This window comes from Melopsittacus undulatus, chromosome Z (assembly GCF_012275295.1).
Source record: "Melopsittacus undulatus isolate bMelUnd1 chromosome Z, bMelUnd1.mat.Z, whole genome shotgun sequence".
NCBI lineage: Eukaryota > Metazoa > Chordata > Aves > Psittaciformes > Psittaculidae > Melopsittacus > Melopsittacus undulatus.
The window spans coordinates 74,360,104-74,504,282 of NC_047557.1; the positions used below are offsets into that span (position 1 = coordinate 74,360,104).

Genomic DNA, 144,179 nt, shown 5'->3' on the forward strand with positions numbered 1-144,179 from the left:
AGTTTGTTAAACAACTACACAAATACAAAAAGGTATGTGTTTTTGTTCAGTGTCATAAAAATACAAATAACTTTATTAAACTGAACATCTCAAGGCACTCCGCAAAAACACCTGTACAGACCTTGCCCTGCAAACTGAGGTCTCAATCCTCATGCAACAGCAGTCCCACTGAACGCAGAGGGAAGTGACTGAGCACAAAAAGAAACATGTAAGACTTGGCAAAATCGAGGGCCCTGAGTTCACCAAAGCACAGAGCTAACAAAGATGGATGAATAAGAAGTGCAATGACAGTGTGCAGGTATGAATGTATATCCGTCTGCATCACAGACAATACAAATGCATCACAGTGCAAACACATCTGTGCACACATTAAAACAAGAAACAATGTACAAGAAACAATCCCCTTGTACCCTTTTCCCATTTGCACCCCAAATGCTTCTGTTGAGCCACTCAGGGCTGTGTAAAAGAGCCCACTGTTCACCAGCAACCAAGGAGCTGGGGGCAGCTCCTGGGCTTGGAAAATGCCACATTTCACTTATCTTTCCCCCTCTCCTTGTGCCCACATGTTTTGCAAAACAAACAGACTACATATCTACATATCATAGCCAGAACTATGTATCAGACTACATTCACTGAAAGCCTCACTGTCTGGGGCTGTAAGATTCAGCAAAACCTTGGCTGGGCTGTCCATGGGGCTGCTGCTTGATTTATGTTTTCAGATGGAAGCTATATGAAGCTCTTAGTTACCCTGGTTTTCTGCCAAAATCAGTTTGACCTAAACTAGGCCTTATAGAAATTTAAAGCACAAGGTGAAATGTCACGTAATCCACAGCAAAACCTGGCTCTTTATTTTTTTATTAATTTTAAAGAAGGGTGTACATTTTCTTGTGCTGAACTCTGAAGTTTTCACTCATTGTAAACTTTCTCTGTGGGGTGTTGTGAAAGGAGTAGCTGGAAGGCCCAAACTGGCTTTCTGCTCTTGTCTTTTTCTCATGGCGTATTGGTTGAGTCTGATACCAAGGCAACAAAGATGGAATGAATGTTGAACTGGGATTTAGAGTTGTCTGTTTTCAATTACAGACTATCTCTAGAGGGAAAGATCCGATCCAGCTTTACACACGTGTAGGAGGCTGACAAGTTTTAGCAAAACAATACAGCAGCAAAGAAATCGTTGTGAGCTCTGAGCATCTGAAGGGAAAATAAAAGCAGAGATAAGAAGCTGAAGGGGAGAAAGCTCACCAATCTTTCATTTAAAAAAGCACAACAAACCAACCCCAAAACCTCATCCCCACACCCCGTACATCCGTTTCCATCCCCTTGAGCCTATTAAAAAGAGTGGGCAACCTTCATTAGCAGCATCAGAGGTTAATTACTGTAATTTGTAAGAAGGGAAGTGCCACCTAGTGGCGCGGGTCCTTCGGTTGCTGCTGCGAGAGGCATCGAACTCCTGTGCATTGCCAGAGGTCCCCACAAAATTTGCAAAGTACTCTAGCCTCATACCTGCTATTAATTCTTCATCAAGTGCCAATGGGAATCATGGCACCAGGCAAACACAGGGGGCCTCCTAGTCTAATTTACAGGGGACCATAGGGCCCAGGGACCCAAGATGGATATTCCCAGAGCAGATGCATTCCTTTTAATTCTGTTTGGTTTACCAAATAGGAATTCCTCTAGGAAGCCTCAACAAAGAAGTGGATTAATGAGAACCCTAGCAGAGAGTGTTTGCTGTATAAGCACTTCCAAGCCTAAGTAAAGCAATGGGGCAAAGTCTGATCAGCATTCAGCACCAAACTCAAATAAATTCTGATAGAAGTGGTTGAAAAATGCACCAGCTGCAGATCAGCAAGAAATACTAACAAATCCCAAACACTGGCCTGCTTATTTTCATTAATAGGCAAACAGAGAGCAAAACAAACACTTATTTTCCCCCTGCCTTTTGTTGTCCTGTGGAGTTTGCTTTGACACTCATCTTCCTCCAGTTATACTGTCCCCTGGTTTCTTCTGTTTTCATGGCATCTCACTGCTCCTAAGTGCAAGAGAGGGAGGCTGCTGTACTTCAAAGTGCTTTGTTGTAACAGTTTGGTTATAGTTGGCATACAGCAGCTATGTCTGAAGAACCAACCAGCTATTCCTTCACTATGAGTTGTTGCTTCAATGCTGAGGGATTTCCTCTGACTTACACACTCTGTATTACTTGGCTTTCCCAATAAGCCCTACACAATTTGGGGTTGTGAAATAGTTGGTGGGAACTGGCCAGAAGTCAAACTTCCCCCAGAACTGTGATCTCTTCTACCACCCCACAACCAGCATGAACCCTGGGATGACTGACACCATCTTCAAATGGTTTGCTGCTTGATCCACTGCACACAAATAAGTGTAATATCCTGCAATACTGGTAGTAAAACCTGGACACAGAAGCTGTGAAACTGGGTATGTGTTACTAATTTGTAGCCCCATCTTCCCTTATCCCTCATATGTATGAGCCAGGGGAAAAATATGAGAAAGAACGTGATCGAACACCTGAAAACTGGCTTTTCTTGGAATATTCTGGGTAATGGAGCTGAAGCCAAAGACAAGAAAAACAAATATACTCCCAATCTGAGTAGACACAGATCACCTCCCATCCTTCAAAATGAAATACCAGGCATCTGAGTTTATCTATGTGCTACAGTCCCCCTTGTTTCACGGCTCACAGGAACTTTACTGGTAGCAGGACCAGCAAGAAGGACCAGCAATGATTACAGAATGTCTCTATGGCAGCAGATTTGGTAGAGTCTTGAGAGAACTTGTGTCCTCAGTGTGAGAGCTCCTTATCAGCTCAGGAGCATGCCACTGACCCTGTTTGCTAGCTCACCACCCAGAAGAGATAGCACAAGCTGCTATCTAAGCACTTTGGGCATGGAAATGTCAACTGCTGGGGCTATTATACTGAAGACGTGCTCAGCCAGGTGTCATGTTCAAAATAAAAGAAGAGCCCTCCACTGTGCTGCTGCACCAGACTAGCAGCAGTGGTAGGTCCACTTGGATTAGAATGGAAAAGTCTCACAGAATTTATGGTACTTTGTTCTGGTTTTGTACTTAAAAAACATTTTTTACCTCTTCTATCCAGTCTTATGAACATTAAAGTTGTTTCTATTCTCTTTCATTCTGGGATATCCCACTCACCACAACAGAGCAAGCCTTCTGCTCAATAACAGAAACATTTCTTTTCACCCTTCTTTCAGCATCGCAGCCCAGAAAGCCAACCGTATCCTGGGCTGTGTCAAAACGAGCGTGACCAGCAGGTCAAAGGAAGTGATCCTGCCCCTCTACTCTGCTCTCGTGAGACCTCACCTGGAGTATTTTGTGCAGTTCTGGTGTCCTCAACATAAAAAGGACATGGAGCTGTTGGAACAAGTCCAGAGGAGGGCCACGAGGATGATCAGGGGACTGGAGCACCTCCCATATGAAGACAGGGTGAGAAAGTTGGGGCTGTTCATCCTGGAGAAGAGAAGACTGCGTGGAGACCTCATAGCAGCCTTCCAGTATCTGAAAGGAGCCTACAACGGTGCTGGGGATGGACTCTTCATTAGGGACTGTAGTGACAGGACAAGGTGTAATGGATTCAGACTTAAACAGGGGAAGTTCATGTTAGCTATAAGGAGGAAGTTCTTTACTGTGAGGGTGGAGAGGAGCTGGAAAGGGTTGCCCAGGGAAGTTGTGAATGCTCCACCCCTGGTGGTCCTCAAGGTCAGGCTGGATGGAGCCTTGGGTGGTATGGTTTATTGTGAGGTGTCCCTGCCCATGTCAGGGGGGGTGGAACTAGGTGATCTTAAGGTCCTTTCCAACCCTAACTATTCTATGATTCTATGATCTAAAGGATAATAAACCTGGAGAGGGGCTTTGGACAAGGGCCTGTAGGGACAGGACAAGGGGGAACAGCTTCAACCTGAGAGAGAGGAGACTGAGATGGGGTGTTATGCAGAAGTTCGTGTGAGGATGCTGAGGCCCTGGCACAGGTTGCCCAGAGAAGCTGTGGTTGCCCCATCCCTGGCACTGCTCAAGGCCAGGTTGGATGGGGCTTTGAGCAACTTGATCCATTGGAAGGTGTCCCTACCCACAGCAGGGAGGTTGGAACTGCATGAGCTTTGAGGTCCCTTCCAACCCAGACCAGTCTGTGATACTGTGATTCTGCAATTCTGTGTCCCCAGTAATGGCCGTTGCTCACAGAGTGGCCAAAATTGGTGAGGTTGGTTATAACTGAGCCCTGCAGAAAACTGCTCATAACAGAACTCTGGGAACAGTAAGAGGGCAGATATGGAGCTTGAGGCTCCCTGAGCAGAGTGCCCTGATTTGGTAGGCAGAGGCATTTTAACAGCTTTGCCTGATGCTGGCCTTCGGGGCTCACCAGGAGAGGTGTTTGTGTTCCCTGTACCTGTGTGCTGCTGGTGCTAGAGAAGACATGAGCTGCAGTGTGGTTCTGGTGCTTGTAGAGTATGTGCGGTGAATGGATTCTCACTTACTGACAGTTCCAGGCTTCCCAAAGCACTGAGCCCATTTTCCTCTCAAAAAGTGAGATGGCTTTACAGATCACAGGGTTTTTTTGTGTCTTTGATTATTTTCATCTGTGCACCGGGCAAACTCCAGGGAGAAGTTGTTTCCTTTTTCCAAAGTTTTCTCTGGTACCACCATGATTTATGTTCTGTGTCAAATGCAAATAAGCCTCTCAACTACTACATTTCCTGCTCTGAAAAAAAGCCCAGCACTAAAGATCACAGAACATTCAACAAAGTGTGGTAGTTTCCATCTAAGAAGGACTCCTTCAGCAGCTCCAGCAAGGTTTGGGAGCTCTGCTTAGAGGTCAGCAGAGAGAAGTAGAGAAGCCATAACAGCTACTGGCAGGAAACAAGACCATGTACAGCCATGCCTTCTCCTCATAATCAGAGATACAGTTCTCCAATGGAAGGACTGGATATTTCTCTCTGCTTTTACACCCACTGAGCACAAAAGCGATCACTTTCTACCATAGGAAGTGATAAGCTTTCTGTGGGGGAAATGTTTGCAACTACCCCAGGAGTCTTATAAACTGTGCAAGACATATTTGCAGATGGCCTTGACCTTTTTTATTTATTTTAAGTGAAGGTGTCACAGATATTATCCTGGCCATGTCTGGGAGACAGACAGAAGATGTGGAAAGCCAGGAATAGGCCTGGCTCAGCTCTTCCAACCTGCTTATACTCTCTTTTTCTCAAGGTGGGTTATGAACTCTTCCTGTAGTCATGCATCTTTTCATCATCCTTGCCTGCTATCAGCTACCAAAATTTCCAGCTTCTAGTTCTGATCTGGAAAAAGGAATTTCAAGGCAAGAAAAGTAGAGGTTTTCTTGCATGACACAGGACAGGAGAAAAGCCTGCAGTCTTCCTTTCGTCATCTTTTTGAGTCTTCCTGCTCTATTTCATTTTCTTGCTCCCTTTCACACACGACAAAGGAGAAGGAACTATAGACTGACACTTGTGGAGTCAGTGGGCTCTTTCTAGGGACTTCAGTGGGCTTTGGATTAATCACACTGCGAATGTTTGTGGTTTCTTTAGCAAAGGATGAGAAGGCCCAGGAAAAAGAGATTAGTTAAGAAAATCTCACTTAATCTGTTTCAAGAGCTTGCCCTATCAGTGTGGAACCAGACTTAGTGAGTTTACTCTTTGCACAATGGTGGTACCGTAATATTATGCAAAGAGAAAAGAAAAAAACCCCGAGTTTATGAAAGGCTCATTTCATTTGGTAACAATAAGTGAACAAAACCACTCTTGATTGTTCAGGATTACTTCTGCACTAAAGCTTATGATGCAGCCACAGAGTTATCAAAACAAAAATAATGTGTGTCGAGTTTATCAGAGGAAGCCCAGGATAGTACGGATTAGCACAACACTTGACTATGGTTCTGGAAGCTGTGCTGTTAAGTTTTTTAGTTTTTTTCTCCCTTGTTTGCCTTGTGTTTGGTCCTTATAGGGATCAGTGCAGAAAAGGATCTCCACAGTGACCTGTCCACCCTAACAGCTACACCCCAAAATTACAAAGCAGCTATTCTTTAAAGTGTCAGATCTGGCTGCATAAAGCAGACTGCTTTTTGAAGCCTGATGTGAAGACAGAGCCCGATATTTTGGCTTAAAGCAGGCAGAACCAAATGCCACCAGCTTTCTGATGCAGAAAGCTGGTAGGATGGGTATAAGTAAAAACATCTCAACCTGGCCTCTTGTCCTTTGAGTCAAGGCAGAAACACTGAGGCAGAACAGAAATACAGCATTGAAACGCAAGAGAAAAGCATACTGTTGTCTTTGCTATCGTCAAGTGCTGTTGAAAGCCTCTGTGTCCTGGACCTCCTCCTGATAAACTCTGTCCTGGAAGCTGACTATCTTAGTGTAGATAATGCCATGTCTGCATCATTACATTTAATGTAGAAATAATACCTAACCATCAACTGTGGTTTGTTCTGTTACCAGATGAAACACTCTATTCATGGTTTTTCATTGCTGAGTGAGTGCTCTTTCTCCTCCGCTACAGAAATATGGAGTAAAAATAGGTGGAGAAGGGTTGTGCCACAAAAGAAACATTGACATAAGCCATCAAGTGCTTCATTTGATAAAGTGATTGCATACACTATGGTTACCTCTGCTGCTAAGGTGGATACCTTTAAATAGTTTTAATTTGGCTCTAACAACGTATTCAACTTGAAGCATAGGAAAGAAGAACTGAGAGAAGCTTTTCTTAAACATGAATCTGAGAATTTGCAGAAGTCTATTGTTTCAAAAGGTTTTGTGGTTTCTGAAAACACACTGGGTTTTAGATAACTGAATCACAGCAGAACCAGGAAGCAGCCTGCGTTTCTGCACCTTTAAGAGGAAAATTGGGCTGATGGACTCATTTTCAGCAGAGCTGGCATTGCACAACCCTCTGCAAGTAGATGGGAATAGGAAGTTAGACCTTCAGAGCCAATGGGCAAGTGTGGAATAACTGCAAGGAGCTTTGATTTGCCTGAACTGACCTTAGTACTGCTGACATCCAAATTACAGAAATTATTTCTTTGACTTTTATGTGATGGTTTTCACACACAGAAACTCAGGAGAGAAAAAAAGAAAAAGGAGAGAGAGAGAAAAAAAAAAACATAGAAAAAGACAAAATAAAGGTAACTGTAAAGTCACAAAAGATGGCTTGAGAGAACCTATGCCAGACAAGTTAGGGTTTCCTTGATAGACTATATTTCAGATTCACAATATTCTCTCAAGTGATGGGAAGATGTATTTTATTTTTTCCACAGATGTTTAATTTGATATTTGCACATTGGCTGTAGCCAAGGTCTAATTAATTTCAGATATTTCAAAACAATGGTTTCTCATAAAGAACCCTTTAGGGTCTGCGTTTCACATTTAAAATGGTAATCATTGTTGAGTCAGTAACATAAAACCTGTACTTAAGAAGTGTGTAATGAAAATAGTATTTTTATTCATCTCAGGGATACGATGTAGCTGGAAGGATTATTTTCCTTTTTCTCTCCAATGATACTTCTTTAGGATGGAGACAAAGCCTAAACATTTTCCCTTTGTTGGGTTTTCTCACACAAATCTGAACATCTGAAAAGAATGATTTGTCATGGGAGGCGTTTGGCAGCCTAAGCAAAGGTTTACTGTTTCTACTTTGCTTAAAATATTTACAAAGAAGAAATATCTGACATTCACAGTAAATCAGACAATGTTTCAGGCCTCTGATATAACTCATGGGGGAAGTCTGTGTGGTGTCTCCGAGAGAGGAGGAGAGGAGGTCCTGTTTCTGGAAGCTTTTTGGTTTTAGTGTTCTCAAGGGAGAAGAAGAGAGTTAAATAAAGTAGGTTGACAATACCTAGAGGTTGCAGGAGGCTGTTTTTCTAGCTTGACCAGCTCCTCACTTTCCCCAGTTCTCCCTCCAGGGTCTCAAAAATCCTGGCTGGGAGGGTCTCCAGTGCAAACCACCCTCCTTCCTCCAGGGTTTCTTTCTCTCCCTGGCTGGGGATGCTCAGGATGAGTTCCCTCTTCCGTCCCACCCCACATTTTGGCAGCAGCACACCCCGAACAGGCAAAGGGGGTGGGGGATCCCTACCACCTCCTTTACCCTGTGCCTTTGTCTCCCCATCCCACCTCCCAGTCCACAAATCTCCATCCCTCCGCGGATGCGAACGGCCCCCTAAAAAGGAAGGGGAAGAGGGGAAGCGGCGGGGGGAGAACACTCGGGTTCTCGTCTGCGTCCTCCCTTTGTCGTCTCGCTCGGTTTCACCCGTCGGGAAGGTGAGCGAGGGGAAGGGAAGGAAGGGAAAGGGGCGGCCCCGCTCCCACCGCCGCGGGGCGCCTCCAGCCCCGGGGCCGTGAGGCTCCGCGGGGGCGCCGGGAGCTCCGCGCAGCGGAGAAGGAGATATGAAGAAGAAGGGGGGGGGGGGGGGGGGGGGGAAGGAGGAGAAGGGGAAAGGGGTGGTTTCTGCATCCTCGGCTTTCTTCCTAGCTCCATGAATGACTGGCTCTGCCGTCCGGTTCCCATCAGGGCTCCAGCATTCGGGCTGTGCGAGAAGAAAGGGAAGGGAAGAAAGGGAAGAGAGGGGAAGGCATTTTCTTTAAAAAGTAATCCTTTTTTTTTTTTTTCCCTTCGTGAGAAATGAAAAGGATGCAACCAAGCAGACCTGATGCTGTGCTAGCCGTGGGATTTAACTCCTCGTTGCTTCTCGGTAGTGCCTGTAGGCAGAAAGCACCATTTCCACCACCTCCCACACACAGATTTCTGGCCATACCCAGTGCCTCCCAGAGCCTTCAGCAGTACCCCAGCACGAGTGATCCAGTGCACACAGGCAGCCACAAATTCCCCTCATGGGGCTGTCCCACTCACTTCCAGGGCAGCCACAGATATGAGGGTGCTCATAGACCAGCCCTGCAGAACAGGTATCTTCACACAGCAGGGACAGCACCGTCTCCTTTCCCCTTCTTTTGCCTGGAGCAGCTGTTCAATCTTCAGTTGCCAAGAATCAAGGCGTGATGGATTAAAAAGACCAGGGCTGCAGAGGTGATTTCTGCTTTGTTAAAGATTACCCCTCCTGCCTGAAGCCAAGGCAGGGAGCAGAGAAAGAAGAGGTGAAGCTGGAAAGATCAGGCAGATGGTGGAAGCTAGAGGGGACATTTGAGCTGCCTTCATTTGGACCACAGTGCCTGATCATTTATAAGTTTCCCATTTGTCCTGGAGAAGTGGAGACACCCAAAGCCATGGAGTGTGTCCTGTCCTCCTTTCTTGAGGCCTGGGATGACAGAGGAGAGTCCCGCCACTTCATCCAGAAAAGAGAGTGGGCTACTGGGACTAGTGCAGAGAGGGAGATTTGTCCAGACAGATTCTCACCTTATGCATGTGTCCTCAAATGCAGCCTGAGAGGGGGCTGAGGTAGTAAGGAAAGAGGAAACAGTGCCCTAAGCATGCATCTCATATACCCCTTTATGTCTGGGAGGGCTGAAGAGGCTTGTCTGAAGCAGCACTGGAGAAATTTGATGGTAGATTTCTCCTTTCATCACAACGTTATGCAGAGGAGGTGTGCACAGCCTCAACAGCTGGACCACCATCTGCACATGGTGAGGCAGGCAATGCCAGGCTAGAAAAGAGCAGAGTTAACTCTGAGAACCCACTTCACATGACTTAATATGAATTGCAATGCCTTTCTTAACTTGAACTGCAATGCCTTTGTGTGAATTTGCATCAAAAAGCCTCAAAAATAGGCATGCAGCTTTTTGAAAGCACAGGGTTACATTTCTGTCAGCTGTGACACTGCAAAAGGTTCAAGGATGGAGACACCCAATCTTAGGTGGAGCAGGTTCAGACTATTGCTGTGGCTGTCCCACCCCTGGCAGTGTTCAAGGCCAGGTTGGACAGGGCTTGAAGCAACCTGGTCTAGTGGAAGGTGTCCCTGCCTGTGGCAGGGGATTGGAACTGGATGAGCTTTAAGGTCCCTTCCAAACCAAAGCAGCCTGTAATTCCATCGAGTCTGGGCACTGCCCAGGAGGCACACATGCCATGCAGGGACAGACCTGTACAAAAGGGACTGGAGGGACTGGTGCCAGAGGGGTGGCCATGCCAGGGAGGCTGCTACACACTGTGTTCACATGGAAAAGCAGGGTCATCCTTTCCACATTGTGCTTGCTAGGAAGCAAGCCACTGTGGATTTACCTTTTTTAAGGAGAAAAGTCCACAAAGATCTGTGGAGATAAGGATTCCACCCTTCTGTCCAGCTCCACATGCAGGCCACAGCCCAGGCAAATTTGATCTGGTTTAAGCTACTAAGTCTCTGTTTCCCCTTGCTTCACTCTGCCATAGCTTTCACCTTCTGCTCCTCCAGCTTGGCACTGAGGGCAGTCTTTGGAAATGTGGGCTTTGGGCTTGTCTCAAACCCACTGTCAGCATAACACTGTGGATAGAGTAAGATGGAATGGTACCAGTGAGAGGCAATGGAGGAAAACGCCTTCTGCCTCTTCCTCACTGTTGTACCTGGGGCTGCCAAAAATCAGAGTGCCCAGAGAGCTGCAGACACACCTATTTCTCCAGGCTTTTCTTTTCTGGCTCTAGATTTAAACCTTCCTAAAGAAGGGGGGATTGTGGCACACGCTTCTCTGAGAGAGAGCACACCAGAAACACTGCTCTTGCCAGCATTTTGTGCCTGAAGGGTGCCTAAAATGCCTGCCACATACCAGGATAGGTACATCTTTTGGGAAAGAAGCTACATGAAGAGCACAGCAGACCCTTTACTAACTGGTAAATGTCCCTTGTAAAAGGGTGGTTTAAAATTCTGCTTATGACTTCATCTGCGAGAGGCTTGGACAGCAAAGGCAGAGTGTAATCTTAAAAAAATAAGGGAAAGAAAAAGGGGAAAAAAAAAGAAAAAAGAAAAGTGGCTGGATATGCATGAACTAGGGTGGAGATGCTTGGCTCGGGAGGCTGCCGATGCGAGGCTGGCCTGTGAATTGGCACCGGGAAGGGAAGTTTGGAACAAGCACCAAGATACTCTTTCGTTGCAGCCTCCGCTGAGACTGGGGGGGGGGCGGGGGGAAAGAAAGGGGAGGTAAAAAAAAAAAAAATGGATTTCGGTCCCAGTTACTTTCCCCCATTTCAGCCTGCTTCGGGAGCCAGGGTGGAGGGAGGTCTCTCCATTCTCTTCTTGGTTAACTGTTTAATTGGGGAACAATGCGCTTTTCTCACCCTTGCTCCTCTCCGGAGAGCCGGTGTCGAGCGAGCGGAGGGACCCGTCCCCACGATACTGGCTGCGGGGCTGGGGTATGCTGGGTCCCTAGGGCTCTCCGAGGGCTCCAGGAGGGGCAGCGAAGGGAAATTGGGGGATACTCCGAGAGTGCCGGGGGGCGGGGGGTATCGAGTCCGCGGAAGCAGCTTTGGGGGCTCTCCTGCGCCCAGCAGCTGCGGGAGCTTTGGAAATTGCAAGGAGGCTCTTGCAGAGCTTGTGAACCCTCCTCTCCCCAAGCCAGCGCCCCTCCTTCTGCAGTGCTGACGGTACAACGATATAATAATGATGGGTGGCTGAGGCTCGCATTTGAACTTGCTGGCGAGCTCCCTGTGCTCACAGCTCGGTCCAGGCTCCGTAGACCGGAGGCAGGTGCTAGCCGGCAGGGAGGGAGGGGAGGCGAGGCAAGGCCGAGAGCCGAGAGAAGGGGAAACACGGGAACCACCGTCCTCTTGAAGCATTAACGAGAGGATTTACTCTTTCATGCGGCTACTGGGATCTCTGGACTAGCCCTAGCCACCACGCTGTAATTTTTTGCAGTCTCTGCAGTCCGCTACCTTTTAAGGTAACTATAAGTCTTTCAGTGCGCGTTGGGGGGGTTTGTGTGTTTTTCTTTTTCCTCTCTTTTTTTTCCCCTTTCCTCTCCTCCCCTTTTTTTTTTTTTTTTTTTTTTTTCGTACGATTACCAGCAAACACCTAGCGTAAGATTTAAACCGGTTATTTTACTGCTGGTACCTGTAAAGACAAAGAGTTGTACTGCAAACCTTAAGTGGGAGAGAATAGCGATGATTGGCGAATTTAAACAACCTGGGGTAAGTTCAGCGACATGCGGGGCGGAGGAAGGAGGGAGAGGCGAAGGGATGTTCGGGGACCCACTAAAATCCCCCTGTGCAAAGAGGAGAACAAAGAAAACTAGGAAATAAAGGACTTTCGGGTGGGAGCCCTGACAGAAGTCTTTGGCACTGGTTCGTGTGAGCGGTCGGGAAGATAGAGCTGCGCCTTGGTGTGCGGTGGGGCTCTGGAGGGAGGGAAGAAGGAAGGCTGCGGGTGTTTAATACACAAAGCGTCCGTGCAGTAGGAGAAGCGAGACTTTTCCTCTGGCCATTGGGTTTTCCTAAGCTGGAATAAGCGTGTGCTCAGCTTCCTCCGCTCCTGCGTGTGCCTTCCACTCTCCTTCGGTTTCATCTTTATTAATTTTCCCCCCTTCCCCGGGTGTTCCTGGAAAGCGGCTCACAGGGCAGAGCGGGGCTGAGGTCCTCGGGCAGCATCTCTCCGAGACGCGAAAGCAAAAGAGGTCCTCTGAGCCGCATTTTCGGTACTGGAAGGGGGGCAGTGGGTGAGGAGAAGAATCACCTGGTGAGTGGAGCGAAGCGCACCCGGTTTTGTGTGCACCCACAGTCCCCTTCTCGGGGTGCGGGCACTGCCTCGGGACCTCGCCTTTGTTGTACGAAGTGAGAGCATCGTGGAGGGAAACTGGGGAAGTCCTGACGGCGGGAAAAGCGGGTGTGTCTGTGATGGGGGCGGGGGGGGGGGGTCCCCGCAGGCACCTGCCCCACACAAAGGGGCGGCTGGGGTGGCCAGAGCCAGCCCTCATTGTCCCCTCGGCGCGTCCTCCCCTGCCGCCCCTCTTCCCCCCGGGCACTCGGGATTAAGCTCCGGTGGCTTTTCTTTTCATTTTATTTCCAGGCATGAGTGTCGAAACGCGTGGAAGAGTGTCGATGTTGGGTGGGTTTGGTTGCGTGGGGTTTTGAGTTTGCCTTTTCTTTCTTCATTTTTCATTGAAAGGGATCCGTTTCTTCCTCAAAGGAGTGAGCAAAACTTGGCCAGGAGAAAGGGGCGGGGGGCCCTGGCTGTAGGGGCGGGGCGGGCAAGGGGAGCAGCTCGGCTCTGGGGGTCTCCGACGGCCGCTGTTTAAGCTCGTCCAGGGTCCGCCCGGGGAGGGTTCCCCAGGCGGGCGGAGGGATGGTGAAAAAGGCTGGCAGGAGGCGGTGGGACTGGGGTCCCGCCTCGGGCGCGGTCCCGGCCGCTCTCGAGGAACGGCACGGGCCGGGCACGGCGGCAGCGGCACTGCGGCGCCCCCTGGCGGATAGCTGTAGGGTCTTCCTTTCTGTACGTGCTCGTTTCCCACTAGAGGGCTACGGTTTCCCTCGCCTTCAAGAGCAGGGAAAATAAAATAGTTGTTAATAAATTAATGCATTAATTATATATTTAAATTAATGGTCGTCACCGCTGCGTTTCGGGCTGTTCGTCATGCTGCCCGGATCGCACCCGCAGTCGACAGTCGCTGTGGTGGTGTTTGACAGGGGAGCTGATTTCCCGCTGCTGGATGGGCTCCCTTAGCGCTCCGGGCGTGAGGCGGGACATCGGCTGGGAAGGCGGCTCTGCTACCGAGGGGGGTATCAGGACACCCTCTGCTTCCCAAGCGCCAAGTGTCGACGCCGGACAAGGAAACAAACACTTGTCCAACTGACAGACTGGTCCTGGTGCTGAGCCACACAACGGTAATGCAGAGTTGCAGAAACCATGAGCTGCATCTCTGTATCTGTCTCCACCCTGTACTGGCCACTAGTGAGACCACACGTCAAATCCTGTGTTCAGTTCTGGGTCCCTCACTATAAGAGAGACATGGAGGTGCTGGGAAGGTTTAGACTGGATATTAGGAACAATTTCTTCCCCAAAAGGGTGGTCAGGCATTGGAGCAGGCTGCCCAGGGTAGTGGTGGAATCATCATCCCCGGAAGTGTTCAAACCCTGTGTAGATGAAGCCCTTAGTGACATGGTTTAGTGGTGGGCTTGGCAGTCCTCTGATAATGGTAGAACTTGATCTTAAGGGTCTTTAACGCTGTGGTTGATTGTGTGATTTTATGATTTTATACTGGTAGAGCAAGAAATGGGAAGGATTTCTTACACCTTTGTCAGTCTCAAACCCTTGCTAAACTGGCACCAACTTCACTGGTGCACTTTGAAGTCTTTGGCAGGAATGTGCTGTCAGTGTATGGAATGTGTTACGGATGTATGGAATGTGGGGGATCCTATTCTTCATTATTATTATAGACACAAGCTGCACTTGGAAGACATTGAATGCTGACTGGGTTAAATTCAATTAAATATAGTGGGAAGGACCTTAGGCTTCAAGACGCTGAGGGTCTTACACACCGCTCGCATGCCAATGTGAAGTAATACAACATATAACTGAAATATGATGCTAAATATTCTCAAATTTTAAACCAATAAGCTCTTAGATTTATTAGAACAGAAAAAAAACTTCTCCTAGAGGACTACTTTTCTTATGCCATCCAAGCGGTAAAGAATTATACTCCTAGCTTTGAAAATGTGTGCTTGCAATCAATGAAAACTTTCATTAAGGAAGTTTCAGTTACTTCTATCTAAAACCTTTACCCATGGAAACAGAAGCAATTTGGGAGCTTGGTGGAAGGTCAAGCTCATTAGCTTAAGTTCTGGAAAATGCGCTCTAGTGCTGATAAGGAAGAGCATTCCGCTGAAGCTGAATGGATTAAGCTGCTTATTTGTGTTAGAATACATCAGTTTTCATTAAGAAAATGTATTGTACAAACAATCGCCATACTTCCATGCGAGCAAATGTGAGGCAGGTGCACCAGTTAATGAGGGATCTAAGTCATGTTTTTACTGACAGCTTGTGGCACACAGGCAGGTCTAGGGCAGGTGCTCAAATTAATGAAGAAAATAAATGGGGAAACATCTTTTTTTTTTGTGCTACAGAAAGCGCTACATACGTTTCATAAAGAAGAAGCTTGGGACTTCATTCACTTGAGTGGAACAACAGGAATCCTAGGTGCCTCAGGATAGTGAAGGGCCTGGAGCACAAGTTTGATGAGGAACAGCTGAGGGACCTGGGGGGGTTTAGTCTGGAGAAGAGAAGGCTGAGGGGGGACCTTCAGGCTCTCTACAACTGCCTGACAGGAGGATGGAGCCAGGAGGTGGCTGATCTCTGCTCCCAAGGAACAAGTGACAGGGCAAGAACAAATGGCCTCAATCTACACTAGGGGAGTTTTAGACTGGATATTAGGGACAATTTCTTCCCCCACCCTGTACTGGCCACTAGTGAGACCACACCTCAAATCCTGTGTTCAGTTCTGGGTCCCTCACTATAAGAGAGACATGGAGGTGCTGGGAAGGTTTAGACTGGATATTAGGAACAATTTCTTCCCCAAAAGGGTGGTCAGGCATTGAAACAGGCTGCCCAGGGCAGTGGTGGAATCACCGTCCCTGGAAGTGTTCACACACTGTATAGATGAGCCCCTCAGTGACATGGTTTAGTGTTGCAATTTCAGTGCTGGGGATATGGTTGGACTTGATGGTCTTAAATGTCTTTTCCAACCCAGTTAATTCTGTGATTCTATGATTTCTTTTTCTCCTTGCTGCTCCTCACACATGCCTCTGGCTCCCTTCAAAACGTCAGCGCAGGGCAGAGGTGGGACAGCCAGAGGTCCATGGGTGTCCATGAAGGCAGAGCCTGGGTGCTGCTGGAAGTTGCTCTGGATCCTCACTCCACATGCTGCCTCTGACAACCAGTGTTTCCACTGTTTCTCTGTGAGGCCATCGGGAGGGCCCAGAGTCACCTCTGGCACAAATTAGCACAGGCCTGGGAAGGATGTCTTCAGGCTGCAGCTTCTCAGCAGCTGCCAAGAGTGAGGAGCGCCAGAAGGTGCTGTGCTCTGATCACTTCTCCCGTTGGCTCTCCTGCCTGTGCTCAGGCTGGGGTTCAAGCACTGGAATTATTCCCTCTGTGGCTGCCAGTGCTTGAGGAAGGGAGTATGAAGGTGCCCCTAGAGCCTTCTTGGAAGCTTTAGGAGGACCTCTGTGAGTGATAATAGGCTAATCAGATGCCACTGATGAGCTGGACGCAGGCTCATTCCACCAAATGGCAGTGCCATTAATAATCACATGGCAGAGGCATGGTGAGATTGGCAAAGCTAATTAGGCAACACTTGCTGTGAGTTTGATACATGCCAACAATTAACAGATGTATTGAAGGACAAAAGGCAAAGGAAAGTGCAGACTGTATGTTTGAGAAAGGTTTCAGGCAGAGCCCAGAAGGTAGCAAGGTGTGCTGAGACTGGGATTGGTCACTTTAGCTCAGTGTTTCACAAAGGAGCTGTGTAATTTACTGCTTTACCCATTAGTAGGAGCAGCAACCTTAGTTAACTTCTCTAGTGCCACGTTCTGTTAGGATTTCCCCCCACCCTCCCCTTTTTATTTTTTTTTATTTTAAATACTTCCATGTGAGTCTGACTTTCACTATATTGAGGCAGCAAGGATCAATCCTTCCTATGTGTTTAGGGAACATGGGCCAGCTTTCACAGTACAGCTGCAGCACATGTATTGAATCGGTTTCAGTGTGACTTGAGAAGCTGCAGCTTTCAAAGGCAATGTCACTTCTGTGGAAGTAGCTAATTTCTCATTGTCCCGGCTTCTCAGAAGCTGGGAATAGTTTTGTAATGGTAGTTCTTAATCCATTTCACAACAGGACAATTCATTCTGTCTTAACCTGGATTTTAAAAAAGAGACACACGATGTACTCCCATCTGGTTGAATTAAAATAGCATTGGTGTGAGATCAAGCTTATACTGTAAACTGAACACGAGCTAAAGTTTCATCAGAACTTATTGCTCCTGTGAGTTTTTGCTGTGGTAAGGGAAGGCACCAGTGTTTGCGAAAACAGAAGCCCTGCTCCCTTCCCACAGAGGCAACCTATGCTGCTAGTTGTTAAAGATGTGAAGCTTGTCAAGAACTTGACATCTTTTTGATTAAATTACTTTGTGGTCAGGGTTACATCCAGTTTAAAAATGCAGTGCAATTCCTGTAGACTGGTCTGCCTATAGTGGCTCCTAGTAAAATGGATCAGTCTAGTTGGAAACCAGCCAGCAGAAAACGCAAGTTCGGTCTCATTAAGCGAGATACTTTTTTTTTTTTAACAGAAGGTGGAAATTAAACACTTACTCAAGTCTTGCAGTCTTGAGTTGGCAGGATTTTCTTACTGTGTTCATAATATTATGGTTTTCTCTTACTCTAGGTGTAGTGACACCAAAGGGTGTATATGGGGGAAATGGTATGGTTAGAAGGATTTTGGCTAATTACGATAGACTTAGGGGCAGTATGGCAGGCAGCCAGCAGAGGCTTTTGCCAACTGTCGAGGGTGGGAATGTGAAATAGAACCCCATTTTAGATTAGTTTGTTGTTTTTTTTTTTTTCTCAGGAGGCTACAAAGAAGAAGTTAGCTGCAGCCCCTGCCAGCGAAAGGAGAGGAAACAGGAGCAGTCACATCTGCCAGTGGTGGCCTGCAGATGTGGGCAGCACTCAGTGGGCACTGGGGTGCTAGGTGGGAGCAACAGCCTCTGCCTTGCTATCAGCTCTTGAGGGGGATTGCTGGTACCAGAGCTCTGCTTTCACACAGTCATAGAATCCCAGACTGGTTTGGGTTGGAAGGGACCTTAAAACTCATCCAGTTCTAACCCCTGCCATGGGCAGGGACACCTTCCACTAGACCAAGTTGCTCCAAGCCCTGTCCAGCCTGGCCTTGAGCACTGCCAAGTGTGGGACAGCCACAGCTTCTCTGGGCAACCTGTGCCAGGGCATCGCTATTGTCACGGGGAAGAACTTCTGCCTAAGAGCTCATCTCAATCTCCTTTGTTGTCTGTCCATACAGCCCCTTGTATAAAAGCCCCTCTCCAGTATCTTTTTTAGATACTGGAAGACTGTTAAAAGGTCTCCCCTAAGTCTTCTCCAGGCTGAACAAGTCTCCCCTCTGGAGCTAGACTGACCCGGGGTACTGAGCAAGGTAGCACCATTGTGATCTGCACACTGTTGTTTGGAGGTGGTGGCAAGGGTAATTTCACATTTATTTCTGGCAGCTATAGTGGAATAACACTCAGCAACTGTTTATGGGATTTCACCAAAGACCTGGGGTGTAAAAACTCTCACACCTGGAGAACTGCGTGGGAACTGCTGCTCATGTTTCCTAAGGGCAGAAAATCAGACCTTTCTCCCAACATTTCTCATTGCTTGAGTAAGCACCTTGGGTTAGAGGAGATTTAGAAAAATGAAAGGTTGAGAGATGATGTTCTGAGAGTCAGGTGGGGATTTTTGATAGATGTCTCATACTAAGCTCCACACTCAAAGTGTGCCATTTTTCCTTTTTGAGCTATCCAGGCTCTTAGTGCAGCAAGCATAATTCCTGCACTATTCAGTAGAAGGCTAAGTAGCCATTACAACCATGAACGATCTCTCCTGTGGTTGAATTCAGCAGTCACAGGATATCTTGGAAATTGCACTTCTGCAGTTGTATTTATATTTTCATATTTCATTGTGGCTGTATGTGTTAGTGACTCGAAGCTGAAGATGTGAGGGTCCCTCAAATCGCATTTGTAATGCAGTTGCCAACATGATGTTGGAGGATCAGAGCTCTGTGCCTGTGGACAAAGAGGAATTGGAATATGAGATGTTCCCTGTACTCTGGACATATAGTGTGAAGCAGAAGCCCACTTCTAGTCCACTCAAGTCCTCTTCTTTGGACTTGATAACTTTAAACCTCTTTTCCAACCTAGTTGATTCTATGATTCTAGAGCTCTCAGCTGGTTCTGCGTGTAGCAGTAGAGTTTGTCTTCTTGCCAAATTTGGAAGCAGTTACACCACCTCTTGTCATGACTGTATTGCAAGGAGCTTCTGAGGGCTATAGGCCTCCAATTGGCATGTCCCAAGTATGCAGGTACTCCTGGTCAGGGCCAGTGCAGCAGTCTCAACACCCAGCCAGCCCTGTATATGTGCAGCATGCCAATCTTTCAGGGAAAAGGAAATTCTGTTTTATTTTTTCTATGACCCCCTTGTTTCTAGTCCCAAAAGCCAAGTCTGGCTTCTGGAGGAGGAGAGAGATCAATCGTATGGGTAAACATGAAAATCTAAACTTATAAACAGTTTGTTCTAGATCTTTGTTTAGCTGTTGATTTACCCAGCGTGTAACGCATGGAGAGCACATGTGGGCAGAGTATCTCAAAGGAGGGTCTGGAGCCACCCTGCTTTCAGACGGGCCAGAGCAGAGCACTGTCTGGCAGGCAGGTCCAGCATTTACCACCTCTGAAGGGAGTAGGCTGTTGGTCTTCCTTTTGTGCTCTCTTCAGGGTGCTTGTGTTACTGAAGGACCTAGTTGGCTGTGGATTTGGTCCTTGAGGCTTAAACCAGTTTCAGGATACACGGGCTGCTTGAGGCCCTTCTAGCCTGCACACATGTGTAGTCTCAGCACAACCTCTCTTTTTCTTTTTTTTAATGTTGTGTAATAATGAGGATCATTTATTTATCTAAGCAATCACATGACTGCATTCCAGAGCTGGTCCTTTGCATTAAAAAGACTTCAATGTCTGCAGCTCCTATGCTACCTCCTCACTTGTAACAACCTTCTGCAAAGCATATATAATATACCAAGGCACAGTATAGATTTTCACAGTTAAAAAATGGATATGTTAGTTTTCTCCACATGCAGCTTGGCCTGTGTAAGTGGAGAGAAAAAGAAAAACTCTGGCTGGTGTAAGGGCATGTGTTATAGTCTTCAGAAAAAGTTTTGTGGCAGATGTGGCTCAAACTGAATGAAGTCAAAGAAGTCCCCGTTCTTGTTTGGGACTCTGTCATAATAAGTGCAAATTCCACTAAGTTAGTATTGCAAAATAAGTGATATCACATTATACACTCAGCTCTATTGAATGCTGAAGGAGAACTGGAGTGTCTTTGGCAACATGCAGTCTGCTCTACAGAAAGCAGCTGTATTCTTCCCTCCACACCCTGGGAATAGGTTGCAGCATATGTTTCCCAGTGCAACTGGCCTGCTCTGGTGATTCATGTATAGCAAATGAAAAGCTCTTGGGTTTTATCCCCTTTTGGGTGGGAATTTTTATCATGATGCTGTTACGTTAGAGATGCTTCACTGGAAAGGCTTGGTTTGAGATGTTTTGCATCTTTTCTGAGCTGTTCAGCCATTACAGGATAAATGCCAATTCACACAGACTCATGTGAAGTTTGGACTGCAGCTGTAAGCTGGGGATAAATTTTTCCTGAGGTTGAACATGTCACCAGTAGTTTTCTAAAAATGTTCCTCTGTGTGTCTTGCTATCAGGTTCAGTACAGCTTGCTGAGGTTTTTGAGAGTATTGGTAATGTTTTAACCCTAAAGAATTATATGTAAGTACTAAAGAGCTATAATGCTAAAAAATATATATGTGCACTACAAGTTTCATAGTTATAACAGACATCTATTTACTAAACATCTGTTTTGCTGTTCCTTAAAGCAGTTCAACTGCAAACTTTTGGACAGGGAAAAAAATATTGGTTCAGTTTAGTGGCCCAGGTAAAGAAATTAAGTAGGTTCTTTTAATAGCAATATCAAGGAACTCCAGATTTTGTGATGAGGTTTCAATGGTAGTGTTTGACAGACTATTGCTGAAAGTTATTTTTTTATGCTGACTGGATAATACACACGTGTAACTGTGTGGAAGAGGGACTATTTATAAACCCCATACAGTAGCTGACACTTATAGGACTTGCAATGCTTTTGTTAGCATACTGAAATTTTCAGGATATTTACAGATTCAACATATGTAACTAATAAGTGGAATAAAAATGAAGATACACTGTTATGAACATGCAAGACATTGTTATGTACATATGGTATACATGGAGAACTCTTAAGCTGCTAGAAGGTGGAGCCTGTAAAGGAAGTGAGAAGCAAAGGCAAAGGGAACTGACATGTTTGAGTGTCACTCTGGATTCAATAACCTGAAACACATTATGAATTTGTATTTGAGAGGCACACATTGTCATTCTAACAAGTTTCTACCGTAAAATATTGTAAGGAGAAATTTTGATAGCAGGAAGTTATCTGGCAACTTGCAGTGGGAAGGGTCACACTGTGGATGTCAACTCAACATCGAAATTTATGAAAAGTTTGTCATGGGGAATCCCTTCTGACATGAACCAGGTTGTTAGCTCTTGACAAATGACAGGGTAATTTGTGTGACAGACATATAGCTGCCCAGAGGTTGGATCTGAACTGGTAACACCACATCAGGAAAAAGTAATCAGATTGTACTCATACATTGCCACCACCATATGGGAATAAATTATAAACAGTGAATAAAATGGCAGAAGATCAATATATTAAGAATTATTCTCTGTCCCAATGAACTTCTGTTTTAAGAAGATGAATGATTTTAATATCAGTGACAAATACTGAGGTACTGAGTTACAATGCTTGGTAAGGACACAATGCAATATTAACTATGTCTTTGTCCTTTATTTGTAGGTCAAGATGTTGTTAAGTATAAAAACTATCTTATGGATGTTCTCTACATTAGTTATAACGTGTATGCTACCTAAAGGTAAGTCTGTTATACATAGAACCATTTATTCAAATCTCTTTTAGTGGTCTAATCAGTAGGGTATTTTCCAGGATGCGGCAAATAGACAAAACTCAGGAGATTCAGTTTCTGGTCTTTCCTCTGCCACTCTTTTTTGCTGCACTGTGTAACTGACTTTGTTTCTGTGTTCTCATCTTTTCCATACTGATATATTTAGAAATCTCTTGATGTGTGGGCATGTCTTTGACAAGGTTTTACATAACTGTCTGGTGTTTCCTGAAGGTTTTTAAGTGTTGTTACTACAATTCAAGTAAAAATAAAGTGCCATAGGATTACATTGTGTAAAGCAAAATAGATTGCTTTCTCCAAATATTCAAGAATACCTTTTAATCCTTTTACTTGTGTTTCTGAAATGTGGGACCTGTTGGCCAAGTTGACTTGTGCCTTCCTTTTCCATCATCCACCGAGGATCTCCTTGGACTAGATGAGGTGAGGGGTGGTGGGAGGGCAAAATTCAGTGGGGGCCAACACCTTCTGTGGGAACTTCAGCCTGGTGCCACAGAGGGGACAGTGCCAGCAGCACAGGAGCAGAGCAGGTTCCTGGAAGAGACCTAACAAGTGGTGAATGAAACGGGGGAGCTTCTGGGCTACAGGAATATGGGTTTGGCATACCTCGCAGGCATATCCCAGTGTGTATACTTATGTATGTCATGCCACAGCAGCCTTTTGGGTCTATAGATCACCACTTGCATCCTCTCTGTGTTCAGGGTGAAACCAGTAGCCCCAGTTTCTGCTTTGCTCTGTGATCTGTCAAGGAGCAACTGGGGACATATCTCTGGAATAGGCAGTCTGGCTGCCAGCCCCCTGTTGGGGTCTGCCATGAGCTAAGCTGGTGGCAGGTCCTTTGGGTGCTGAGGTCTGTAGCAAGGACATGTTAGGGCAGCTGCTGGCATTTGGTTTGGGTGGAAAGGAAGAGTCCTTACTACTTCTTTCAGCAGTTACATACTAACACTAAAGTATGTATTCATGTGTGGTTGACACGGCTATTTGAAAGTTTGAGTCAAACCTTTAATAAGGAAGAGATCCCCACAACAGCTGAGACTGAAAAAAAAATAGGATAACAGCTTTCCAAAGACTCAAAGCAAGGTTTTTTCTTGATTTCCCACCCCTCCCCTTCTTCTGTTTTTTTGTTTTTTTTTTTTTTTTTTTTTTTTTTTTTTTTTGTTTTGTTTTGTTTTGTTTTTTTCCCCCAGAAACTCCTCAAACTTGACTTTAGCTTTTGGGAAAATCAAATAATTTCCCCCCCGCCTCTTCAACACAGTTACCAATAAACTCTAAGTCATCCTGTAAGCTGAATTAAACCACTGCTGTGCTTAGTTGAGCCAACTAAAAAGAAGTGTGTTGTTTTTTTCTTTGTTTTTTCCCACATCAGGTTGGGCGCACCATCCATTACTGTTTCCTACTGTCACCCCTTCCTTAGAATAAGTAAGGCAAAGGATTCTGACAAGAAATTTAAACCTAACATTTCTCTTAGGACTTTGAAAGTCTCTTCATGTTTACTTAGGGCATAGTTCCATGGTCTGTCTAATAGCACATGCTTTTCAGCACTAGATGGGATAGTCCTACCCCTTTTCCATCCCCTGGCGCTAGTTTTCATGCTTTTTTTTTGTTCTGACACTAGTAATTACATGGATATGTGGCCAGCTGAAACAAGTAAGCGACTTGTCTGAAAGAGCATATGGGATTTCTTGAAGGTTATTTTTCCACTGAATCAGACCTTTGACTCTATGCCTTGCACAAATGCTAGTGCTGGCAGAATTCAGGGACTGGATCACTGGAAGTGGAGTGGTATGGAATCTTAGAATGCTAGAAAATGGGATGGCAACTTTAGATGTCCCGTGACTTAGTCCACCTTTTATCACCTCTTAAATGGCTTATGTAGTCTCCAGTGTAGAATCTTTAGTCCTTAAGTAAGTTCCATATGAACATGCCAGTAAAAGCTTCTCAGGAATATAGATGAGGTTCTAACTGGTCCTTATTTGCCTGAATCTTTTGGAATACATTCAAAAGACCCTTATGTTCCTAGAGTACATGGTGAGCTTTGAAGCTAAGGGACATAATTTTGCTATACAGTCTTAAATATATTCAAAGTATGGCCATGATGAAGAAGATGAAGATGAAAAGCTTTTTCATGGATTGATCCCATAGAGTCTGTGGGATCAACTCATACTTTTCAGTTTTGTACAAATGTCAGTCGGTTTGTTTATTAACATTCTTTCATGTTTAGTGTTACGAGATTACAGACACTCCTACAAGTACAACTTTTGTGTAAAAAATAAATAAAATGTATATCTGCACTTCTAAGAGTTACACATTTTAAGTTTCTTTTTTTCTTTTTCTTTTTAAATCCTCAATTTCAGTATAAGATTAAAACCTTGAAATCTTTTAAGAAACACAAATTCCCATGCTTGCATTCTGACTTAATTAAATTTAGTCACGCAGTCACTTCATTGTGATGTATTGCAATATTTCGTTTAAAAAACTTTCAGGTGAAATTGCTCTGCAAGTTTAAAATTTTTCTTTCTAAGGTTGTATGGGAAATTTGTCAAAATCAGCAGTTATTTTTAAACTGTAAATCCTGGAGTCAGTGAGTCTTAATGTTAAGTCATAACAAAACTGAAGCTTAATTTAGAGCCACTAACCATTATTCCTGACTTTTTTTTCCTCCCTTTTCCACTCTCATCTTTGTGAATGGTCCCATTCATAAATATCTAGCACGTTCTCATGGCATGCTCATTAGATTGCAGAAACAAAAGTATTTTTTCCTTTGAGAGTAAATTGAGAATGGATTTGTGTGGTTTCTTTGAGACTTTTAATTCTCAGAAGATGTGTGTCAGGAAGGCAGCAGGAAATATGGTGTAAGCTCCTGGGGTCATGAGTGTGCCCCTCTGGAAGAACTTTGCTGTTTGCTCTGGTTTGTGTGAAGGATCAGTGACAGAAGTTCATAAGCAAGGTTTACAACTACTGTTAGTGTGGCATTTACTCATTTTGAGCTAGCTGTGTTAAGATATTTTATGGCATTTACTCATTTTGAGCTAGCTGTGTTAACATATTTTAGCTTGCTACCTGGACATTGTGATTATGATTAATGTTGGCATTTATCTTACCTGTTTTAAGTGACTATATGTTATGCCATGATTGAGTATGCTTTCTTGAAAGCCCTCTAATCCCAAAGACGGTAAAAATGCTCTAGAATGCAGAGTGTGATAATGTCTTTTCAAATGTATATGGATAATATACCAGTTTAAACATCAATTTTTCTGATCATATTTATGTTCTGTATGTGCTATAAAATGGATGTATGTATGCCTATGATATCTGCATGTTATGGTATTCTCTCACGGCTTTTTTATTAGTTAGTTTGGGATATTTTTCCTCTTTAGGCTTCTATTTTGTGATTTTTGTAACGCTTACAAAAGAAAAATGTAAACATTCTAGGGGAAAAAAGACTTTGTTCTCAAGCAAGAAGTTCTTCACATGCTAAGCTGGTGCCAACCAGCAAAGTAATTTCAAAACCATCCTTTTGTTTAAGGGTACATGATATTACAAGTATTGTAGGTCCTGTATAATGAAATGAAGATATGGTATAAAACAATGCTGGCAAATGCCTGATTTTCTCAGATTGTGTTCCAGTTTGCAAAGAGTTACAAAATGTTTTATTCCTGTTTTTCCCTACCATGTCCCTTTTAAGGAATAGTCTATCACATACCATTGATAGTAGCTAAAAGGGAGACATAACATGGGTTGTAAGCATTGAGAAAGTGCTAAAAGAACAAAAGGGCAATATAGATTCACAGAAGATATTGATGCTTTCTGTGTTGGCCAGCAAATTCTGCTTGACTAACTCAGACTGTTGCAAGAAATCAATCTTTTTGGAGTTGTTCAGGATCATCACATAATTTTATGTTTCAGTGGCAAATATTATTATTTTTTTTCAATGGAGAAAATGTTCTCCTCTTTTTCTTTTCCTCTCTTTTTGTCAAAATAAAAAGTGCTTTTATATAGTATTTTATAATGTTTTCTATACATAGACGGGCATGTGTGCAACTACATGGTCTCCTATTCTGGGATGTAGCCCAGTTTAGGCTAGATCTAGTTTGCATATCATGATCATATGTGATGTGTGCCAAGGATTTCAGTCTGCTGATGTGAAGACAGATTTTAAAGAGAGGAAATTTCCTCAGGGTTAGTGCTGATATTCCAGATCACTCATAACCAGAAACAGTGTTCTCAAAAGTTTATTAAAATTCTGTCAGTCAGGATAATTATAACTAGGTCATTTTTCATTTAAGAAGTTCCTGTAATGTATATAGGATGACAAGTGGTCATAATAAATACTAAATACTAAATACTAAATATTTTGAGACTGATTTTAATCTCCCACCTGTGCAATTTGTCATTAATTCCATCGCAACTGATAGGAATGAGTGTTCATTCTATTTCTTTATCTCTACCCCACTGTAACTTGGTGAAGTTTCAAGAAACTGAAAGTGATGTAAAAAGTAGTAGTGCTTCCACACTGCACATCTTCAGGATAAAAACAGTTCTTTCTAGTTTTTAGCAATCAATTGATTCTCAGTGAGCTTGTCTTCAAACATTGTGAATTCTATAGTCTTTGGTTTTATGTTGGACCTCCTTTCATGTTTCTCTGTTTTATATATAGATTCAACCTAATGAGCAATCTTCCTTTTTTCCCTCCTCTTCTTTTTTTTCTTCTCTCTTCTCAAACCTTTTTGTCTTTATGGAAAGATTAAATTTGTGATGATAGATAAATAGCTAGATAATTTTAATACATTGGTGTCCCATATTTAATGAATCACTGTTGGTGGCTAGCAGTTGAAATTATTGTATTTCTAAACTTTACTAAGCCTAAATAATGTCAAATTAAGGCTCAGCAAGTTCCACCTTTCAAAAAATGTTAAAGGGCAGGACAATAAAAGAGGTAAGTTAGATACTGTTGTGCATCAGCTTTTAATCTTCATTAAACCATTATATGTGATGAAATAATGTAACATAAAAAAAATAAATCTTAACAGAAATCCTCTCTTCAGAGAGCTGCTGTGAGCAGGTTGAATGAAGAGTAGTCAACTTCTCCCTCAGGATATTGTCAGATGGAAACATTTCACTGTAAAATGTTTGCAGCTGGCGATGTCATGAAAAATGATAAAGGTCCTATCATGTCAAGTCTGAGCCAAGTAGGGACTTTCTGTGTGCTTTGTTTCCTTTTTTGCTTAACATCCCAAAATACTTTATTTCTGCAATGTGTTAAAGTCCCTGAGGCCACAAGGAAATAATTTTAAAAGAATGACTCTGTGGGAGGATCTCTCTGGAAAGGCTTTTGTTTCAGCATGTATGCAATAAAAAGAATTAACCCTTGAAAGTATAACGGAGTAAGGGTTATCATGTATGCAAAGTCATGGGCTAGCTTTTACTTTTAGGACAGGAGCAAATGAACAAGCTACTGTGAGGTAAGGCAAAGTGTAAACATCAGTAGCTCCCTGCTTTTGGCCAACAATAGATGTGAGGTAACTCACCATCATTCAACTCAGAGTGGTCTTCCTCCTAAGTAAAATTCCATGACTCTTACAATTCATCTGTCATCTGAAATATCAAAACACTTTCTAAGAAGGTCAATAACTTGGTGGCTATAACAAATGGAGTGAATAAGTCAGAGAACAGTGAATTAAATTTGCCCAAACACAAAGGGCAACATCAGCAACCTAGGATATTGATGCAAACTTTGTTTAGCTTATATTAATCAGTCCTGTTACAAATCAGATAAGGTTCATGAATTTCAGTTATTGCATGTCTTGTATTGTCAAATAACTGTACCTGCTTCCAATTTTGCTGTTCCACTAATGTGATTTTTCCTTTCTCTCTTTCCCCCCCTCTCTCCGGTTTTTCTAGTTAAAGCAGAAAAAACCACCATGATTATGGGATCTCTCTCTGGAACTTCAGTCCTGCCATGCCTCTTTTCAACCACACCCACCATATCTTCCAGCTACGCAGCTGAGTATCTTCGAATCAAATGGTCAAAGGTTGAACTGGATAAAAGTGGAAAAGATGCAAAAGAAACCACAGTCCTGGTGGCCCAGAATGGCAACATCAAAATAGGTCAAAGCTACAAAGATAGAGTGTCTGTTCCAACCCATTCAGAGGAGACCGGTGATGCTTCACTGACTTTCTCTAAGCTGCGTGCAAGTGACGCTGGAGTGTATCGCTGTGATGTTATGTATGGAGTTGAAGACACTCAAAACATTGTATCACTGGCTGTTGAGGGTAAGAATTTGTCTATTTCATTCATAGTCAAAAATGATTCCAGTTAGAAAAGGAAAAAGTAATTAAACATGTAACTAGGAACTTCAAGCACAAAGGAAGAGTTTCTTTTGTCCAAGTAATAAAGCTTTGATAAATAAGAGGAAACCCATATAGCAGAAACTGCAGGAAAACAAGTAGGGAGGTGGCCGCTTATGTTCTTCCATGTGCTAAGAGTTTGCTTGCCATAGCTGTAAGGAAATAGCCTCCAAAACTCCAAGGGGGTGAAGTGTGCATGTAAAGAGACAGAAGAGGCAGGACTTTCAAAAGCATGTAAGTGGCAAAAGGAGCATCTGAGCTGTAGGTGTTTCTCTCCTGCTTCTATAGCACATTAAGTACAGTGTGGAGACGGCTCCAGAGCCTGGTGCTCTATAGCCCTGTCAGTTTGGCGTTGAGCCTGAGCTAACAAACTGTGCTGAAAGGCAGAACATATTAGCCCAGGCTCTGTGTCGTGTAAATGCCAAATCTGGACCCAAATTACTCTCTGTGCTTAGAACAACATTGTGCTGTGTGGATGTACCAGCTCCCCTGAGCATTAGTTTGGACTCTGTCTTGCACTCCTTTGTACTTAGGTGTTTTTTGAATGTTCAGTATTTACTCAAGTGACTGAATCCCAAAACAAACATTAATTGCTGCTGGAAATTATGGCTTTGGCTAAGATTTTTTTTTTGTTGAGTTTGATACTGCATTGTTCTTCCAATGTGCTTAAGCTAACTTGAACAGTCTTGACATTGACTCGACAAAAGCTCCTGAAGGTGTGGTCTTAATTTGGAAATACAATAAATTAATGTAACCATTAATGTCTCTATAACTTCAGAAACTCTTTAGTCCTAATGGCAAAAGCAAAAGAAATCCTGTTTTAAACATTACTTTTCAGTAACTAGAACACCTGGCATTCTTTACTCCTTTTCAAGTGCTCCCTTGACTACACACATATATATATGTATCTGCAGGAGCAGCAGATGTTTACTGCAATAAAATATGTGATGATTTATGACAATACTTTGACTTCTGTAGTTAGTGTTTCTGCAAAACACTGACATAAGATAATCAGATTTTATTATTTTTTTTAATTGAAAAAAATTCACACACTCTATTTTCTTTTTGCAATTGATCTTTTCAGGAGGGGAAAAAGGCCAGATCTTGACCAAAATGAAAAGTAACATTGTTAGACTGTAATTTGTGCTCTCCATTCTCCATTTTCTGCATTAAGTAAACAAGTGCCATTTGTCACACTCATAAGAATTTCATGTGAATGTTGCTGCTCAAATCTTCTGCCCTCATTTCAGTTAGGCTTTATAGTTTTTTTGTGATTACAGCTTCTATTTTAAAACAAAATCACCACCACCACCTTCTTTTCCCCTCAAAATGTTAGTCCCAAATATAGTTTATTTCCATTATGTTGTCTTTATGAATCTGCACCCCAGAGCCATAATAGTTGGAGGGACCTATACTTTTTTGTAACCTCAGAGCTGAGCGCCAGCATGGTTCAGCACTGCACTTTGGTCAGCTCGCCAGGGTAGAGCAGGTTCTTGCAGGACGACCCATGAAGTAATGCTAGAATTGTCACCAGTTTTGCTAGTCTGCAAGTTTATTGTTTATCACAAATGAAACATAAAATGCGTTTGTATAGCACTCTCTTGAGGACTGAGCAGGTGTGTTGCTTTAGCTTTTCAGTCAATTGAAAGTCTGCAGAAAAAGTGGCAACTCTGGCTCAGATTATACTTGTTTGATCACACAGCTTAACTCTGGAGTGAAGCAGAATTGTCTTATTAAAGATAGGAAGCTTCTGCAAAATTCCCCTGTGTGGGGCAATTTAGGTACGAGAAGAAATTTTGCTAGTGCTTTAGAAAGCAACATTGTTCTGTTTAAGTGCCAACACTGTTCTGTGTGTTAAGCCTAATTTAATAAACTTCTTGAAAACAGCCAGATTAAGTAGGCCAAATTTTGTCTGCAATATTCTCATGAAGTAGGTGAAATTGTTCTTTTGTTATCATAATAACTTTACAGGCTTTCTATGCTGGTGGTGGTTTTTTTTTTGGATATTTTGAAAACAGTTCAGGACCTGAGTTCTAGATATTGTCAGTATTTCCGTTTCTTTCCATGGTCATTCCCTCACTTGAAACTTTCAAACAAAAAGCATATTCCAGCATTAATGAAGCCTAGTAGATAAGCTTAGACAGCTGTGCTGTTTGTTTTTCAAATCAACCTTTGCAAATAAGAGAATAAACAAGCTAGCCTGAATGAGAAAAAAAAGTTGCTATTTCTATCCTTTCATTTAGGTATACTAGGAATATAAAACCTCTGCTGAACCCATTGTGCATTAAATGACTGTATTTTACCAGTGATGGAATGTACTGTGAATGAAAAATAGGATTTATAAGAATCTTTTTCTCTGTAGCATAGTTTTTCCCAGGTTACGTTGTACAAGCTGAACAGCTAGTATCAGTCATTGAAAGTAATCAGTAATGCTTTTAATGCCTTTTTTTTGGTCTGAGCCTCAAGACCAAGACTGTTCACAGAAGATGTGTATTATTGTGCATCTATTTATCTCTGTGTAACTATCATAACAGATTAATTTCTTAATTTGCATGTAAATTTGCTATTTTTACATGCCAGATGAACTTCTGAATTTCAGAAAAGTCAGACTTATATTATTAACAATAGTGTAAATACTAGCTTTACCAAGAAGATGGAATGTAAATGCAAAACTTCTCCCTTTGACCACGACAAGCCCATATTTCAGTTCTTTGACTCAGTGATTAAGCGCTGAACCCTACCTTGCCGTAAGTATAATCAACTGTTGCCTAATTTATGCTCTTCAGAGATTAGGCCAAAACCAAACGTGTGTCTTTATCATTTCAGACAAAATGTTTGTCTGTTCCAGTGTCTTGTTCCAATGAAAGCAGCCATAGCTGATACCAAAGGGCAAACATAGCCATTTTTCCTGTGTATTCCATTGTTTTCAGAGACTTGTAGCCAGTCAACTTCCCGACGCAGAGGCTTTATGTTAGACCACAGCTGGATAAGTTAGTTATTATTCACAAGGAAGATTTTATATAATCACCCACATTGCCTTTGTCTCTACATTGCAAATTTCTACTACATCCTTTTTTTTTGGCAGGTAAAATCATTCTAAAGAATGGCAGGATCTTGGTAACTGCCATAAGTCTATGCTTTTTCTTGGATTATATGCACACCCTGTGCCAACCACTTTGGTATCAACAGCCGCTTATATTCTATTCATGAGGAGATAAGAAGCATCACCAGAATACTGTGGTTTAACATGGTTTCTTGTATCTGCTGAGCAGTGCTAACCTGTGTGAGCACCAGTAGCTTGTGATAGAGGTGAAATAATTTGCTTTTAACACTGTTTAAAATGCTGGACCTAAAGCTATGTCTGAACTGTCTTGTTTTTACTAAGTGTTTGTGATTCTGTTGCGTGTTCAGTCCTGGGGATCTAATCTGGGAAAAGTCAGAGCAATGTAGGACTAGAAGGACATGCTGGGTCACTTATTCTAGTTCTTTTGGTTTTTCCAAGTGAGCATGCTACATACTGTGCTATATGCCTTTATTAATCCTGAAATCAAGTGAGAGCACACATTCACATGGGTTATCTGGCTCTTTTCATGTGTCACCTCTAAGGTCGGTGGGGTTAGATTGAACTGTACCCTATATAGTACTATTTTCATTTTACTGCTGATGAAAGTGTAAAAAGTAGAGAAACACTTAATTTTAGCCCACACAGGATGTTTCAGGGCAGCCAGATGCCTGCCCCACTCATTAATCGCAACTGCAGCGCTGGCCCTTGAGGCAGGGGACAACACTAGTGCTGACAGGTCTACAGGCTCATGCAGAGGCAGTTTCAGCACAACAGATACCTTCTTTCCTGATACTAACAGTGGGAAATGATTTACTTACACAGTGGTTGCTGCTGTAATTATATTGACCTCTCAGGGATATTTTACATTCAAAATGGATCTAACAGTATTGCAGTGTTATATGCTTCAACTTCTTACAAGAAGAGAAATATGGTGAACTTTTATTTCATTTTTATTTCATTAATTTATCCCTATTTATTTCATTAATACTCATTTTTCCTTCTGTGTGTTGTCTTCCATTCACGTCCCTCTGAAGTTTTCCCTTTTCCTCAGAAGCAACTTTTCCTTTGTCAGTTCTTGTCATTTCACCATTCTTACAGTGTTTTGAGTGTTTTATTCTGACCTTTCTTGATGTTACTAAACCCACAAGTCATACTATTTTATGTTAGGAGTCCTTGGCCTCACAGTGTTTGAATGTTGAATGTCATAACCACTCTGTGATTCAGTGGTCTAATCAGCGGTGTCCTTGCCCATTGCACAGGGACTGGAACTGGATGATCTTAAGGTCCTTTCCAACCCAAGCCGTTCTATGATTCCATGACTTTGTCTTTATTCTTAGTAATTTCCTTAACACTGTGTCTTGAAAATGTCAGGTCTCAGGAGACTCCAAGTACTTAAGAGATGGTTTCCCCGTCTCAGTAGTTAACACTGATCTGCCACTTCCTTCCCACCTTAAGCTGCTTTTGGGCACTGTTGGATTTTCACTCTTGGGTTTTCATTGTATCTCAGTAGAAACACCTGGGAACAAATTGGAGGTTGATGACCTTTTGAAGATCATCCCCAAGTGTACGCTTGCCTGCTAATAATTTACCAAGTGCTGTTTCACAGTCTTCCCTTGGATGCCAGGTCTGAAATCAGGGAACCTGAAGTGAGGGTGGGATTTATTTTGCCTTTGATAATTTAAGGTCACCTGCTCAGTCTAAGTGAACTCACAGGCTGGTGCTACCTTCACTTCCTTTGATGAGAATCTTGGGTGAAATATACAGTCTGCCAATCTGCATCCTTGGTCACCAGTTAGAGAGGTTTAGATGACAAGTTTAGACTAGACTTCTAACCTTCAGGCAAATCAAATTTTGGTAAGTTGAACACCAGAAAGGATTTTATAAAAGTATTGCTATTGTCCATGCTTATTTCCTCTTTCTGCTTATAATAAATCCCACTTATATAAAATAGTTTTGGATGCATTATGAAAAGCTGACCTACAAATGCAATGTAACAGTGCTCTTCATTCTGGAACATAATTGGATATTTAACGAAATTCTCATTTTGTGTGGTGCCATGATATTGGGCAATAAAAAATAGCGTGTATAACCAAGTGTAAGAAAAAAAATCCACTCGTTTAAGCTGACTTTTTGCTATTCTTCTTGGAGATGACTTGGTTCAAGGAGCTCAAAGTAGGAAATGGGATGCCTCCTGTTTTGCTGCTTTTTTTTCATATCTTGCTAATGAATATGTTTTAAAGAGCACTTTATCCTGTTCTTACTGTTGTTTTGGAAGATTACTGTTTTCATGGGTCTCATTTTGGTACTTTGTGTTTGGCTTAGCTGCAAACCTGAGAGACTATTTTAGTCTTTATCCTTTTTTTAAAAAGACAATAAAGAAAATCCTAGACTTAAAATAGTGACCTTGTTAATGGAAACAAGCCACAATTAGGGAAGCAGAGTAGATGGTAATTAACATTTTCATTTTTGTGCAAGCTCTTCTTTCTTACAAGCATTATAATGATAATAAATGGGAGTTGTTTGCAGTGTGGGAAGCTGCTACTCATTGGTGCTGTTAGCCCTGAGAGATTGTGTGTTGACAACCTAATTGATATGTCCTCTCTGCAGCCATAACTCCCCTTCATTATCTCTGACCACATTAGAAGAGATGCTTTTATTCAGTCTTTTAGATTTATCTGTCCTGAAACCTTACTGCTTCTTAATGCTGAACTTCCATACTTCTTTGCTAACAACATTAATGTGGGCTGCTTCATTTTAAGCCTGTGTTTTACTCTACTGCATCATAGATTCCCAAGGAATCTCTGACTTTTGTAGCTGGGAAGGAGAGAGAACAATGGGTAGCAGCCATCAAAGGGTGGGTGAGGGAAATTACTTCTGGGTGAGAAAATCCCAGTGTCTATGTACGATGCACAGAAACAGGGAAGAAAATGTTCAGATCAAGCTGCTGTGTACCTCACAGAATTACAGAGTAATGTGGTTGAAAGGGACCTTCAAATGTCATCTAGTCCAACCCCACTGCAATGAGCAGGGACAGCTTTAACTAGATCAGGTTGCCGAGAACCACATCCAGCCTGGCCTTGAATGTCTAATGTAAGCTAATGGGCAGGCTGGTGGGATTTCTGCATAAAGCTAGATGGAGGATCTTAGGGTCCATGCAGCATGTGGCATGGCTTCACATGCAGGATGTTAGAGCAGGGACCAGTGCTAATGGATAAACTGGTTTTATGTTGTTGCCCACCCACAAGTATGGGAACAGTTCTAAGAGACTGTATTTTTATGTTTGTTTTTTTTTTAAGTGATTTTAATTTAAGTAGCCTTGGCCTTGGTGAACACTTGTGTGACCTAGTATGTTGCAGTGCAGAAGCAATGGGCTGGGGCAGGTGATCCTGCTGTGTATTCAGAGATTAATATAGATGTAGTGAGGAAGTCATCCTTCTGAGAAAAATACATATAAATCTCAGCATTAATCACTTTTCTTATCTGGATCAACTTTGTCAGAGGAGCTTGCGTACGCCTGCACTCAGGTGCATCACTCTGTGAGGGCGGACACAAAGATTTTGCATGGAGGGCCATGGTGTGAGTTGATCTCTGTGCCTGGATTGCAGGAGGGCTGGGACTGGCAGATGAGAGGGGTTGGTATGCACTTTCTCTCCCCAAGTGGAGGAGTTCCCTGAGGTGTTTGGCAAGGGAGCTCCCACAGATGCAAAGCAAGCCTGTTCTTCTCAGGTTGCCAAAGTCGAAGACAGGGGTCAGAAGGTGGGTGCAAAAACTCAAATGAGGGACACAAATGAATTATTCATGCAGGAAGCTGAAAATTGTGCCCTCTTGCTTCCTTTCATACAGTGCTCAGTCCTGTAGCGTTTATGTTAGCATGTATTTGTAATGTAAATTTTCTTCTGCATTCAAGGTGAAGAGGATCACCAAACTGTGTAGTAGCTTTGGCAGTGGGTTGGGAATTATTTCATGGGTCTGCACCACAGTAGCCAAGGCTTGAACATAAAAATTATTAGAATAACAACCACAACCATCACAGTATTTTCTCCTTAGTTTTTCTCAGGTGTGTGAGACAACTTCTGAAATTCGGTCTCTATGTGACACCAAGAATTCATGTTGCAGCAGTGTGAGCTCAGTAGTGAAATAAGCAGTGTTATTTCTGTATAAATGTAATTTATTATCTATACCAAGAGCCCTTCACCTGCAGTTCCATGACATTTTGCTGCACAATATCGTGGCAAGTAATAAAGCAAACCCAAAAGTTGCAAAACCACAGAACCACGAAACCTTAGTTTGTAGAAAGTGAAATACTTAGCTTTCATTTTCTGGTCTAAAGGATAAATGATTAAAAGACATTCTCTTTTGCTCTGACAGGAGTGAATTTTGAATGCTACAAATTACTTTTCTGTGAGTGCTATTTCTTGCAGAGGCTGTTACTACTTCCTGTAATTACATTGACTTTGTTTGCCAGATGCTCAGAAACAACATTATACTGCTGTAGTCTGTTTTCCAGTTGCTTTATTTGTTCCTAGGACACCTCCTTTCTTGCCTTTTCATTCAGAGAGGAAATAGACAAAGGGGGGGGGAAGCTTTTACAAATGTTTTAAAGTGCAAAAACTTGGACAATGGATTTTGCCCCTCTCTCTCTGTCTAACTGAAACAATGAAAGTCCTGCACTTTAATCTTTTTAGCCCCAGGGGGTCTTCTAATTATTGCAGCTGTTGCACAGGCTTATACATACTGATGTCCTCCTTCTCATTCATCTTGGAGACTCTTTTATGTCCCTTAGCTCCTCGCTGGAAATGGAAAAGCCTTCAACTCTTAAGAATAGGTGAAGTTTACCTTCTGGATCAGAGTGAGGAGAACAAAGCATTCTCCAGGCTCCTTTCCAGGATTTACAAATGACCAAAGGCTATTCTCAGAACTGCAAAAGCTACTTTAAATTGCCAGTGACATTAACTCTTTAGTCTTGCCTTACTGGGGTATCACAGGGATACCAAACATACACCAGCTAAGAAGGGCAGTGGTTGTTTCCAATGTGGAAGAAGTGAGAGGTGAGACAGTTGTTTGTGGAGAATGTGCTCATATACTTAAGTGGTAGGAAGCTTTACAAAAAATACAAGGTCAGAGAAGTATGTTGCCATCTCCTACTAAGTTAATTAAACTTTTTGTGGTTGTACTGAGAAACTCTGCTCTTGTGCCCAATTGGAGCTATATAACTTCAGGTAAGCAATCTCACAACAACAAAAAATAATCAACAAAAAAGAGGCAAATAATGTAAAATGCATTTTAATTAAGATTAAAAGCACAAATGAAATCAAATTTCTTCACATACTTGAGAATTTGACTCTGAGTTCGCTCTAAATATTGTATACTACAGAAACACCAATGTTATCAAAAAATGTTTAAGATGTTTGTATATTTTCAACAATAACATGTAGTAAAGCCAGATGCCCACCTTGTGATTATTATTATAGGTTCATACTTATAATTCAGGGTAGATGTTTTATCTGCTTCTGTTGTAAGCCCTGTAAAGTTTACCCATTTCTTATTTCTGGACCCAGAACACCAAGCAGGTCACCTGAATTCATGCACTACTGTACCACTGAAAATAATAATGCTCATTTATACCAGCAGGTAACTTGCTAATGGTGTCAGCCAATGTTACTAAATTTTGTATATGCCCAACATGTGCTACATGTCCACCATATATGTCCAACAGGCATGTTGGACATGTGGTCAAGTACTGTGTTGTTTAGGGCACACAAAGCCAAAATAAGTGTGTAAGCACACACAACCCATATAAATATATAGATATACATGTATAAAGTTTTGCACATCTTAATCCAGTGTAAATGGTATGTGAATTTGCCCTAACCAGGCAATGCAGGATGCTTTATGACAGAAAAAGTGCAGGGATATAGGAGCTAGGTAAAGCTGTCTCTCTGATACTTCCTTTCAATCCAGCCTGGTACAGGTAGTTCACATTAACAAGAAAACATGCTTGAGGCTGCGCTTTGACACTGAGGCTGTCTGAAGCAGTGTGGCCCCTCTATGTTGTTATGCTCGTTTGCCTTCCAGCACACCTGAAGATGCCTACTGGAAGCAGTGCATGTTAAGATGCCCACTGGAAGCTGATCCTGGTCTTTGCTTGCTCCTGAAGTCTGCCTGCAAATTGTTTGGAACAGTGTCATGGGGCCTTGGGCAAATAACAAAGTGAACTAAACTAACAATCTAACGGTCCTGATGACTGAATTTCAGGCACCTGGTATATCTAATTTAGCTATATTTAACATAACCATAATTTTTCAGGGTGTATTCTTCACTTGTCACTTTTGCTAAATAATGGTTGGGTCTTTTGAAGCTAAAATTACACTGTTCTTGGAAGAAGTACTGCTTGCAATGGGTTCTGTCAGTGATCTCAAAAGGCATTTTATGGGGACATTAGTGGTCTGTAAGCTTCTAGTTAGAGGCTGCAGCTGCTGTATGACTCCATATTAAATAAGGAAATATGGGGAATCCCAGTGTTTCCTCTTCCACTTCCTTTTTTTGATAGATTTGATAAAACAGATGACGATTGAGGTCTGCCTGTGATTAGTTTTCAGATAATGCATTCTATTCTAATTTCAGAAACTTTCTTAGTGAATCATGACAAGAACAAAAATATACATTTTCAATTTATTGGCCATATCCAGACCTTTGACAGTTGGCAAAACTCGACTGAATTTGCCTGCATGAGAAAAAGTATTTATAATTATGTTGGAAGCACTTGAATCAACATTTTATTACTACCTGTATTTCTGTTTACTTGTAAATTAACAGACTTCTTCCATCTTTCAACAACATTCTAATAACAAGGACTTGTTGCCACCATTTTCCCAAGCTGTATTGCAGTATGTTATTTCTTCGTCACTAAGTACTCCAATAAAATCAGCAAAGAAAATGAACATTTTATGGTTTATTTTTCTTGCTTTGGAGCCATTCTGTGTAGTGGCATTACGTTCTGTAATATTTTATGGTGCTGCAATGCTTCTGAAGCATTTAAAGTGCAATAAATGAGGCTGATTTTTTTTTTTTTTTAGAGATCAAGGGACATCCTTTTGATGCTAAACTTTAAAAGACACAATAGAAGAGTGACTTTGCCAGGTGGAATATCTGTTTTCTGCAACTAGGAGTCTGTGCCCTTTATGGTTTTAGGTGTGCATGTGCAGCTGTTGCTGAATTCAGTGGGAATTATATGTAGATAGAAAACAGAATGTAGCTTCTAGGCAGATCCTGTCTTAACTAAAACCATCTTAACTAGGCGTCGAGCTCCAAATGTTTGATGTGCTCAAGTAACTCCTGAAATTGTGAAGTTTCTTTCCAGGACCAGAAAGGTCCCAAATAAAAACAAACTTTGTTTTGTCTGTGTCATTTGTAGTGCTTGCAGGAAAAAAACTGTTGTGAAAAATGGACCAAGAACAGCCATGAATTTATAAATGTTGTATTTGTAGTATCCTTTGCTGCATAGGAGCAGGCATCTGGGACATCACCTATTAACAAATTGGCATCAAAAAGTTCAATTATTTCGGTGTTCAGGTTGGTTGCATATCTCAGTGCAGCTAGCAGACCTCAAGCACTCAGGGATCCCCCATTCTCTGTTGGCATTCCTGCGTGCAGTTACAGCAACTGACTACTTTGGAAAGCCTATTTTTAAGCCCACTTTTTCTGAAGTTTAGATGTGCTTAGTCTTGTTGGGTCATGCAGTTTGATTCACAGTTGGATGTGTCATATAAACCAATAAGCTAACATGTCAGGTAGCACTGTTGGCATAAACAGCCTGCAGTGCAATTAGCTGACCAGCACTTGGAACTGGGGGTGTCTGCGTAACTGTGTGATGACATTGACAGCTTTGAGCATTCATTCTCTCTTTTAATCACCATTTTATGTAATACAGGAGTGAAAATACATACATGTATAGTTTAATAACCTTTTCTGTATGTCTACAGTGAATATATTTCATTCACTATTAATAGCATAAGGTATTATAGAGTTACTGGTAGTAGCCGCTAGAGGGAGGGACATCACTTATATGATAACATATCTCTTAGCCTTTTGCTATTTTTATTCAACCCATCTGTTTTCAACATTGTAAGAATACCTTGGTAAAGTTACAGTATGATGATCGTTGCAGAAACAATGTAAAATGTATCCCTAATGTAAGGGTTTTGCCTCTTCAGGTGTTGTATTCCACTATCGTGCAGCAACCAGCAGGTATACTCTGAATTTTACACAAGCTCAGCAGACTTGTCTGGATAATGGTGCTGTCATAGCAAGCCCAGAACAACTGAAAGCAGCCTATGAAGATGGATTTGAGCAATGTGATGCTGGCTGGTTGTCTGACCAGACTGTTAGGTGAGACATTTAAAAGGCCACTTGACACAGTTTCTCAAAATTAATATGCTTAGCTTACATAGACTTAAGATGCTGAGTTATCATAACAAATATGAGCATGTTGCATTTCAGGTACCCGATTAGACATCCAAGAATCGGCTGCTTTGGAGATAAAATGGGAAAGAAAGGAGTCAGAACATATGGGCGCCGTTTTCCTAATGAAACTTATGATGTGTACTGCTACGTTGAACGCATGGAAGGTAAGATAAGCCCATATTTACTACACACTGCAAAATTTAAAAATGACTAGAGATTCTGATGTGGAAAGGCAAAGAAATATGAAATTCAGTGTAAAATAAAGTTTTGGCTGTTTTGAATCTGAAGAGAATTGTTGAATGAAGTGAACATATAATTTGTGGTCTTGCAGTCTTTGATTAAAGGCAAATGTGGAGTCTACAAAAAGGTTTAAAGCTGCTCTAGTTAGTGCAGTAGATCTCACAAAAGTTTCTGTTGAAGCATCTTGTTTTTTGAATGTTATGAAAGCTTTTTCAAAGAAGCACATTTAAAGTTTGAGAAACTAGATATACTATATGTATCAAGAAATGAGTCTTGCTCAGAATGTAGGAGAAGAAAAGCTATCTTCAAACCTGGGCTGATGGAGCTCATCTAGCCTTGTATGGTTTTCCATCTAAGAGAAGGACACTCTTACAAAACCTACAACCTGTGGACTTTGCTGTCATCATCCTAGCTCGCTAGGCCCTGGCAGTTAAACCTCAGGTGTAAAGAGTGGGGCCAGTTCTGTGCACACTGCTCCTCACCTAAACAATCCCCTGCACAGGCTGGAAGGGCTTGCTCTCACTTGTCGGTATGAACAGGTGAGGGTCGAATCAGTAGGTGACAAGGTGCATGGAAAGTTGCAGATCCAACCTTGAATGCGGGTGGACCAGTGCATGGGTAGCTTGAGATTGCTCAGGAGATATCAGTCATGGTCAGACGCTCCCTGATTGCCTAAAGCACCCTTTTCAAGACAGTTTTACATATCCCACTCGCCCTTGGTCATCGTGCTTGAAGTAAACGTGGTCAAAGCCCTTCTCAGAATCTTCACTTGTGAAGCCAAACCATCAATCAATCAAGGTATATATAGTATATATATATATACATATATCAAGATATACATATCAAGATAGCTATAGTACTTGTGCTAACTGTATCATAGCTCATAAAGTATGCAATTAAAATTTTTATGTGTCCATGGCATAAAATTAGACAGGTATTTAATTGCAATCCAAATTCAATAATATTTAATTAAAAAGGGGACATCTCAACATGAAAAAGAAACAATTGAGCAAGAACTTTCCAGTGAAGAATCTGGGTCTTCTTTAGTTAGTCTTTGTAAAAACTGCTAATTAAATGGCTCTAATGCAGCAGAGTGATAATGATTCTGTCACATGATGACCTTGAAGCATGGATCATATTGTGAATCACACAGTACCTTGTGATCCATGGTTAGGCTCTGTGATCAGTTTGATGGTAAGAAGAAATATATAGTACTATTTTCTGTGATTGGGAAATTCTAGCATGCACAAATCTCTGTATCGCAGGTGTGATGTTGTAATTGTTTCTTATGATCTCTCTTCAGCAAGTGAATTTAAATGTACCTTTGAGTGAACTTATAGAGATGTTCCAGACACCAGAAACCCTTATGCTTAGACATTACTGTAACTAGTTAAATATGTATACTTAAAATATAAATGTATAAATGGCCTTTCCTGTGCCTTTTTTTTTTCTCCATTTACCCATTTGATGCTGTGATTTGAGTGTGTGACACTGCTTCTGTCTTGAAATTATTATTTCATATCAATTTTACTGTTCTAAAACAATGTTCCTAATAATAATAACGTTTCTAAAATAATTTTCCTGTTCTTTTGGGCTGATCGTTGACTGATATCATTTAGTTTAGTGCTCTTGAAGTTAGCAGAACAATAAACCAATCATGGCTCTGAGCAAGCCTGCCTTTGTATGTATACATATTTGTAAGGAACAATTGCAAAATTAAGGTGCTTATTTTGTATTCTATCTTAGAGCAGAAATAACTCAGGTCATGCAAAGTTTTCTCCTGCTAATGACTTAGAGAGACTTTAGTCACTGAAATCAGTAAACTTTTTTCACTTTATTGCTGAGAATCTGCCCCAGATTATGCTTACCTTAGAGGGTTATAAAATACAAGCCATAAAAGTCTTGCAAAGACTCAAAAAACATATAAGCTTGGGAATTCTGAAAATTAAATGACAGAATTTTGTTAGTGCTCAAAGTTTTCTTAAATTTATTTATGTTCCAGTTACATCTGTCATTGAGCAGCACATCTGCTCTGAACCTTGAGTTCATAATATCAATCCCTGATGGAATTTAAGTTTGAATCATCTCTGAATCAAGGCTCTTGAATTCAGTTTGGGTCTTTTCCTAGTACACTAAAAGAAGTTTTGACTAATCTGTATCATTTCCGGATGCAGAACAATGGCTTGCTCCTTTCACTCTTAAGAACAGAGAAGTGTAACTAATATGGACAAGATATAAAGAAGCTTATCCTGGATGCATGTGAGTCAGCAGTTTCTCAGGTTTTCACTGAGCTTTTAAAAATAAAATTTAATAAAAGCCAAAACTGAAGCCTGTCACACTGATGCTCATGTTCTGTGCTCAGAACAGCCTGGAGCCACACCATGAGGTTCAAAGAGGTTGCAGCTACTGTGCAGTCATCTTTGGTGAAGATGCACATGCATCATGTTTGTTTCTCATGAACATTGACTGACTTTTCTTTCTTACAAAATTTCATTACCAAGATTTATGAGCTGTCTTTCTTTCTCTGGATAGATATGCATTTCTGTCTTATTATTATGGGTGACATCCCTGTCCATAGCAGGGGGTTAGAACTAGATGAGCTTAACCCTCTTTCCAACCCTAGCCATTCTATGCTTCTATTATTTTATGATACGTTTAAACATATGCATGTCTTTGTGGCCTGTCAGCTGGCCTGTGGTAATGTAAACTGCTTGGGTATGAAACCTTCAGCATTTAAAAAATACAAGATAGTATAGAATATTGGGGAGATTTGGTCTGTCAGACCTGGTAGTTATAGGCATGCTTATTTTACTTTCTTCCTTGCACAGTTGTTTCCTGTGGAGAACTAATTAAAGCAAATGCCCAGTTTTAGCCTGTACCTTAGAGGCTCCTTAAAAGAGGCTGTAGGTCTGGCAAGAAGACTATGACTGACTACTTCACCTTTGGCTCCACTGAAACTCTCCAGGCTACCTTTGTACGGTAACAGGATGCTCATAGAGATAGGTACAGTTTCAGAATGGAAACTGCAGGAGTCAAAGATGCTTGTGAGCTTCACTGCTGTCCTTCCCAAGGCAAAAGGATAAAAAGCCTTTTTCCAAATAATTCTCAGAGTATGCATTTATAAAAATGCTTTAGAATCTTCCATCTTGGGGAAATAGCACTCCATCTTAGGCTTGGTACATACTGCAGTCTTTTTTTCCTTTGAAGAGTCACAGCCTTTGCATTGTCTTATACTGGGTATTTCTCTAGCCTTGAATTGTGTTGACCTAATGCAGGGTTGTGGAACCTGTAGTTCTCAAGAAGGATAGAGAAAACAAAAAATGAAATAATACCATGGTGGTTATCAAGCTTGACATTGTTTTTGGGATCACAGCATAATAAAGCTCATGAAGATCTGAAAATCCTGACATTTAAAGGAGTTTTGTTAAGAGTAAAGCATAAGAATCATATAGAATGTGAAATTCATTTCATCCTCTGTAAAAGTAAAAACCAGTGACACTCTGCGACTACGGAAGAGCTCTCCAAGGGTGCAGCAGTTGCCGTGCTATTCTTCATGCTTGAGAGCAAGCCTGTGGGAAAAGACTTGTCAAAAGCAGCAAATTCCTGTTCAGCCTATGATTTTGCATAGAATAGATCTAAGACATTCAGGAGAGTTTAACTATAGCATTACTGACGTGAATCAAAACAAATCAACTAACTTGTTCTAATGTGTAATAAAAAAACTTCTTCAGCTTATCTAGCCTTCTGCTTTAAAGTTGAACCTAGCTGCTTAGGTCTTTGTGGTTTTCCAGCCCTGGAGAGTGTTTTGTTAAGGATACCTTTTTATTAGTGTGGTGTGTCAGAGAACCAGCCCTTAACAGCAGCAGGATGGAGGAAGAGAGCTGCAGCTGGGACAAGACATTTTGTTTGTGAAGTTTGGAAAGGGTGAAGGCTGGAGCATGAGTTGTATTAATAAGCAGGATAATTATATGAAGGCATCTGACTATACTGAAGACAGATGACAGTTTTCAGGTTTGTCTTGGACAAAATGTATCTATATGTTTTTTTCTAGAGTAATCAAGACAAGAGTAGTGGTCTCCATCTCAGTGGAGGGATAGATCCTGTCCACACATGCTTGTGGAGCAGTATCTCTTCCCTCGTTAGTATACAAGCAGTCTAGTAGTCCTGTTGGTGGCTGCTGCTACCTCTTTGTATGGGCCTTTTGACCAAAGAGAGAAAGAGAGGAGGAGAAAATGGAAAATCCTAGGACATGTGGTCCTCAGCATGCAAAAGTAAACATTTTAGTTTCCAAAGCATTGATACTATTCTTGCTTCCTTGAACACAACCTAGAAATTAAAGTTTGGACACATTCTATGTTTCTGAAGGAAGTAATAATGGCAGGGTGTCATGACTGTTTAAACTGCCAACCATCTGGCCATGTCCGGATATTTATGAGGAGCAGTAACACCAGGCTACAGCTGCAGGTGAGGAAATGTCATTAGAATGTTCCATATAACATCAGAAAATATATTTTCTCATTTCTAGCCATCTTTCATACCTGACTTGCAATTATAGTTATGGAACCCTGGAGCTCTAGCATCTCCATAAGTGCATTATTGCTTGATGAGCTTGGTGGGTTCCACTACCTCTCAGACCAATTAGTGAACAGGTCTGGAGTTCACCACAGACCCATTGTGCTCAAAAAAAGAGACCTGCCAAATTCTTTGTAAGGAATGATGTTTCTTCTCCTCAAACAAGAACACCACCAAGAACAGAAGATTGAAAATTACTGGAGCCTTTTTGTCTTGTTTTTCTTTAAAATTGTTGAATTCAAGCATTTCAATCTATGGGAACAATTATCTTTTTGTGTATTTAATATCCCTGTGGATATTTTTACATCTTTCTCTAGCTGGCACTGAAGGTAGTGTAGAATCTGTGCACCCAAGCTCAAGTTAAAGCTTGTGAGCACCAAAGTCTGGATGGGACAGTGGTAATGAAGGCTCCTTTGACTCTGGAAATGCAAAATGGGTGAAAAGACTAAAAATATTACAACTAAATAAATGTATCTCCTTAGTATATGTCACTCCCTCACAGGGACTGGTAAGGACATTTCATGGGGGGTTGACTAGCCACCATCTACAGCAGCTGGTATGTTAAGAGATGTGCTAAAAGCATTCAGTAGGAGACCCACAGTTCAAAACTTTAGCTAATTTTATTGTGCTTGGCATGATGTGTGATGCGGTGTGAAGTTGAGGAGATGATGCTCTTCTCTGGGAGGAGGGTCCTGCATAGTCAGGCTCAAAGATCTCCTCTAGGAAGCAACAGATCAGCAACCCTTTAATTGTGGTTTCATTTATTGAAAAAGAAATTACTGATGAGTTCTGTGCTGGAGGACTTACATGTAGATTCACTACTTCTATCCTAGTCCATACATGTTGTGTAGTGAACCCCGGCTATGGGTATATCCTGCCTTTATTTCTGTGCTTGCTTTTAAGAAGTGTGATTCATGAAATTCACATCTACAAACATGCCCAGCTCAGTGAGATGTCTCCTGATGAGAGACAATAAGTGAATTAACCTTCAAAGGGATGAAGCTTGCTATAAAACCAGTTGATAAACCCAGTAGATCTTAAGAGTTTTCCTTGGGGGTTGTAGTGAATGAGCTTTTGTCTTCCAGAAAAAAAAACTGGCTTCTTCATCTGGCATGATGGTATATTTGAAAGAGAGGGAAAAATCATTACTTTCATCAGGTGTCTGTTTTAACCAAGCAAAACAAGCACATTTAACAGGAATTTCCTGGAGATTTTTCAAGTGCTCTGACCACTGAGGCTGGATGATCAGTGTGAAGCCTGATTTTAAAACGGAACCAGCAATAATCAGGGTTGAATTGGATGATCTTTTGAGGTCTCTTCCAACCCTTGTGATTCTGTGATTCTTCTTCTAATCATAGAATAGTTAGGGTTGGAAAGGACCTTAAGATCATCTAGTTCCAACCCCTCTGCCATTGGCAGGGACACCTCACACTAAACCATATCACCCAAGGCTTTCTCCAACCTGGTCTTGAACACTGACAGGGATGGAGCATTCACTACCTCCCTGGGCAACCCATTCCAGTACCTCACCACCCTAACAGGAAAGAATTTCTTCCTTATATCCAATCTGAACGTCTGCTGTTTAAGTTTCAACCTGTTACCCCTTGTCCTATCACTACAGTCCCTAATGAATAGTCCCTCATCAGCAACCCTCTAGGCCCCCTTCAAGTACTGGAAGGCTGCTCTGAGGTCTCCACACAGCCTTCTCTTCTCCAGGCTGAACAGCCCCAACTTTCTCACCCTGTCTTCATATGGGAGGTGCTCCAGTCCCCTGATCATCCTCATGTCCCTCCTCTGGACTTGTTCTAACAGTTCCATTTCCTTTTTATGATGAGGACACCAGAACTGCACACAATACTCCAAGTGAGGTCTCACAAGAGCAGAGTAGAGGGGCAGGATCACCTCCTTCAACTTGCTGGTCACACTTCTTTTGATGCAGCCCGGAATACGGTTGGCTTTCTGGGCTACATTACATTGTTGTCTGTAGTCTAAATGTTGTTATGGTCTTCATTTCATCCTCTGGTACTGTAGGACTAGTTTGTCTTAACCTGCTGGTCTAGGCCCTGACGTTTGTCTGCATAATGTTGCTAAGTTATTTGGAGTGTACTCCATCTATAAAAACATTGCACATGGCTTTTAACACACACAAAACTGAATCTGCCCTGCTTTGGTGTTGGTGGCTGTGTCATTTGTTTCTCATCCAGAGAGACTTTCTCTCTTAATTTCCTTGTTTCCAATGTTTTGGCTGGGAAATTGAAGTCAGATATCATCATAAAGACACTGTAAGAGTGTGATAGGATGAGTTCTTCTGCTAAGTATGGAACTCACTTCACTTCCAAAATTAGCAGTTAACTTTTAGAGACTGCATGGATTCTCTTAACTTCACCCTTAATTTGGGTTTTTTTTGAGGAAGTTTCTGTGCAGGGTCTCTCAAGTACTTCAGAAGTACTTCAGGATGTTTCAGCTACATCAATCAACATGTTGGAAGTCAGGATTGGGGTAAAAATTCTTTTTTCATGGCCTCTTGAAAGCCTCTGTGTCTGTTTTGAGCTTGAGTCTCAGCAGAACCTGAGCTGCATTGCATGATTTTTCCCAAAGTGCTTAGTTTTGTTTTTCATATTTCATTCCAACAATTATTATGCATATTAAGTGCACACTCAATGATACAGAATTTTAATGTACTTACAGACTGGAGAGGCGAACTGTGGAGTCCTATCTCCTAGAATAAATCCCTGCTATTTGGAGCCTGATTTTTGTACTTTACTGGGTATTTTTAAAATAAGAATTCTGGAATTATAGAAAAACATTCTTTAATAAAGCAACTGCAAGCTGCCATGTTTTAATATCTTATTACCCTTTATTTTATCACCATCATTCCTGAAATAAATTAGTATTTACTTGGTATAAGATGGAATGACAGTAAGGGCACTTTTTGGACTTCTTTGTGAATATATCATCATGAAGCCTTTAATATACCAAATAGGTGGTGAAGAATGTGAATTTGGACATCACTTAGTGGATTGTTCTGGTTAGCATGCACTTTTCCTTAAACACATGTGGTTTGGATCATTTAGTTTTTCTGGTAAAAAAAAACAACGCAAAACATCTTTGGTAAAGATGGTATGAATATCACAGCAGCTGATTTTAAGAATGAACCAAATAGATACTGGGTCAGTAAAACAGACTCAATACAAAGAAAGATGTGTCATCCATATTTTAAGTGTTCAGTGTTATATTGCACATAGGGCACATTCCAAGGGAAACTTAAGGGAGATTTTCATATAGAAATGTTACTTTGCAATTTGAATAAGTAGTTCTCTGCAAAGTGACCTCTCTTATACAAAGTAGTGATTGAACACTGGGTTTTGAAGTCTTACAGTAAGACATAACTGTTCACTGAGCCGCTTTAACAGAGTGCAGTGACAGCTCTGAGGAATTAATGCACTTAACTTTAATGAAGTTATGCACAAGCTCCTTTTGGAGGCAGTGATTCAGATCAGTTGATGGAAAAATTGCTCTGAATGTCCCATATCAATAAGCAGTGCTTTCCTGCAACAGTGACTGTTGTATTCTGACCTACTGTAGCTGGGTAAGACAATTACTCTTTTGCAACATATTTTGAATTTACATTGTTTTCTACAGCTGAACTTGTTGATTTTAGATTTCATTAGTTTTATCTGAGCAAAAGCTAGTAGGAAATCAGTTTATATTTTCATTCCCAGGACTTGAACATTAAAGCCTTGATTTTGTTATAGTGTTTGGGTGTATGAGGCAACCAAGCTGACTGTATAATGGTGATTTAGCTTGGAAGTAAAATATTAGATGTATTATTTGTTTTGTTTCACTTTCCCACAAGAAGGCTATTATTGCAAAGCGTTCGACACTGTCCCACATGACATCCTTGTCTCTAAATTGGAGAGTGATAGGTGGATCACTCAGTGGATAAAGAACTGGCTGGATGGCCACACACAAAGAGTTGTGGTCAATGGCTCAATGTCTGGGTGGAGACCAGTAACGAGTAGTGTCCCTCAGGGATCAGTGTTGGGATCAGTCTTGTTCAACATCTTTGTTGGTGACATGGACAGTGGGATTGAGTGTGCCCTCAGCAAGTTTGCAGATGACACCAACCTGTGTGGTTTGGTTGATATGCTGGAGGGAAGGGAAGCCATCCAGAGGGAACTTGACACGCTTGTGAGGTGGGCTGATTCCAGCCTAATGGATTTTGACCATGACAAATGCAAGGTCCTACACCTGGGTCAGAGCAATCCCAGGCACAGCTACAGGTTGGGCAGAGAAGAGATTCAGAGCAGCTCTGCAGAGAAGGACTTGGGGGTGTTGGTTGATGAGAAAATGAACATGAGGTGGCTTCAGGCGAGGTGTGCTCGCAGCCCAGAAAGCCAACTGTATCCTGGGCTCCATCAAAAGGAGCGTGACCAGCAGGTCGAAGGAGGTGGTCCTGCCCCTCTACTCTGCTCTTGTGAGACCTCACTTGGAGTATTGTGTACAGTTCTGGTGTCCTCAGCACAAAAAAGACACGGAACTGTTGGAACAAATCTAGAAGAGGCCACGAGGATGATCAGGGGACTGGAGCACCTCCCATATGAAGACAGGGTGAGAAAGTTGGGGCTGTTCAGCCTGGAGAAGAGAAGGCTGCGTGGAGACCTCATAGCAGCCTTCCAGTATCTGAAGGGGACTTACAGGGATGCTGGGAAGGGGCTCTTCCCTAGGGGCTGTAGTGATATTTCAGCTTTGTCACAGAAATTGTCTTTTCCACACAAAAAACGGATATGACATGTCTGTAGCACTCCCTCACCTTTGTTTCCCCACGGGGCAAGATAAGAACTGATGGAAACGTGACATTTGATGCTACTGTCAAGCAGCCGATAAGGAAAACTTGCTTTTACTGTGTGTCTCAAGTGACATTCTTGTGATGACTAAAGGGGTCAGGTAAGAGGCTTGCAGATGTAAAAGATTTATTTTACTCTGAGAGTAAATTCTGTTGGACTTGATTCAAGTGCAGTTGAGTTGTAGTGTGCTCCAACACAGGCCAAATAGGAGCTTAAAGGCTGCAGTTTTCTCTGCCTGGAGACTGAAAGAGGGACTCAATCTGCAACCATGTGCACTTCATGATATTAATTTTGCATATAAATGTTCATGCTTTGTGGTAGATTTATTTTTATACTCAAATCTGTGAAATTTTTTTATTTTTTATTTTTTAGAAAAAAATTATTCAAGCAAACTTTGGAAAAAAACATGCATGATGTTGACTCTAAGAACTTAATGGTGAAATGTGACACTCAGTCTTTGTTATCTGTTTTGTTCCTCTAGATGAAGTGGTTCATGTCTCAGCCCCTGAGAAGCTCACCTTTGAGGAAGCAAAAGAGCTGTGTCGGAAAAGAGATGGTGTTCTTGCTTCTGTTGGGAACCTGTATGTGGCCTGGAGGAATGGCTTTGACCAGTGTGACTATGGCTGGCTGGCAGATGGCAGCGTTCGTTACCCAGCCTCAGTGGCAAGGCCCCAGTGTGGTGGAGGTTTACTTGGGGTGAGAACCCTGTATCGCTATGAGAACCAAACAGGCTTTCCTTACCCAGATAGCAAGTTTGATGCCTACTGCTATGAACGTAAGCTTTTTTTTCTTAGTTATAATTTTCAGTATGCTCATCATTCTAACCCTCAAAAGTGTTTCCTTTAGTATGTATTTTGTTCAGTTCCTGCAGAGAGCATAAGTTTTCAAAAAAAAAAAAAAAGAATAAATTATTGTTATGGCTTTACAAAAAAAGTCCAACTAAAAAAATATCTTAAAATAATATTGGCAGTTAAAGATAGGCAAAGTTTTAAGGTAAGAGTTCAGCCTGGGTAATGTTTCACACAGTTTCACACTGTACCCACAGTCACCCTGAGTCTGTGGATGCTACATATTTTGGTGCCCCTGGTATATTTTCATCACGTCAATGAACATAAGAACAGAAGAAATGTCCTACTTGACTAGGTGAATAACTGTTGTCTAACTTGATATTCTGTCTCCAGTGATTGCAGTAAGAGAGGCTGTCTGCAGACTTCACAAGAGCATGGTCATTTTTAGGTCTCTGGGATACTAGTAATTTGAAGGCTACCTCTGGATTCCAGGCATTTTGTCCATCATAATTTTTAGCATTCTAAAGCAGCTGTAAGTTCTAAAGCAGTTGTAAATTCTCTTCTCACCCACCAAGTGTTGTGTGTGCCAGTCAGCTGGTGCTGTGAATGGTCATATGGCTAAATTGCCATATCGCCTCCACACTTGTAGCTTCCCTTTGGCTTTCAGGTTGCATATTCCTCTGTAACCCCTTCCATCTTCAGTGCCAGCAGCCTGGCTCTGCTGTTGCTATGGTGCAGCCTATCCTGGCATAAGTTCCTTTTGTCCCAAAAGGTTCACCAGCTTCTAGTGTACCTGAGTTTCTCTTCCAGATGTGTGTTCCAGATCCCTGCATGTTTCTGAAACCTTCCTCAAACTGGTCGCTTCATAGACCATCACCATGGAGGTCCTGGTCTCATTTGCCTGGCCTTCTCCAGAACACCCCTCCTACATTTCTCTCTATCATTCATGATGAGTACTTACTCTTTCCTTACACCTCCAGAAACCCATCCATATATCTTATAATGAGCAAATGCAATTTCTGTGTAACTCACAAATAATTGTGCCTCTTAAGAGAGGATCCATCACCTTACTTCTATTCTTTAAGTTCCTCTCCATCACAGGACTGTTCTATGTGCAAGAGGACACTGATACTGTTGAAAGGCACATCACGTCTAAGACATCAGAGTGCTTCTAACCAGCTGAAAATCTTGCTTCCTTGAGACTTGCAGTCTCCCCAGCAGCACAGCAGTTTTCCTGCAGGAATCTCTGTTCAAGGAGATTCCTGTGGTTGCAAATAGTACTATTGACATTAACATGTAAAGGCTATTTGTGTTGAGTTAAAAGTTCAGAACTTGGTTTTTAACTATGAAAATCTAGCTTTTTGGACTCAGTCGTGTAACTGTAAGTCAGAACTTCTTGAAATGGGCAGCTTGTACTATCCCCATTTTTGTGGATGGTGAACCAACTGCAGCTGCAGATCTTTCCAGCTTGGGCACTGAAGGCTCACTTATGAGCAAACCTTACTCTTTTGAGAACAAATCCCAACATCTGTTGTAAGGTTACAGTCTGGCTGTTCTCAGACGCTCTGCAATGTCTTAAAATAAGAATGTTTTTTCCTTTCTCGCTTGTGGGTAAGATGTTCCAAAAGCTTGCATGTGGAAGTAGTACTAATTGACTTTAACGGAACAGGAATAAGAATTAGGTAAGTTCAGGAGTGTGTGCTCTAATTTGCAGAACAGAGTTTTGTCACATCACTCCTTGTGCCTCTCACAAATAGTTTATGAACAGTTTTCATTGTCGCAGGTAAAACTGATTTTAATAGGGACAAAATTAATCAGTCCTTCTAAAAAGACTGAAATAGTGACTGTACATTTTGTCTGTAATCTACTCTTTTGTTAGGACAAATTCCAACTTTCTGTTTGTGTGAATTTCACCATTTTCAAAGTGTTCTTTCTGGGAGTTTTATTTGACTAATTCTAGTGACATACTATTTGTTCTAAAAACATTCTTGATAAGTATTGGGTTGTTGCCTTTTGTATCTTGCCTTGATACACAGAGTACACAGAAAACAAACATTTCATCAGTTTGAAACCCAGGAAATAGACAGTCTATGACTATCAGCCCTTTTACAAGAAAATAAAAAAAAAGGCTGAACAGAACCAACACAGTTTGGTAGGGAGTGGGCTACTCTCTAGCAATTTTAATTGCAATTGACATTACATCAGAATTAATTAAACTCTACAAGCTAGGTCAGTCAAGTTTTGTCAGAGATATCAGGTTTTGTGTAGGGAAATGTAGGAGTGTAATGCTGAACCAGGTACCCTACATATTTCAGCAGTTACTGAAAGCTTTCTCTCTCAGAAGGTGCTTGGGATCTCACTGGAACCAGCTACAATTCTTCATTGCTTTTGCTAGATGATTTATGCAAGTGGTGAATAATGAGACCCACTGCCTAACATCTTGCTCTTTCACATCTTGAGCAGCTGATTGAAGCAGCGGCTGTACAGTGAGTCACTCTCTCCTACTGCAGGCTTGGAGACAGCCCCTTTCTGGGGGGCAGAAAAAGGGAAAGAAAGGAAAGAATGGTTCTACAGTATAGCAGGAAGCTTGAGTTTAGGTCCTTGTTTCAAGGGAACTTTTGTCTGGAAGTTTCTTTCAAACTTCCCTTTATCTCTATTTGAAAGTTTCAATGCAGTAGTCCACCACATAAAGTTCACCATCCCCACACTCTGACTGCTTTCAGCTTGACACAAGATTTCAGGCTTTTACAGAGAGATTTCCATCATGTCACACAATAAAACTATCCTCTCTAATACCTTGACTCTTTCCACTTAACTCCAATCCAGCGCTTACAGCTCTGACTGTGCTTATTATGTGCTTCAGATTAATTATATTTCTGTGTTTCCCTCCTCATGTGAATACCCAGTCACACTGGCAAAAAAGCTTCTGTTGCTGGAAAGGAGTTAAAACAGGATGTTGCTACATGCATTTATAAATCTTGGGTCAGGTAAAGGAAAAACATAAGCTTGATAAAAGAAAAAAAAGAGAACAACTGTTGCTGGAGAATTATATTTATTTGTAAGAGAATAAAACATTACATCAGGAAAAAAATACTTCATTTTTAATGGGTACCTGTTTAATAGTTCTTGCATAAAGCTATAGGGTATTTAATTCCATCCTTCATCCCCCTAGCCTCACCAGATTTAATCCACTGCAGTTTGTGGGAAATTTGCCACAGATTTTGGCTGACTTTGGATGGGGCATTTTATCCTACAGCATCTACAAAATAAATTCCACTCCAGAAGTGCACTAATGAAAATGCACACAGATTTTGTCTTGCATTCCTGCAGTGAAACTAATCTTGATGAACTTCATACATAGAGGTGGTTGAGTGTTTGAAACATAAATCTGCTTTTCTTTTTTCCTGAGAAATGCTAATATATTTAAACTGATTTTGTTTTCATGGTACTGTATTGATTTGATTGGCTTGGCTCAAACCACATGTTGACCATTTTGCTCTGGATCTGACCATTTTATTTCTGATTTTCTTTTTTGTTTTGACTTTGTTTCATTCACCTTTGTGGTTTCTCTCTGGTTATGCCACATTGGTTTGGCATTATGATTCATTTTAGCTGAAGATTGGAAAATTTCAGTTCTGAGGCAGCTTTGCCATGTGTGTTCATCAGGAATGGAGTCTACATAGTTTTAATTGTTTCAGTATAGACTCATCAGGAGTGTATCCAAGTCAACTACTGCTTGTGACTAAGGGCTTCTTTGAAGCTGCATCCATTTAAAACTTAAAATCAGAGCGCACTTTACAGAAGAAATACAGAAGTAGCAACCTTCATAGCATGTAGCAAGACAGGATTTTGAAAGGTGAAAGTGGAGAATGGCTGTCTCTCTGCAAACCTCTCCTCTGCCCACACCAAGGATTCTCCGACCAAAACCTCTGCTTATTGTTCCAAGGCCACTTGTACACAGTGTTCCTTCATGGAGCACATTAGAGCAGAGAAAGAGGGAAAAAAAGCCACTTCTCTGGGAGGTCCTGCAGCATGAACAACTGTGACTGTAGGCTCAGAAAACATCAACTGAGCTCCACTTGTCCAGCAGCAGCAGAAAGCATAAGATCTTTAGACATAGCCCAGAAGCTGGCAGAAGAAGTGTTGTCTTCCCTTTTGCTGCATGTGACTTAATTTGGAAAACTCTGAATAACTAGGCAGTTCTGTCCTTCTCCACAGCAACCACTGGTAGCTGCGTAGCCCAGTTATTTCCTGGATGAGGGAATTATTTCCATCCTGATGCCAGAGACTGCATTATGGGAGATCAGTAGATTTTTTGACAGTTTGTGAATGACCTCAAATACTGAAAACATGGGGCATGGCGACACACAGGGACAAAAATTGTCAATTTGAAGAAAAAGAGCAACAAAAAAAGTTAACTTAGATGAAACAAAATATTGTGCTGAATGTAAGAAGGCCAGTGCCCTCCATCATTTTACAGTCCAGTATCAGAATGAATAAAATGCCTTTGAGCAGCCAAACATCTCAAGGTCATGGCACTGACCACAGTGTATACACTGTTGGTATCTGTTCATGCAGTTGGCTCTGTTCATGCTTGCGTCCCGCTCTGTGATGGTGAAGCTATCCAAAGGGCTTAAGCTGCTTACTGAGGCTGCTACCACCAGATAACAATTCTCCAGCTTTTTTTTTTTTTTCCTAAGAAAGTAGATCTCTCGGCTTCTCTGAGATAATGCAGTTTACCAGGACCTGCTTAGCTGCAGATATCCCAGTAATATCCTGGATCAGGTGTAGGAGAAATAAATCCCTGAAGCACTCTGCTGGCTTTATCAGGCAAAAATCACAGAGGCTGTGCATGCTAACAGCTTGCTGAATGTTTCTTATCCCACCCTGCTTCAGTGTTGTCGTGGTTTAAATCAAGTCCCCCAACTCCCGGAGAGTTAGGAAGGAGAAATCCAAAGAATGTAGCCCCCACGGATTGAGATAAGAACGGTTTAATTGCTAAGGCATAACACAAAACCCCTACTGCCATTTACTACTACAAATAATAATGATACAGCAAACAGCAAGTGAAGAGAATACAACACCCCACCAGCCACCGACCCATAACTCACTCCACCCTGCCTGGCTGAGCACCATGTGCTCCCTCCTCCATTTTTCTCCAGAGCTCCCCCCTCCAGCCTTCTCTTTCCCAGTATCCATCCTGGGCATCCCGTGCTATGGTATGGAATACCTCATTGACTAGCCTGGGTCAGGTGTCCTGTCTCTCCCTCCTCCCGGACTCCCCTCCTCCACCTGGCTGGAAAAAACCCCGAACAAAAAACACCCTCAAAACATGCTCAAACCATGACAAGTGTCAAGGTGAAGGAATTTTGAGAAAGTCAGCCAGACCATGCTGAAAATGGCAGGAAGATCTCCGTCCACTTCAGTCAGTCCTATGCCATAGACATCACTAGTGTATCACACTGAGAAGGAGGAAGAGGTGACGGTTGGGTTCAGCTTGGCCTTGCAATGCTGTGTAAATGATGAACAGAGAGAAACTGCTTTATCAATCTAACTGATGTATGTGGAACAACTGTCTGGAACCTCAGGAAGTGAGGCTTCAGGAGGAGATGCTTTTTTTTTTTTGCTAGAGAAAATGAGCTTGTTTTTGTCTGAGCTATTCAAAACCACATACCTTAAGAATAGTCCCTAAGTAAAAACATTGTGCATGGCCAGAGGGAAAAAGGAAAGAAAAGAAGACACAACTGAAGGCATTTTCCTTTCTTTCTATCAGATCACTGAAAGGATCAGGCAACAAGGAGAGGATTAGGAGCAATAAGGTAAAGAAGTGAAAGATCCGTCCCATTAGGTGTTCAAGTACAGGAAAGATAAATAGGTTTTGCTCTTTGTTGCCTTTGGTCACTGTGGGAACTTTGCTGTGGGAACTGGGTACCACCCATGGGGCGTAATATGGGTAATATGTCTCCTTTCACACTGAGAAGAGCAAAGAAGGAAGAATTGTGTTGTCAGTTTCTGATCCAAGTTACAATCTTGTCTTTCTTTGTTCTTCAGTTGCTTTTTGCAGTCAGGAAGCAAAGATTATTCCTTTTATTTGGTCCTGTGATAATAATTTCATTAAGAAGAGCTGACTAATGAGGCTCATTGATTTGCTGTCCTCTGGCAGATCTGTTATAAACAATGTGGGAAGAGAAATGGTTTTGCTATTGTTCTTTTGTGGATAGATTGACAGGTTACAATTTGTTCACAGAACTACAGTTGCATGGTGGGAAACCAGGAGAGAGCATACTTGCCCCTTTAAACATCTGACCTCAGAAGTTATGAAACAGCAGGTGGTTTTACTGAAGAGTGTTCACAGAGCTAATATAGCTGCTATCTCTGCTGTTTCGTTAGCTGGGAAAAAAGGACCTTGGACAAGGGTGTGAGAAGGATACATGATACATATTTTAAAGGATACACTGGCATGTTTAAAGTTTTTCCTTACATATAAGATTGACTAACAGCTTTTAAATTTCCTTTTTTTTTTCAAGAATCCCCTTCATTTTTTCTAATATTGCATATGTTTTGTTAGTAGAATTAGATTTTAAAATTATTTTTATCATTACGTATTTCTTTCATTTTGATGTCCAAATGCATTGTAGGTAAGCAGGAGTGTACACCTGGAGTTACAGAAAAACTCTTGCAGCTGCAGTATCAGAGTCTGAATCCTCCTTATGCTGCCCCATGTCCCATAAGTAATGAATGACACTTCCCATCCCCTGCCCATCTTTCTGCTACCTGAAAGAGTGAGAGTGGGTACTGAATCAGTGTCACAATGAGAGGTGTCTGGCTTAGGCTGTAGGCCAGAGTACCAAGTTGGGGTTTGTTTGCTCTGTTGTGGGTTTGTTTTTTTTTTTTTTGTTTTTTTTTTTTTTTGTTTGTTTTTTTTTTACTGTTACACTTGTCCAGTTTGGAAGGTTCTGACAACTATATAAACTTCAGCTGGTGTAACTCTTGGAGCTGAGAGAACATTCTAGACTCTACTCTGCCAGGGTTGCTAGCAGGGAAGGGACAGACACATGGAACAAACTCCACAAAGCAGCAAAGGAATTAACATATGAAAATATGTACAAATTAAGCAAAGCAACCTCGTGCTCTAAGTGTGCTGGAAGATGTCAAAGCATTTATTTTAACTGTCTCCACATCACTGATATTTTGGAATAGTTTAATTTGGTTGTTATTCACTGAAAGAATATATTATTTCCAGGTTTTGTCCCGAGTTAAATAATTTTTTATTGTTTTGGATGCTGGTAATGACTTAAACTGAATTTATTTTTCTACCTGTAGAGTCTATGTTCTTCCAGGCTCTTAAATACATACCTAAATGTAAACATGCGATCAATATTTCTGGGTGCAGTGGTTCAAGTTAGACACATGGTTAAAAATATTGTGGAACTGGTTATGCTGAAAATGCATAGATATAAATTGTAATATATATATAACCCATATTTCTAAATCACAAAGTTAAACCAAGTCTAAATTTGTGATTTCCTTGAAAGGTTATTAATTTTAGTATTGTACCTTTATTTTGAATCCTTATTTAAATAATGGTAGGAGAGAAGAGAAAGAAAATGGTGTATATTGAAAACATAAAATAAATCAACAGAGAGTGAAAAAAATACAGTGAGAAGTCATATACTCCATGCAAAATAAACTTCATGCAGGTTGTTCAATACAAAAGGAATTGATTAAAAGATGGCAATATAGTCTTTGATATGAGCAGCTGTTGGTAAGATAATTTGCTTACTTGCTGCTAATATGTTCGTGAATTTTATTAGGAAAATCTGCCTCATGTCTTGCATTCAAAGGACAAAGGAGATGGCATATTGCATGGGTGATGCAAGGAGTACAGTAATACAAAACATCTGGGTGGAGTGGATGACAGCTAAAACTGATGTTCAGTCTATTAAAAAGCAATATTCTTTTTGTTTGGTTTTGTGCTCTTCCTTTTCCACAGTAAAAAAAAAAAAAAAATAACATTGATAGATTTCTCCTTGAAGAAGCAGCTTCCTTTTGATCCACTCAAATAAGTTTGCAAACCTGAATGATCTGTATGAAAAATCTTATACACCATATTCATGACAAAGCAGGTTTAGAGGCAGTGTATTTTGATTTTAACCAGAACTGTTTTTTTGCAAGCTAGTAACCCTATGTCATTTTCCACAGGAGAAAATGTGTCTGTTTATTGATAAATTCTGAAAAAATACGTGATTTTCTTACACTAGCATATGAATTCAATATTTATTGATTCACTTATTAATATGAATGAATTAAATACTCTTGGTGTTTTTTTCAGGTTTACTTCATAAAATAGTACCTATTTTATTAAGTAATTAGCAGACAAACAATAAATAGCCACATCTCAGGCATAAATATGTGAACTTTTGGACTTTCAAACATTTCTTGGAAACCGGAAAGCTACATAAATGGTAATGAGTAAGTGTATAGTTTCCCAGCAGTGATGAAACAAAGTTAACACCCCTACCCTCCACCTCTGATTTTAAAATCCAGTCTCATGCCTTGATTTTTGTCTAGCTTTGTTAGAGGATATTACTTGTTTGTATTCTTTGTGATCTCTATAGCTACTTAAAATACAGTAACTGGGGTCTGAACAAGTACCTGATGTTGGCTGCGAAACAAATTCAGTCTCCGTTAAGGAAACTCATCCTACAGTTAGAAGGGAGAGCATCACATTATGCTGTCTCCTTTCTATTTTGCCATAAAAAAGGAGTTATTAAGGCAAATTGGTGGATTCTTTGGTACAAATTTAACAACTACCAACTATCACTCAGGAAGGACAGTGCTAACTCACTTGTGTGCACTCTTCACTCCCTAGTTGTGAAGTAAAGATCTGTGTTTTTTTATAAACCATCCTCCTCTAAGTAGAGAGGGAGAATAATTGTAAAGATTTGTTGATTCTTGATTGCGTAAACAGCATCTCACACCTGAATCACATAGACATTGAAAAGAGCAACAAAATACAGGTTGTAGGACACCAGAATACAAAAATAACTTTTGTTAAATCTGTGTTTTGCTTAGTAGTATTTCAAGAACTGTACTCCTTGCTCAACTGAATGTTTTGGCTTGCCAAAAGAGAGTATATATGTAGCCAAGTCTTTTTTTTTTTTTTTTTTTTGTAAAACCACAGAAAGATTTAACTAACAGTAGGGAGAATAATCCATTCCTTTTTCTGCTGGCAAAGAACACCACCACTTCTAAACATAGTGATGTCATATTTTCTTACCCTCAGAATTTCCATTTCACTTTCACTTCTCATTCAAGAAAGCTGAAATATCAGCTCTTTTCCTGTTTTCCCTACTCTGTCAATCTACCTTTTCTTCTAGAAATCCTAAGCAGCCATCTAGCAAAACTACCTACTTCAGGGTAGATCAAACAGGTCTCTTGCAAAGATGGCATTTTCAAAGCTTGGTGTGTGAAACTAAATAAATATTTGTGTAACCCTAACACATGCAAAATTCATATCTACAAATATCAAAAGGGTACCTAATTAGATATGGGTATGTGAAAAAGACCGATTTATGCATGAATGTTGTGCACAAATTAATGACTAATTTGAGTCTGAATTTTTCACTTATTTTCTTCCTCTTGTTTGCTCATACTGTTAGTTCCTGTGAGTCAGGATTCAGATGCTGCACCATCATCTAGAAGATCTTCTTCCCCATGTGCCAGGCAAAACTCAATCTCTCAAATGACTTTTGTCCTGACAACTGGTATTCATATCTTATGTTCAGTAAAGGTTCCTGATCCCTTTTAGTAACTCATAACTATAATGATGAGGCTTTGGTTTCAATATTTTCTTGCAAAATAATATGACTGGTTTGATTTCTGCATGTTAGAGGAATATACTTCTTTGCCTTATTAGAAACTGAGCAATATTTTCTTTTGGAAGAAGCTATACATGTAGTTTTGTCTGTCTGGTAGGCAGTTAGTCGTCATATGCACAGTCTGTTTAACACATTCTTCATATTCTTTGTGTGATTCAAATGGCCATGTTTTGCTCTTGTATGCATATATGGCTTCTGATTCTCAATCACTTAGCAATAACAGCACTGATTTAAGATATTTGCATCATCCACCTGTTTGCTTCCATTGCCTTTCTGAAGATAACCAACCTGGTAGAACTGGCAGAAGGGAGGATGTTTCCACCCTGGGCTTATCCTGAGCAAATCTTGTTTTCTGAGCACAAACTCACCTTTCCATCTTAAAATCTAGTATTAGACTCTGTAGTGTCATGGTTATCAGGACACATTTCCTTCTCAGACAGGATGAAAATCTGGGGCAGAAGGAGTAGAGAAAGCATAAGGAAGACAGATTATTTAAAACATTGCAATTTGGTTCACTTGAAAGGCCTTTCTTTGTGTCTTTTGTGAATCTAGGATAGCTACCCCCTTACCCTTCCCATCATGCATTACTCTGCCTTTTCATGTTCAACGCTCCCATAGAAGCACTTCTGTGTGTGGAGGAGATTCAAATGTATACCTTTGAAGTGTTTCCCAAAGATCAACATCATTATAGAATTAAGTTTGCAATCTTATGGTTTGTTGTTCTCACCTTTCTCCATAATAAATTTCTCTCAGTATAATCTAAATGCAGAGCAGCAGCTCTCGTGGCATTGTAAAACAGTGCTTTCTGATGGCATGTTTGTTCCTGTTGCCTCAGAATGCTCTCACTCCAGCGAGAGCTCCTTTTTACAATTTGCAATTACGTGCTGAAAATAAACTACAGTGGTATTTCACTACCTTAGATATTTGAGTGGTATGCTACAGGAAGCTTTGAAGAAAACCCACAGGTTTGCAGTACCAGTCACTCATGACATTATGAAATAAACTTTTATATTCACTGATCAGTACTTAGCTGTCTGAGGGTACTTATGTCATGTGAGAACTTGTAGGGGCAATTATATATACAATGAAGAATATTGCTACTTTGCTCACATCATCTGACTTTGTTAGATGTTCTGCAGCTTTATAACATGTTATTTTATGTAATATTATGTCGCTCTGTTGTGCGTTAAACAATTACGTAAAGCCTTTGACCTTTATACTAATTTCTTCGTGTTGCATCTAGATTTTGTTGGGAACATTCAAACTGAAGTAACATTAGTTTGTTTTCTGACTGATTGACTCCTGATTTTTTTTTTCTCTTTTTTTAAGGTAAAAAAGTCATAACAGAACCTACAACTGTCAAGCTGATGACACCTCTGAAAACTGACAGTGTGAAGTTACCACCTGCCAAAGTTACTCTTAAACCTCCTGTTACTGAGACTTCAATTATTGAAGTGACTGTCACCAAAACAGAGGTTCCTGCTTTTGAGGAAACAACTTTAGAGCCTGAAGAAGATACAGAAATGACTACTGACATGGCTGAGGAAAAAAGGGAAATGGAGGTGCTCATGGAGAACATTCAGTTAACCACCCTTCTACCTCAGACTGTCACAGATGGTGAAATAAGCACTTACGATACACTGGGAAGGACTGAATATGATGTTTCACCTGCAGAGAGCACATCTGCAGCTTTGGAACTGGAGCACACTTACTCTGAAGCAGAATTGCCCGAGGAACAAGGTAGGTCTGAAAGCATTGAGGACGCTTTCTTGACCTCTATAATTTTTCAGGATAGCACAGCTGTAGCTAAGAGTTCCACTGGTTTGTGGGAAGATACTGAAACAGGAGATAAACAAAACCATGATGCTGATAATCAGACTGAACAAATAGAAGTGGGTCCCATGATGACAGCTACAGATAGCTTGTTACCAGCCTCTTGGAGAGAGTTTCCCAGGACAGGGACTTCAGTTTCTCTGACAAAAGAGAGCATGTATCTCAGCGCTCACTCAACAAAAGAACCCACAAAAAAGTCAATGGAGGCGAAATCTGACAAGAAATTTACAACTGTTGTAATCCCTAACGCTTTGTTCACTGATCAGTATGATCTCACTACAGAGAGGGAGGGCAGAGAGAGCATGTACACCATTATCCCTGATAGAGGTTCTGGCGTGGTTACTGGTAGCGTCCCAGAATCAGATGTGCCTGCTGCATCAGAGACACTTGTAGATGAGAATGCAGTAACCACTGGACAATTTTCTACAGCAGATGAGTCAACTCCATTCATTAAACTTAGTTCTGCAACATTGTTCGATAATGAGGTATCAGCTCAAGGAAGCAGAGAGGACCTGAGTGATGTGCAGCCTACAGTGTCATCTCGAGTACCTGTATCCTTTTCTGTGTCAGCTGTTAGTCAGACAGGATCTGAGGCCATCACTCTCTTAGGAAGTACTGTTTCCCCACAAAACCTTGGAGAAGGCACAACACCTGTTATCCACCCATCTCAGCGAACGGAAGGATCAGCTGCTTTAGAGGAGCAGGGTAAAACAAAGGAGGCAGAAATAAGTACAATAGATGTTAAGATAACTCATGCCACAGCCATCATTCCTACTTCTGTTACAGCAGAATCTGAGGTACATGCAGCAAATGAAAAGTTCACACAGGCTCCTCCAGCTTCTGGCATGTGGCTGTTGACAGATAAACATCAGGGGTATATGACAGAAGAGTCTTCTCAGACTCAGAGTACACATGACCTACATACAGAAGATGGTGTCTCTGGAATGGAGAGTACATCATCTCCAGGGCAAATTACAGAGCATCCAGGAGCTCTGATTTCAGCAGTAATAGATGAAACTGAGACAAGCATGGAGACAGTGGAAGCAAAAAGTGATGGAGAAGCTGTATCAGCCAATTTTGATCAGAGTAAATATACTACAGGTGTCTCCTACACAAGCAGTTCTTCAGGTTTGGAAATGATCACAGTATCCAAACTATCAGTGGGTGAAAGCAGTGCAACATTGAAGTCTTTTAGCTCCTCAAGTATTACTGTATTACCAACTGCTGTGCCCACAATCATGGAGGTAACTGAACATGAAGGAGATGAAATATCAGGGTATGTTTTGGAAATGTCTATTCCTACCCCAGAAGCTGAACAAAGAGAGGCTACTGTGGTGTTGGTAGCAACACCTACTGAAGAAATCTTTACTGAAATGGAAGTCTCAAAATACGCAGTGACAGAGGAAGACCAAACAAACACTGCAATGTCAACTGAGGAGTCAGCTGCAACACTTCAAGACAGAAATGTAACAGAGGTAGATACTACAGTTCCACAGAAAGAGTATGATGCTTCCCCAGTTCCAGCTACTATAGAGAGTGAGATCACTAGCAATATGTCAGTTACTACTCAGACTCATTTTGATGGCATCTTTCATACAGAAGCACCAGAAACCACTGCAAAAGACAGTGATGTGTACCCAGAGGACCCCTCTGTGAAAAATCAAGATAAGGAAGAAGATGCCGCCAGAGAGTTTACTTTATCTGTGACAACTGTCCAAATACCTCAACAAAAGACAGCAAGAGGATCAGAATCCTCTCAAACAGCTGTTCAGGAAAAACAGGATGAGGCAGGTTCAGCTTATGATGAGACATATCTAGTGACAGAATTGTCAGTGCCAGCAGTGAAGGTCACAGATTATGGAAGAGTTCTGGGACCTGATGAAACTAGTACGAGGACCTTGCATCTCACAGTGACTCCAAAAGCTAAAACTGTTACTGATCAAGAAGAGGAGGTAACTGAAGTGATGCCTGTAACAGTGGGTACCCAAGCAAAAACATATGAAAGCAGAGGAGCCCCTGCCAGAGAAGCAGACAGTGATGTAGTGAGCTGGGAATCTGTGTTGCCCCCCTATATGATGCCAACAGGTCATTCTACTAGGGAAGCCATTACTCATCTAACTTTGGGATCTTCTCCGAGCCAAACTCTGGAAGGTTCAGGAATATCAGAAGAACCTGGAGAGATCACAACAGCTGTATTTCCAGCTCATGCAACAGATAAGGCAACAATTCTCAGCGATGTAGCAACACCTTCTGTCAGTGCTGTAGACAAAATTCAACCAACATCAACATCCAAACCTTCTGTTACTCAAAAGTCACCCCGTATCATTCCTGAGGAAGAAGAGGAGGTAACAAGCAATGACATCATCATAATTGGTGAATCTCTTTCTCCCAGTAAAGCCCCTGCTGATGGTGATCTGACAGGAAAGATGTTAGAACCAGAAATTGATAAGGAATATTTCACAGCATCAACTGCTACTGCAGTCACACGAGCTACTGCACGACCCAAAGTAAAGGAGACCACAGAGGCTTTACAACCTCGAGAGGTGTCTCCTTCTACTTCACACCCTGATAGTGGAAATGACATAAAATTGTACGTTATTCAAATCAGAGGCAATGATACAGGTAAGATTTTGCCTTTTAGACCTGCAGTCCAAAAGAATGGACAGTTTATCATAACAAACTGGTGTACTTTAGAATATACTGCAGATGTTTCTTGGATCACTAAAGGATGCAAAGTGCAAGTTTTATTTATACAGCAACTTACTAAATATTGGTAGGTCTATTTTTCTATACATTAAGAAAACCTCTGAAATGTATTAAATATATGGTTTGGGGAAAGATTAATTTCTATGCAAGAATGAGTATGAAACTGATGTTTTTCTATTTATAAGTCATTATGTCTAAAGTTCATTATTTTTATTTAATGTTGTCAAGTCACTGATTTAACTTCAGCTACCTGTGAAACAAGCATTTTAATTTCACAGCTTCCATTTCATGCATTACTAGCCCTAAACAAAGCACTGGATTATTTTAACATTCCATTATTCTGTAGCAATTAACAATGCCATGTACAGTGTAGTCAGCTAAAGAAGGTTAAGGTACACTACTCTGTCTATAAGTGGACCTCCTGTGATTTGGGGGAAGGGGTTTTGCACAATTTTGTAGCATAACATTTTTTTTAAGCTGTTTTACAATATCTGTGATACAAATTGACACAATTTTTAGTTTCATTACATTTTTTTAGCTGATGGCATTGTACATGTGTATGTAGCTTCAGTTCCATGGGTATTCAGAACAGAATATGAATATGTCTCCATAATGAAATAGCTGAAGGCTATAGAATTTTATATTAAAGAAGCCTGTCAACTGACTGTTTAAGGTGTCTTGATAAAACCTTATATTTTAAAATGAAACATAAAAAGTCTGGGAAAAAGGATAAAGCTGAAAATACCTATTAGATTTGAGGGTACATTCTGTTTAATTATTTTATAGCTATTTTTAATTTATTTATTTTTTTTAAATAACACAGTAAAAATTCTTGTAATGTTCTATATGCCTTAACTATATGCAATGCTTTTGGGTGGTTATAAAAAAACCCTGTTTTCTCATTGTTTTTTGGCCATAACAACCATACCTTTGGAGAACTTATCCAACAGAATCTATAATTTATGGAAGTCTATTGGTTGGTTTTGTCAGGTTTGTGCTTAGTAGAATTTAAATCAAAAATCAAAAGGCAGAAGTAGTTCCTTTGAGATATGCCATATCAGTGTTGGACTTTTCATACAGTGAGTTTTATATCTGTATTTACTTTATGCTTATTTTCCTACCATATATTTAAAAAACTGTACAAAGTCGTATAGGTACTATCTTACCCTTCTATTTCAGAAAAGAATACCTCTATTATTTTAATGTTTGTACACTACTTCTGTTTCTGTGGTATATTATAATTTTTTTTTCTGAAGCTTTAGATGTTGCCAGTGTCTTGGAAGTCTCAATTAAATGAGACAAGTCTGGTAAGTCAGAACAGAATGGTAACTTCTGAGTATTAGAATGAAGCAACATGTTCAGTACTTCTCTACCTGTGGAAATTTGGTTAATTCAGCTTAGTAACTAACGGCTGGACTGTGTAGTAGTGAACTAATTTTCCCAATTACATTGCTCAGTTCTGTTACACTTTATTGCATGTGGGAGAGTGGGTTGTTCTGGGCAGTGACATGTTCCAGGCAGATGGAAAGAAGTAGGATGGTTTGGAAGGGTGTGGAAAATTGGTGTTTTATTCAGATAGTGCACAAGGTATATGATGCAGTATTCCTCTGCGTATAGATCAAAGAGAGTCTTCTTTCACACTTTATTTAGAATGGTGTGGGTACTGTGATTCACTAAATTAGGAATTAGTTCAAGCTGGATTACATAAAGGATGGTGGGTCAATGCAGTTCTGCTCTTCAACGTTACTCTTGCTTTTACTTTGGTAATCAGGTCCTTTAGGATTTTGTTTCTGCATCTTCAACAGCTACCTAAAGCTGTGCATGCATTTCCCAGGTATATATGTGCATATGTGTGTGGGGGGTGCATGTAGCAGAGTTAAAGCTCTACATTCTTAAAAGTCTATCTTTCAGAATAATTTAGTCTGCTAGCATAGAAAAAAAAAACAAAGTGTTATGAAATTATTCATATGGTAGTATCTGCATTCTATTTAACCATAAAGGGATTATCATATATTTAGTATAAGGCCGAAAAGGAGTTTTCCTTATTTTCATGTGTTCAGAACCTGGCAGTGGAAATTTCTCCATTTAACTGTCCACAAACAAAAGGCACCTAATACCTACTTACTGCAAGTTAAGTTACAGCTGCCGAAGATTTATCCTGTTTGGGAATTAGGATTAATGTTTTCTTTTCTTTGTCCAGAAATGAAAAACCAGTCAAACCCAGTTTCACCTCCCTGTTCCTCAGTCCATAAAGTTTTCTTTGTGCTGAAGAAAATGTACATAGAAGGTGCAGAAGAGGAGTGAATTTGGCAGATGTCACTAATACATGCCTTTCACTAGGACATAGTTCAACTTCTTATTCTATCACTCTTTGTTTGAAAATTGATCTGCAATCATACAGGAGCTACCTATATTGTATCTTTGGCTTTTTGTTGTCAGCTAAGTGGGAGCAAGAAATATAGGTTTCATCATTGCATCTCTCTGGTAAATCAAAGATTTTTCCTCCATTTGTGTTTTCAAGGCAACATGGTTTAACATTTTTAAATAGTCAATGGTGATTATAAGCAGATACCTTCATGATTTTTAAGTCAAGAGACCAAAAGTGCCTCCTAAGAAATGACAATTGGTTTACCAAAGGTCTTCAAATAATAGCTGTTTCAAACAGGAATAATAATGAGAGATTTGCTGTATTAAGCAGAACTGGGTATAAATTAATATAATATTTTCCTTTTAATGTCTGCAGGAGTGTTGCAAATGTGTAAGAGATTTAATGCTTTTTTTCATCTTTCCTCACTTTCTTGTTATTCAGATTTTGCTAGAATAAACAGTTTAATAGTGAGGCTGTGTTCAGAATAAATATGTTTTGTTTCCTATCAGCCATATCACCTAACTACAGTAAAAACTTTCTATTACATTAACACAGCTGAATATTGCTCTCTGCAACTCCATTTACCATTTAAATGTAGGCATAATAATTATTTGATTTATTAATAGCACCTCTGTGGAGGTGCTATTAGGCTTTGTTAGTTATGTGTGACATCTTATGCCTCTGTGTAGGAAAGAAGGGACCAAATTAATGGAGTTTTGACAGATTGAGACTTTTTTAGCAGTTACCATAAGGCAGGACAGAGCATATCCCTTGTAGAACAGAAGTCCCTTTGCCATCGGTGGGTGTCCTACTTCCCGTTGCTTCTCTGGGTCTGATGAGTTCACCTGTGGCCATGCTGATGGCTATGTGGAGTGGGTCCAGAGAAGGGCAATGGAGCTGGTGAAAGGCATGGACCACAAGCCTGATAAGAAACAGCTGAGGGAACTGGGCGGGTTTAGGCTGGAGAGGAAGAGGCTTAGGGAGGACTTATTGCTCTCAACAACTGCCTGACAGGAGGATGGAGCCAGGAGGTGGCTGGCCTCTGCTCCCAAGGATCAAGGGATACGACAAGAGGAAATGGCCTGAAGCTGCACCAGGGGAGGTTTAGACTGGATATTAGGAACAATTTCTTCCCCAAAAGGGTGGTCAGGCATTGGAGCAGGCTGCCCAGGGTAGTGGTGGAATCACCATCCCTGGAAGTGTTCACACACTGTGTAGATGAGGCCCTTAGTGACATGGTTTAGTGGTGGACTTGGCAATGCTGTAGTAAAGGTTGGACCTGATGATCTTAAAAGGTCTTTAACACTGTGGTAGATTGTGTGATTCTATGATTTTATGCACTGGTAGAGAGAGAAATGGGAAGGATTTCTTACACCTTTGTCAGTCTCAAACCCTTGCTAAACTGGCACCAACTTCACTGGTGCACTTTGAAGTCTTTGGCAGGAATGTGCTGTCAGTGTATGGAATGTGTTATGGATGTATGGAATGTGGGGGATCCTATTCTTCATTATTATTGTAGACACAAGCTGCACTTGAAAGACATTGAATGTTGACTGGGTTAAATTCAGTTAAATATAGCAGCAAGTACCTTAGGCTGTCTTACACACCCTTCACACTCCAACCTACAATACCCCAGTATATACAATATATAACTGAAAGATATTGTTAAATAAATTCAGGGGTTTTTTAAACAATAAGCCCTTAGATTTATTTGAACAGAAAAAGCTTCTCCCAGAGGACTCCTAGCTTTGAAAATGTGTGCTTGCAATCAACGAAAACTTTCATTAAGGAAGTTTCAGTTACTTCTATCTAAAACCTTTACCCATGGAAACAGAAGCAATCTGGGAGCTTGGTGGAAGGTCAAGCTCATTAGCTTAAGTTCTGGAAAATGCGCTCTAGTGCTGATAAGGAAGAGCATTCCGCTGAAGCTGAATGGATTAAGCTGCTTATTTGTGTTAGAATACATCAGTTTTCATTAAGAAAATGTATTGTACAAACAATCGCCATACTTCCATGCGAGCAAATGTGAGGCAGGTGCACCATTTAATGAGGGATCTAAGTCATGTTTTTACTGACAGCTTGTGGCACACGGGCAGGTCTAGGGCAGGTGCTCAAATTAATGAAGAAAATAAATGGGGAAACATCCTTTTTTGTGCTACAGAAAGCGCTACATACGTTTCATAAAGAAGAAGCTTGGGACTTCATTCACTTGAGTGGAACAACAGGCTGTTCCCTTGGGATTGTTACCATGTTGTGAAAGTGGGAAAGAAAATCAGTCCTGCACCGTGATATGTTATTGCATAAGCATCTTTTCGTTGTATATCAGATAGGATGGAAAGGTTTCTTTTTCACTGCAAAGGTGCAAAACTTGCCATCTCATGCTCTTTTATGTTCACAGAGCTCCTATGCATTACAGTGGGGAGGGCTGATGCTGTTGCTGGAAGGTAGTGGATTAGCAGCTGAAAAAAAAGCCCAACCCAAACCTGAAGTAACTTTTCAGCTCATAAAGCTTTTATGAGCTGAAAAATGCTTGTGGGGGTGTTATTTAACAGTGGTTGAGGGGCTGCTGGAAACATAACTCCTGTCTGTATCAGGAGTAATTTGCACACCTGCATTTTTTGGAGACATTTAAAAGTCTTTACCTAGTGAATAAGTTTCAAAGTGCTTATTGGACTCTGGGACTCACACCAGCTCTGTCTGGTTTCTTGTCCCCTCCAGCTTTGAACAGAATGAAATTGCAGGAACTTGTGTTTTGTAGATGTGGAATTTTATGGAAAGAGGTTACAAACCTTTGTGTTTCAACATGCAGTTCTCTGACATGCATATTTCTGTCTTAGCAGTGTAAGAGGGCATGTGGAATTTGAATGAAATGCAGAATGGTATTGATTCATAGTCATAAACCTTAACAAAGAAGGCAGAATAGAGTCTTTTCAGGTCCATCTTGGGCCTTGTCTTAAAATTCATATAATCCTGTTGTCTTCCCAGATCCTTCTGGAAGGCTGTCTCAGATCATCATGGTTTTTTAAAGTCTGATTCCAATATTGAGCCTGAATTACTTCTTGGCCAGTTTATACTTATGTTTATTCTTGCCAGTATTGTCTTTTGCTTGAATAGGTCTTTTTTCATTCTGACATTTATCACTTGTTATTTTTATTTCTCTGTTCAGTTATAGAGAATAACCATGTCCCCTTTCAGCCTTCATTTTGCTAACTTCTGAGGGGTGGGCAAGTGAAAACGTACTGGGAGGAAAGATGCTGGCTCTGTTCTGGAGACTGTAGGTATCAGGATGGTGCTCTAACCAGACCAGATGATGGGGTGGAGGCAGAGAAGCGGCATGCCTTCAAACACCATTTCCAGGCAGCACCTCACTTGCAAGAGGGCCAGTTTAAAAACATGTTATCGTGTAGGCTTGTATCTGTCTGCACCTGTACCCACATTATTCTCTTTTAAATATTTTTTTTATGCCCACTGGCAAATATCTATCTGGACAGTCTTTGTAGTGTACACACATGTGCTACGTGCAATTTTTCGTGTACCTTTCAAAAATTACATGAGTTAATTATTGTGTTAGAGAGACTCTGATGAAGGTGAGGAGACTTTGTCTTCTGTGTGCTGAAATCACCATTTGTTTTCACTCAAATAAAAAGTATTTGCTACTGAAGCCAATTGTTTATTCATAGGACCTATTTAAAATCACAGTCTGTTGTAAAGGAAAATTGCTGTCTTGTATTCACTGCATTCTGCTGCTTTATGCAGTGTCTGATAACACGCCCAAGTGGATGTGTAAAAAAATGTCTTTCCTGCTTATGCAAGCTGTTCAGCTTTCCCAGCAAATGTTTAGTTCTTGATATCACTGTCAGCTTTTTAAGACAAGAAGAGTTACAAATTTAACTAAACATTGTGTTGAGCCATTTCATTTCTAAGGGCATTTTAACTTACATGCATTTCGATGTGGTGTTCCTGCCCCATCCCAAACTGTGGCCATAGTTTATTGGTACTGTGTAAATAGACTGACCTGAATTAATTTCTGGTGAGATGTTGAAGCAACAGTCAAAGTGGCTTCACATGGGTTGAATGAAGTTTCCATCTTAAATAGAAAATCTCCTATTTAGTTAATGGAGGGCTGGACATGTTTCCTTATTTACAGTAATGTTCCAGCTGACATTAAGAGTATGGCAGCTCCTTGTCAGCTTTGGAGGAAAACCACATTGCTTGCTGGCCTGAGTGTCCTGCAGTCACTGCACTCTCCTGCAGTACCCAGTAAGACCGTATGGACACGGATGCTATCCCTTCTGGTAGTGTTTTGTTTTGAGTCCTGGGCTCGTGTGTTCAGCTAGGAAAGAAAGCCACCTAGTAGTTTTGAAAGGGAGATGACAAGAAATCTGGAGAGGGGCTTTTAACGAGGGCTTGTAGTGACTAGACAATGGGAATGGCTTTAACCTGACAGAGGGGAGATTGAGATGAGGTCTTAGGTAGAAGTTCTTCAACGTGAGAGTGGCGAGGCCCTGGCACAGGTTGCCCAGAGAAGCTGTGGCTGCTCCATCCCTGACAGTGCTTAAGGCCAGGTTGGATGAGGCTTGGAGCAACCTGATCTAGTGGAAGGTGTCCCTGCCCATGGCATGGGGTTGGAACTGGGTGAGCCTTAAGGTCCCATCCAACCCAAATTAGTCTGGGATTCTACAGTTTCAAATGAAACCTCTTTGTTAGTGTACTATCACAACTCAAATAGTTTTCATGCCCTTAATGACCAAAATCTCTGTGTTATTCATAAAATGTGGTGCAGAGAGCAGCAAGTTCTTGTTTTGTCTAGAATAACTGAAGTGTTAAATGCTGAGTGACATGGCCAGGTTCTGATGTCATCTTCCCCAGTGTAATTACACCATAGTAATTCCAATGAGATGATTGAGAGCAGAATTGTTATGGGGATGTGGGGATGGTAGGTATCAGAATGCCTTCATAACAGTTATAACTTCTGGTTCATTCAACTAGATGATTTTTTGATTCAGAAGAAGTTTGCCTCATATATTTAACCCAAACTGATAGACTTACTTCTTAATTCAACTGTTTGGAATTTTCATATATTAGAATGCTCATGTTGTACTGACACTATTTAGGGCTTTTTAAAATGGATTGGACACCATCACATAGAAATCATATTTCAAATGCAATAACAGCATTTCCCTGTTTGAATGGAAGTCCTAATAAAAAAGTAATTGTAATAAATTCAAGGTTTTGGGACATTGCTTTCCCAAAACAAAGGAAAAAAATCCAACCCCAGATCAAAAAGAGCTAAAATTTGAGGCTTAGAATGTTTCACAGGAAGGTAAGACTATTAGTTAATAATTAGTCTTTATGCCACTATTGCTGGCTCTTCCTGAAGGCTTATTATAGAACAATTTTTTTTTTTTTTCACATTCCTTTATAGACTTCCATAGATACAAGCAAGGAACAACACTCTCACATTAAATGCTGTTCAGAGGATGCCTACATATTTCCTGCTGGTTTTGCATTGTTTCCAAGGAAACATGTCAGATCTAGACTAGGGATTACACATTTCTGGCTTTCTTATAGCTCTTTGTTTATTCATGAGAGAAATGAAGGGATTTTATTCATAGGTACAATGTTGTTTTTCATACTTCTGTTGTAAAGGATAATAATCCTTTTAGAAGTTTTGTTTACACATGGACAAAGTCTTAAGAAATCCTGTTGTAGAAAAGATAAGCTGTCTTGCAGATAGAAACATAATCTAATTTTTCTTGAGGAAATTGGTTTTCTATACCAAAGTTTTTTGAATGTGTCCAGATTATAAAAAATTTTACTACTTATGATGAGAATATAACCTTTTCTGCCTCTTTCAGAAAACATAATCTATATTATTTTACTTTGCATGAAATGATTCACTGGAGATAGTGAAACTCTGATTGAATACGGAATGTGATCCTGGAAGTGTAAATAAAAGGATATATGTAAGTGGCTCTAAGTGCTCAAAGGAAAAAGATCTTAATAGAAAGGCATTCTTTTAAGATGGGTCACTCCATAATTGTTCTAAAAGCACTTCAAAAGTATCTGTTGGCTATTCTTTTTGAGTATATTTTTTAGGGTGGTCTTTTTTGCAACTGGTCTTTGCATGTTTTAGATTTAATTAAATTAATCATTGCAAATCCATCTAGGTTTTTTTTTCTATCTTTCTTTTTTTGGGAAGCGTTTAGATGATGAATCTGATTAACAATATACAAAAAATTCACTGGTGTATTTCAAGATACTTGTAAATAGTTTCCTGGCACAAGTCAAAATGTGTTCATAGTGAGTGCTTCATGTTTTGTGTCACCTTAGGGAACATGGAGCTGAAGTTATCTATTTTTTTCTACAGAGTATTCACACTTAAAAAAAAAACAAACCAAACTTGCTCAGTGAATTGTACTAGGACTTCTCTGACCACTCGTCTATTACCAATATGTTTAAATGAGGACAACTAAGTTAAAAAAATTACATTAAAATTTCTCTTCAATAATGATTAAAGTACCTAAGGAGAGGAAATGCAGTTGGAATTTTGTTCTTCATCAGGGGTAATCTTATCTACCCATTGTCTATACCTGCTTTGGTATTACCTCTGCTGTACCTCACTGCATTTTTTTAGTCAACATTAGCTTATATAGTGCATAAGAAACACTATTTTTTACCTTTTTTAACCAAAAAATAAACTTGAATTTTCTTCATCAAGAAAGTTCCATAGTTTCAGTGGGAAGTTTTGGGCGTTTGGAAAAGAGTTTCTACGTATGTGATGATTTTTTTTTGTTTCCCAAAATAACAGCAAAGAATATGCTTATATGTACACAGACAGCACTAGGATTTTTTTATACACTGTCGTGGGACTTCTTACAAAGACCTGTAGGGACAAGACAAGGGGAATGGCTTTAAGCTGACAGACGAGAGATTGAGATGAGCTCTTAGGCAGAAGTTCTTCCCTGTGAGGGTGCTGAGGCCCTGGCACAGATTACCCAGAGAAGCTGGGGCTGCCCCCTCCCTGGCAGTGTTCAAGGCCAGGTTGGATGGGGCTTGGAGCAACTTGGTCTAGTGGAAGGTGTCCCTGCCCATGGGAGGAGGTTTGTCTAGATGAGCTTTAAGGTCCCTTCCAACCCAAACCCGTCTGTGATTCTACAGTTTCAAATGAAACAGCTGTGTCAGTATCCAATCACTACTTTTACTTTAACTTTTTTTTTTTACTTTTTTTATGCCCTGAATGATCAAAATCTCTGTGTTGTAACTGGAGGAGGTTGTAGGTCTCTTCTAACACAAACCAGTCTGTGATTCTACTATTCTATGATTTTATTGTGGGATTTTGTCTAAACTCTCTTATCCTTTATTAGAAACAGTGAGTGAAATGCTTCTTGGGTTATTCATGTATTTACTACTAACACTTGTAGTAAGTTTTCAGTGGCATATTTGGATAAATATTAAATATTACAAGCAGAATTCTTGAAACATTTAGAAATGATGTGTACACTTGATACAACTGACAGACAAGGATAAAGACCACAGGTGGTTTCATGTCTGGGAAACCAGATAGTGGCAATGGGGTTGCAATGGTAAGTGAACCTAGAAAAAGTTGTCACAGTGTCTTTTACCTTAGTTCAGTTATTCCTATTCATGCTTGAAGAAAACAAAGTTAGTGTAAGCTTCCACAGGATTTCTTGGACTAATAATCTACACAACTAAATTTGCTTGATTTCATGTCATGATATGGAGAAAGGCATTAATGTCAAACTCACCATAGTTTGGAAGTTACTAAATAGCAGTAGGCAGTAGCTTGGTTTTGCTGATTATGGGTGCTGGATGCAGAAGTTTGGCATTGCTATGTGATAAGCACTGCTGAGCGTAGTTGTGCACAGAATGGATAGATAGCAATTTAGCATAGTATTGCGTTACCAGGATTACCAGATGACCTAGCAGAACATAAGCTAGTTTCATATTCTACCCTACATGAAATAGGAAAACTATGAAAATCAATGAGACTGAAGTATTTCTGTGTCTCCAAAATGTTACTCAAGCATTTATTTGTTCTTACCTTAATTATTTGGCTTCTTGGGCTCTTCATTTTTTCTTATCAGTTTATTCTGTCCACATTCAGAGCCTGTCAAGCGTGTACTGATTCTGAGTCAGTAACTATATAACCAATATCAGTACAGGATGGAATTTGTGCTAATAGTTTCATAGTCAAAAATTTCCCCCCTCTGCTGTGGTTTTAGTGCTGCATCAAGCTTGCCACAGCTAGGCATCTATTTTCAGCTGTAGTTGGATGAAAACTTCTGTTGTCATGTATTGTCCAGCAAAAAATGTCTTTTTAATACATCAAGTTTTTCTAAAACCAGATTAATATTTTTCCAAAAGAAATGTCACATTTTCCCAAGAGAAAACAAAATAAAATAAAACAAGACATCTAGATGGAAAACCTTCTTCTAAAAGAAAAATGGAACCATTCCTCATTTTTATGTATGCGATTATATTGTAAAAAAAGAAGCCCATGCTCTGTATGCATTATATGGATTTTTTTTCTCAGCTCTGAGCAATGAAATGGTTAAATATTTGCAGGTAAACTACAGCTTGTTCTCAGATAAGTCTTCTCCAATTATAAGCTTATTCTAGAGTATTTGCTGCATTAGGCTTCTTTTCCTGCTCTGCTTTTCTTTGTATTTCATCTACTGTTCACAAATCTCTGCAGAGTTCAGGAAAGTATGAGGATCAAAAGCACCCCAGATGTTGGTCCAAGTAGATATTATTTGTCAAAATACTGTTTACTACTTAATTTTTGAAAGGCTTTCAAGCATATGGCTCTGCTCTGCTTTCCCTAATATTGTGCCTGAAGGAGGGAGTTACACTTCTGTCATTCCTCCTGTAGCAGTGGGGTTTTTACAGCCTTACATTTGTTTATCTGAGAATCTGGTCTATTCCTAGGCTGCTTTGGATGTTTAATACCCAAAGTAATCATGTTTGTTAACTCCTATACCTAAATTTGTACCTAAATTTGCCCTCCCTCTCTCCTTGCCTTCCTTCTTCTCTTTCCTCTTTCTTCACGTCTTTCTCTCTTTCCTCCTTTCACACCAGATTCTTGTTGTGATAATTTTTTGTTCTCATAGAAGGGGACGCTTTTCCTGTTGGTAGGGCTAGAGCTGGCTCCTTCTTGTGCCACCTATGCAATGGCAGAAGTATTTCAGTTTGCCTCAGTGGAACAATGGTGTAAGTGTAACCAAGGGATGGTGGTGAAGTGGGATAAGAAAGGGTAAGATCTGCTGATATTTCACTCTTTCTACCTTAGTCATGGAATACGACGCTGAAATAATTTCGGTGAGAAGTTGGTTTCCTTCCCAGACAGGTCTTCTGTTTACCAGCTAACCTGGCAAGTTGTCCTTGGAGTTGGACTTTTCTATATGTATATCCAAGCAGAACTATTCATGCAGATACTGTGTGACTGTAAAGTCTGTTGAACCTGTCTTTTTGCATTGCTTAGGAATTCAGATGAAGAAAATTATTTATTACCTGCCAGTTTCTTGTTTGTGGTTGTTTAGGCCTGCAGAGCTTTAGAATTGTATTCTTGTAGGCAGTAAGTAAAAAGTTGTCATTAGAAGGATGGTCATGTCACGACCCACTTAGGAGGAGCTACTGCTGCTTGGAGTGTCATTTTGTTAATGACATGTTGGAATAGGAAGGAAGTGGGAGTTGCTGTCCTTAGAGCATTGTATGACAAATATTCAGTCATTATCTAGGGAATGGTATCCTGCATTTGCTGAGGCTCAGACATGACACTGCAAGGCTACCATTTTTAACAACTTGACATTTTATTCAGTCTGTTTTTTCTAAACAAGTTCACTGCTGCATCAGGGAGGGGAACATAGGAAGTATCAAGGCTGAAGGAAACTCCAGGGGTTGCCAGCAGTCTTCATGATATGCTTTTATAACAGCATGGTTCCTCAGTTCCTGTCATGGTTTCCACATTATCATTTCTATCATTTTAGAATTCAGCACGGATGCTTAAGGCCAGCCACACAGGTCAGAGTCCTGTGCAAAGTAGATGTCCACGTCAGCAACATCCACTTCCCACACGTGTTTCTGGTTACAGTCAACAACTTTGTCAAGATGGAACTTGAGGGAATGGTATAGCTCTAAAAAGGCTGCAGTTTAAGAACATGCCAGCAATTGATACTCAGGATTTCAATGGGGCTGTATCTTGCATGGAAACAGAGACACCCAAATATTCTAAAACAGGCTGGAAAAGTGAATTGGAGTAGGCAAGGCTGACCACCCACCTTGAGCTGCTTTCAACTCCTACCCAGCCAGCTGCACAAAAATTGCTCTTTTCAAGTACTTCCTTCCAGAAATCTATTTGGATAGTTGAGATTTTTATGCGGGGTCAATTTATACGCAGTTTTTTAATTATTATTTTTACTGCTGATGAGATTTTAGAAATTCAAGCTTGTTTTTTGACTGTGATTGTTTTTTTTTCAAGCTTGTTTTTTGACTAAATTTGATAAAATTTAGAAGGTCAAAAAGAAAATAAAAGGCTATTGAAATGTGTCCTGCATTGTTAAGCATTTCTAAAGAGAGCCAAAGTTAACAGAAGTTTTAGAAATATATATCCAGCTAGGGAATTTTTAAGTTAACTAAATAAAATGTTTTGTTTATTTAGACTAAAAAGTAATCAAGAACTGTATTTTACTATACCTCATCATACATACTAGTCATGTTAACGTGAGGTAGAAGATTAAAATAATCAAGAATTTAATTATTTCTGGACCTTTCTTTGTTGTCTTTTACTTAAGTGTGTATAATAGTAGCCATGTTTCTTTAATACCTTAGACCAGCTCTTTGGCAGTATTCCCACCTTTTCCTGACTGGGGATATGGGGTATGCCTGAAGCACAATTGTATTTTGACTGTGCTTAGTAGGCTAATGATATTACAAGATGGCACAAGTTAGAAGAATTGCATGTACTGAAGGCTGACACTTGGAATTTTCCTTCAGCAGGAAATGTCTGTATTTCAAAATCTTATTTCTTTTGAAATGAGATGAAAAGAGCAATTAAAAAAATCCCTTTTCTATGAAACAAAGTAGCCCAAAAGATGTTATCAGAATGTTTTATTTCTGTAAATGTGAAGCTCTCTGTTCCAATTTAAATCTAATATTTTAAAGAGGAAAAAGCCTCTAAATACAAAGGTTTTGAAATAAGAGCAACAAAAAAAATCTTTTTGTTCAATTTGGCATGGAGACCATCTTGCCAGATCACTACTTCTTCAGTATGCTTTTAAATCAAAATCTATTCAATGAGACTGCCATGTTGCTGAGGAATTGGTTGAGTTTTGTTTTGCTGGAAGAGTTTCAGCAAGCTATAGTCATGAAACTGCTTGAATCCACAAAGACTGCAAATCTGGTCCCTGTCAGAACTGAGATTTAGGGGAATCAATATGTGACTTGTGCTAGTTCCTCTTCCAGGCCAGATAATGAGATGTCACTGGACTTTCAGATGGTTTAAATAAAACATTTTAAACTTCTTCTATTTAGAGGACTCTTAGATATTTTCCCCGTGAAATGGAGACACCTGTTGGCTTACTTTAAGTCAGCTAAATTCAAATCTGCTGGCTGTAGCCTTGCTCTTTAGAAGTCACCAAACCCATCAAGAGTGCTCCACAGATGTGCACAGATTTTGAGATGACACATTAAAGACATTGGCTTATGTTACTCAAAAAGTCTTAATCAAACACAATGTCCATTATTCTGTGGATTGTTTGTTTGGATGTGCTTTTCATAGCAGCTTCAGTCTGTAGCAAATCGTAGAATCCTAAAGTGGTTTGTGTTTAAAGGGACCTTAAAGCTCATCCGGTTCCAACTCCCTGCCATGTGCAGGAACACCTTCCACTAGACCAGGTTGCTCCAAGCCCTGTTCAGCCTGGCCTTGAGCACTGCCAACGATGGCGCAGCTACAGCTTCTCTTGGCAACCTGTGTCAGGGCCTCACCACTTTCATAGTGTACAAAAATAAGTAATATAATGACTCATGTCTTCCTTAAGTCTTCATTGCTGTCTATGTGCTTTTCATAATGTATTTTTACAATCTCTTCCTGCAACAACTTTCTTAGAATAATGTTTTTTGAACAAGTAGGGGTCTGATTGATAACTGTTTACGAAGCTTGAGACATCTGATTTGATTGTGCCAAGTGTTAAATATTATGTATTTTGTACATATCTGTACAAGATATATACAGGAAAGAAAGGAAAAGCAATAAGGTGACACAACATGGAGTAGTTAACATGTATGCACGGGGGAAAACCCCATGGATTTTCTCTTTTTTTTTAACCTTAAATTATTTATTACTTTTCTGCCTGAAACAAACTTTTTTGTTTTCATTGTAAGTTACTGCATTACCTTTGTCAGTCACTGAATTTGCAGAAAATTGATAGAAACCCACATATATATGATATTTTAATGTCGCGTATAGTATATACAGTACTCTAGTCACACCATTGTCTAAATGAACCCTAATATAACCCAGTTGAAGGCCAAACACAAGTATTTCAGTTATTGAGTGCAGGAAGAAATTTGACTAATGAAAGCTATTCTGTTTGTTTCATTCTAACCTGTGTTGTGGTTGCCAGTTCTTGGTAGTGAATGTTATGAAGCTTGTGTTAATGTCACATTACGCAATGAAATAGATATTTTTGAAAAGAACAGCCCAAAATGTTTTTTGGCCTTTTTTTTCCTTTTTTTATATCTATTCCAATCAAAATATGGAGCCTGATTTGAAGTCCATAGAACATTTTATGGATCTTTCTCTGAATTTCATGGGTTTACTATACTTCTAGTCCTAAAAAAGGCTGAGCTCTGTTACTTGTCAGAAACAGCTCACCACGTTGCTCTGAAGCAATGAAGGGACAATGCAGGAATCTTTTCTGTTACATGTAGGATGCCAAGTTAGAAGTTACCAGTCCCATTTTCAATGAGACTTCACAAAACTGTCCTAAATCTATAAGTCCTTTAAACTGAATAGTTTAGTTTTTGAAAGTTTTGAAATCATCATAATCTGTGTTCTATTTAATTCTCTATTAATTCTTCTACAGCTGCTTCTCTGAAGTTTTGTTTTGTTTTTTTGAGAGAAGTAGTCTTTATTGCTTACCCTCATAAAAATGATCTTTCTCACGAAAGAACGTTGCTATGCATTACATGTTTTCTGGGTGTTGAGAAGTTAGCTTGCTCATCAGTAACACAGACACAACTTCTATATTTGACCCAGCAACAAATTAACATGGGTTTAGAACCAATTGTCATTAGAAAGTTTGTAAATGAAAATTAGTGCCAAATCAATCAGTCTCTCTGTGATTATATGTAGTAGCAGTCAAGTCTTCTTGTGGCTAAAAAGCACCGGGCAGCCAGAAGGATTTCCATTTCTTGTATGTAGTTGACTGTTAATGAGAGAGATGCCTATTCCATACAGGTAATTTAAGACATTTAGACATATTAAATGGATCAAGGAACACTCTAGGCTGCATATATACTCATCCACTGATCTATTTAATTTTTTAGTGTGCACCCCATCACTTTCCTCAATAAGAGGCCTTACAGATAAATCCCCTTTTGGACTTGTTTGGATTGGCAGTCTGAACTGGCAGCCCTTGCTTTTACTACATTTTAGCTACTTATTTTTTACTTTCTTTTTCTTGGAGTTATAATAATAAAGTACCTCTTTAAACAAGTGCTCCTTTTGGCTCATTTGCCATGATAACCTGTGAACTATTGATAAATATATTTAGAAGCCAAACTCCTTTCTTTTAAAGTCCTCATTTCATCTCTTATTAAAAATCTCAAGTCTGCATGTTTTTACCTGCAGTTGGAATGGACATGAACATAATTAGGGACAACATGTGTCAGCTGCATCCAACCAGTTTAAAACTGCTCCAAATTTTTTTGTGTCTGTCCTAAAGTCTAACAGACCAGTTAAACAGATAAGAGTTTTCCCTCCTGTATTCATATTTTACAGTAGTGCTTAGGTTTTTATCCTTGTTTCTTACTTATTCTTAAAGGACAAGATAATATGAGCTATATTGTTGCATAGATTCTTGGCCATCTCTGGGGTTTAAGAGATTTTCCACAGCTGTTATTTCTGAGCACTGTAAACTTGAGTACTAACACTGAATAATCAAAGCTCTAGAAAGGAGAAGAAATTCTAATTAAAGAAAAAAAATCATTTTATTAATCACTACTTTTAAAAAAGCTGATTTTTTTTTTCTTTTTTTTTTTGTTTTGTTTAGTTTGAAAAAGAGCCCAAACAAAAATGCTTCATATTTAATGAAAGGACCTTCTGAAAGTTAATTATTGGAATATCATACCTTTAGCTAATTTTCTTTAATGTGGATCTCTGTGGCATGTGAGGTCTTGAAAAAGCTAACAAAGTAAAAGTTAAGGTCTGATAGAGATCTTTGCATATGTAAGAATTTGTATATGTCTTCTAGGTGAATTTTGAACAGATGTTGTTCACTAAATTTATTACCTACCATAAATGACTTAGCGTGAGCTAGTAATTTGAGGGACTCCCAGGTGTGCACTGCTACAAAAATAATACACTGGTCAGAACTTGTTAGTCATGGTACCCTCCTACAAATTGCAGCCTATCCATATCCATACAGGTTTAATATATTTTTTTAATGTCTACTTCTCTGCAAAAGCATGCTACATGCGTTGTTCACACAATCCTAACAGCTGCGTATGAAATCACAGTTAATTCTTATGCTACATTAGCCTATATAGCAGTTTAGGTATACATATTTCCTTCTTAAGTTATGCACACAGTAAGCCATCTTTCTTGCCCATGCACATTTCAATATAGAGTACTCTAGTTCTGAATGCCAGTGCAGTTATTTTATAGTGGATTTACAGAGAACTGCAAGCTCTCAAAGATCTAGCAGCTCTGACTTGCCATCCTCCTTTCAGTTAGTGAATTTCCATTTATTCTTGCATACACTGTTTTGAAAAGAAGTTGTACAATTCTGTGTTGATTAGAGTTTCTACTTCTATGAAAACATGATTCTTCAGTATGCTATTTGCTAGACTGTGGATTCTGAAAGTGATGTTTTTAAAAATGCCTCTTCACATCATATTACAGATCTTGGACAAATGACTAAATTTTTGCTTTTATGCTTGAATGTAATTTTAAAAGGAGATCTGGGCTGACAAGTAAATGGCTGCAGAAGCTATATTTTTTTTCTGTGGCACTGTACAGCCTCTGTAAATATTTCTAACTCACTGGAGAAAGGAGCAGGGAGAAATTCTCTCTTACGAGCATTGCAAAAAACAACTTATAAAACAAGCACTTTTGAGGGAGATTGTAGTTGTTTCTAGTCATTTAATAGAGCTGTCATAGCACAAAGTAAACACTAGGCTTTATTGGGGTAATATGGAATAGCCAGCCAGAAATGAGGTTAAAACCTGATTTTTTGTATTGTGCTGGGAACACTGAACTTAGTGCTGTACATACTGAATATTTTAGTGGAAGTACACATTGTTGAAGGTGATTTATTCTCTGCAAGACTGGAACAGGTCTTAATTTTTCCCCAAATTGCTTAGAAATTAGATAAAATCCTTACATTCAGAGAACCTCATTACATGTTCTTTGTAAAACAGGTCTGAAATTGCCATTTACTCTTCAGCTGGAGGTTTAGCAGAATGAACATTTGGTAATACTTCATGAGTTTAGCTGTAAACACAGCCTGAGATATTAGAACATCAAATCTCAATAGAGTTGCAATGACCTTTTCAAGACCCACATTGCAGCCAATTTGCACACACAAAACACCGTAAGCCAAAGAATCACAAGCTGTTCACAGTACTGTGCGTCAGTTTAATGTGATTTAATACATTCTTTTCCAGAGTGATGACCTGATTATCTCTGAGGGGTCAGTTGTCATAGAGGTTAAACAAGGTTCGTACGTGGGGGACTTATTTCAAATTACTGAAATAGTTTACCTGTCAGCTTTTCATAATTTTATGTATTGTAAACAGTTTTAATGAGGAAGATTTGCTTACAGACGTGTGTTCTGTCATATACTGCAAATGTTCTTTGGGGAGCCATCATTTCTGACAGTGGTATAAGACAGGCTTCTGTTGGTTCAGATCCTCTACTGACAATGTAGACGGAGCTCCATTGGTGACACCAGTTTATAGCAGCAAACAGTAATTTTCTTTTGGAAAAATGGTTGTAAGCATAGACCCAGAAGAAAGATATATTAATGCAATAAAGTTTCAGCACAAAATTTCCAGCTTCAAGTCAGCTGGCCAAGCCTGAAATTTGGCCTTTTGCTGAGTCTTGTATCCTCTTTTTAGTAAGGGTAGCAGCTATTGTCTAGAACAGATGGTTTGAAGTGATGTTTGTGTTGAGAAAGCATATTTAAACAGTGTCTATGGAATATGAGATCATTACTCTTAGAGGAAATTTACAACAGCTTCTGCTGATAAAACTTTGCCTACTTAAAACTCTCTTCCCTTTCTTTACCTGCTTGGCCACCTAGGAAAAAGAATGAGAGCTCTGCATTCTGTGGAAGTGTGTAAATCTCTCAAAGGGAGTACTAAGCAGAAGAAAATAGCTGGGCTTTACTCACATTACTGTCTGAATGGCAATTGATTTTGGATCTGAAATATTTTTCTTATTTGCTTTATAATGTTTTACAGTGCCAAGTAGCAACAACTTTACAAAATGAGACTTTATTTACTGACCTAGTGTAAAGAGTAGAGCAACTGATGTACATTTTATGGTGTTCCTAGGAATTTAAATTACTTTATACTGAGAAAAAATAGAGTTGCAGAGGCATATTCTATAGCTCTGAATTTATTTTTTTATTTGCACTGCTTATCTTTGTCTAAGTTGAATTTCTGGTAAAGGTTAGTGGGTGTCTCATATCCATGGAAGCAGCTGCTGCAGGCTGGGGCGAGAGTCTTTTGGTCTTCATATGGTTTTCATCTTGTCTATTTCTTACCTCTCCTGAATAGTGTAGGATAAATTAGCTTATATGTGGGTTCAGGATTAAACGTGCATGGCAATGGACAACATTATATGAGCAATGTGTTCAGTATACACAAAGGTTTTAATTAGAAAGTTAAACACTGTGGTGGCATTTAATTTGGTGTGAATACATGAACCTGCTGAATTTACTGTATTTCACTTTGAATTTTTTGTTGTTTGGTTGTTTTTTTGGTTGGTTTGTTTTTTGTTGTTTTTTTTTTTTCCTCCGGTGGATTGCTTGTACTTCATGTATCTGTTATAATGTACAAGTGTTGTTGTCACTTGGGGATTATGAAAAGCTCTTTTTTTTTTGCAGATCATCCGGTGAATGAATTTTTGGATCTGTTCAGTCGCCACATGCTTCCTCATGCAGTAGATGAATCCCACATTGATGCAGAATCAGCTCAGACTGAACCCTGTACTTCAGAGTCTGTGCAGGATTCGTCTGAATATATAATATTGGATCCTTTCTTTCCAAACTTTGTAGAGTTTGAAGAAGAGGAAGACTGTGAAAATACTACTGATGTTACAACTCCTCCAGCTTTGCAGTTCATCAATGGAAAGCAACAAGTTACTAGTGCACCTAAGAGCACAAAAGCTGAGGAAGCGAGAAGTGACCAAATTGAAAGTGTTGCACATTCCAAAAATGTAACCTTTTCTCATATCAATGAAACAAACACATTTATAATACCTGAAAATGAAGCATCTGGTACTATGCAACCAAGCAAAGCTGGAGAAGTGATAGGGGCATTTGAAGTTACACAACCAACAGCAGATGTTGCAATGTTAGAACCTGTTTATAGCGATGAGTTAGAAGTTGCTATGACTGATAAATCAATAGCCATTACTTCTTCATATGAGCAGTCTCTGCAAAAAAATAAAGAGACCGTAGCATGGCATGGAACTGAGGAGATGTCTACTAAAGATACAAAAAACTTGCTTCTGATTACTAATGAATCTTCTGGAGATGGCTCCACTGAACCTGATTTATCCAGATCTCTCTTCTCAGAAGACAGTGTGACAATGTCAAGAAAGGAAGACAGTGGGAAAAATTCTGGCATAACTTCCGCTCGTACTGTATTTGCTGTGGAAGGTTCTGCCGTAACTGCATCTCTGGATACAGTTTTTGATACAGCTACAGTAGGCATAGGCATGAAAGACCTTAGTTCAGAAGAGGCATCCCCTACTCCAGGAAATCATTATAAATCAACTATTAAATTTACTGCAAACTCTCCTGTTGAAAGTCTTATGGAAACAAGCAGACATACAGCAAATCCTGAGATGGGTGCTTCTTCTTTTACAGTTCTAGAAGGATCTGGAGATGTAGAAAAGGACATCACTATAACCTCAGCCATGACAACAGAAACAGCAGTAACAGAAGCACTTTCAATGCAAGATATTTCTTTGGGTTCTGAAACAGTACCGCCAACAGAAATTTCTATAACCATTTCAGGAATCACTTCTGCTTTGCCCAGAGGAATCAGCACTCTGTATTCTGCTTTTGATCAAAGTCCTGAACTAACTGTTGCCACCAATTCTGTGTATGAGTTTAATACAGAAGAAGCTGCCAGCTCTTTTGTAACTGAAAAGAATATAAAAAATGAAAAAGAAGTGCAAACCACTGTTTATGCAAGTCAGGAATACTCAGCTACTGCTGCAGGGGGAAATTCAGAGTTGAATGAACTTGGGAGCACTACTACTGAAGTCAGAAGTGTAAGTCAAGAGCCCACCCCCCTCAGAAAAACAGTACTGGTAACAGGTACCATGAGTTCTGAAATAAGAAAGGTCACCGCCATTCCTCTGTTGAGAGAGAAACAGCTTTTTGTAAATGAAGGATCAGCAGAAGAACCAGCAGACATATTTTCAGGGGGTCCCAGAAGAAAAGTAGTAAGTACTGACTCACCGTTTACTGATCCAGGTTCTGGAGACGCAGATGTTATTGAGTCTGCTACTTTGACTTCAGTTCCAATAAGAGCTATCACTGAAACACAAACAGAAAAGCATGAAGGAAAAGTTTACGGTATACATGACACTTTACTGAAGAATGCAACAACGGAATATGAAGAACATCCAAGACCAGATGAATCAGCAATATCAATTTCAAGTACTAGGTTAGATGGCTTAACAAAGGAGCCTGAAGTAACAACTCAGATGCCCCAGAATACGTTTATTACAGGAAACCTGGGAGAACAAAAGCAGGAAACAGAACCAGCTTACACAGCTCCTTTTGAAATAAAATCTAGTCCTGATTCTAGAAAAGAGGTAATACCTCATGTTGCTTCAGGAGTTAAAACTGGAGATTTAGAAATGACTGAGGCCACACCATCTCCAGAATCAGTGGTTAGTAACAGCCCTTACGACATCATGGTGACACAGGGTACTGGCAGTGCAGAAGGAGTAGCAGTATCTACAGAAAGCAGAAATGCAGAAGTTAGTTCTTCAGCTGTCTCATTAGGAAAGATTCTCCTCATTGAGCATGGCTCCGGAGAAGAATTCAAAGGTGACAGCAGCACCACAGAACTAATGTCTAATGGACTCATTAAAGAATTACTTGGAAGTCATTTGCCATATATTGATCAGGGATCTGGGGAAGCAGACACATTCATTGAATCGTTTACAAAACCAGCAGTTTCACCCACTGGGGAACTAGAAACACAAGAAAAGTATGACAGAAAAGTTGTCAGCACACCACCTATGAATCATGCCTTCACTACTGAACCTGGCAAGCTAGTCACAAGTAGTGAAAATGAATCAACTACAATGGAAACTGTAACTGACATGAGAATGGAAGTGAAAAAAAATGATGAAATGATAGTGAGAAATTTTTCTATGAAGACTCCTTTGGTGGAAGATATATATTCTGGAGATTTGCCACAGGAAATTTCAGCAAAAGCTGTAGAATCTTCTGAAGAAGCAACAATAGACCCTTTATTTAAAAATACACAGGCTACCCATGAACATCTAGGATTTTTAAATGTTCCTACTGTCAGTCTGTATTCAGAAGAAAAGGAATTAGATACTGAATCTGTTAAAAAAAAACTTTTGTCATTTAATGACGACAGAGTAACTGAACCTGCAAAGATTGAAAGGAAATACACAAGCTCTCCAGATACAGATACAGAGCAAAAGGAGGAGTTGGTGCAAAATATTTTCCCTACAAAAGATATTCACAGTTCATTCCTGACACCCAAAGAAGAAAAGCTATCAAATAACGAACTCATTGGTGATGCATTATTTTCAGGACAAGGGTCAGGAGATGACCTTGCTATTATTTCTGCTGTAGTGCCATTAGCTGTCAAAGAAATCACAAGTACTTTAAGTCCTCATACTTCTCATCCTGCAAATTTGGGACCCAAACTATCAACTGACAGGACACAAGACTTTGACAGATTAAGCACTGAATCAAATGGTGAAGTTAATGAAGAAGTTACAAGCACTGTAGCTGGGCTGCTGTTAGAACCAGAAAACCAGTTTCCCAGCTCAGTGATCACCAGTTCCCTAGCTTTAGCAGAAGATAGTTCCAATAACTTCACCTCTGAAGAGATTAAAGAGATGACGCATTATTTTGTTGCAACTGCAAAACCTCACGACAAGGAAGCTAACTATAGGAAAGGAGAAAATGAAAGAAGTGGGACAACATCTACTTCTAAAGCTGTTTCTCGAGAGGAAACTTTACATTTACTGATTAAACATGGTGTAACTCCCATTTCTGTAATACTGAGTGGAACTCCTAATCTTGAAACAGAAGGGTCACTTGTAACCTCAACAACAAAAATGCCAGGCAGAGTATTACCTGAAAGCTCTGGAGAAGGGTCTGGATGGGTTGGTGATTTGGATTCATTTTCGGATACGTTTACTCATTTGTCAATACCCCCTGTGTCAAAGGTAGAACTAAATGCTTCATCTAGTGTTCCTGGGGAAGCTTATTCTGAAATTACAACAGAGGCACCGATAGATGGGCCACAGACTGACATCACAGGACTGGCATCCCTTTTTACAGAAGATAAAGAGATTGTGGCAAATCCATCTGCTGTTCAATCAAAGACAGCTGCATCAGAAGAGCTAACAAGTGATACTGGGATATATGAGAAAATTATCCCAGTGATTGATGATAAAAGAAGTGTTATATTGAACATCTCTGTTTATGGTGATATTACACTAATTGAAGAAAGACTTCAAATACCATCAGAAGAAACAACTATTATAGACATGGATCACTCTAAATCAATGCCTGAAGATATAATAAATGTGCAGACAATGCCAAATCTTGTTATACAGTCAACATATGGTGGTGATGATAGCATAACAGCTGAAGAGGAGAAATATGAATCAACACCTAAAATTTTCATAGCCAAAGAGAAGACACTTGGATATGGTGATAGTCTTTCTTCAACTACTTCCAGTCAGCCAAGCACTGAATCAATAACAGCTGGGCACAGATCAAAATCAGATGACAAGGATCTGGGCTCAGGGGATGCAAGAAAGTTTGCAACAGAAACTCTCATCACTACCGAACTATCTGAACTGGGCATTTTCCTTCCTACAGTGCCATCTCTGGCAAAACCTCATGTTCTTCATGAGTCTAAACATGTTGTAACAAGCACAACAGATGAAAACTACAAGCTGAATACTTCAGCAAACAACCAAGTAATAGCAGATCAAAGTGAAACAATCTCTGTCTCTGGCTTTTCTGGAATGGGACATGAAGAACTGGATGATAAGCTGCCTGTGATCCCTTCTCTTACACCAGTTTTTACTACTGAAACAGAAAGGGCTTTGACAACTGACATGCCTGATGTAAGTATTGTCACCACACAGCATACATCCCAACTGACAACTGCATCATCTAACAAGATTGACGAAAAACATCCCACAGTATACACAAACACAAAATCGGCATCAGCAGAGTACGAAGAAACAGATTCAGGCTTTTATTCAGTACATCAAACTCCTAAATCTTCAGTGACTGTTCAATTGGTTAATGGAGTATCTGAGTACTCTGATGTAATCATTCCAAGTACATCATCTTCAAAGGATTCAGATCAGTCTGATCATTCATCAGACGGAACTTTCAAAGAGGTCAGTTCTGATATTGCGGCAACATATAAACCTCCCACCACTGATCTCGACAGGACAGAGTATTCTCTGCTGGAGTTTTCCGCCAAGCCTGTTTCAGAAAGCACAACTACTGAAAGTACTCCTCACTTTAATAGTTTTGTAACAGACAGGACAGAAGAGACAGAAACCTCTGCAACTGATTTGGCTGTTGAAGAGGAAGCTACTGTTTCTGGAGATCCTTCATCAATACGTGTCTTGCCTACTGCTTTTCTGAATTTCAGAGAAAGTGTGAGCACAGATGTTCCAAATGTTAGCACAGTAAAAGCTGAAGGTTCCTTAGGAAGAGTGGACAATCCTCATCAAGAAGATGACAGAAGTACTGAGAGAGAGATCCCATGGCTTTTTTCCACACCTGTTTCAAATTCACCCAATAGCATTGAAAGTGAAGTATTTAAGCCTGACCAGGAAGCAGTTACAATGCTAGCTTCATCTTCACAACTTTTGGATGCAAGCACAGGAACACAATCAGCTTTGTCTGGGCAAGAGGAGATCACAACTATTTCTTCTAACATTGCAACAAACAACTTTACCTCTGGAAACAGTCCATATCAAAATGAGGAGTCTACAATAAGCTCTGAGGAGCCAAACACTATTGAACTTGTAACTTCATCGTTTTTCCTTCGGGAAGTCACTAATGGATCAGATTTCCTGATTGGCACCAGTGTGGGTTCAGTTGAAGGCACAGCAGTGCAAATTCCAGGTAACTTCTAAATACAATCACTTGTTGTATATGTTTGTTGTGGTACATGTAAACGTATGTCTTAACTCTGATAAGAGGTATGACAATCGGAGCACTGTATGAAATAACGGCAGAACATGTGAGGCTCAGGCATTGAAATCCACATGATTGTAACCCTTACTAAGTGAAGGAAGATGGGAGGACCAAATCTCAAGCTCACTGACTTTCCTGAGTTTTTTTTTCCTGGGCATTGTGGAGCTTTGGATCAGACTTGGGGTGACCAGCCAGTTCTAAAAGACAGGAAGGTAACATTGATTGTGGTACAGAATTTAGCTGTAACTGTTTGATTTTCCAATTTCAGATATTTTTGTCTGATAGCTTTTCTGTGTGGGCATGACAGTAGTACTTACACAGTTGGTTATAATGTGTATTTTAGGATCAGAATTTTCTATAAAAAGTACTTTTTCTTAGCCTGCAAGATGACTTTTCAGACAAGAGAAAACCAAGACTTCATATTTTCAGCCTGTCTGTAACTTTCAATGGTTGATACAGTGTCTGACTTATAAATTGAAGATCTTTCAGTTAAATGTTATTTGCCACAATATTTTGTTTTACGTAATGGTTATTAGGCATTTTTGCCAAATACACAGATGATGCAGGTAGGGTCACTTCAATCGCTTCTATTCATATTTTACCTAGATATAGTTGATGAACGAATTGAACCGGCTTAATTTCATGTGGTTTTCTATTATTTTTCATCAAATAATCCAGGAAACTGTTAATCTGAAAATGTTAACTGGGAAAATATCCAGTCCATAGGAGGACAAGCAAACAGTAAATGAGCAAGAAACATCCTTGGGTGCTTAACATGGCCTTATGTCTGGGACTTTCAGGAAACAGTCCCATAGGAAACACCCTATTTTGTGGTTGTGATCAGAATAATTTCAAAACTTCCAAAGCAAAATCCTGGCCACTAAATTACAATCCCAAACTTATGTAGACAGGGTTTTCATGTGAAGGCTTCTAACTGAACCTTCTGCTTTCCTGTGACTAGATAAAGAACTTAGAACTTTAAGGAGACATCTTTGAATGTCTAATTTGTCAAGGGTAAAATAGATGTTATTTATGTTTTATTTCGTAAACCGTAGTCAGATCATCTTGGAAAATGCAACCAAAAATCTAAACTTTTCTCATGTTTCTAAATTAATTTAGGTTACAGAACTCACCCATTTTTTTAAGTTTCCAAAACCACGGCCTTCTTCTTGTGTCCAAGAGGGGCTGTCTTCCTGACTATCCTCTGACTCTGAGATACTCAGAAATGTTTACCTATACTTGTTAATTCCTCCTACGCATTAAATAAAATGCAAATACCTAGGTTTCTAAACTCAGCTGATATAAGCATCACTAGAAGGCATAAAGCTCTGCAAGGAAAAGCTGTTTAAATGGTAACTCACATAACAACTGAGGATTTCACAACAGGTAAGCATTTATCTTAGTGTTTAGTTCAGTTATGGATGTGTTCAGTACCTTTGTGTTCTTGAGATGCGTTTTGAAGAAAGGTGGGAAATATGCATGTGTGAAATTATTCTTTCAAAGAAATAAGGACTTTGGGGCATTGATTGATTAAATATAAGCAAGTGAAACAACAGAAACCAGCTAGTATGTTCTGTGTACCCAGTCATTCTGTATAAACTAACCCTGCTCAAAAAAAAAAAAGCAAGCATTTTCCATTCATTTTGCATATGTTTAACTATTTTCAGCTATAATTAATTACCATGTCATGCAAACTAAATCCTCAATAGAACACCATAGCTTTTGAATATAGTACAAATTGCTATGAAAACATTTAATTCTGAAAGTTATTTATACTAGCTGATAGTAAGTACCATGTTGTTAAAGTTGTTAAAGTTGAAAATAGCAATGTCTGAAAATAAGTTTTACTACTATATAAACTGATCTTATTCTCCTTAGTCTATTATGTTAATAGAGTTTCTCTAACTACAGTAAAGCCTGATGCATCCATGCAGAAATGAAGAACTATTTTTTCTTCCAAAACATCAAAAAGACACCAGTTCCTTGAAGCTACAGAATCAATTTCCTTTTTCTACTCATTCAACAGGCCAAGATCCATGCAAAAGCAATCCCTGCCTTAATGGTGGTACGTGCTATCCGCGTGGTTCATTTTACATCTGTACATGTTTGCCAGGTTTCAACGGCGAGCAGTGTGAATTAGGTAAGCTGATGCAATCTAAGCACTTACTGAGTATAAAACCTTCATACATAAGACCTGCAGAAGTGCTGTGTTTTGAAGTTAAAGAATACATAGACATTTGAAAAATTCTCTAGTGAGGCCTTATTAATAAGAGAACAATAAAGTGAAGGAGGTCCACTTATACCCCTTTTCTCTCTTCCCTTAGACTGGACAAATATGTACACACACAAATGTAAGAGTTGTAAATGAACTACATGACCCAGAATTCATTGCATTAAATTCCTGACTACATCACATAAATCCAGATAAACATTAATATTTGGGATTGTTCTTGGGATAGTTTTTAAGAACTCAGGAGTCAGAGTGCAGGATACAAAATTGTGGATCGGTAATGTCATATTTCCCAAGGAAACTGCTGCTTGGCTTATGGATGAAGAGGAAGGAAGATTAGGCATAGTGAAATCAGTTATCATGCAAATAAATCATTCCCTTGGATCTTTTGCAATAATTCTGGATTATCATAGAATCATAGAATAGGTAGGGTTGGAAAGGACCTTAAGATCATCTAGTTCCAACCCCCCTGCCATGGGCAGGGACACTTCACACTAAACCATGTCACCCAAGGCTCTGTCTTACCTGGTCTTGAACACTGCCAGGGATGGAGGGATTGAACTGGTCCTAGTATGACTAGATCCAGTCCTAGTCATGACTGTATGACTAGGTCTGAAGAACATTTCCTTTCTAGGAAGGGGGTGGATTATGAAGACTTTTGTCTTTGTGTTGTAGATATTGATGAATGCCAGTCTAACCCATGCCGGAATGGAGCCACGTGTATAGACGGCCTCAATACCTTTACTTGCTTGTGTCTGCCAAGCTATATAGGTGTTCTTTGCGAACAAGGTAAGGTGTATTCTTTAATCTATGGTGGTTGAGGTCATCCTTTCCATTTCAACACTCTTCTGGAAAATCTAGGCAAGCCCTTCTAAAATGAGAGGATGAAGAAACAGTAAAAATGTGGGGAGTCATCAGTGGTGAGGAGAGATTACAGTTTTTGAGTATGTTAGAATCTCATGATTTGTGGCTCAGGAGTTTTTGCTTAGGGTTTCAACTGCACCATCTTTTGCAGAAGGATGACAGCAAACTCTATCCAAGTGCTAACCTGACTGGAAGTAGCATTACTGTTGTGCCAAATATAAATGGTTATAGGGGGGAGTTTCTGTGCCAAAATAACAGCCACACTGTTTTCAGGTGGCTCCAAGGCAAGCACAGCCTACCTCTATTGGCTTGCACATTACAGGAAAGTCATATAACAACATTCTCTCATTACTGTAGTGATGCTTGTGGGATAACATGTGGGAGTAGAATTACTCTTTGATCAAGCTTCTCTCTTAAAAAATAATATATGGTGTGAAAGACATACCAGAACCCATCACTTCCAACAAGCTTTACTGAAAAGTAGGAATAGTCTACTGGGTATGCTAGATTATATATCCATCTGCTGGGGACCATAGCCTTGATGACTTCATCCCAGAATTTTCAAACTGATTTCTTCTGTGATTATTTTAGGTAAAGTAGGTACAGAATCACAATTACGAGGAAGTTGTAAAAGGCTTTCTAACTAGACAGCAGAAATCAGATTAAATATCCAAGTTTCTGTAATTGTTAGAACATTACCTATAAGAAATCCCATTGTACTTGCAAGAAATATTTACAGTGCAAGATGATTACTCAATGTGTTAATGTAGGGGAAGAGTAGGGTAGCAAAATCTGTTCTGTCAGTAAAATTAATGAAGGAATTTCTATGGGAAAAATAAATGGTGCTTTAAGGGATACTTTCAAAGCTTGTGAAAATACTTTTTTCCTTCAGCTGAATGGTTTTGGTCACAGGTGAATGAACCAGACCTTTGAATTTGTTTAATTAACATTGGGGATTTTTTCATGTTTTTTTCTCATCTTCAGTGAAAGGCAGTTTGCAAACTCTTCCAGCTCAAACAATAGAGATTCATTTGTTAAAGCTGAGAACTCTTGAAGCTGATCAACTCCAGTGCTTTTCACTGTTTAACTTTTTCAGTAGACTGGCTAATCTTGTAATTTGAAAAGGCTTTCCCAATCTGTTCTCCCGAATTATAAACTGACAGTGTTTTCACAACAAAAGAAATAAATATTCTCACTCCCTTCCTCCTCCCCCTCATTCCAGCAAATCCATAATAAAGAGTAGCTCTGAGTACCATGGTAGCTTTCAGCTGCTTTTTATGACCAACCTGAGAGCGCATTTTAGGTGGTTAATGGGAGCATTTCCTCATTTGTCAATCAGAACCAGAGACCTACTCACTCAGCTTTGGAATTTAAATTTCCTCCACTTAAAAGTCCCCCAGTGGTTTGGGACTTAGGAAAAGCACCTAGTGCCAAATTTCCACTCCACCAGACAAAATAAAACAGTGTTGGCAATTCAGACATGGCTGTCTGGCAAACAGGTTTTATTTCAAGGCACCAGTCCTGACCTCACTAGATTTAAAGACCAGCCAGGATGACAGAATGCGTACCTCAGTGCCACCGGAAAGGTGGAGTTGAGCACACTGAGATTATATTTCATTACTTCTGTAGTTTTATTTCTCTAATATATATACTATTTGTTTTAGAAAGCTTTGAAAAAAGGGAAGAGGAAGAGCTGTCTTAGGCACAGTGTTATTCAAAATGCCATTCAAAATGCCATTCAAAATGCCATGGGAGGCAATGATAGCAGCTAGCATGCATTGCCTCTGGAAACGAAGTTCAAAGTAGGGGACAATTCTACCATGTCCAGGTTCCACAGCACTGATGCAGAAATAAACAGAGCTCAGAATTTTACCCAGACGTCCCCATGAGACTTTTCTAGTCTAAAGGATCTTCAGCTGATGTGTTATGCCTATGTCAGTGTTAGGAGGGGTTGTGACAACAGGACAGTGCAGCTTCACATCAGGAAGCTCCTGCAGGAGGTATCAGTTAGAGGAGCCTTCACAGTGATCCAAAATAGGGTGAGGGAATGCAGTCCTGTGACTCAGTGAGCTGTATCTGGCTCCTTTACAGATGTTTCTCTTGCCAAGTGGAAACAGTGCAGCAGACAATCTGAGCCTAGGAACTTCTTCCTGAAAAGAGCTAAAGTGGTCTGATACTAGAAATAGAGCAGCAGAGGGTGTTTATTTTTTTAAACTAAATTGGTAACTCAGCAAGTCAGCATCACTTCTGGTTCAGATTAGATTAGAAGTAGAGCACCTCTGGGTAGATAGTACCCTTTTTTGCCCACCACATGTATCTTTTCAAAGTACAGGTGTATATTTTGCATGTCACTTGGTGACATTTGAACAACGCTTCTTAAAATGCAGAAATATCTCAAGAACACTTTTTTCAAAGTATTACTGCAGGCTGCAGTAGATCTTGATGTGAAACTTACTCTGGGAGAGTCATCAGTCTTTCCATTGTGGTCCCTCTGTGAAACCCCCTAATGAGAGCTCTCAGTGTCCAGATAAATGTTCTTTATGAAAACTGGATGAGCACCTGTTTAGATTTTCCTCTTCCTTCCTTCCTTTTTTTTTCCTTTTGCTATTCTAACTGGTGTCTACCTGCTTTCAAGGAACAGTGTTTGTGTTTTAAACTTCAGGTTTGGCTTTCTTGGCTGCAGGATCTTTGCAGGCACACCTAGGCTAGCCTGTTTACCAAATGCAGCTACATGCATGGGCTTGTGTGCCAAAATGGCACATATGTGTTTGTTATGGGACATGCTTTTTTGAGATAATACAAACAGCTGTTCTCTTCTGGTCTCTCAAAAAAAAAATATTTTTTTTTTAAAAACATATCGGGAAGAATGTTTCCTTACAAATCAAGTTCATTGTTCAAATGTCTGTGATTATTCCAGTCTCATTTGATTCACTTTGTTCCCAGAGCACGGTAGCTTGGGATGGAAGTATTTGAGAAGGTCTCAGCAAAGATGCTTTCTGAAAACAGATGGTCTCTGATGTGTTTTAGCTGAAAAGGGCTTATTTTGAATGTTTAGTAGGGAAATGGGTTTCTCCTCAAAATATGTGGGCTAATGAGTCTTGGGCATTTGTTCATTAGCTGAAGGCATACAGAAAGAAAATTCACCACTAAGACTCATTATGTTCCAGTACTTGCGTGTTCAGTCTTTATTTTCTTTAAGACTCTTATGAAATTTCTTTAAAGACAATGGACCTATTGTCAACAGCTTATTGCAGCTGTTGAAAAATTGTATCTATGTAGTAAACTTACAGAGAGATGTTTTTCTTAATGCAGTGTTTAGAGATGTTGTTATACACATACAATTCCAGTTACAGAGCACAGAAGCTGTGTAAGTAACTCCTTGTACACATCACTAAGAAAGCCTGGAAATTGTCATAAATGTTAAGACTAGCCAGGCAACTTTTAAAACACCATAAATATGGCAAGTACGGTTTCAGTCTTTCCATCACATTCTGGAAAAAGATTACGGAAATGTGTGATTACCTCCCTGGACAAATATACAATGAACATGGAGTATTGTATTCAGTAAATGCTTGTACCTACTCTGTTCATAGGTGATTGGGTCACAAAATTCATAGCCACCTGCAATTAGATTTAAATGGTTCAGTAAAGGCATTAAAATCTTATACCCATGTAAAAGCCTTACCTTTGTGTCACCCTTTGAGAATTTTTAATGTAATAAGATACACACAGAGGATGAAATACTGCAGAGATGAAACAGCCACCACATTTTTATTTGCCTGTTCTACCTTTTTCACGCTCTAGCCTCCTCTCCCTTTCCTCTTTCCTTTTTCTTCTCTTATCAATCTGTCCTCTGAAAAAAAAAAAACCAAACAAACCAACAATCGCCCCCTCAAGCCAAAATAACCCAAAAACTTCTCTTCCCTTTCTAAAATTCCTGTGTATCTTGGAGCCTTCAGACCTGGTTTTTCTGTCTTTGTAGATTTAGGCTACAAAAAGGTGCAGGAGTTATTCAACTTTTCCCTTTTGGAAAACAACATGATATATATAAGAGAGAGGGGTTGTATGTGCACTGCAGTGCATGACTTGCAGCTAAGAGTATCTATGTTACTGTCTGGCATCTTCTACCTTAAGAAAGGAGACTTTATTATTTATGATTCCTGCTCAGGCCATTCTCATTCTTTGAACTGAGTCTTCTAGGTTTTGTTTTCCAGCCTCTTTGCCTCTCTGTTTGCCTTTCAGCAGATCTCTTGACTTGTGCACTTCTTCCCTAGCAGAGGTCAGGGAAAGCTTGATTAGAATAGCCTGGAAATGCTCTCTGGCCATGATCTTCTCAGCATGCAGTGCTGCTTGTTATTACCTGCCTTCTTTCCTGTGGGACAAGGCCATCCCTGAACAAGATGAATAATAAAAACTTAAGAGCCTTCTTGAGGGAAAGCCCTGTTAGTCAACACCATGTGGTTAAACAAATGTTCTAGAAAGCCAGAGGCAGACTAAACTTTAAAATGGTCTAGATGCCAGAGATTAATGCATCCTGTACCTCATATAACATTCAAAGAGGGAAAAGATAAAAAACTAAGAAGTTCGTAGTGTAGGTTACATTCCTTTTTCAAAGCTGTGATTACTCAAAGCACAAGCAGTTTTTACAGCTTAACTTGTTGAAAAGAGATAATCATTGTAAGCTCTATTATGTCTTTGTATTTGGTACATTTATGTCTGTACTGATGGCTTTCAGAAAATATTTTTTGATACCAGACTCCTAAGACAATGATTTCAGTGTTATTGGCATTACCAGAATTTGTCAGAGAAATTCTGATAAACCTCTGAAGTGACATGTTTGCATTTTTAATCCCATTTATGTACATATACAATTTACTTTTTATCTGGGAAGATTTAAGTCTTGAAAAAAAAACAAACTTTGTGTTTCAGGATGTGAACATCTTCTTCCTGCTACAAAGTAAGAACTAGCCTTGTTTTGTCATAAAAATTATTATACAAGTGTCTTTCAGTTGGTAGCTGCTCAAACCTAAGAAATATTATTGATATAGAATTTGCAATCATATATCCTTGGCAGGTTCTGTAGTATTTAGCTTTTTCTGTACTATATGCAGAAAGATACCATTTAGCCAAAAGGTGGTATTGGCTATTGACTATACTGACTCACTGAAAATAACAAATCCAATTTCATACCCAGAATGTATCTACACCTCTGGAAAGATTGCTTTCAGGCATGGATTTGTTTGGGGATTGATGAAACTTCCTGGGTATTTCATTTATCCAGAGTTATGGACTGAAGGTATCCTGAATTTGCCCACATACAGCACAATTTTATCAGTGGAAGTTCACAAGTTACCAGTTGCAATTATACTCCATGCACAAGTAATGTTCTTGCACCTTGTACTGAAAGTGGTTGAATAGGACTACCTGAAAATGTAGTGAGGTCTCAAATATGAGTGTTGAAGGTTTGCATTTGTACTACTTAATGAGTGGCTATCTTCTTGAATGTTTGCCCTGTGGAAAAATCCATTTACTTGCATGGAACATGCCTGTCTTTCACACCCATTGACAGTGATTTTTTTGCTTGTCACAGACACAGAGACCTGTGATTATGGCTGGCACAAGTTCCAAGGACAGTGCTACAAATACTTTGCCCATCGGCGTACATGGGACACGGCTGAAAGGGAATGCCGTCTCCAGGGAGCACACTTGACAAGCATCTTGTCTCATGAGGAGCAGATCTTTGTGAACCGTATGTACTGTTAGGATTCCTCCAAACAAGAGCAGGCTTTGAGGGCTCAGAGCTGGTGAAATATCCTCCTGATCACTCAGCCTTTTACATCTCCATCTTAAGATATACTTTTAGAATGTTTAAAAGGCAGACTTTGTATTCCTCACTTTTACTTTTGCAACCAAAGCAAGCTCCCTATCACTATTAAGTTATTATATGTTACATTGATAGCACTTTGGTTTTGAGGATGAGAACAAGAACTAGTGTTTTGGCATTAAAAACTGGTGAAACCTTTTTTATTTTGAAAGTTTTGGATAGTATATGCACCTGATATCAATGACCACACTACCACATACTGTATTAAGTAAGCATAAAGTAGTTCCTATATGTTTTGTTGCACAATCTAGACAATACTGGTCATAGCTTAAACAAAACTTTAAAAATGTAGATTAAAATGCATGCTTTTATTTTTCTTTTTTTGTTTTCCTTCCCCTCGAAAGTAGTCAGGTAGGAAACTAACCTGTCTTCTTAGGGCAGTGCCATCAGGAGGGAAGAGACTGGTTTGTTATAAATTGTTAGATAAGAATCTGCATTTTTATAGACACCCCAAAATAAAATGGAAAAGTTGAAAACCAGTCTGTAAATAGTTGTTTGCATAATGAGTGGGAGAACCTTAAGAATATGATCTCTGATTCATTCTGTGCAAATTCTCTTAATTTTCTTTGGTAAAATCTCTTCCATTTATGGGAAGGTTAATAAAAATATCTTCTGATTCCCTAGGCATTGGGCATGACTACCAGTGGATTGGCCTCAATGACAAGATGTTTGAGCGTGATTTCCGCTGGACTGATGGTAGCCCACTGGTAAGATGCCTTTGAAATTAAATCACTTGTTCATTTCTTTTTGTGGTGGCTTACCAAATTCCCACCAGCAATGAGGGAAGCTGTATGAAAAAATGCAGTCACTAAATATACACCCAAGCAAACAGCCAACAAACTTTTGTTATGGGATAACTACCATTTGGTGGCATAGTACTGAAATCTTATTCTTAGTTCTTACTGTTTCATATGTGGGAGCTATCAAAGCTTCCAAACAAACAAACAAACAAACAAGAAAATCAAGTCTGAGACCACAATTTAAGGGTCTCTGCTAGGCTGGCTTGTACGCTTCTGGTCCTATACAAGGACTCATGTGGCAATTCTCTCTGTTGTGTATATGGAAAAACACGTTTTTTTTCAGATGAGGATATGACATTCAAGCTCTTGTATTTGCTGGGTCTGTGAAAGTGCACAAAGGAACTTCTCAAGTATTGCTGGAGATTGTTCTAGTCTTCATGGCAGCTCCACATCTAGAATAGAGAAGCAGCCATCCTTAGGTGGTTCAGGAGGCCTGTAACCAATAAGCTGTTCATAAAAATTTAAGATGCTGTTGATACCTCTTATTGCCTTAAAACAAGAAGGAAAATCAGCAGACGGAGAGGGAGAACACTCTCTACCCACCATTAACTGACCTAGATTAAAAAGTTGATGAATAGAGGAAATGGTTGAGCTTTTTCCAACTCAAAACAGGCTGTTTTGTAGAAGTGACAGGTGATTTGTTGCTATTTAATACCCATTGAAAAACACTATATAAAAACCCAACCAACTAAAAATGAACAAAGTGGTCATGCTTATTATTTTCTTTTCCAGTTGTGAATTCTTCTTAAAGAAAGCATCTGGAAACACATATGCACATTCTCACACATGCACACAATGATTGTTTCTGCATACCATGTGACTACAACTGTGAAGAAAGACACCTAGGGCAAAACAGGCTTTGTTTATTACCATTTCATGCAAACAACCAGAATTTTAAAGTCCTCTAAAGTGACTTGTAAAGAAAGACATTTCCTGGGGAAACTACCATGTTGCCAGGTGACAACACAGGGGAAAAGTAAGAGATAACAAAGCATTTTGTTGCCTTGACTGATGGCTCAGTGCATCTGTGCTGGTACCAATGCACTCATTTGTGCTTGGAGCCACAAAGTCTTGCAGGATGTGGGAGAAGAGTTTAATTTAATCATTTTATCTTCCCTGTCCTCGTGTATTTTGGGGAGCACAAGATGGGCGATGACCTTGAACTGTACTCCTTCTGGATGAGTGATTCTCTGTTCCCTCATGAGTCTTATACCTCACTGGCAGTAATAGGCACCCACTTGAGCATGGTTTAGCTCTGGTTGGAGCTCAGGGGCGATTGAGGCCATCTGCAGTAGTTGGTCAAGGAGTCTATGCTTCACTAAGGGATCTGAAATTATGTGTGATGAATCTGGGTATAAACGTAGTGCCTGAAGCAGCAGCCCATCTTACTTTGGGAATTGGAAAACAAGATACATGCTCATATATTCCAAAGACAAATTTGGTATGTCACTGAATGATTAATTCAAGGAAATTAAAATTAGGGCTGATTTATTTTTTTATTTTATTCAGGCTACTGGGAAATGTAGCATTAAATTTTTACTTTAATTTTCAATATTATGAAATTAAGATATTTAAGAGCAAAGTAAGACCATCTGTCAAACAGATTTCTCATTTTGATTGATCTTTTTTCCACTTTTATTTTTAACAACTTCCCCTCTGCCTCTTCCTTCGGAAACAATTTAGATGTATCTTGAAATCACTTATGTTCTGCTGCAATGGCTTTCCCTCATAACTTATTCCATATGGTTTCTGGATACTATGGTTCTGAGCAGCTTCCTCATTTGCTCCTTTTCCCTAGATTTTAACTCATTTTTCATACTTCGTAACCACTCTTGTGGTTACAGTGATTTATTGTTTATTTAGTAACTAATATGAATATCATATATTAAATATATCTGCCTCAAATGTGTTTCCCTAAATAGTCTTAAAATTCAAATGAATTGGAATGCTGTGTGTGTCAAAATGTTGCATCATTTGTGTATTTGCAAGTGAAGAGCAGTTATGACAGCATTAAATGCATTCATATAACTTGTGATCATAAAAATCAGAATTCTCTCAACACTCAGGTTCTAACTTCAATGTCTGAGTTTAGGGGCATCTCATGCATATAGCAAAAATCTAAATTTAAATAATTCTTGTGTTCTAGATATCAGGGAACATCTGTAATTCAGCTGTTTCTAACTTTGTTGCCCAGCTCCATGTTTTCTCCAACATTATATTGTCTACCTACAATTCTGTTCAATACATGGAGGAAATTTTCTCATCTGCTGAGGATTCCCCTGGTATAAGAGTTTTCTTAGAGATACTCTCAGAAAAGTCATTATATTCGTAGGTAGACTGTGTCATTTACAAATGATGTACATTCATCTTGATCTTGATAATTGTTCAAGTTTTCTTCCAGTACAGCTTGCTTTCATCTGAAAGTCAGGCTTACATGATTTTATTAGGTTTTGGATGAAAAGAAAAAAAAAGAATTCTGATGCTTGCTTTGTTTTTTTTTTTTTTTTTTTTTTTTTTTTTTTTTTGTTAAAAGAACAAAAAACAGCAGCAGCAACAGCAAAACATGTTGTGGATGAAATTGTTGGCCCAGTGTGCAGCTGGCCCATTTTTTTTTCTGAACCATTAGAAAAAAAACCCAAACCAACCCAAGAATTAGGAATCATTGAATCACAGGCTCTGCCATTGGAGATTATGAAACAAGACTTGCATTACTTTGGTACTCATTTCCCATGGATGTAAGGACACCCACAACTAAAATATTCAATTGAAATGAACTCTTTGCCAGGTGTTGGCATGCATTTTATTAACAATTTTTGGAAAAGGGATCAAATAACTGTTTTTTTCTTTTCTTTCCACCTAAAAGGTAGTTCAACCAATGAATTCAGTGAAAGGGAATTACTCACTTTTTGACATTTTCAGCTCACACCAAGTTGTGTTTCTCCAGATTTTTTAAGCTGAAGCTAAAGCCAGCCACCATCAAATACTATAGTTGGACAAAGCACGTACACGAGTTCCTCAGTGGAGACCAATAAACATACTTCCAAGTGCATTGCACGTTGTCTCTAACTACAGTGAGCTATTGGATACACATACCCACTTAGCTGCTTTAGAGTCACATGCAGCACTGGCACATAAATCTTGTGCTGTCTCACTTCTTTTGGTTCCCAAAATCCAGGGAGCACACTTCTTGTCAATTCATGTGAGGTAAGAGTGATAAACTCACCTTTGTCATTGGCCTAGTAATGTGAAAAAACTTTAATTCTCAGATGAGGTTGTGGAAATTTCCCTTTCCTCATGAATCAGGGGATGATAGTTTCACCAATCAAATAAACAACAACCATTCAGTTTTCTGTGCAGTGTCCAGATGAGATCAATTCATACCCCTACAGTGTTATGGGAAGTGTGTTTGTGTTTTAGGGCATGTGGGCAGTGCGACCAAAGTGAGCCTATAGAATTAAGATTCTTACTGGAAAACCTAAAATAAATATAAAGTACCCTTGACAGGCTCACAGCCCTACTGAAAACAGGCAATCATATCAGGTGCCTTGTAGTGGACTATAGTGGACTAGTGACTATAGTGGAACTGCAGTCAGCCACTTTTCGTCTTTTGACATTATTTTTTCTATAGAAAATCTGGCTGTTAGCAATTCATCAAAAGTAGAAGCAATCAAAAACCCCTCTACTCCTGCATGGTTTTCATGTGTCAACTGGAATTCATGTTTAACTTGCAAAAATATTGGCAGTAAGCAAGTCTTGGAATAAATGAAGAATGATCTTGTAAATACATGCTCTGATTCTCAGACTTCCTCAAGGAAAATATTGGTGTCTTGAATAATGAAGCAAGTGCAATCAGATTCAGTGGTAATGCAATGCGTTCTATTTGAAACTTTTTGGTCCACATGACATTTGTTCATATCTCTGTACCTGTTTTTCCTAAAAGGAACTATTAAAAAAAGGAAAATTTTCCTAACAAAATAGAAATGGGCATACTCCTGAATCATAGTACTGTAGGCTCTGTTCCTGCAAGAAGAACTTGAGAAGACTTTTTGGTCTACCACACTGCAGTGTTTGATGCAGTTATCCGTGTGCTTTTAGGGGAATTTGGCAGATCAATTTCTTAATTGTAAAGTGTTTTTTAATTTAAAACTGCTAAGGATTTTCCTGCCTTTCAGGCAAATTAGCAGCATCTTATGCAATGAATTGAGTTGTTCAGATAAAGTCTCACCATCTCCTGGTAAATGACACCTTTTCAGCATGCTGCACCCAGACACAAACTGGGGTTGAAAAGTGCAAAGTAGCATGAACAAAGTAGCTCTGTCATACCTCTCATGTCCTGAAGTCAGTCCAGGTGCTACTTTTCAATAAACAAATTACTTTCCAGGTAACTGATATTTAATTTCATTTAATTTTATTGGCCAGGCCAATTTGATTATATTTGTCTTTTTTGAAATTTATTTAAAAAAAAAAACCAACAAATTGAGAGCTTCTTGGGTAAGGTCAGAGCGCTTCTTCAAAGGAGCTCCTTGGCTAAGCTTAGGCTACCTTGTCCAATATGCAGAACAAAATAAGCTATAATTATGCTAAACTGTGGAATCCATTGCTGGCCACCCATATGAAATTAATTTGTTATGATTTGCTGTACTGTATCCCTATAGCATAAAACAGTCTTTTCTCATCTACAATGTGTTCCTGCCCCCTCTCTCTTTTTTCTTTCACCCCCCCCCAGACCCCCCCCCTTTTTTTTTTTCCTTTTATTTTTTTCTGGTTTTGAAAGAAATTATTTTTTAGTGCTTCCGGTGTTGGGAGAGGTGGATTCATGTTGATGAACCACATGAAAAGCACTTTGGCAGCAGCAACAGTTCCCTTTCTATATGAAAGGAAAAGAGCTGATTGCAGCTGTGTCAGTACAACGTAAAAAGTGAATGCTAGAATTCATTAAGATTTAGGAATCCTAGATCCTCACTTGTGCAAGTTCAGCGAGAATGAGAGTTTAGGGGCCACTGCCACAGGCATGGACTGGGAATGCCAGCAACATCCAAGACTGCAGTAGGAGGGGAATTTGTAAGCTACAGACTTTAGCATATGTGCCTAATCATTAGCTTCAGGTAATCTATCTTAAAGGTGAAGGTAGTGAGAGCAGGTACTAAAGTGTGTTCAGAGAACTCACAGCATCCCAACATTTTTAGAGCTTCATTCTTCATTACTTCCTGAAAATCAAGATAATTTCTGCTCAAGACCTTTCAAGTATGATTACACTGACAGATGCAAAAGGCAGAAGAAATTAATATAGCATTTTAAAGGATATGTTTTGTTGGATCTCCTTTTTTCTGTTGTAGTGTAGTTTCTGGGCCATTCTGCTGGCATTTTGTGTGAGAAAGCATTAGTTTTCCTCTGATTTACAGTCTACACAAGAATAAAAATGGATATATGTAAGACTTTATTTACATTAAAAAAATAACAAAATCAAAATTGTACTTACACTTTTCTGTAGACTTTTCTCTCAGCATTTCTGTGATATTGAAAAACATTTCAAGGATGTATCACAGTTTTCATCCTATAATTATGCAAAGTTTTAAGCAATAAAAGCAAGTACTTTGGGAAAATCACAGTGATATAGGAAAAGAAAGCAAAGCCTAAATCTTCACACAATTATGTGAAAAGAGGAATTTGTCCATGCCTCCCTGGATCTTTGTAGATTTTCAATTTGATGTAACTCAGACTACAAAATAGCAAAATTTACACTATCAGTAGAGACATTTAGTAATTGGCTTGATCAAAGGCAGAGTGAACAGAATGTGACATTTGAAAATATCTTAGGAAATTGAATTTAAATAATTAATTTAGTTCTGTGAATAGTAACTTTTACAGCTGTAAAGCACACCCATCCAAATAGAAAAAATGTGGTGTTGCTTTTGGCAGCTTCTCCATTGTATTTGGATTGTTGGTGTTTCACTGTTAAGGACCCTTGTGAAGGAGGCACAGCCGGTAAAGGAGTCCTTTGGAGCTATTCATGTTATGGATTAAACACATACAGCTACTTGGGGTTGTGCCTTGGGCCTCTGTCTCACAAGGGGAGTTATTCATATCCTTTGGAAAATGCTGTTGATAATTAGTGCTTTGTAGGGCGGTGAGCTCACTCCCATTACATAAGATTAGTGCTGTAATAAGGAGCTGGCTAGTGTCTGTGGCCAGATTGTCTGTCACTTGGAGAATGCTACCAGCTAGGAAAGTAATGGGTCATATTGCCACTTTTAAAACTGTCAGAGACTCTATGTTAGTTTTAATTCCGTTCAGCATAGAAATGTTTATGCTTTGTGTTTTGCAATTCTAGACCTCAGGTTGTCAGTGTTAGGCAGTTACATTAAAAAAAAAAACAACAACAAAAAAAAACCCCAAAAAACAAAAAAACCCCAAACAACAAAACCAAGAGGAAAACAAAACAGAAGTTTAATATTTAATTGTGGCAAAAAATAAAGACCTCTCTTTTCCTGCATTGGTCAGTGAATCAAAATGCTTTAACTCGAGCAAATATGTAATTTCACCCCTCTCAGAAAGAGTAACTTTATTGAACACAAAAACCTTCAAAAGGCATGTAGTGTTATAGGGAAGGGGCCTGCCTCTGAGAGTTAAATAAAGCAAACAAACTAAAAAGTACTGTAGTCAGCTGCAAACAAAAAGCTCATTGTGCCCATGTCCCACAGGATCCTTGGAGAAGGAGATTTTAAATTTACCAACCTTTTTGGTTTTGTGCTGCAGTCAGTCATTATAGCCTCTTTGTAAGATGCTCGTTTGACCTGCATTTAAATGGAGAACTATATAACATTATTAACAGCAGGTATACTTTTAGTTCAGTATGTCACAGGCAGTAAGGAGAGCCTCTTGGACAAAGTGGGGTTTTGTCTCATTTTTACCAGGAAGGTCAACAGTTACTTCAGAGCCTCATTATGGTTGGCTCTGGGCTAAATCTCTTGGACAGCTTCAAACTTACGGTAACTGTTGACATAAATGACAAAGTGCAGGATTTTCCCTTTTTCAGTGGCTCTCTTGGTAGTTGTGCACAAAAAGAATAAGTCACACCCCAACACAATTTCCATCATGTTGGTAGTACGTAACTATGTTAGTGTGATTTTGGTATGTATGATACCAACCAAAACTTAACACTCTACAATTCTTTGCTTCCACAGTAAAACACCTGCCCATTAGCAAGAGAATTTCACCAGCTTTTTGTCACTCATTTTTCAGTCTCTGTGCGACGATGCCTTCTGACAGCCAAGCACACACAGTATAACCGCAGAACTGAACTGTACTGTGTGTGATGATGGAAGTTTTTACACTGAGTTGGTACAGGGTGGATACAAGTGAATAGAGTTGTGTCCACTGGCTTCAATTTGCTTTTAAAGAGTTAATAAAAGGCAAATTTTCTGAATAATTATTATTTTTTAAACAGCTCGACGTTAGTAGCTGGGCTCAGAAGTGAGTAGACATTGCCATCTAGTGGGTGTTTCCTGCCGTACCTAGTGGTCTTACAGAGAAACCGTACTGCGGTATTATTTTAAATTAATGACAAAAAGTCATCTACTCCATAACACCATCAACTCTACCCAAATGTGGGATTGATACTGCTTTTATATTTCAGCTCCATCAGATAGCCTGTTTCACTTGTGTTGTTTGTGTTCTTTAAATTTCTTACCCAAATTTATTTTTCCTTAGATGTTACTGCTTATTCAATCTGCAGTCAGTGCTTGTGGATATTCATAGATATAAATGAGTTTATGTTACTCAAAGTCTATTTTTTTCCCACCACCTATTGCATAGGAAACCAAAGAGTTTTTTGATAAATCCCACTGCTCTGTTACAAAAAAACTCTTTCAAATGAAATCTTTCGCAAAGGTTGTTAGCAAAGGTCCTTCTGGAAGTTTGTCTTGCTCACAGTGTGCTGGGTGCCTGCCTCATCCAAATCCTGTCAGCTTCTCAAATCTCATGCAAATAAAGCTCAGATTAAGGGCTCGAGGGGAGACATTCAACTATGATCCAAAAAATATCAGGTTCATGAGATGTGGCTTTTGTGTGTACTTCTACATATGTGTGTACTTCTACATAAGTTTAAAGATAGCAGTTGTCTTCAAACAGACTAAAATCTCTCCCAGCAAAGATTTACCAACACATTTAGCTTGGTCCCTCCTGACATGACAAGTTATTTTGTCATGTATCTGTATGGTGCATGTGATCTACCCTACAGTGTTTAGGGCACTACGTATGTCTTCAAAGCAAGATATGTGCTTAAACATTCACTGAATGAAGTTTTCAACCTCATGAATACTTCTGATGAGTTCTGTCAGACTGCTGCTATTCATAAAATTAAACAGAAAAACCCTTTGAAGGGCTGGAGTGAAATTAAGTGAAGCAGAGCTTATGCTGTAAGGTAGTTTCTTGTCTTTCCCAAAGTATAAACACGTTTACATCCTAGGTGAACATAATGGAAGTATTTCAGACATTGCCAAATCTTCACAGTAATCTGTCTGAGGTTTTTTGTATTGAAAGGAAATGCAATCCCTTTCAAACTTCCCATGAGTGTCTCAGGTAACAGAATTGGTGCTGTATAACAGGATAAGCCACAAACTAGGGTGTTCTGAACTGATCCATATACTCACTGTAACCTTGTGCTGATCTTGTAGTTCAGCCAACCTATAAAGCTGGGTAATTGCCAGGACTTACTGGAAATGAGATATAATTTTTAGCTGAGCTGTCTAATTATAACAGAACCTCCATATGAGGGACTTCTTTAGGGGCTTTCCTTGTAAAGGTTTCTAGGAAATTGTCTCCTGTTGTGAAAAAATGCGCTCCTATTCATATGGAGGGTGTGAGGGGAAGGACAATAGCCAGTAAGCTTTGCAGTCATAGTTTCAGCTTATTTAGTGATAATTATCAGGCAAAAATGTGCTCCTTCACTTTAACATGAAGTGGCACAGAGAGAATTCAGTCAGCCAGTCCCTGCATCCTTCCTTGGGTTTTGGTCATTTTCTTTTTATTTGCCTCATTAGTCTTGCATTAAGAAGCAATCAGACAGGAAAGCAGCCAGAATGAAAGAAAATAAAAATCACATTGGAAATAGCAAGTGCCAAAAAGTGCCAAGACAGATTTGTACTTTAAGCTTATTTAAACATGCTGAAAACATGCTTCCTTTTCCCACAAGGAAACCCTTAACCCTGGAAATTCAAATAGATATATTTCTAGTAAATTATTTCCTATCTTTAGTTAGGTACAAAAGGTTATTGGCCTTTAAACAATAAGGAGGTCAAGCAGTAAAGGTTTGTTTGCATCAGTAGTTTATTTTGTTGTGCTTCTTTAAACACAGTGCTTGTTGACTATTTTGGAAAGCCAAATCCAGGCAATTGATCTCAGCCACTTGGTGTGCCTTTTGGAGATAAAGCAATGGCTGAAATTTCCAAATGAGTTGGAAAGCCAAGACACTGTTTACTCGCAGATTCACCCTGGTCGTGCAAACATCTGAAGGAGCTGAGCAGGTTACTCATTAATAAGGAAATGAGTCCCTCAAATAAGGCTGCTTATCTGAAAATTAAAACAACAAATCTCAGACAAGGTAGGATCTTGTTCATGATGGGAAGGCAATGCTCATTCATTTTGACTGACAACCATCTGAATGAGAAAAGCTAGGGACTAGCCAAGAAGGTGAGCTGCCTTAGAGCTTTTGCTATAACCCTGGCTTTCTTAGATTTAATTTATGTGCAATGTCAGCCTGTCACCCAACTGGCAGATTATGGCTGTGAGTTAATTCAATGCCATGTAAGGAAATCCTCCCCCAAAATCTGAAACTTTATAAAATGCCCTCATGGGCTTTTGTAACCGTCATATCGAAGCTCCTCCAGTGAGGCAAGAGAATAAATTGTTGCTGTTTTAGAGGCTGGGAATTAGCCAGCCAAGTGTATTGTCTAGTGCCACATAGGAAACCTGAAGATCTGAACCCCGTCTCAGCTGCAGCACCAATCCATGGACCATCCACTCTCTTTCTACAGGAAAATTTTCAGTGCTGTTTAGCAGAGAAAGCTAGAGCAAGTAAATCCAATGGTGGGCTTTGGTAAAAAAAAAAAAAAAAAAAAAAAAAAAAAAACAGAAAAAAAAGAACAAGAAAAAATAACTAATTATTACAGTATAATTAAAGGCATAAAGAGCATAACAGGAGCTCCAGTTTTCAGCCTGAAATGATGGGAAGACAGACTAGTGGTGTGTTTCCAAAAGGACCAAATGAATGTGCAAAGACCAAAATCCTGTCCTCAAGGCTAGGTCCTGCATTTACCTGATTACACAGAAACCTCTTTTTTTTTTCTTTTTTTCAACAAAACCCACCAAACTGGTGTTTTGTCATCATGGATGTTGAAAGTTGAGCAGAGTATTTGGTGCAGTGGTGTCTGCCTAAGCCTTTGGTGTGCCATTTCCAGCCATTACTGCCCTGCACTACCTTGAACTTCCCTCCTCACAGTCACCTCAGAAAAGTACACTTCATAGCTGGGGGAGAGAAGTGTAGTGGGACAGACCTCCTTTGAAGCACATTTTGAGTCATGTACTTATTAGGTTTATATGTCCTAAAACAGTCTGGAAATGCTTTGCATTTTAATCTCAGGGAAAACTTCACATGAGTAACGGTAAAGCTACTTTAAAATCAAAGGTAGCAATACTTTTTAGGTCTGTCTGTGTGATCACCTAGTGTAAGTATTTCCGCTGAGGACTAAAATGGTTTTAGGATCTTTTCTTCCATGTATTAACTTAGCATTTGAATCTACGCAGGTTTTAAGAAACGTAAGTCACATTTTATGAATGATACATCTGAGAGTATTGATAAAGCTATTAACTGAAGCTTGGCTGCTGGCAAAAGGGTGTCTTGAGCTGTATAAATTCAAACACAGCACTCTTTAATGCAGCTTCATTGGTCTGCTGGGACAATAACAGCTCACATGAAGACATAACTTAGCAGCAGGGTGGCTGGAACGACATCAGAAGTTTTTTGCTTGTCTGTGAATATGGCTGATCTTTTTTGGATGTAATCTTAATTCCTTGGTAACATGTACCGTTCAGGTTTGTTTGGTTTTTAAGTTCTTTTTTCCCTTCTTTTTGTAGAATATGCTTTTCTAGAAGACAGTAACACATTGGAATATGAGGATCTTAAATGCCATAGACATTTTGGAAAGGGCACCTTATTCAGGATATTTTAAGGAGTGTTTCCCTGTGGAATAATTATGACCTGAGTATCTTAGATGCTTAATGCACTTATTGCAAGGGTAGGGGAGGCTTTACACTTAGCACATTTGCTATGTGAGATTGTAAGGGATACCTTTGTAAACAAACACTACAAATCACTATGTGACCTAAGGGACTTGGTTCTTTCCCATTAATTTTTTGCTGATGTAGACTTACTGGAGATAGTGCAGCCACCCCTGATTTACACTAGGTTAAGTGAAAACCAGAATCATGCTTGTGGTCATGCAGAAATGTAATCTGTAAGTGGAAAGCAAAATATTAGTTTATTTGTCTAGCAACTTATTACACTCAAACTGTGAGAATATTTTTGTATCATTATCCTGTTATCAGTGGCTAAATAAGGAATTGAAAAACTACAGAGGAGCTGGGTGGAGACCTGAGAAAGCAATTCAGCAGTCTGGAACTTCCTCTGCTAAGCAATTCTGGCACTAAACCCAAGCAATATCAGAGTTATTCAGCCAAAATAAATCTGTGCAACAACGGTATCAGATGTGAGGTAACAGCAAGTCACCCTGGAGGATATCAGAAATTCTTGAATAAACCACAGGGCCTAGATATAATCCTCTGCCATTACACAGCAGCCCTGCCAGCAGAGCAAACACAAATTTTGTAGTCATTATGCCAAGGCAAGTAAGAGCATATGGAGTCTAATATTTTGCTTAGAGTGGGAGCTGGCAAGCTGCTGAGCACCTTCAGCTCACACGCCCCCAACAGCCATTAAATATCCTTCATTCACACACTGTGATCCCTGTGGAAGCAAACTGCTCTCTAGTATCATTTCCACCAGAAACAGCTGCAATGCTTGTTGAAGTCTCTCGTTTCCTGTCGGGATGGTATTGATTAAACTTTTCTACCACTAGCTTTCTTTAATTTTTCTAGGTGTCTTTACATCTGGGCATATTCTTGAAGGCAATTGGATTGCCTTATTTTAAGAAGTTACTGCCCATCATCTGAGCCATGTAACCAGCCATGCGTTACACTCGTGACTGAGGTTAGCAAATCTTTCCAGCTGTGTTGGGCACTCAGAGGTGATCACTTCTTTCTGCTCACACTACCTCTGCAACACTTCAGACTTCCTCCACTTCCCTGTGGAGCAACTTTTTTTTGCATCCTTAACCAGACCTGCTGTAAAAAGGTGCTAGACCTTTGGCTCAGATACCATTCCAAAATACCCTTTTGGAAAAGGGGTCTTGGAGCACACTAAGTTACATTAATACACTCCATGCATGGGCATATTCCTTCCTCCCGCTTTTCTTTCTCCCTTTCCCAGGAGATATTCACAGAGCTTGCTTTTCTTTTTTTGCACTACATGTTACAGGAAGCCTCCCACACCACTGATCCCATTTGACTCACATGTTTGGTATTTAGCTACTGTGCTTGAGAAACTCAGACTCTCATTTATAAGCTAATGTCATATGCTGAATGCTGGACTTGAGTAAATTAGTTAGTATGTACTGTAGCTTATGTTAGTATGTATGTTATACATAAACATATGTTATGTTAGTATATATGTTATACTATAGTATATTATACTCTATGTTAGTATGTAATGTAGGAATGCAGAGACTGAATTAAGCTGGTTCTGCATAAAAATGGGGATGTTTTATTAAAGGTAATAAAATTGGTGCAGAACAAATTTATTTACACCATGACTGTTAAATTACTTGGACAATAAAAAACCTGTGATAGGTAAGTTGACACCTGGTAGGAAAAGGTTAAGTATTTAAGTCAGTTTTTTCATACTTTGATTCATTGCAAAGTAAATACTACTTGTGTGGGGTGTGTTAACTTTCTTTCTAAAATATGTTTGCCCAGGCAGTGAATAGGGGTTATTTCATAAAGTTAAGAAAATAGAAAGCTAAACTTTTATGACATTTATATGTGCCAGCTTTATATAGGAAGATGCAAGCACTGAGGAAAATATAAGCACTACAGAAACTGTGTCATTTTGACCATACAAGGGACTAGCTGCCTGGTTAATGTCTGGCATTTATGTGAATTTTAGTTCTTTCAGATTCTATTTTTATCCTTCATTAAATTCTTCTTGGACTGACACAACAGAAATCCCAAGGAAAATTGCTAAGGATAGTTTCCCAAATCTTCTCTTGCTTTTCTTTGCATAATGTTAGGCAAATCTCAAATTTCTGTGCTTCATTTGGGATCAAGATGAATCACAAAGTGGGACAAAGATTATTGCACCTCTGCAGGGACAGTAGGATGCATGTCCCCTACCAAGGACCACTGCATAGATTTTCAGTCAATGTGACTCTCCCTTTGTTTCTATTTTTGATTAAAAAAGACTGAATCCTCCTTAACTTTCATTCAAAAGTGACCCTGCAATGACAAGTTTAGCCATGCTTGAAAAAGTGCACTCTGCAGCAGAATATATGTGTGTTTAGCCAGTGCATGGAGCTGTGCACAGCTTGCAAGCAGCTGGCATCCACAGCTTTTGGTAGGGACATATCTTTAGGCAGATGCAGGGCTGAAAGCTGTAGCGCTGTGGAGCTAAATAAGTGCAGATCTGTATGCAGCCAGCTTGGATCCTGATGAGCAAGCTGCCCAAGTTGATATGCCAGATCTGTGGCCCAGGTGCAGTTCTAAGATAATTTTCAGGCATTTGAAAGTTATTTTTATTATATTTCTTTTTTCTGGTCATATACCAACAATCATATTTCCACTTCTAAAATTAATTCACCAGTTTCTGGTTTTATTTCTATGTATCCATAGATGTCTGGAACTAGTTTTTCTACAGAGGGCAGAGGACAGAATTTGAACCATCATTTCTAAAGCTGAAAGGTTGCTGTATATGCTCAGTCTGCCACCTAGGTCTTTTTAATGGAAATACCAATCTGCAGTGATGTGGGGGCATATTCTGACACCTATACTTACTTCACACTTAATTCTGCATGTCATCCTATTGAATGACTTCATTAAATGAGGTCAGAGAATAAATAATCTGAGTCTGAGAGCCTGTAATTTACCATTTGGGAGATGTGGGATAACGAGGGTTATATGCTGTTAACCACATTTCCTGGCATTCCGCTTCATGTCTATGTAGGAAAGAATATGTTTCAACATGCTTAGGATCAGATTTTTCTTGCCATGAATTGTGTCACTTTATTTTGTCCACCTGACATCAGTTTACGGTAAATGAGAAGCTAGATCAGAATATTTTTTCCCATTGAGATAATCTGTTAATAAGAGTGGGATGATATGATAAATCTAGTTTTGCTTAGTTCATGCTTAACAGCCTGAATCAAACAATTGAGACTGCTCTTCACCAAAGGTAATGTGTGTTCTTCTGTAAAAAAGAGTGTAAACACACTCCAACACCTGGAATAACAACTCTGCTTCTTTTTTTCTGCAGCAATATGAGAACTGGAGACCAAACCAGCCAGACAGCTTCTTTTCCGCTGGAGAAGACTGTGTTGTTATAATATGGCATGAGAATGGGCAGTGGAATGATGTACCATGCAATTATCACCTCACCTATACCTGCAAGAAAGGAACAGGTACAAAATTTCCAGTAACAAGAGTGTGATTCTTTAAATCACAGTTTTACAAAGTTAAATGATAAATTCTAGCTCATTTCTGGTGACCAGTACAGTGAGCCCTCAACTGAGTTAGCCTCACGAAGTCATCTTCTGTCCACACATTACATCTCTATCTAATCTGTTCATAAGTCAGACACAAAAGTGTACACAGTTGAAACTCTTGATTAGAACCAGGCAAATTTCTTCTTAGGTACAGATCTCAGACAAAGAAGCCTTCATGTACCTGGCAGGCCTGCCTTACTTCTACACCATGAACATATTACCAACTCTTCTTTCCTCAAATGGCATCATTGTAAAGCCTTTGGGAGGCAGAGGATTGGTAGGCAGGCAGGCAGAGCAGGCTGCTGACCACTGGTATGTGGTTAGCTTTTCAGCTTCAGCTGTGAATACTTTTGACCCATCAAGTAACGTTGATCTTTGTCTTTCTCCTTTCCCAAACCACCTCATTAATGGCACATCTGGAATCTGAAAAGCTCAATTGGTTTATACACTGTTAGAGCTGAAGCAGGAAACCTGGCTGACACCAGGAGCTGTACAGAATAGTTTAGGAATTGCCTCCATCTCTTCACAATGGGAAAGTAAGGATGCAGCCAAAATCTTGTGCATGCTTCATTGTTCCCAATTACCATTTACAACATTTTGTTAACATGTTCCGTAAGCCTTGGTGGATCCATCAGTTCTAAGGGCTTTTTAAATAGTCTATTGTTGAGGAAGACATGAGAGCTATTGAGAAGGAGACTCTTCTTTTAAATGCCTGTAGTAACTTCACTAGTTTTCAGATTTTTCAGCTTTTCAGTGAAAATTACTTCTTTGTGTGACTATGCCAACCTTTATGGCTCAAATTTATGTCAGAAATTTAAATCAAAAAGGCAATGGTAGCCATACTATCCGCTGTTTTCCAATTTTCGTCATTACTGTATTTGGTCTACAAGATTGGAGAACTACAGAAAAGACTGATCTTGCCATCCTTATTTGGCTGTGTTTCTGAGGAGTCTGAGGTTCCCCGACATCCTCCCTTAGCCAGGGCTTAAAGGCCAGTACCATATTCAGAAGTGCATTTACAAACTGATGTTTTGTGTTATGCCTTCTCTTCCTTTCAGTTGCTTGCGGTCAGCCTCCTGTTGTGGAAAATGCAAAGACCTTTGGGAAGATGAAACCCCGTTATGAGATCAACTCCCTTATTAGATATCACTGCAAAGATGGTTTCATCCAGCGTCATATTCCAACCATTCGGTGTCAAGGAAATGGAAGATGGGATATGCCTAAAATTACTTGCATGAATCGTGAGTTCTTTGAAATCAAACCAGTGCTGGATCAGGCAACAGACTAATTTAGGATTAATAAGTAACAAATATAATATTTTAAGAGAAGTGCAAATCTGGCATGACACTATGACTGCAGCACTGTTCACTCTAGCTGTAGGAAAAAACATAGAGCCTCCAAAACTAATGGAAAATGTTCCTTTTTTGTTTTTACGGAAACCACTAAGATTCTTTTACAGTAAACAACACTCTTGCAAAACCCCTGAAACCAACAGGTCTCTAGTAACACTAGCAATTCTTTTTGCAACCATGGTCTAACTAAGTGTGAGAGATGTTTCTCCTATCTGTAATGTGATGATAGTATCAATAATTTGTTAACCCTCAAATTAATCAATAATAAATAGAACCATAATGTGAAGTGTAGCCAGCTCTTAGTAATTAAATAATTTTTAATTAATTTCCCTTTTTTCTTCCTTCTTGTTGCAGCATCCACGTACCAAAGGACTTACTCTAAGAAATACTACTATAAACATTCTTCATCAGGAAAAGGAACATTGTCAAATTCATCAAAGCATTATCATCGCTGGATCAGGACGTGGCAGGACTCAAGGCGCTGAGAGCGAAATGGTGAATGGGGATCTCCACCATTTCAGCCAAAGTCATAACTTTCTGTGCCTTTTTCTATCACCTATTAGGAGTATTATCAAATTGTTTTGAAACTATGGACTGCGGTATTCACAATGCATTTTACAAAAACATGGTGTTTATCAGAAAACTAAAAAATAAAAAAAGGAGAAGTGCTTATGGGGATAAAAGGAAACCATTTCCAGCCTATAAAGATATTAGTTTTCTATATGCCATTGGTGTGGACCATTTTATGATATATACCAGCCTTCTGCAATATTTAAACAGCTCGATTTTAGCATCAATGAAAATGTAAATAAGATGATTTTAATGTGTTTGATTGTGTGTTGTTTTTAAAATCTTGTATATAAAATAAAAAGTCACACTAATTTCAGGCATATTTATGGTTAGAACGGCCTCAGAGGTCTTCAGTCATTTATGACATTGTTTTTATGTTGTTTACCTAGGCTGGAAATGGTTGAAATAACTTCACTGACTGAAATTTGTTGTTATCAGGTGAAGATAAACACACAAGTGATATGAATTAATCTTTTTTTTTTTTTTAAATGGGGACTGTGCCAATTCCCATCCAAGGTACAGTTTGTGTCCACATGATGCAAAGTTTAGGTAGAGCACATAGAAGTGACATGAAGCATGAAATAGGGACTGCAATGTGGAACATTTTTATTTTCCTGCTCTCCATTCCAGCTTCAACATTCATGAGAAAGGACTGCATGGAGGAGTTGTGTATGACAAAGCGGGCCTGTAAAAAATCCAAGTGCTAATACATTAACTTCATCAAACAGGGCCATTTTTTTTAAAGAAAGAAAAAATGGGGAAAAAAAATATTTGAAATTACTTTCATGACATTAACCACAAGGTCTATATCACAGGTCTCTGCATTCTATAATGGAGATAGACCTGGCGTTTGGGGGATTTTTTTTTTTTGTAAAAACAAACAAAAAATAAAAAAGTAAATAATTTTGTATATATAACCAGTTTTTTAATCTTTTTATAAAGTAATGAATGTTTGTGTATGAATGCTGCAGCTGTGAAGCGTACATAAATAAATGAAGTAAGCCATACTGATTTAATTTATTGGATTTTTTTTACCCATGCAAAGAAGATTCAAAGAGCTCACTAGTGCAGTATTGGCCCATGAGCTCCAGTTTTGGAACCAACTTTCAGTTCAACTGCTATTTCCCTGGAGAACAAAATTCCTGCTAAACAGGATCATTTGTTTGCAGTTGGATGGGTGAAAACTTGTGTGACCCACAGAAGAATCAGAATCTTGGCTTTCTAGAAAGATGTGTGTGCACAAAGAGAGTATAGGTTGTAGCTGGTGCAGTGTGTACGTAGGAATTCTCTATTATGGCTTCTTACCCTGGTCAGCTTGATGACTGACTTGGATGTGTACAGTAAGTGTAGAAGATAACGTCTGAAACGACCTCTCCACAGAAAGGACTGTTATTTCTGCAAAGTGCCTTGCACACCTTTGGGCACAGGACAAAAAAAAAAAAGTAAAAAAAAAAGTAAAAAAAAAAAAAAAGTGAGAATAAAAGAACAGTAAGTTCCCTAGGATGTACCTTTTAAAATAACATTGCAAATACAGAACACAGGCGGGAGGTTTACCAGGCCAACATGTAAGTGTTTGCACCAGGCACAGCTGCCCATGGAGTGACCTTGCCACCGGTCATTGAGAACAGTAATTACAGTTTCAGATGACATCTCTTAAGGAATTGCAGTGACCACCATTGAGTGTACTCAACACTTATGCCCACAGTGTGGCAGTGCTCACTGTGTTGGCCGGTTCATTCCCCACCCCTCACCCGCAAACAATGCACATAATACTTTTGTCTATTTATATTATTATCTTGTATAGTGTATAATGTGAATGTCTGGGGTTTTTGTGAATGAAAGTCTAAAATCTTTGTAACTTTTATATCTGCTTCTGTTTCACCAAAGAAACAAGGTTTTGCTATACTGTGACTTGTCTTGTTATTGCATGTCTTCCTGTTTAAATCTATGCAATGTGATTTTTTTCATATGACTACAATTAGACTGTCAGGTACTTCACAATTATCATGGGCTTAATCAAGTGCCCTCTGGAGTTAAAGAGAGTCAGCTGGCTGAACTTTAGTAGGTGCTGCATTTGACTTTATATAAGCAGCTCTAGGGGATATTTTAAGATACACATTGTATGTTTTGAAGTTGATTATTGCTTGTATAAGTCAAGACTCTTTCATAAATATACAGTATTCTACACATCACTTCCCTGTACCAGAAACATACAGACCAGAAAATATATTTTAACACTTTGCAAACTTTCTCACCATATGTATAAAAAACCCTGCATAGATTTGTTGTTTTCTTGTCTACTTGTTGGATTTTAAACAATGTTGTAAGGCATTCAGATAACATTGTGATTGTAGTTTTAAATAGGTTAGAAACAGTGCTTATATTGATTTTTTTCACCTCCTTCTATAACTCATAATAAAATAGGAGTGACAACATTCCTTATTAAAAAAAAAAACAACAAACAAAAAAAAAGAAAACCTGTTACCCATGCTTCTTTATTCAGACAGAGAATGGAACTCTGTTTATCACTGGAAACTTTTTCTGATACTAATCTAAACCCCAAATGTTCCAATACCAATCCCCTGCATAATGCACCACAATGAGCACCTTGACTCCTGGACATGGAGCATCTCCAGACTCCGGTATGAAGAAGCGTGTTCCGACTGCAGTAGAGGAATAGAAGACAAAAGCAGAGCCTTAAATACAGTTTTTCTAAGTGAGTGTTTCTCAGCTCTGCTTTCTTCCCTATCAAGTTAAAACAGAATTCTTTCTTACCTATTTTCCAGTTACCTTGTATATGTAGAGGAGTCAGGTTTAAACTGTGTTTTACAACTACATGCAAAACAAGTATCAGAGTGGCATTCCTGTAGTAGTTTTCCTTTGTTGTGTAAGAATTAAACATTTTGTCTTTAATAACACACCCTCTGCCATTTAAAAGGATACAGAAACAACACAAACAAGAAGAGGTGGAAAGGTTCAGAGGGGATGGGGTGCTGGTGATTAAAGTATTATCTCAAAGAAGTTTGGGTGTGCACTGCACATCTTGGGTTGCCAGCAGCACATGGAGTATCTGGTCCCATGAAGGCTCAGGCTGAGGTTTGTGCAGAGGGCTCAAAATGCTATGTAAGAGCAGCTGCATTTTGTATGCTCATGAAGATCTCTGCAGGGTAGCTATTATTATTCCAAAAACCTTCCTGTCCCTTCAGATATTGACAGTATCTGACTTCCCAGCATGAACCTCAGTGCACAGGGTTTACCTCCTGCAGAGATTAGCACGACACAGAGTAGAAATAAGCCAGGCCACTTAATCCAGTATTGCTTTTCAAACAGCAAAAGAAGGTTTTCTTTTTACCACATGGTAAATGTTGACTTTCTGTATTTGGAAGAGCAGTGGTTTTGTCTGCTAATAAGCCGTGCTGCTGCTGTTTCTCAAAAATCCCCAGACAGTTCCTCTTCAGTATGAGTAGGGCTGCTGAAGGAGTAGCAACCGCAAATATATATGCTTCCTAGGTTGAACTTGAGTTGCATCTGTGGGCACAGGATCATGAATCACTCCTGGTGTGAACTAGAGCTATTGCTTAGTGCAGATGGTAAGGGGAAAAGGGTGGTAATGCTCTTTGTTTAACTAAAAAGCTTGTAACATGCTGTCTTGTCTCAGGTCAAAGATGACTCAAGCTGTTTGTAGACTTCGCCTCTCCAGGTTGAAAATTCCTCATTGATCACAAAATGTTTCAAGATGTGGCATACCAAAATGACTGCAAAAACCCTCTGGGTTCAGTGCAACAGTTAATGCACAAAGGCAATGTATTCTTTCACAGAGAAAACACACAACTTTTATCACTGGCTATAAGGACTAGCATGGATAGGACTCCACAAGCACGCTGGTTTTCCCTGACAAATGATGGAAGGGATGAAACACTGACAAAAACTGTTAGTACGGGTAAGCCAAGAAGTGTAGTCATTGGAAGGACAGAAATATCATACAGGAAAAGGTACATCACTTGAACACTGTAAAGCACAAACTGGTGGTAGATTTTGGTTTTCAGAGCAAATAAATATATTCAAATGGGGAAGCCATCAGCTGTTTCTGCCATAAAAGCTAAGTTACTGTGTAAACGCAGATTAATAAAGAGAAATGGGACCTTGAGGTGTATTAGCAAGGAATTTATTGCAAGGAAGGGAATGAATTCATGATTCTACAAAAATGCCTCCAGATTTCCAGCTGCAATAGCCAGGAGAAATTAATTCAGGCTGGAAATGCTCCAGCAGCTTGCTTCTGGGATGGTCAGAAGGGTGAAGGAGCCACAAGGAAGGCGAACACTGGTGGTGGTCCTGCACAGATGCAACAGTCCTAAAGAGCAATTACATGGCTTCTGGCTTTAAGCACTAGAAGTTGTAGTGATAAGTCAGTTATTAACTTAAGATAGGAGATAACCCATTTAGGAAAGTGAATAAATGCTGTAGTTTTCTTCTGTAGCAGAATAGCAGGAATTTTAATCCTGTGTTTCTTACACTAAACTGTTTGGAGTAATAATTACACTTAATATTCCTATGTGGTAGGGAAAAAACAAAAGCAGAGGCTAGGCAGAGGTCAAATACAAAGATCTGAAGCAGACTACGGCAATGGATCCATGTTTGTAAGTTCCCTCTTTCCTCGTAGTGGCTTCAAAGTGGCTTTTTCCTAGCAGGAGAGGGAATTTTTGATTCCAAGGGCAGTAGAATCCCAGGATGCTGCCTGCATGGTCAAAACAAATCTTTAATACGATTAGAAAAGTGGAGGTGAAAGCAGCAGGTGTTGCTGGCAGTGCTATTTGCTTGCTGAATGAAAGATTCTTTTGATCGTGAAAACCACACCTATTCTTCCCCTGCAGCTTGCCCATCTTGAACCATGGCAGCTTACACACATGCTCAAATCCTGACCAAATATGTGGGAGGATAATGGAACTGGTTGTGGTCCAAGTACAGTTTCCATGTTGAGCTCTTGGTGGGTGAAGAGGCAGCCCCAGCTCCACAGAGCTGCAGAGATGGTACAGTACCTGCATTACCAGCAGTGTAAGGTGCCTCAGAGGTGCAAGTGCCACACTGGAGCTAATGCCCTGTGTTGCCTAAAAGGACATTTAAATAGAAACATGTGCTCTGTTAACAAAACCTTTGGTGTATTTCAAACCATCCTGTGGCCAGGCTGGTATATGCAGATTGAAAATGACTGATGTACAGGGCTGAAATATCAGCTATGCCCCTTTGCTTTTGAGGAAAATAAAGAAGTTTTCCTCCCAATAGGCTGAACAGGTCATGCTGCTTTTCTCATGCTTTTAGGCTGCAAAAATAATCCTAATCTCTGCACAGACTCATTGATCATGGAATGAGATCAGTTATACCCCATGGAGCCTTGCAGATACCATCTCTGTTAGGTGTCTCTATAACAGGATCTGCAGCATGTTTCAGTAAAGGTCTGTCTGCTTGAGCTCTGCCATCACTGACAGGGACCAGCAGCAGACACTTCAAACATGACTGGAAGAAGTTTGGATCCCTTCTCTCCCATGTCCTGCAGCCTGGCTCCCTCCCCATGACAATTTTCCAGACTGACATTTTCAAAGGCAGAGTAAGAAGGATTAAAATCAACAGAAAATAATACTGTTACGGAAGGAAATTGTGGTGTCAGAGGTGAAAATGCAGGAGGAATGATGGGAGGAAAAATATATGGGTATTGATATGAAAATGGAAAATCAATCCATGGTTAATATTGTGGAACTTGAATTTATACCAATGAATTTATACCAGCCAGGCAGTGATATCCCTAGTAAGTGCACATCAGCATAATAGCTGCATATAATATACACCATATACTATTGTAGTTTTTATAAACTAGCCCAAATGCATGTGCTCTTTTCTTAGTTTTTGTTTGAAATCTATGGTTTCAGACACTTTTTTAAACAGCTATTTCAATCCTGCAGGACTTCATTTACGACAGACCTTTTAGACTGTGTTTGAGCAAGTGGGCTGCACAACCAGTCACTCTCTAGTGCTCAAAAAATGTCAGGAAAAATGTTTGCACTTGTGAAGCAAAACTTCTGAATTGAAAATAACTGGCAATGTGGACACAAAGATTTCTCATGTTGCCTGAAGTGACATTAACACACTGCTGATGTGAAATGACTTCTGATGATAATAGAAGAGCTCAAGACATTCAGCATTTAATGTCACTCTTGAGTGGGAGATTCTTCCTGTAGAAAGATTCCAAATGTGAAAATTAAGGAAAAGCTTGAAGTTTAGTCTACAGGAGTATTTTGAGCTTTACAGTATTCTGGATGTTAGCTAACACATAATTATAAAGAGAAGTGAGTTTACCTTAAGGACATAGTTTTGTAGTTGTATACAGCAAATCTTCATTTTTTCAAGGGTAAAATGTCAAATGGGTGTATTTTGAATGACTCATTACAGTGGATCCAAGGCATTATTAACTGCATCAGGGTAACATTAGAGGAAAAAAAATATTAATAGAATCCCAGACTAGTTTGGGTCAGAAGAAACCTTAAAGCTTATCCAGTTCCAACCCCTCCCATGGACAGGGACACCTTCTACTAGACCAGGTTGCTCCAAGCTCCGTCCAACCTGGCCTTTAGCACTGCCAGGGATGGGGCAGCCGCAGCCTCTCTGGACAACCTGTGCCAGGGCCTCACCACCCTCTCAGTAAAGAACTTCTTCCTCATACCTACCTTGATCTTCCTCTGTTTAAGTTTTAACTCATTAACCCTTGTCCTATCACTACAGTCCCTGATGAAACGTCCCTCCCCAGCATCCTTGTAGGTCCCCTTCAGATACTGGAAGGCTGCTATGAGGTCTCCATGCAGCCTTCTCTTCTCCAGGCTGAACAGCACCAACTTACTCAGCCTGTCTTCATACAGAAGGTGCTCCAGTCCCCTGATCATCCTCGTGGCCCTCCTCTGGACTTGTTCCAACAGCTCCATGTCCTTTTGATGTTGAGGACACCAGAACTGTACACAATACTCCAAGTGAGGTCTCATGAGAGCAAAGTAGAGGGGCAGGATCACCTCCTTCAGCCTGCTGATTACGCTTCTTGTGATGCAGCCCAGAATACGGTTGACTTTCTGGGCTGTGAGTGCACACTGAAACCGCCTCATGTTCATTTTCTCATCACCCAACACCCCCAGGTGCTCTCCAGTTTAGAGACAAGGATGTTGTGCAGGACAGTGTCAAACGCTTTTCACAAGTCCAGGTAGATTATGCCAGTTTCTCTGCCCCCTCCATCATAGAAGGCCATCAAATTGGTCAGGCAGGATTTCCCCTTAATGTAGCCATGTTGGCTGTCAACAAGCACCTTGTTGTTTTTCATGTGCCTTAGCATGCCTTCCAGGAGAATCTCCTCCAAGATTTTGCCAGGCACAGAGGTGAGACTGACTGGTCTGTAGTTCCCTGGGTCATCCATTTTCCCCTTCTTGAAAATAGGGGTTATATTTCCTTTTTCCCAGTGGTTGGGAACTTCACCTGACTGCCATGATTTTTCAAATATGATGGACAACGTATTAGCAACCTCATTTGCTAGCTCCTTCAGGACCTATGGACGGATTTCAGCAGGTCCCATAAACCTGTGTATGTTCAGGTTCTTGTGCACATTCACATTCTTCTTCAAGATGCAGGATGGAAACAACCTTTGTCCAAGAATGAGGAAGAAATGCTTAAGGATGAAAAGCTTGATCTTACAATATATTAGCACCTCCTCCTACTCATTTTTCAAGTAGATATAGGTTTGTAAAAACTAATTTTCAATACTGAATGGATCAGTACCTCTGGGATTTTAACCTTTGCTCCAATATTTATTAATAGAAGTATTTTATTTTGCAATATGGTTAATATTATGCCCAGAGACAATGTTTATAAATGTAAAGCCAAAGACAACTAAAAGACCATTATACTGTGACTCTATGAAATAAACAAATGATGAAATGTTCATGTTTTGCTCCATTGTGTGTTCAGGAGCAAGTTCAAAATGGCTGGATTAAAGGGGAGGGCTGAGAAACATGACTATCTGCAATATCAGCTATTCAGAGAAAAAATGTATAATGAGGAAAATGTGTTGACCACAACCACTTAGCAAAGAACTTCTGTTAATGTTTAACCTAAACTCCTGTCTTTCAATTCAGTTTAATTGAACTCAAATCAAATTCTAACTTTGGAAATGCCAAAGTGCTATTGATTCTTTATTTTTACTTCTTTTTATTTTATTTATTTATTTTATTTTTAGGTTTTGCTGTTTCAGTGATCTGGAGGTCTTCACTTTTTAATGAAGTCTGCATAGCTGTTTGGACTTGGAAAAAGAAGACCTTAACCCCCTGATTATTACAGGCTTGGGGTGTTAGAGTTGAATCTCAAGCCTCCATGGGAAACAAAAAAAAAGCTTGTCAGGTTATAGAGAGGCACTGACACATTCAGAAGTCCCCTTTGAGGCATAAGAATTTTCGCTGATAGCCACTAAGTACATTTTATTAATAATGAACAGATTTGGAAAATACTAGTGCCTATTAATATAGTTTTCATTATGGCCCTTCTTAAAGTTGCTTGAAACTGAAATGGAAAAAAAAATATATTATTTCCCTTCACCATTTGAGTGTTTGTGGTGGTGTCATGTATCCTTATACATCCTTTTATAAAAAACAGAACCCTCTAGTGGGAGTGTAAAAATGTGTGTTTTCAGTGAATATGGTGCCTCCCCCTTCGTGTGTTGTCTACTTCAAAAGAAATGTGATATTTGTTACCATATTAGGATCAATTTTCAGATTTAACCTTGAAGTAGGAGTGTGCCTCCTCTTCACTGAGAAGACTTCACAGCAACAGACACTGTGCAGTAAAGAAAGCTCTCAACTATCGGTTTGTCCTTGCAGGACAACAATCCTTACACATCATGTTATTTTTCTTTTTCATCTGTGCATTTCACTGAAGCAGGATGGGGTCCATTCAAGGACCATTTGGTCAAACTTCAGTACACAGAGAGGGCACAGTAAGCCTTTCCCCTTCAGGCATAAAAGCAGCTGTGGTTAAGGATTTCTGCAACTGAGTTAGTTAGAGGAAAAAAAGAAATTAATTTCTGTAACGTGCCAACTGAGGGAGATTTATAGGAGCACTAATCTGTTGCCCTTGAAGCTTCAGGGTATTTTAGCTAGGTGAGCTATGCATTTCTGAAAACCCTGGTTGGTTTATGTTAGAAATTCATGTGGCTGTACAAGAGAGACAAACCTCTGGAGTATGGGATGAAAAACCTGGCAAGAATAGCAGTGTTTAGGGGCGCTGCAAAGCAGAGCATGCTCAAGTCCAAAGGATAAAGAACTGGTGTGCTTTATTGGAGGGGGAATACGTGTAGAGAATTTAGGAAGAAGAGGACTTCATTATTCTTCCATAATATCCGTAACTTCCAATAAATTGTCCAGATGTGTGCTGAGGAATGGCACATTCCTCTGATTTATTTCACTGGTCAAAAAGCAATAAAGCTTAGCTAAATGAATAAAAATGGGCAAAGTTTTGAGAAGCTTGTGGCAAGCTGATGCTCATTTGCTTATCAAAGATACCTGAGTGAGATATTTACCTTTTCTAGGTAATACATATGATAGCCCTTGTAATTTAACTGATCCCCCTGATGATTAGTGTCCACTGATTTTGTGGTTATTACCAAGGCTATGTAGGGATAGGTCAAGAGATAATAGCTTTAAACTGGAAAAGGAGAGGTTTAGATTAGGTCTAATCTAAACTAATCTAATCTGATAATATATAATCTAAGGTTATAAAAAAATATACTCTAAGGCTGGAGGGGGCTTGTAGCAACCTGGTCTAGTGGAAGGTGTCCCTGCCCGTGTCAGGGGTTTGAACTGAATAAGCTTTAAGGTCCCTTCCAACCCAAACCAGACTGTGATTCTGTGATTATTATCTTTTTTGAATTGGGTGTAATCAACAAAGGAAAATACAGACTAAACTAAAAATAGCTGCCTTTTTGCTAGAAAGCACAAAGAGCGATGTCTAGGATAGATGAAAGCCAATGACACTAACTACAACTAAATTTTGGTCTCCTAGTACTTGTAGTTTATAAACTCACCTTTCAGACATCATGATCAGGCCATGCAGCAAAACCTCTGCACAGTGTCTGCTGACCACTGGTAAGGTGAGAACATATTGTTTATGACATCTCTAAAGTGCTGTTGGTAGCATGCAAATCAGTTTTGGGGAATTATCTTGAGAGGCAACAACAGTATATAACCCCAAGGTGGGTGCGGATTAGGGCCACAGCTACTCCAGGGTGGGATGTAACCTTTTCCCTCCACCACAGCCAGAAGTGCTAGAAGATGTCATCTAGGATTTCTTGTTTCCTGCTTTGTTCTTAATTGTCTTTGCCTGAAGGAGCTTATAAGTAGTTGGCATTAAAGCTTCATCTTTCTGTTCTCAAGAATCTAGTCTGATGACCTCAAAAATTGCCTGTGATGGGGCCTTTTGAGTGAAATATTCGTACATATAAGCCAAGACTTTCTAAATTAGATTCTTGTGCATTTGATTCCCTGCTACTTTATTAGCAGTTTTATTTTCTGTTAGTAGCTGAGACGGACAGTTTTACTTAATAGCTTTGTGATTAGTTACTGTGGTTTGCAGTATAAGGTGTCTTTATCACAATCTGATTTGTGCTTTGGCAGTGCCAGGCTAAATCAGACTCAAGTACTCCAATCTGCTGAAGTTTCAGTACAAAGGAAACACTGACCTCATGCGGCCTACGAATAGGTGCTTTCTTACAAGGACAATGTACCACAAGGTCTCTGCAGGGATACTCTTACATGATGCAGGAACACCCTTGAATTTTACAACAGCTTTCTGCAGCATTCTGTAGCCATGGTGGAGTACACGATAGCATTCTGAGTATCAATGGAAGGCGAAAACTAGCAACATGTATATTCAAGTCAGATCTCTGCAGTTTGACCTAAATATTGTCTGATCTGGGGGGTGAAAAGAAAACATTGCACTCCCTGGAACTCTCGCTCAGTTTTCCTCTTGGAACAGAGGCTTAGAAGGGTTTAATTTTCCCTTTCTCTATAAAAATGTCTTCTTTTCCAAAACATATCAGTTGGAGGAATGAAAAATCCTGTATCTTCCTGTAACTTTTATTATATCCCTAGCCAACCTTGGCTAAAATAGAAAATTTAATCTTAAGCCAGAAACTCTGCTTCAAATGGAAATTACATAACACATGTTTAAAAGCATATTTCATTTTCCTATCAGCCAGTCAACAAGAATTGCAGATTTTGCTTTTTCTCCTAAAAATAATTGATGAAGATGGGATACCAAAGGTGAAAAGGTGAGAGCAGGTTTACAGTAGTTATCAAGGGGGTCGCAGGACATAAGTACTCTTTGCTTTCTGCATTATTTTTCCTTACAATTTGTTTAGAAGCCTCTGAAAATCTCTCTGCTTCATTTATTTGGTGTGTCCACTGATAGGGACTGAAATTATAAATGTCAGTAACTCTGTGTAGCAGTGGCTGTTATATTTGTATTCAATTAAGGATCTAAAATACAACACTCAGATTCCTTGCAATTTGCATGGAAATTAGAGCACTAAAACTCACTCAGTGAAGTTTATTCCTTAAATGTTTTTTCGTTATCTTGTGTACTATTCAGACAATGCTTGTGAAACTATTTTATTCACTCTTCAGATGAAATAAACTTGGTTAACTTATTTTGGGTCCAGTACCAGTATTAGTCTTGCTGGAAATGGTAAAGTAATTTCATACCTGTTATCAAATAATTGCATCATAATGATGAGCTTTTTTCCACGCCTCTCTGGCATGAGTAAGTAGTTATGACAACTGAGATGACCTTTGTGAGTTCCAGGCTCTTTTCTTTCCCTTACAGTGTGTGGCAGGGCAGCTCCCTATAGCACCAAGAGGGTGACCCAGAAGTAGCAGTGATGGGAAAGAACAATGATATCACCTCCCGAGATGGGACACCCCGCCATCCCCTCTGTCCTTCACCAAGGGGAGTTTCAAGTAAGGGGATTGAATTTGACTTATGCCAAAATGGTCAGTTTTGGCGTTAGAGGTCTTTTCCCCCCGTTTTGATAGCACAGCTATACTGCTGTGGATCCCACAGGCTGTGGCTGGCAGGTGACTGCATGGTGCTGTCTGTGCCATGATCGCTAGCCCCATTAGAGGGGACTAATTGAGGGTGTGAGGCCCTGGCACAGTGTGCCCAGAGAAGCTGTGGCTGCCCCATCCCTGGCAGTGTTCAAGGCCAGGTTGGACGGGGCTTGGAGCAACCTGGTCTAGTGGAAGGTGTCCCTGCCTGTGGCAGGGATTGGAACTGGATGAGCTTAAGGTCCCTTTCAATCCAAACCAGTCTAATGCTAAGATTCTGACACCAAAGTGTAGCCTGCTCAAATGAAACAGAAACCAGGTGAGCAAAGTCTTGCTGAAACGAGGGTGCTGAGCGGGCAGAGTGGAAGAAAGAGCTGGGAAAGTGAGGGCTGAGGTGATGCCTAAAGTGAGGCCTGTTGGGGCCGAGGTGATGCTGAGGGCTGTAGCACCCGTTCATTTATTCTGCAAAGGGTATCCTGTCTGCAAGGCTGCACTGCTGCAAGCATGGGGCTTGCACGGGCTTGTCCTTCGGGAAGCCAACGCTAGGTGTCACACAGAGGAGGGCTATTGCATGAGATGCTTCGCTCCTGCTTTGGACGGGCTCTCCTTGCCAGATGCGTCGGGGCTGTGGGAACAGCCTGCGAGGGAGCAGTATTTTCTGTTCTATTTTAATATCTTTCAGCTGCTGCTACTGGTTAACTCATGCTAGATCAACAGCTATAAAAACTGCCACTAGAGCAAATAAAACCAGTGCATTTCTTACATTTTCCAAAGGAGAAAATGTCACAGGTCTGAGCTGAGATCTGAGCTCTCCATTTCCAGATTTCCTCTTAGATTCAATGTGCCTCTGCTTTAAGTAAGGCATGCTTAGGATCATTTCAATTAGGTAAGCTACCATTTGCAGGTGAAGACTGCTTAAAATTGTGTTTTCAGACATTTGGGATTATTGGTGGGAGTTGCTATAGAAATGCAAATTCTTGCTGCAATTACAGACAATGGGGAAAATTCAAATGAACCCAAAGCTCTGAAGAGGTGCTTCACATAAATCTCATACATTTCCTGTACGCAGAGAGCTGTCTGACTCAATTTTAACTGTTCATCCTCTGTTTTCACCAACATCTACAGTTCTCAGGCCCCATTAACTACTGAACAGAACAGTGACAGGTTTGGGTCTGTACGTCACTCCTGTTAACCTGTTTTTTTCTGGCTATGAAATTCAGTAGCTTTATTAGTTAATATATGAGCCTTAAATTTTCCCCAAATCATGCAGAGTTATACAAATCATATTTACAACCCTTTTATTACTTAATCCTTGTACGTTCTTTGAGGCAGTAGGGAATTTGTGTGTCTCTTATTTCTGTTAAAATCACTACAGTTGTCCAGTAGTGTTATGTGAGTTTCCTGAAGTTTGGCTGCTTTTACTACTGAGTAATCATCTGAAGTGGTTAATTGATGCCTGGAGCCCAGACTCCAAAACATTCCAGTTGTACACTTTCTTGTACACTTAGTGTACACACAGTACACTTCTTCAAATCATCAGTAGAGAGAAATAGATACCATTTCAATTGTTTGTTTAATTTTTTGAGAAAGGGATATGTGATATGGAAGAATTTAATCCAAGCAACACCGATTTGCTGGCAAAAGTGTGCTAACTTGAAAGTGTAAGGAAAAATACTCTGTGGTGTAGGCTCAGCAAGTCCACTCCATTTGCAGGCTTCTAAAATCTTTATGGTTTCCTCCAGCAAGCTAAGCATCCTCAGTTACTTTTTTTTCAAGCCCCTGCAGCACCCATGTACATCTTTCCCTGCCACGCTCCATATCCTAGGTCTGTGAATCAGCACATGAAAAATACAACTTTAAAGTATTTGTAGAAACAGTTCACTCCAGCATGGTTGGAAAAAACCCAACCATTCTAGATTGGACTTTGTTAGGGGTCTGTGCCAATATTATATGCTAGCACAGATACACCATCTGAGATGCAGTGGTACAGACATGCTTGTTGTGAATATAATGCTGTGAAGTTCAGGGGAGGTGTACAGGCAGACTATGATTTTCCTACACAGATTTGCAGGTGAAGCTGCACAGGGTAGAAGTAGGAAAGTGAATACTTGCTCCTGTGTCTACTGCTACACACAGTTCTAGTGTTAACAAAATGGTTTAGCAAAAAAGTGTGTACACAAACATAGTGACAATTGCTCAGGGCTGGGAAAATGGCCACAGGGGGACATTGACAAGCTCTGTATCTCTGTGAAAAGGAATGGCCAGCAACTAACACTGGTGAAAGATGAATAAAGCAAACACATTTTTCATCATCTGTACAATTACCATTGAAGAGAATGGAATTTCTTCCCTTGCTACTATGATGAAAAAGCTGCGAGTTTTTCTGGGAATGAAGTATTGAGCAGAAGTACATTGTACCTAGCTGAGCTTCAATGTCTTGTGGCAGCAGAAAGTCAGTTCCCACCAGGGCTGGCTTCACACTCATCTCTCAAGCCTGACCATGACACGTGGTAATCAGCTTGCAGGATGTTCCTACTTCTTCAAAAACCAGTTTCAGTACACCAAAGTCAGCTCCCAAGAGGAGATGGACTTTGATATCACATCTGGCACAACTGATTTTTTCTCAGTTTTGGTCTTGGAAGACTTTGATGATACACACTTGTACGTGTATCATTAAACAAAAATGTTTATTACGAGTCATATCCTACAGCTGGTATCCTTCAGAGACTTGCTGAGATAATCAGTTTCTTTTTTCCCTTCACATGGCATGTATTCTTCACAAAGATATCAGAGAGTCAATGTTGTACATACCTAACATAAAATTAAACACTGCATGATGTGAAATAAAGCTGTCTGAATGAAAGTGCAACTAGAGTCCAGGATGGATCAATGGAAACAGAAGCACATTTCCATTTGATTTATAACTAAGTGATCTATTTTGGAACCTCTAATGGTTTAAAACTATACTTCAATGATTGCCTTCTTCCATAATCACTCAAGATTTGGGGTGCTTTGAGTAACATACAAATTATCTTACTTTTAGTTAATCCACTGACATATTTAATGTCATAAAGCAATGAATCAAACCCCATACAACCAGTGTTCAAAAGTTGTTTTAACCTGAGCAAACTTGGAGTTAACTGTTTACATTTCTGCTGATGACTCTCTGCAGGATATAGCATTTATCCCTCACTTAGATACTGGTTTTAGTCCTCAGTCGAGAAGAGATGGTGCTCAGAAGCAGTTCTGAGTATCAGCAGTGGTCATCCTGGGATTGCAGTGGTGAGCATCTTCACTCGTTGCATGAGACTTTCCATAAAGCCACTGGTAATGACACCATGATGCGGTGGCCCTGGGCTTGTGTACAGAAGGGAAATTCCAACCAGATAGAGGTTATTTTCTCTTGTGTTCACATCAAGAACCCAGCCTCAAAACAAGTACAGTCATGGTCAAGACAGACCATTGCTGAGTTAAGAAAGAAACAGTCTTTCATAAGTTGTTGACAGTTGGCCAGTACTCTGACTTGTTTTGCATGTTTCATGTTTCTGCCCAGTTGGCTGCATTCATATGGGATCACTTGAAGATCAGGTTGTAACTCTATCATGCAGCAAATGTAACTATCAATGTGAATAATGGTTTGGTTGTGCTTTATTTTTTCCATCTTACACTGAAATAAAAGGCATCTGGTCTTTTATTATTATTATTATTATTATTATTATTATTATTATTATTATTATTGACTTTAGTTTATTTTTTCCTTTTTTTTTTTCTTTAGGTACAGAGTTTAAGGAAAATCCTAAAAGTTCTGGTTTGGTTGAATGTGTTGTCTCATGATTAAAATGCCACTTGAGCTCAGTGACTGGTAATAAAAAATTGCCCAGTACTAGAAACAAAAAAATTATTTTCTCTTCCCTATCTTCCAGAGTTACGCTTTAAGTTTTTCCTGACTTTTGATTACTCGTAATTTTTTCTAACACATTTTGTTATTTGAAAGGCACATTTTATGTGTAGGTTTTTTTTTTTATGTGCACATTTCCTTATGTCTTCTTTTTGGCTTTGCCCCAGACTTTTCTTAAAACCTTGGTAGCAATATTTTTGTTAGCATAGCAGTTAACTGGCCAAGTTGGAAACAAACCCTAATTTTTGAAATAGTGCTGTATTTTACCCAAATAAAGTGGCATGTAGGCATCATAGAGGAAAAGTTATCCCCAGTGATATCTGCATAGTTTCTTGTGTCAGTGATACGGACCTCTGCAACTTTTGTATGTGTTCTTATTTCTTCTTGAATTGTTTTTAATGCTTATTTTAGGCCCATTATCCATCTCTTCCCTTTAACACCCTTTAAGGTCCATGGAAGTTTTCCAAGAGCACAATATTGGGGTCTTTTCTGGGAGCCAGTATAGTTCAGTACTGACTGACACAAGACAGTCAGGTCTTGCTGTGTATGGTCAGGGCCAACATGGAAAGTGGGATCAGAGAAGTTGCTGTATTCTTCCCTTAATACCACGGGCAGCTGTGAGAGTTGGGTTTTTGTTGGTTTAACTTAAAAGAACAATAATCATGCGTCTGTGCTGCACTTCCAGGGTGCAACATCTCTCCACTCAAAACTTGTCAAATAGTGTCAAAATGTGGGAAATGCATATTATTTGCACCTCTTAGCAAGAGGAATGTCTTTAATTGAATCCAAGTCAGCTTTCCATCTACTTTTCTGAGTGAATAATGCAAAGGGCTGGAATAGTGCTAAGTATCAAACCCAACACCTAAACGTGCCAAATATACCAGTCTCCCAGGGACAAGGTTACTTTTACTAGCTAAAATCTCTTCCAGAGTGAAATATATTTATCTAAACCTTGTTTACTGTGAAATGTTTGGAAGCCAATTTTATTAGATTCTTTTTTTTTTTTTTTTCATTTGATCTATACAAGCTCAGTTTCTTCTTCAGTCATGCAGTTAGGGGGTAAAACAGGCAAATTTCAGTAGGATTCATATAGTAGAGAAGTGCATTTACTTTATATTTATTCAAAAGTGGGCACTTAATAAAATGTACTGATTATTGTATGAGTACATGTACAAGAAAACCTAAGGACTGAGGGTGTTAAATATGTCTTATGAAAAAATGGAGGCAAGGGGTGGTAGTGATAAGATCCTGGCTGCGTTCTGGTGTGCTTCTCCCCCTTAACAGAGTCCCGAGCCTCCACACACCTGGTATTTGGTCTCTGTGCTGAAAATAGCAGCTTTCAGCATTGATTAGGAGAGACCTGCACAGGTTCTCAATGCTTTCATTTGCAAGACCTTCTGGGATCTCCCCTGGAAAACTCTGGCTGTACTGGAAGGAGAAAAGAGTGACCCCTTCAATGAAAACTTGATCTCCCCTGGGACATCTTAATAAGGGCATATTACTTCTTAATCTTCACTGATTTCTTCACAGGGCAGCTGCTCACTTGTGCACTGAATCTTGGAGGCAGTGGTCTCAAAGGCTTTTGTTTCAGTAGCCTGGGGCCTAGAGATAGACCCTGTCACCGTCACCTAAAGTTACCAGTGACATATCATTTGAGCAGCCCCATTTAAACCAGCAAGCCTCCCCTTGCCTAAAGGAGTTGCAGCAGAGGTGTGTGCTCCCATGGTGTTTTATCATGGTATCATGGAATCCCAGACTGATGTTGGTTAGAGCGGACCTTAAAGCTCATTCAGTTCCAAGCACCTCCCACAGGCAGGGACACCTTCCACTAGACCAGGTTGCTCCAAGCCCCGTCCAACCTGGCCTTGAGCACTGCCAGATATGGGGCAGCCACAGCTGCTCTGGGCACCCTGTGCCAGGGCCTCACCACCCTCACAGAAAGAACTTCTGCCTAAGAACTCATCTCAGTCTCTCCCCTGTCAGGTTAAAGCCATTCCCACTTGTCCTGTCACTACAGGCCCTTGTCCAAAGCCCCTCTCCAGGTTTCTTGTAGCCCCTTTAGGCACTGGCAGCTGCTCTGAGGTCTCCCCTTAAGGAGCCTTCTCTTCCCCAGGCTGAACCAGCCCAGCTGTCTCTGCCTGTCTCCAGAGCAGAGCTGCTCCAGCCCTCTGATTTATCACTTGCTTTCCCCAGACCCTGCTGAGCAGGGGAGATTTCAGCATTGTGACAACAGCAGAAGTCCTACAGGCCACAGATATTTCAAGTCCCATTTAACAGTAAAGGAAGTACAAACTGAAATGCACTGGCAGCTCAAAGGGATGAATGAGAAGAGCGGCAGACAAAAGGTAATCTACATTGCAACTCTGTAATATGGCATTGCAGTGGAGGTGTAGCTGCAGTGGTGTGTAACGGTGGCTTGGCAGCAAAGGAGACCTGCATGCATTGTACAAAGTGCTAAACTGTGAGACAAAAATTTGGAAATGACACTTTCACGACTTCTGTGACCACATCTGTGAACTCCAGCTGAGAGGCAGACAAAACTTGATTCCTTGGCGTGAGACAGAAAACAGCAGGGCTATCTCTTCAAAAGATGTCTGGCCGTTTATCTTGGGACGTCCAGTCTATGGGGCTAAGTCAACACTGAAGATGAAGGGGTTAGTGATCTCCCTTTTTCTCTCATCTGTGGGGCTAAAGTCCCATCCCATCTGATTTATGAGTTCCTGCTGGTTTCCTAATGGCCCCTGATCCTCCCTCTGAAATCCGAGACCCAGAGAACCCTCCTGAAGGCTCTCCTTTACACTCAAGGGGAAAAAAGTCAATTTACAAGTTTTCTGATTACAAAACATCATTCTGATGCATCTTTGTGCCTATCACCCTTCTACCACTACATATATGTTAGCAGAGGAGAGAGGCTACAGATTATTATGTATCAGCTATGTTCTCCTAGTAGGCATCATTTGGGATAACCTATTGTATTGCTCTTCAGTCAGATAACTGGGTTTATGCTTAATCTGCTGTAAGCACTGTGTGACTGCTACAACTGTAGTGTCTCTCTGCCTGATAACAGTCCGGATGAGGTAGGAGAACGTTATTTGTATTTTACATAAGACACATACAGAAGATGCAGAAATTAGTTGTATGAGATGACAAAGGGGTTTTGTACTGAACAAAATACTTATATCCATCCTGTGCAAAAATAAAGCACCCTAGCCACCTACATTAACTTCTTTTCTGCACCTTAGCAGAGATCTTATTGCAGGAGGGAAGAACGCTTACTGATCAAGTAGCAGGCAGTCACAAAAAAATCAATCCAATATAAAATGCTCACTGGATGGCTTCCAATGAAACTTATTGCTTGGCATCTTCCTGACAGGTTTCTTGAGAATGTTCAGAGTTTGAGAGAAATTGATGGTGTTTGAAATTTTACAGGAGGAAGTATCAGTTGTGTATGTTCTGTTTTTCAAGGGGGTTGGTGGGGTTTTTATGGATTTGTCCTTTTTATTTCCTCTATTACCTCGATGGTGATTGAAGTATATTGCTGTGACTTAACACAGAAATCTTTGGCTGCTATGATGTAACCGAGCAATGATACCTGATGTTTTTGTCAGGAAGAAAATGGGTGCAGTAGAGTATATGTTGCATTTGAGACATTCTTCCACTTCGCAGTGAGGTTCTTTTCTTGAGCTCTGAAATCAGTGTTTCAGGTCCCAGGATTAGGCAAGACAAGGAAAATATCCTGTCAGAAAAAGCTATGTGATGCTGGGGAACTTTGTAAAAAGCTTTTCTAGGTCCCTGTATCTTTCTTGGGTAGGGTGTGCTGGCTGGCTAGCACAGGTCCTAGAGTCAGTTACTGGATGAAGCAGCCCTGAGAAGGACTTGGGGGTGTTGGGTGACAGAAGCTCCCCATGACCCAGCTTCAGTGTGTGCTTGAGCCCAGAACCCTGCTTTGTTCTGGGCTGCATCCCCAGAGCATGAGCAGCAGGTCAAGGGAGGGGATTCTCCCCCTCTGCTGCACTCTGGGGAGAAGCCCCTGCAGTCCTGCATCCAGATCTGGGGCAGCAACACATGAGGGATGTGGAGCTGTTGGAGTGAGTCCAGAGGAGGCCACAGAGATGCTGCAAGGGCTGGAGCAGCTCTGCTCTGGAGACAGGCTGAGACAGCTGGGCTGGTTCAGCCTGGGGAAGAGAAGGCTCCTTAAGGGGAGACCTCAGAGCAGCTGCCAGTGCCTAAAGGGGCTACAAGAAACCTGGAGAGGGGCTTTGGACAAGGGCCTGTAGTGACAGGACAAGTGGGAATGGCTTTAACCTGACAGGGGAGAGACTGAGATGAGTTCTTAGGCAGAAGTTCTTTCTGTGAGGGTGGTGAGACCCTGGCACAGGGTGCCCAGAGAAGCTGTGGCTGCCCCATACCTGTCAGTTTTCAAGGCCAGGTTGGACGGGGCTTGGAGCAACCTGGTCTAGTGGAAGGTGTCCCTGCCTGTGGGATGGGGTTGGAACTGGATGAGCCTTAAGGTCCCTTCCAACCCAAACCAGTCTGGCATTCTGTGAAATTCATGACCATAAAACACCACAGAATCATGAGACTGTGTGGCTTTTAGAAAGTCTTTGACCACACATCATTAAATCTTGAGGATATTTGTAAGTAAGGCAGCAACCTTACTGGAAACACTGACACTGTAATATTGTGAGTCCTAAAGGCTTTAAAGGATTTATCCAAAACCAGCTTGTTGTTAACTATCAAGACAAACTTAGATCTGATGGGTACTTGATAGTAGTGTCCCTTGTCTACTATGATGCACATCAGTAAAACTAGCCGGACTACTTGGACACATCCATTTTGTTGCTTGTTCATATAAAAAAAAAGAATGGGTGAAACCTGAAAGACTGTTTGAAATCAGATTTGTTTAAAAAAATACCACATTCTGCTTTGAGGTCTTGAGTTTAGTTTTCTTAAGCAAATTTATACAGTGTCTTTTGGGGCCTTGTCAGCAGTGCAGCTAACACAGCATGAAGCAATAATATTTAAAAAACAGATTTCACCCTGCCTAGGACAGTAGTTACTTTATCTCCTAAACTCTTGATGCTGTACTGATCAAGAGGAGAACAATGATTTCTTTACCTTGTTTTGTTGCACAGTGCACTTGATAAAAGATAAGCTGCCTGCAGGCACTCGTTTAGACAGCATGCGTAATAGGAATTTTGTTGAATTTTCAAGGCTGTAAGTTTTCTTTCACAGATGGATAGTCTTTACTATCTTTCTTTGATAGGTGTCCAGTTCCTGAACACCTCTGCATTTTTGAAGATGTCATAACTTATCAGCTGGCACTTCAGAATTAAAAACTCTGTGTTTTTTAACCAAAAGATGTGAAAATTGCTGCATTCTTTTGCTTTCCTCCTAATTTTCTTTGTTAGGATTAGTCTCTGAAATGATTTGCCATTGTCTTTTTTCATTAAATAACCTGCTAAGCAAAACATTATGCAGTCAAACATAGGTGCCAATGAAAACTAAGTCACACAGACAATAATATTAATCATTTGCATTCAGCTGAGATGTTGGTCTTTAGTGCCTGTAGCTCACATGCATGACTGTGCAGCATAATGGCATGTTTTGCTGTGTATTGCATTCAAGGGTGCTTACCCTTTGGGTCAGAGCAATAATATGTGGGGTTCTTAAAGGACCAGGGCCACCCGGTGAGCGATCCCAGTACCCTAAACCTCAGTGTGTCTCTGTAATTTTCCAGTAACGATGCCAGTAACCAGACCTATGATCCTCTGTATTTCTGGCCAACATAGCCAAGGCCAGTTGTCTTGTTATTCATGATGTATCTCTGTAACTCTTCGCCAAGGACGTGCGGATGTTGGTTTCCGCCAAGGTTTTAGTACACCAGTGTATCTTCCAGAACAGGCTAATTAGCCACAATTATGACATATCATAAGTATTAGTTTAGCTTTGTAAACTGTAATAGCCTCTAGATTAACCAATCATATCTTGCTATCCGAGGCTGTTGCATAATGTAAGGGTATAAAAAAAGCACTGCATCCAAATAAACTTTGGCAACTGCTTGATCACATTGATCGTTTCCACGTTGTCCGTGACTCCTGCGTCTACAATAATATTTAGAGGACTTGTGCTGTTCTGTAAAGTAAGTCCATATCAATTCAGATTTTGATGCTATTTTTCTTAACCCAAGTCTACTGCATGTACTTGGAGCCTTCACAAGTCTATGTTGAAAATATGGTAGGTGAAAATGCAAGGATCTACTACAGCCTGTGAGGCTTTGGGGAAAGAGAAAAGGGATAATTCAGCCAGAAGTACAAGTATTGGACCTGGAGTCTGTAAGAGCAACTGAGCTGGACAGTCGAGGCATTCAGGAGAGGAAGTATGAGGCAGGAGGTCCATCCCCAAACTATTGCAGAGACCTACATACAGACCAAGACCAGAAACCTCCATATGCACTAGTCTTCCAGAGACAAAGGTTACTTTTACTAGCTAAAATTTCTTCCAGAGTGAAATATGTTTATCTAAACCTTGTTTACTGTGAAACGTTTGGAAGCCAATTTTATTAGATTCTTCTCTTTTTTTTCTTTTTTTTTTTTAATTTGGACAATACAAGCTCAGTTTCTTCTTCAGTCATGCAGTTAGGGGGTAAAACAGGCAAATTTCAGTAGGATTCATATAGTAGAGAAGTGCATTTACTTTATATTTATTCAAAAGTGGGCACTTAATAAAATGTACTGATTATTGTATGAGTACATGTACAAGAAAACCTAAGGAATGAGGGGTGTTAAATATTTCTTAAGTGGAGGCAATAGATGGTAGTGACAAGATCCTGGCTGTGCTTTGCTATGCTTCTATCTGCTTTTAAAGGAACCAAAATTCATGGGCTGCATGCATCTGGGCAAGAAAACTCTGCTTTACTGTGCTGAATTTGTCTTTAAGGATGCTGTCTTTACACAAGCTGCTAACAAGTTGTCCTGGATTGTTCAGCTTAGGTTTTGTTTTGGTTTTCTGCACTCTGCCAGGGATTAGGAGCAGCCAGGCAGGCAGATGCATGTCAAACTCAATGCCAAAGTCTGGCTGTCCTGTAACAGCAAGATGATGTGCAAGATGTCTGGTGAGCCCTGGGTGGTGGACATTTAGAGCCAAAGGCACAGTTCTTTGTGAGGGCATGGCTCAGTTCTCAGTCAGTAGGATCTGCTTTATTAGCAAGATGCTCCACCACAGCTGATGAACCCTGCCTTTCTTCAGGACCAGCTCTCCTAGGCATGAGGTTGTGCTGCTTCACAAGGGTGGTTCTTAACACAGATATGTTCATTGTGCAGGAAAATATGCCCTTGAATATCCCCAGAAAAATATTTATCTCTGTGGTTGTTCCTAATTCCAGGTAAAACTGATTCAATCAGGCTTAAGGACAAGTCCATGACAGATGGCCATTGTAAAAGTAGCTGCTTCAGCCACGTACATCAGTCATGCTCATCATTCTGTGAAACGCACTTGGCTATCCCTTTTCCTCCTCCCTCTTTTCTTTGGCACAGACATGGAGATTGCTCAACCTCCATGCAGTCTGGAGCACAAATCTCTACTTGAGTGTTCCCTGGAACAGGAATGAGAGAAATCGCTTGCAGCCAAGATAAAAAATTACACTTTCTTCTGAGTCATTTCAAGACCGTGCAAGAATCAGGATAACAGATTTGGAGATGCCATCAAACAATAGTCTGTAGCAAACAAATACTTTTTAATTAACCAGAGTAAATACCTTTCTCCTCCTATGATAGATTCCTAAAATGGGAAGGAAAGGAGTGAGAAATTTAGAGTTCAAAAAGTTCAACTATTGCTGAAAACAGAAATTGTTTATTTGTTTTACTAAAACATGCTGGCACATGAACCTTCACCCCCTTCCCAACCTAGTCTCTTTTTTTTCCTTTCAGATTGTCCTAGCTCGGTTTTCTCTATACAGCAGTACACGTGCTGCAAGTAGAAAAGCCATTGCAAAGAAACATCTATTCCCATATTAGTAGGTATAGCAACTAGGATTCAGCTTGAGTGAAACAGGCTTTGCTTTGGCACTTGTATAACAGTAATGAAGACACATTGTCTGTTCCAATCAGGCCATTTTCCCCTGTGTCTCTATTGCAGACCTTGCTTGTTATTGAAGCCATTTCTCCAGGCACAATCCTGATGAATTTCCACTGTTATTTCTCTCGGTCCTTGTGAATGCTTGACTTGTTTGGAAAGCCCCAGTGCTGGTCAAAAAGATGTCTGCTGAGAAATGTTTACAGCCTCCATAAACCATTAGGGCTATGGGACTTTTTTAAAAATTCAGTAGGGACAATATCCAGTATCTTTCAAGCAGAATTTGGATTACAAGAAACCATAAAATTCATCTAGTGGCTTCCAGTTCTAACCTAATCATTTTTTAAGTGATACTTGTTAAGAAGTCATCTGGTCTTGATTTAAAGGATAGGAAATGAATTGAAACTGATGGAGAACTTCCACAAATGACAAATCCATCAAAGTGGTTGGTCTCAATCTTTGTTTGGCTTTGTTTGGCATAATGTTTATTTATTTGGAGAGGAATGGAAGAATGAAGAGAATATTTTAAAATTTTGTCTTAAAACTATGGTTTTCTTCTGTCAAGTTTTCATTATAATTACTTTTTACTTTAGTAGTTGTCCACTAATTCAATATAAACATAAATAATGGGAGTTTCAAATATGTTCAAAGTGAGGCTCTTAAAAACTGATATAAACTCATTATAAGTATGAAATGACATAGAGTTATAGCTGTGTGAGTTAAAAAATAAATTAAGCCAATAAATGAAGTGTGGGAATTAAATGGCACATCCTGACTCAGTTTTCATTCATTCTTTTATTCATTAGTCTCAGTGCATAAGTCTATCACTCTCCCTCTAAATGTAGAGTGTACAGGTCTGGTAGCACACAGAGATCAGAGCAGAGATTGGGACTCTGCTGTCCTTCAGGAAGGTCACAGAATTACATCATGGCTCTGTCTAACTGATGGTTGGAGTCTGACAAGACATTGCATCTCAGTGACAGATTCCAAACATCAGTAATACAAGTTATTCAGGGCAATGCAATGATCTGTCTAAAAACGGTAACAGCAAACACAGGGCTTCAAAGCTACCCTGAGAGGTGGCAGAAGTAATTTGTTGTGTCATGCCATCTGGTAACCACAATTATCAGGCTTCTCTTCCCAAATTCCCCTTCCATAAGTAACAGAAAAGCAACAAACCCAATTTTGAGGCCCCTTTGGATGTGTCATAGTGCTGAGCTCTCTAGTGACCTTGCTTTGAAGGACTTGTGTTTATCTAGTGGAAATTCCGGGACCTGAATCATTTTGCTGCCCATCTGGTTAGGTATAAGAGTAAGCCCCAGATGAAATCTGTCCAAGAAAGTAAAAGGTAAAACAGGTTAGGAGTTAAGTACAGAGACAGGAATGTCAGGATCCTGAACTCCCCAGACCTCAAGTAAAAAGTGTGCAGAATGGGCCTCTGGTTTCTCTTTCCCTTCCAGAAATGATACCTGCTTGGCTCTGTAGCCTCTAGCAGTGGGCTTTCCTTTCCTGTCCTTTTCTGAGAAATCAGAGAGAAACAGGCAAGAAGGAATTACTGCTTGCTGCATCATGTTACAGAGCCAGTTTATTTTCTTTTTCCAGTGTGGAAACACCATTAAAAGACATTTTCCTTGTAATTGATTATGGCAGCGTTTTACTCTTGTCTAGATCTGTCTTCCTGTGCAGTAGCTATGCTTTTACAGACAAATGTACATTTAAACTCAGAAAAAAAATTAGAGGGATCAGAGAAAATATTTTCTCCTTTAGCTTCTAAAAAAAAATGTATTTTCTGGGGGATTTCTATTTTGTTTTGGTTTTCGGTTTTGGGAGGGAGGTTTATTATTTTGACAAAGACTGCAGTGGATGACAGCCAGCAAGTAGGTAAAATACAGTCAAAGACTGCCCTTATCCACATGTTTAAAATGGACTACCAAAAATGCATCATTTTTTCCAACATTTTTGCTGGGTGGAGGACGGAAGGTGATTCCCCCTTTCACACCCTTACATAAATATTTAGACAGAACAACTTTAGCCTAACCTGAAAGGAAAATTCTGAGAGTGCTTCAGAAAACCAGTGGGAGGAAATAAAAACTTAAAACAATTTCCATTAACTTGCTGGCTCTGAACACGATGTTGTGGGCTTGGCATACATCTTGGGTTTTGAGACAAACAGATGGCCCTACAGAAACACCTGAAGTTTTAGACTTCAGCTTCACAAACTGTCTCTGTTAGTTGTGAACCACTGGAAAAGGAGGGGAGGAAACACTTTAATGCCTTGGGAGAGCACATTAAATAAGATTGCTGTCCTTTTCTCCCTCCTCACTGAAAAGCATAGGAATAGTGAAAGGATACCCTATCTGCAGCGGAAAGGACTCAGTCAGAGACCAGTATGATCAGACAAAAAGCCATTTATTGCAAAGCATTAACTCCTTATATACTATTGCTTACACACACCTACAGCAATTTGGCGTATCATGATTGGATACTTGTCTTGAAGACCCTTAGTGACTAACATATAATTGGTTAAGCACAGGTGTGAGAATTTGACCTCGAACGCTTGCCAACAGTCCACAGTTCTCATAAGTCAGTGAATTCCAGCTTCTTCTTATCTTGCTTGTTTAAGCTTTCTCGGGCCTTGCTGTATCCCTCGGAGTTATTCAGAGTTCATGTACCAAATATTCATTTTCCTGTGAGAACACTGTCTCCACACCTATCTAATGGAAAAAAATAAAAATGCACACCATTACAGATGAACACAAAGGGATCATAGGACAAGCACTTTTTTTCTTTTTTAAATAAAGAGGGCTTTTGTAAGAAGATTAAAGGTTTCGATATTCTTGTTTTTTTAAAGCTGAACCAGCTCTGTCTGTGCTCTCCCCTCCTAGCCCAGCAAAGGGAAAAACCAAGAGCAGGTGTAAATACAGTACTAGGGGAACAGTACTGAGCTGAGACTGAACTTAGACCTGTCCCTGGTTTTTTCCTTGCAGGATTAAGTTAAACCTCATAATTATCGAGTGGCCCATTCCTGAGTGCCACAGTTAAAGGTTTCAGTGCCTTGCAAGACAGACCTGAGACTGGAAAAATATCTCAGCTGGTCATCTTGCCTTGAATTTACCTTATACTTCATACATGTGGACCACTAGCATTCTCCCTCTTTTGATTGTGGTGTAATGGTACAGGCCAGCATCCCTGGCCCAGGTTTATCCCTGTGCAGTGGCTACAGCTTTCATGCTGCAGGAAACCCCTGAGACTTCCCTTCATCCTGCTGCTGTAGCCCCCATTCACTCTATCACAAAAAGTCAAGGAAAGACCATTCTTTGCAAGGATGTGGAGGTGGCCTGTGCCACCCTTCCAGTTTCATCTGCAAACAATGGCAGCAGATAGCTCTGCTGTCTACTTAAAATTAATTAAGTCCACTCTAAACTGAGAACATGAAGCTGAAACACCTAAAAGTGAACAGAGACATGCTTTTAAACCAGCAAGTTTTGTCTTTGTTGTGTAAAGAAGTTGTTGTATTCCTCTGTATTCCCATAGTATGTGTAGTACATGAAGGGATATGAGAGATGTCATTTCACCATCGTTCCATCCCAACACACCCAGTCAGTTTCCAGCACCTATAATAAATGCTTGGAACAATGTAGTGATATTCTAGCCACTCCAGCCACTGAGCTGGCTTCATTTAGAGCTTGGCTCAGATGCCTCTATGCAAACACCCATAGCATGGGGAACAAACAAGAGGAATTAGAGATGTGGGCACGTCTATGGGCAT

General features: G+C 39.9%; 1 protein-coding gene across 1 annotated transcript; it reads left to right on the forward strand.

Moving 5' to 3' along the window:
• The first annotated feature begins 11,736 nt into the window (after positions 1-11,736).
• VCAN (versican) lies at positions 11,737-118,789 on the forward strand. The gene is made up of 13 exons (XM_034072719.1): positions 11,737-11,828; positions 21,589-21,664; positions 27,611-27,982; positions 39,335-39,509; positions 39,621-39,748; positions 49,725-50,018; positions 91,774-91,887; positions 92,653-92,766; positions 98,432-98,590; positions 99,350-99,432; positions 114,167-114,311; positions 115,454-115,636; positions 116,102-118,789. Exons 2-13 carry the CDS (start codon positions 21,595-21,597, stop codon positions 116,230-116,232), a joined length of 1,968 nt encoding a protein of 655 aa, XP_033928610.1. The 5' UTR covers positions 11,737-11,828; positions 21,589-21,594; the 3' UTR covers positions 116,233-118,789.
• The last annotated feature ends 25,390 nt before the right edge of the window (positions 118,790-144,179 follow it).

Excerpts from the sequence above, each read along its gene's own strand:
- VCAN (XM_034072719.1), top strand. The coding sequence starts at position 21,595 with ATGTTGTTAAGTATAAAAACTATCTTATGGATGTTCTCTACATTAGTT. Across the intron at positions 39,749-49,724 it reads CTACGTTGAACGCATGGAAG|ATGAAGTGGTTCATGTCTCA; the intron begins GTAAGATAAGCC and ends TTGTTCCTCTAG. Across the intron at positions 92,767-98,431 it reads AGGTGTTCTTTGCGAACAAG|ACACAGAGACCTGTGATTAT; the intron begins GTAAGGTGTATT and ends TGCTTGTCACAG.